We start from the raw sequence: 144,179 nt of genomic DNA on the forward strand, positions 1-144,179 counted from the left end.
TTTAGTTTTTGAATTATGGACCATTGCCATAATTCAATTATTTTTTACAAAATGTCATTAATATATGGAGTATGGTGCTTATGAAGATTGTTGAATAAAGTACATTTAGGGACAAATCAAATAATTTTTGTTCAGGTAATACTTTGTTAGACCATTAAATAGATTAGTGGTCTGTGACAATATGCCTTTAACTGTAAAAAGACTACAAATGTAAGCAAACAATTCATATTAGCAGGCCATTTTACTACATTAGGAATTAAAAAGAAATGTTTCTTTGGTACGTACCACGACGTTGCCGCTCTACCAACTTCATTTCTCATCCGCATACCTGTCAACTCTCACGCATTTGGCGTGAGTCTCACACATTTGTAAGAAACATAACGCTCTCATGCAACGTTACTAGGCCTATAATCTCACGCCTTGTCTAAAAATAAAAATATTTTATAATCGTGGTTTATATTTGAGAGCTGAATAGAATTACATGCTGATTATGCAAGGTCTCTGAATTCGTTACCTATTAATAATAATACAGCATATTGAACATACCCTTGGTTCAATACCAACAATCACTCGCGGGTGCTACCGATGACCGACGTGGATAGTTTAACATTAACCGCATTAAATTAGCAAAATTCGATTAAAGAATTCCATTTTGGACTTAAACAAACAACAACAAAAACCTTTGCCCTGGACCTGACCAGAGACTTCTAATTTTCTCACGCCTAAGAACTGACACAGGTTGACAGCTCTGCATCTGATTTTCTTGAAATGTCACACATAGAGAAATTATGGTAATATCTCGAATGACTGCACATCTCACCTCTCTGCGTCAAAGGTCACTGTAATTTTTGCTAAAAATTGAAATTACGACGCAACCGTTCTATCGGCTGTATCTCTAATCCGATTTTCACAAAACATCACATTATATCCCAATTATTATTTTATTTTCCACAGCATTATATTTATTACTGACATTAAACATAACTTAACCCACGATTAATTTTGCCATTGTTGGATAATTAACTAAGAGGTCATTTAGCATGTTAAGAGTAATCATGTGTTTTTAAAGGCCGTGGTATGTGCTATGCTGTCTGTGGGGTGGTGCATATAAAAGATCCCTTGCTGCTAATGGTAAAATGTTGCTGGTTTCCTCACTAAGACTATATGCCATAATTACCAAATGTTTGACATCCAATAGCCGATGATTAATAAATCAATGTGTTGTTAAACAAAACAAACTTTTAATTTTGTAACTTTAAAACGGAGCGTAGTGAGACGGTGGTGGAAATAAACCAAGGGAAGACATTTCCTGAAAAACAAACACATTTATCGAGACATTGCAAATGGCCGACGCCCCTGTTTATTGAAGTTTTTAATGTTTATGATTTGTTTCCTGCCACATTTGTGTTTTAAATGGTTGGTACTAGTATATTTTGGAAAGAGTTCGACCCGTACTCCTCTATATCAAAGGCTTTAAAGATTAACCCAATACCTAAAACTACCCCAGTGTTCAGTGTTCTCGCTGGGTGAAAATTAAAGGAGGGCGGCCGCTCGGCACCACACCCTTCAAAAATCCCCACAAAAAAACACACCAATAAACGAAAAGCAAAAAATAAAAAAGTGGAGGGGGGGTGGGGGGGAGTAGTTTGGTTACCATATTGTTGTGTGTTGGTAGACTTTGACTTTGAGAAAAGACATACTCCTTATTTTGCCTACAAAAAAGTGCAAAGGGGTTTATAAAAAGACTCGTCTTTTAAATGAACCGAAGATGATATCGGTCTGACATTCACGGGGAGTTCCGGTTTTGCTGGACCGATCAAAGTTTTAATATTATTTTTAATAAAGATTTCAAGATATACGAAAAACAATAAAGATGTTTGTAAAGTGATCTCCTAATGTCAGATACATTTTTGTTATTTCCATCTTCATCGAATGAATCAATCGCTATGATAAAATATTATCGCCAGCTGATAAAAAGTAGTTTCATTTTTGTAAAGACGGTGTATATATTATTTGGCACTCAAGATAAATGATTTTAATGATAAACACTACCACTTCCGTTGTTTTTATAAGCGTTCATATCCCCCCAAAATGAAAAGTTTACAATATTTTATAAAGAACTGCTGAATAAACAGAATGACAGAAAGTAAAAATCATCAGTTACAACCAATTATATCTGCAACTGAGGACAAAATATCAAACGATAGTTAGTGGAAACAAAAGACAGAATGACCGTTCTGATCACGTGACAACTTTGGCGCCAAATAAGAGAGGATTTTTTTAATCGGAGATTGCCGAATCTGCAAAAAAATAAAATGTTTTCATTGCTCACATAAATGATAAAATATAACTTTTATTGTGTCTATCAAACATACAAATGGATACAGATATTGGACAAAATAGAGGCTGTTAAATTACGTTGTACGGTAACTGTCGTAAATGTCTCGTCAATTGCTTTTTCGTACACAATGCGGCTTGTTTCCTTTGATGTCCAGTGTGCAGACTGATCGTTGTTTTTTGTTTGGAAAAAAGTGTGCATTTGGAAATAGCGGAGATAGGTACTGGAAAATAAAGAGGGGCGCTCAAAAATAAAGGAGGGCGGGGAACGTAAAAGGAGGGCGGCAAAATGGAATAGCGGGGCGGGGCGCCCCGCTTAAATGGAGCAGCGAGAACACTGTACCCTAACCACTGAAAGTGGGGTACGGGTCGAACTCATGCATGATGCCTATATTTAAAAAAAAAAACTGTTGAGGATTAGGTTTGAGCAATTTTATTACTGAAAGGTTTAGGTCGACGACAGTGTGGACTGCTCTATAGTCCGAAGGTTCAATTATCAATAGTCCAAAAGTTCAGTAGTCCAAAGGTTCATTGATCCGAAACACTGTACTTCATTTATTGAAATCCAACAGTTAAACTTAAAGCTGCTATGTCCGGTTTCAAATAAACTACACTTTTACATCTTGCCAATTGAATAGTAGTTTTTTTTTTACGATATCCGTTGATAGCGAAGACGGACGAGTGTAATAAAGGTGCAGTGTAGGGTCTGCTATGTTGCATCAGTATTCGACATTATAACATGGAAACCGGATATAGGAGCTTTAACTGTTGCATTTCAGTAAAGTTAGTTTAATTAAATACCGGCATTTGCCATTTCCGTTTTGTTAATTCATGTATTATTAGTGTTTTCCCTAACTTGTTTTAGCATGGTGCGGCACCATGCCTCAATAGTCTAGTGCCATCATGCCTTAATCAGCACCATGCTGCCCTGAGATTAAAGAAGCCTTTTTTAGTAATTAATTATAAAATTGCCTTTATAAAACACCAAAAAAGGTATTATTAATTAATAAAATATGTTTTTTATATCTTTTGCCATTCATTTATTAAAGCAAACATAAATTACATTAATGTTTATTTCAATTAATTTTTGTCTATTTTTAATGAAATACAAGTGCCCCGAAAATGGTGAAAATGCCCCAAAAGTGTTTGGTCTACCATGCCTTGCCAAATTTCTAGGGAAATCACTAATTATACTACTGGCCTATCCAGGTGTGGCTTATGTTTTCAAATATCCATTCTTGAAAGAGGCATTCTTTTTGTTATATTATTTATATATATATATATAGATTAATAGCATTATCACCAAGAATGTTCTTGGATAAACAGAGAATACTACATGAATGATCATTACAAAACGTTTTTGCTTCCGAGTTACTTCAAACCGTACCCAAGGAGCCAACGTCAGTGTTGCCTGAGGAAGGGGAAGGGGGACTATGCTCTCTCCAAGCCACACCCTTCTTTGTTTTTCAAACCACATTATTTATGTTTGTCGCCCTGTTAACAAGGGGAGTGGTACAGCGCTCTCTTGATGCACGACCGATCTTTGTCGATGGGCTATTTTTCATTCCAGCCAGTGCTCCACTACTGGTATAACAGAGGCCGTGGATGGTGCATATAAAAACTGCTTTGCTGTTGATCAAAAAGAGTAACCCATGAAGTAGCAGCATCAGCTTTCCTGTCTCAGTATCTGTGTGTCTGACACCATGTAATCGTAAATAAAATGTGTTGAGTGAGTCGTTATATAAAACATTACCTTCCTTCCCTATTAAGAATCAAAAAGAACATCACTGTAGCCCTATTCTGGATGACACTATTTTTTATATACCGGTCGTGAGATCGCTGTTACGCTAATTGAATATTTTGTATTATTATGTTTGAGGTGTCTGATAGATTATGTAACCTTTTGTTAGTATTAGAAGGTAGAAAATGGTTTAACCAAAAATTTTGTCGCTTGCAAATTGTATTAGCCTTTTTTTTCTCAAATTAGCCAATGGCTAATTTAGTTACCGACAGCTTGAGCTTGAACTTTTTTAACATGCCCTAAGGTTTCAGACATCTCCATCCCAGGTCCTGTCTTTGGATAGCCAGGGACTTGACTCGGGACAGAAAGTTAAAAGGAGAATTTGGAATATTACTTCAAAAAATGCTACCGACAGCCAGAGCTCTTAATGTGGTTGACCCTCTATGACATTGTGGTCCTCGACCAATATAAAATCCTGGCTACATCAATGGGAACAAACGTGAGGTGAATACAATTTTAAACGAAATGCAAGATAAATGGTATATAACTAACACGAGAGCTGGAGACACGAGTGTAGAATTATTTTTCTTACACATCTTTATCTTTAAAATACAGGTTTAAGAGAAATTATTTTTAAATTGTTTTGTTTAACGACACCACTAGAGCACATTGATTGATTAATTAATTATCGGCTATTGGATGTCAAACATTTCGGAATCGGAGGAAACCCGCTACATTGTTGTTAATGCAGCAAGGGGTCTTTTGTATGTACTTTCTCACAGAGGAAAGCACAGCGTTTGACCAGTTGTGGTGCACTGGTTGGAATAAGAAAAAACACAGTCAGTTGATTGATCCATCGAGATGCTTCAACCATGCGACACAAGGACCTCAGGCGAGCACTCAACAAGAGAAATTAAAGTGACAGACCCTAGTTTTTAAACACTACAATGCAATTTTCACTATTAAAGCCATTTTTGATAATTGAAATTACATTTTATTATTTAGAGTAAAAGCTGTTACATACGGCTATATATACGTAATGCTGATTGCTCCAGCCACGTTTGTTTTGAACTTGTTAAAAATAAGCGTGAGATTTCGATATACATAGCATATACCAAACACAGTAAAAATTTGGCAATCCGTAGGGATGGAAAACGTAGTAATACCAAGTCCGCAATACCTGACCATGTGACTGGGGCTTTAAACACCACAAACTTTAGCTTCTCTCTGTTATAACTGTATCCATATGTGTTGCATGTTTGTAGATTAACTAAACTTAGTATTCATTTATACGGGCTGAAACTAGGGTCTGCGCCTTTAAAATCTATTTTGAACCAAATTACATGTGTATATACGGTGCTCACGTTTACGTAATATACACTGTTGACTTACCAGTATGTCATCTGACAACAGAAATCGACGTGTGTAGCCTTAATCTCAGACACAGGTTGGTTTGGATTGATATTTAAGAAGCCAATCAGATGTCTTTAAATTAATATCCAACATGTATCATATCTTCGTGTGATAACATCTTACGCTGTTGCCTAAAACATTTTATGCAGAGGTATGCTTGATTACTGTAAAGAATTCACATTTGTTTAGTGCATTTGACACGGTGTTCTTTTGCCATTGTTCGTGATTATAGTAAGTCTATAAACCTTCGGACCATTGAACCTTCAGATCATTGAACCTTCGGACTATTGAACCTTTGGACTATTGAACCTTCGGACTATAGAGCTGTAACCACGACAGTCACTTATCTCACCCTTGTTTTGACTTAAGTAATAAGTAAAACATATCCAACTGTAATTTTTTGATATGATATATTTGACAAAAGGTACTTTTTATTTCTTTCATATTTTAAAAATTAAACTTACTATTTTGTCCAGAATTATGAAAAATAAAAACATACCCACATTGTCTGCTTTGTTATAGAATTTTGACAAGGGTCAAGGTTAGTAGACCAGTTTGAAAAGAGTTTGACCCATACCTCTCAATATCAAAGGTTCTAAACACTAACCCTAACTCTATCCCTAAAACTACCCTAACCATTGAAAGGGGGTGGGGTACGGGTCGAACTCATGCCACCAGTTTTTATTTTAAAGTGGCGAAGCATTGTAATAATATAGCTAATTTTGAATTTGAATTACGTCAATATTCCAATGAAATCACTTTGCATCTCCTTACAATAATTATGAACTAAATACATGATGTTTCCGTCTTAAGAATTGCTATTGAATTTTTTTTTTTTGAACATTACTAATGCACCTGAATATGTTTGAAGAAAATCTTTTGATTAAAAAATTGTACCTTTTACGAAATATGAATTTCAATTGAAATTATGGTAAGATATGTTATATTTATTGTGTACAAAGCCAAAACAAGGGTGTGAAGAGTGACTGTTGTCGACTTCAGTACTTGATACTTTCATTCAGTTTGATCTTGATCAAGTTGATGCAAATCGGGACTTCTTGCGCAAATTGAGTGCAACTATTTATATAAATAGAAGCTAGGCTGGCCAAGGCAGCAAAAGACATGCAATTTGTTTAAAGGCATGTATGCTGAATGTTCTATAGACTATGTAGGTCTATAGGATCTAGGGTTTATGATATGGGTATTAGAAAATTTTGCAAAATTATCTCCAAAATGTAAAACCTATAGTATATCTATTTTTCAACATAATATTAATTATTACAATTTATTTTAAAGCAAAATTAAACTAACCACTAGTAGTACACTCATCACAGGAAGACACCTGTTAGCACCTATGTATTTAACCAGAACATTATTGAAAGAGGGTGCTGTCACAGTGTCAGCTTTCTTCCTCTAGTGTGTGTATTAGTGGTTACTATGTGAAATATTTTTCATCGGCGAACTTGAAAATTATCAATGTACAATAAGTTACACATACATGTAAATTTTAACTTGTTTCTTTCTGTTTTTCAGATGTCTCCTGATACCATTTGTTAATTCAGAATAGTTTTTTTGGGGGGTGTTGTTTCTGCTGACTGTGATTCCATCCTGCTTGATGAGTTGCGGAACACTATGACAATGGGAGATAAGTCACTATACGCAAAACTCATTGTTGATGTAGTCATTGGACCCGTCTTGGAGAAGGTATATTGAACATGTGCTTAGAAATAATTGTGTCTGTATTTATAGTCATCTTCACAAACATTTTCTGTAAGCTAGGAATGATATCTGGATTGGGGGCATGGCCTCTAGTGGAAGGAGGGCATAAGCTAGATTTCTATCAGGGGTGGGAATTCTCCTCGGAACCGTGGTTTTCCTCTCATAGAACATTGCGTTTCCTCGCATTTAAATCGTCCTTGACCTCCCTGGACCCCTCTAGATTTCCTCTTTTTTACAGTTCACCAATTTCCATCCCTGTTTTATCTTTATTTATATACATGTACATTTTCATCTTTGAATGGGAGGGCTTTTGACCACCAATGCCCACACCCTGTCCCATTCCTGTGCTGTATAATGGTGTGTGTATGTGTTTAGCTCAATGATTACAGTACCTGTGTGATTGAACTTCCTTGGCTGACATCTTGTTTCCTGGCAAGTGGCCCACGACGTGTACATGTACATCAGAGTTAAAGTCTGTTTTGTTTAACAACACCACTAGAGCACATTGATGTACATGTATTAATCATCAGCTATTGTATGTCAACCATGTGGTAATTTTGATATTATAGTCTTGTACACACACACACACACACACACACATATTATATGTGTGTGTATATATATATATATATATATATATATATATATATATATATATATATATGGGCAAGATCAAGTGGTAATGGAGGGACATTTTACTAAATTAGCTACTTTTACCCATCAAATGTTTGGAGTCGGTATCTGGATCCGAACCCAGTACCTACCAGCCTGTAGTCTGATGGCTTAATCACTGTGCCATCGAGGCCGAAGCGGTAACGGAGGGACAGTTTAGCTACTGTCATGCATAACATTGTTTGTATTGATATAAGTTCCTGTCATATTAGCATATTTTTGGATTGGTATTGTAGCTGATGGGTTCCTTTACACTGTTGCATACAAAATATTTAATGCAACTGTTTAATTGTCCTAAATGGGCTTTTAAAATTGAGTAATGGATGGACATATAAAATGCACGTCATAAAATTAAGTTACTCCATGTTCAAAATTATTTGCTGTACATAATATATATATATATTAACACGATATACATGTATATATGTGTGTGGAGGGTTTAAGCTGTCTCTCTCCAAATCTCCAAGTAAGAATCAAAGTTGAATTTGGTGCATATTTTTCATTACTAATTCGTGATTTGGCAAAATGAATCTTGAATTTGTTGATAGCTTTTCTTAGCAAATTTGCTAAATTTCTAATATTTTTTATGGCTTTCAGCATAAAGCCTGTGTATGTACTTTGAATATTACTATATGGCTGACTGTTTAAGAGTAATAGAGATAAAGTTTGTTTTGTTTAACGACACCATTAGAGAACATTGATTTATGAATCATCAGCTATTTATCATCCCTTGTTACTAATGCTTAATTAACTGTTAATATGTTCCATAATGTTGTAATTATCCCTCCCACTTACAGGTGTACCCTATAATTCGCCCAACCCGATGTTTTTAATATAAAAATGTGCTTGTTTTTCAGCTAGAGAAGAAAGACATCTCGGCAGCACACACTCTGCGAGCTGCGTTTCACAAGGTACTTGTTCTTATTGTAATGAATTTCGCACTCAAATAGGAAACGAAATCATGCCACTTGAAATTTTACCCGGGTCCAGCTACCCCTTTCAGTTGTAGACTTCAATGTAATAAACACTAAATAGGCAGCCTTGACATACCATGTCTAAATACTAGTATCAGACAGACTACATAACAATAGAACAAATTATATATTTATTCAGGGGGGTCAACACAGAAAACAGTTCTCAACATTTCGTAATACAAAGACAGTTGACATTTAAATTTTAATAGTTATTTACAAATAAATCTAAGTTCCCTTTTAATTAACACCTTCCCATCACAACAACCTTCACCAATACTAAATGAGATTGAGATATCCGCTAGCTCTTCTCAAAACACGGAAAAACTATTCCCTATTATAGTCTAACGGCACCCTTTTCGTTAGCTCCATTTTGCTAATTCGGAAAGCGTTTCTTCAACAAGTCAAACCCCGAATCCTACTTCCTATTATAGTCTAACGGCACCCTTTTCGTTAGCTCCGTTTTGCTAATTCGGAAAGCAGATTCCTTGACACGCTGCCCTAGACGGATAAACTCCCAACCCACTCAAAATGTGCTAGCGTCATTGTTGGGAAAGGAATTTCCTTTAGCCAAATACAACCATTTAATTAATTAATCTCTTCCCCACCCATAATAATATTTAAATACGTTCTAATGATTTGGAAGCAAGCACAAATTCAATAAAAAAAACATCCTACCAAACAAAACACAACTTACTTGTTTGAAACCCAAAAACCAAGTGAAACATAATGCCTCGGCCCGATCTGCACAGACTTTCATACCCTTAAACCCGATTGGTCAGATAATAACGAAGCCCATAACCTACCGACAACCCCCGAGTAATTTTCCACCACAATATAAATTAGACTGGTCTCATACCATACTTTATAACATGCACAACGTAACGTTCCTGGCATTCCCTTATTAGTACGGTTAATATTAGAGATTAATATAATTAGTAAGAAGAATAATAATAAGAAGAACCAAATAAAAATAATAACCAAGGAAATATGAAATGATAGATCGACAGAAAACCAGGAACGCTACATATTCCCCTCTACATCCTAAGCTATGTCCTCATAGCTCAAAATTTACTCCATCAGAATTAATGGCACCGTGAGCTTCATATTTCCGAACAAATGCTAGCTTCCAATAATTAGAACTTAACTATTAATTATATATAATAACCTTCCCTAAATCAAGCCCCCTTAAAAATAATATAACCGTACATAGAAACACACATGTTCACAAAAACCAAAAATAACAATACATTGACTTGATTTTGGGCTAAAAAAAAACAAAAACATTTTAAAATAATGAGAAACCGTTCCGTACATTATATAATTTATAATAACCTACCTTAATAAACATAAATTGACTTGTTCCAATTACCATTCAAAAATAACCTCTTCCAAAATTCCAATGTAATATCCATAATGACAATAGCTCAAGTTCCTTACTATATATGCACACGTACCTAATACCCCCTTAACTGTATATTAGAGTTCAGAATATCTAAATTGCGCAATGTGCTCCCCGAATAAATAATAAATATAAAAAAAAAAAAAAAAAATCACAATAAAAATCCTACTCTACAGTTAAAACACAAACAGTCTATCACACGCTGTATTCAACAATAGAGTAGCACCTCAGTTTAACATTTACTTTGTGGATCAATATCAACACAGGCAGAAATTTATAAATTAATGAAGAAAAACAAAATCCAAATCTACTTTTAAAGTACCAACAGTCTATCACACGCGGCACCCAACAGCAGAGTAGCATTTCAACGTACAATTTTTTTTCCTTTTTCCACATTACAACATTCTGAATTCTTTAACAACCACCCACTTCAATTCATGGTAATATTTCTTCATGCCTTTTATCCCCAGATGGACCCCTCCTGAAAACAATTTCCTAGCCTGAAGTTTTTTTCTATTGACATACGTCACCCTACCCCCCGGATACCTTTTTGCTAACTCCAAATTCAAACATGCTCGTCTGGCCGAGTATTCAGCCAGAGTCACATGCCTGAACTGCAGCCGAGGAAAGATCCTTAAAACCACAAATTTCCTCACCCCCCCCCCCCCCCCCCCCCCCAATCTTCTAAATCCACTATCACCTTCTTTAACTTTTCCAAGAAATCCCCCAGACTATACCCCACCCTATCCAGATCATTGCCACCCACCTGAAAAATTACCAACTTGGGTTTAAACCCCTGACGTTTCATTCGCCCCACTAATTCCTCTAAACTATCTACATTGACCCCACCATGTCCATAGTTTCGCACAGTAACCCCTTGCAACCCAAGATTTCTGCCCCCCGATGACGTCCGTGCGAAACGAGCCAGCCTAGATATAAATGAATGCCCCATAATAACAACATTCCCCGAAACTTGAGCCATTTTGGTTTCTTTTCAGTTTTGTTCTTCCTACAAAGGGAAGAAAAGAAATTTGTAATAGCATTTCACTAACATTCTCTATGCTTCATGTAACAGGAAACATAACAAAATAAAATACATCTTAAACTATTCTCAACTACATATATGGTTCAATTTCTAAATTCTACAATTCATTTACCAATATATAATTCAAGAACATGACTATGCAATAGTCATTCCTTTCTGTAACCACAGTTCTTATAACCAACACAAATAACAATTCATGACCATAAACTGGTCATATATTTTCCTAATCAGTCCACATGAATTACACAATAGTTCATGACTAATTTAGTATATTTTCCTAACCATAGTCTATATAAATTGCACAATAGTTCATGACTAATTTAGTCATATTTTCCTAACCACAGTCCATATAAATTGCACGATAATTTATGACTAATTTAGTCATATTTTCCTAAACACAGTCCATATAAATTGCAGAATAGTTCATGAAGATGAAGAAACAGTCACTCATGACTTGTGTCATGAATTTCCACAAGCAAATCTCACAAGTGCAGGAACACAGTTTATAATTACAGCTTGACACTTCGCGACTAATATTACAACAGAAGGAACACAGTCCATGTAGACCAGAAGCACATCAATACATGACACCTGCTTCCAGGAACGACATTTAGGTGTCAACAGTTTATGGCACAAAGTATTCGGTATTCAGAGAAGCATGAATCCGATCTCAAAAAAGCATTTCCACGATAACAATTTGTAAAGTCACAACCCGATTACCAGGCATAAGTTCAGTTTATAGCACCATAAATGTAATGAAAATAGTTCCAGGTGCATCGCATTATTTATACAATAAACAATCCACACACACATTGTATGGTGCATTATCCATCTCACAAATAGAATAAGAAATATATACACAATTCACAATTAGGTCAAATCATATTCCCCAGACCTCATCCACTCTGGACATTTACATTTTCTTTTTCTGTCAGATTCCCTAATGGAGTAATTTAACTCGGTGGCCCTTGGTGCTACGGCTCCATAAAATATTTGATCTACAATATCGTCCGAAACAAATTGAATTTCTGAACCGTTAGGTTCATTAACAATATCAGGTGTAACAGTTTCCTCTGGTACCGGAATATTGAACTCATCGTCTATGTCCTCTATCTCACTTTCAAAATAGGGCTTTATTCCTGGAATAATTTACTTTTAAAATTTGCACCTTGATCGGAATGCAATTATTTGGGCATACCAAACCTAGAAAAGAATTTATATACCAGTACTTGCGCAACGGTCTTAGCTTCCTGATTAGGAATAGGATACGCCTCGATCCATTTCGTAAAGTAATCCCCAACCACAACTATGTATTTATTGTCAGGTGTAACAGTTTCCTCCGGTACCGGAATATTGAACTCATTGTCTATGTCCTCTATCTCACTTTCAAAATAGGGCTTTAACCTATCAAAATGTACAACTTGTTTAATTCTACTTCCAGGCCTCGAAATGACAATTCACTGCCGACAATCGGTTTAGTACTTGAAAAGGACCAGTCCAGAATTTCTGGATTTTTGGAGATAACCCTTTCTTTCTATTTGGAGTAAATAACCAAACTTTAGCACCTATTTCAAATTCTTGTCCACTAATCTTTCGATCATAATGAACTTTCTGCCTTTCTTGATTTGTTTTAGTATGCTGACGAGCCAACTCAAAAACATCACTAAGTTTCTCCTCTAATTTATCAACATAATCCACAGGATTATTAATTTTCTTTTGCAAATTTTCTGTCAAAAGAGTCAAAGGTACTTGAATTTCATTTTATTTGGAGTGAAGCCAGTGGTCTCATGAATACTAGTTCTATAGGCCATAGTTATCAAAGGCAAATGCAAATCCCAATCCGATTGATCAGTTTGTACATACGCACTTAGCATTTGGATTAAAGTTCTGTTAAAGTGTTCTATCATTCCATCTGATTGTGGATGATATGGAGTAGTGCGTTTTTTTTTAATTTCCAACATTCTGCACATTTCCTGGAATAATTTACTTTCAAAATTTGCACCTTAATCGGAATGCAATTCTTTGGGCATACCAAACCTAGAAAAGAATTTATATACCAGTACTTGCGCAACAGTCTTACCTTCCTGATTAGGAATAGGATACGCCTCGATCCATTTCGTAAAGTAATCCCCAACCACAACTATGTATTTATTGTCCCGCTGGGTTTGTGGGAATGGACCAATAATATCCAAAGCAACCCTCTCCATAGGCTCTCCTACTGGCATGGAAATTAAAGGTGCTCTTCTATGAGGTATAGGACGCTTTCTAGCTTCACACGGTTTGCATGTACGAATCTAACGGGTAACATGTTTTCTTAAACCCACCCAGAAATAACGCTGTTTAATTTTTAGAGTGGTTTTATGAACACCTAAATGATCCCCAATTGGTGAGTTATGGGCTAGTCGGAAGACCTCTTGTACAAAACACTCTGGCATAACTATTAGCTTAAGATCTTCCCCCGTCTTCTCGCAAAACCAATTTCCAAAAAGGATTCCTTCCACCATTTCTAGTTGTTCCCACTGAACCCAATAGGTTTTTTCTTTCCAACCGAGAGTTTTCACTACCTCATAGTTCGGTTTACTGCCATTGGGTTTGCAATAGCCCAATTATAAACCCCAATGTTTTATATTGAAGTTGAGCTTCTTGAATTTCCTGCTTTGTCCAACATAAATTACTAAATACTAAACTTGAGCAATTTAAAGTTATCCTACTCATTGCATCAGCATTAGTGTGCTTGGCTCCAGATCGGTGTTCAATTTGAAACTGAAAACTATTCAAGTACTCTATCCACCTAGCTACTTGTCCTTCTGGACTTTAAGTAGTTAGCCATTTTAAGGAAGCATGATCTGTACGCAGTAAAAATTCCCTACCATACAAATAATGTTTGAAATGCTTAATAGCTTTAATCACAGCCAATAGTTCTTTGCGGGTTACACTATAATTTTTCTCTGGCTCTGAATGAGTAGTACTGAAATAAGCCAAGACTTTCTCTTTTCCATCTTGTACCTGTGATAACACCGCCCCTGAGCTATATTCACTCCAGTCTGTGTCCAATATGAAGGATTTAGACAAATCTGGATATGCAAGTATAGGAGCTTGTTGTAAAGCCAACTTTAGTGTATCAAAAGCTTCTTGTCTTTCAGAACTCCATTTAAATTTAACATTTTTCCTGGTAAGCTCAAAAAGAGGACTAGCTATATTCGAGAAGTTTTTTATGAACTTCCGATAATATGAGCATAACCCAATGAAACTTCTGACATCGGAAACACTTTTTGGAATTAGCCACTCCTTAATTTTTCTTATCTTCTCAGGATCTGATTTTACTCCTCCTTTTCCAACAACAAATCCCAAATAAAGAACTTCAGTTCTAAATAAAAGGCATTTTTGCAGCTTCAACTTTAATCCCGCCCCTTTTAAACAATTCAGCACTTGTTGCAGTATTACTAAATGTTGTTCAAAAGTGGAAGAGTAAACAATGACATCATCAAGATAAATTAGACACACTTTCCAGTGTAACCCTGCTAGTACCCTTTCCATTAACCGTTCAAAAGAGCTGGGAGCGTTACAGAGCTCAAATGGAAGTACATTGAACTGATAAAGTCCAGTCCCCGTGGTAAAAGCAGTTTTCTCCTTAGCTCTATCCGTAAGTCCCATTTGCCAGTAACCCGAGGCTAAATCAAGTGTCGATAAGTATTTGGAACCAGCTAACATGTCATGGCTATCGTCTATTCGTGGTAAAGAATATGCATCTTTTCTGGTCACTTTATTTAACTTTCTATAGTCAATGCAAAATCGCATGGTTCCATCTTTCTTTTCAACTAGCACAATGGGAGAAGCCCACGGACTTTCGGAATTCTCTATAATACCCTCTTTCAGCATATCCTCAATTTGCCTATCCACTTCCTTTTTCTTGACCGGCGGAGTTCGATAAGGCCTTTGTTTAATAGGACAAGCACCCTCTGTATTTATATCATGAAGAGCTCTATTACATCTGCCCAGCTTTTTATCTGATTTCATAAAAACATCCTGATTCACCAAGAAAAATTCCCTGATTTCATCTCTTCTATCTGCAGGAACATTATCCTGAGTATCTTTAATTAACATCTCCAATAACCCATCCATATGATCATCCTTATTCTTTTCTCCATCTTTAATATCATCTAGCTCCTTGACACAGGATCTAATAGGATGCATCAAACCTATCTGAGTTCCCTTCTCAATAACTTCCGCCTCCCCAGAGGTATTTTATACTCTAACAGGAACATGCCTATGGACATCACAGGTTACTAAGGTTCTGGCCAACAGTAAAGATCCCACAGCCTTAGTAGAATCTGTAACGGGTTCTATAATTCCTTCAGCATAAGGCATTCCCCTCTTATGTACCAACCCCTCAACCAATATCTCAGCATTGGGTGGAACAGTGAACGTCTGAGAGGCTACAACTCTACAACATTTATAAGACCCCTGTTCAGTACAAAAACAAATAATGTTGGTTCCTATTTCCAAACGACAATGGAGTAAATTAATATTCACTTCATATTGTTCAAAAAAATTCATTCCTAATATACCGTCTTCAACAATATCAGCTACAATCACCGATTGTTCATAGAGGAAATCCCCTAACCGTATTTCTATCTCACAGGTGCTTTTCATCTCCAGATCTTCCCCATTAACCATTTTAAAGTTTTGGTTAACTTCTTTCAGTTCAGGACATTTCCCCTTAAAGATATTCTCAAATAGTACAGAATTTAAAAGGGTCACATCAGATCCCGTGTCAAGGAGAAAACTAACTTCTTTGTTGTTTACTCTTCCCTTTACATATCTAACATAATTAGGGGCTTTCTTAAACTTCCTGGACCAAGATATGCCCTCTACCTCGACCCCTGTTCGTTTAACGGACAATCTGACATTCTATGACCTGGACTTTGACACCTAAAACATACAGGACCGCCTCCCCGTTCTGTTTGTCCCATCTCCCTACCACGACTATCAGGAATATATCTAAGATTATTTCCTTGCTCATTTAAGGGGTGTCTAGTAGTGTTCTTGAAGAACACCTGCTTCTGTCCGAAATTCCTATGTTTTTCATCTAAGCATTGTTTCACTCTCATTTCAAGTCTATCAAACTTTTGATTCAAAATATTCATCTCCGAAATATGTGGAACAGTTAAATTATGAACTTTTGGCTTGCCATCCAATCTTTGATAACTTTCCTCATCAAGACCAATTTTTAGTGCTTCCGTTAAATGGGTAGGCCGTTGACATCTTACTTGTTTTTTTTACCTCCAAATCATCTAAAGCTTCAATGAATTGCTGTACTGCAATTTCCTCACGTGTACTTACATTAGCCCGTGGATGAGCCTTATTTACTAACCGTTGTATTCCTCCTGCTAGTTCGGACAATGATTCTCCCTTTTGCCGTACTCTGTTTCTTAATTGGGTCCAATATACACCAGAATCCCGTTCTGGCTCGAATCTATTTAACAATGATGAGGTTAAAAGCTCCAAGTTAAACTTATCATCATCGTGTAAATCAGTATAGACTTAAAGAGCATCACCACGAAGCTGTACAGCCAAAACCTGACACGACTCTTTTTCAGTCCACCCGTTAATTTCTCTACTCAGTTCAAATTGAGCTAACCAATCCTTACAGCTAGTCTTACCAGAATAAGTGTCGGGCATAACGACAGGTTTTGGCTCTTTTTTTTCACTACGCCCAGTAGACGGCAAAACGCAAGAAGCAGAATCAGGAATGTTAACTGACCTATATCCAAAGGGGCGTCGTGGCACAGAAACGGGACTACCGAACAGAACACGGGAAGGTTGGGATACATGTACAGACAATGATTCGGGAACGGTTTCTCGTACATTAGATGGACTTGTGCCTGCTTCCAAATCAACATTATCTAAAACATCGCCCACTACTGAGTGCACTAACCTGTGTCTACAATGATTTATTCTCTCCAAAGTAGAATTAATTTCCCTTTCTTTCTGCAAACGAGCATTGTCAAGATCTGGTATATCAAGTCTGCCTGCCATATTTACTAATACAATTTTCCACAAAAAAAAAATATGTCCGCATCCAAAACAATTATTAGTCCGAATCAATATTCATTTTTACTTAAATAAAAACCAACAACAGAATTTTAATCAATTTTACTCTGACTTGCCTAATTTTCGGTTCCTAAATTCTCAGTTTTTAAATTTTCGGATTCTAAATTTTCCGGTTCCTAAATTTTCCGGTTCCCGGTCGATGCACCAAATGTAATGAATTTCGCACTCAAGTAGGAAATGAAATCATGCCACTTGAAATTTTACCCGGGTCCAGCTACCCCTTTCAGTTGTAGACTTCAATGTAATAAACACTAAATAGGCAGCCTTGACATACCACGTCTAAATACTAGTATCAGACAGACTACATAACAATAGAACAAATTATATATTTATTCAGGGGGGTCAACACAGAAAACAGTTCTCAACATTTCGTAATACAAAGACAGTTGACATTTAAATTTTAATAGTTATTTACAAATAAATCTAAGTTCCCTTTTAATTAACACCTTCCCATCACAACAACGTTCACCAATACTAAATGAGATTGAGATATCCGCTAGCTCTTCTCAAAACACGGAAAAACTACTCCCTATTATAGTCTAACGGCACCCTTTTCGTTAGCTCCATTTTGCTAATTCGGAAAGCGTTTCTTCAACAAGTCAAACCCCGAATCCTACTTCCTATTATAGTCTAACGGCACCCTTTTCGTTAGCTCCGTTTTGCTAATTCGGAAAGCAGATTCCTTGACACGCTGCCCTAGACGGATAAACTCCCAACCCACTCAAAATGTGCTAGCGTCGTTGTTGGGAAAGGAATTTCCTTTAGCCAAATACACCGGCCTCGGTGGCGTCGTGGCAGGCCATTGGTCTACAGGCTGGTAGGTACTGGGTTCGGATCCCAGTCGAGGCATGGGTTTTTTAAATCCAGATACCGACTCCAAACCCTGAGTGAGTGCTCCGCATGGCTCAATGGGTAGGTGTAAACCACTTGCACCAACCAGTGATCCATAACTGGTTCAACAAAGGCCATGGTTTGTGTTATCCTGCCTGTGGGAAGCGCAAATAAAAGATCCCTTGCTGCCTGTTGTAAAAAGAGTAGCCTATGTGGCGACAGCGGGTTTCCTCTCCAAATCTGTGTGGTCTGACGCCATGTGTCTGACGCCATATAACCGTAAATAAAATGTGTTGAGTGCGTCGTTAAATAAAACATTTCTTTCTTTCTTTAGCCAAATACAACCATTTAATTAATTAATCTCTTCCCCACCCATAATAATAATTAAATATGTTCTAATGATTTGGAAGCAAGCACAAATTCAATAAAAAAAACATCCTACAAAACAAAACATCCCGAAAACCAAGTAAAGGATAATGCCTCGGCCCGATCTGCACAGACTTTCATACCCTTAAACCCGATTGGTCAGATAATAACGAAGCCCGTAACCTACCGACAACCCCCGAGTAATTTTCAACCACAATATAAATTAGACTGGTCTCATACCATACTTTATAACATGCACAACGTAACGTTCCTGGCATTCCCTTATTAGTACGGTTAATATTAGAGATTAATATAATTAGTAAGAAGAATAATAAGAAGAAGAACCAAATAAAAATAATAACCAAGGAAATATGAAATGATAGATCGACAGAAAACCAGGAACGCTACATTATGACTACATTGTACCAATACGATATATTTAATACATGTATGACTCCTCATAGAAAGTGCTGAAAACATTATGACTACACTGTACCAATACCATATATTTAATACATGTATGACTGCTCATGGAAAGTGCTGAAAACATTATGACTACACTGTAGCAATACGATATATTTAATACATGTATGACTGCTCATGGAAAGTGCTGAAAACATTATGACTACACTGTAGCAATACGATATATTTAATACATGTATGACTGCTCATGGAAAGTGCTGAAAACATTATGACTACACTGTAGCAATACGATATATTTAATACATGTATGGCTGCTCATGGAAAGTGCTGAAAACATTATGACTACACTGTAGCAATACGATATATTTAATACATGTATGACTGCTCATGGAAAGTGCTGAAAACATTATGACTACACTGTAGCAATACGATATATTTAATACATGTATGACTCCTCATAGAAAGTGCTGAAAACATTATGACTACACTGTAGCAATACGATATATTTAATACATGTATGACTCCTCATAGAAAGTGCTGAAAACATTATGACTACACTGTAGCAATACGATATATTTAATACATGTATGACTCCTCATAGAAAGTGCTGAAAACATTATGACTACACTGTAGCAATACGATATATTTAATACATGTATGACTCCTCATAGAAAGTGCTGAAAACATTATGACTACACTGTAGCAATACGATATATTTAATACATGTATGACTCCTCATAGAAAGTGCTGAAAACATTATGACTACACTGTAGCAATACGATATATTTAATACATGTATGACTCCTCATAGAAAGTGCTGAAAACACTATGACTACACTGTAGCAATACGATATATTTAATACATGTATGATATTTATAATACATGTATGACTCCTCATAGAAAGTGCTGAAAACACTATGACTACACTGTAGCAATACGATATATTTAATACATGTATGACTCCTCATAGAAAGTGCTGAAAACACTATGACTACACTGTAGCAATACGATATATTTAATACATGTATGACTCCTCATAGAAAGTGCTGAAAACATTTGCTAATTCTGACATGTAGACTTAGAGGAAACCTGCTTCTTTTTTCCATGAGTAACAAGGGATTTTTTATATGCATTATCCCACAGAACAGCACACGTACCATGGCCTTTAATATACCAGTCGTGGTGCACTGGCTGGAACGAGAAATAGCCCAGTGGGCCCACCGATGGGGATTGTTCTCAAACTGACTGCTCAACAGCAAGCGCTTTACCACTCTTTACTACAAGAACAGTTTGGGTATTTTAAAAGTAAAAACTGATTAATCATGGGTGGGGTTGGGTTTTTTTGACAGAAGCAAATTCAGCATACACATATGGTACCAGTCAAATGTGTTGAATAAAAAAGTATTGGTCTATGCGCTTGATCTAAGAATACAAATAATAGCATCGTGTACAGAAACACAACACTGACAGATACTCACAGGCCTTTCTCATGGCAAGCCTCGCAGAATTTTCCATTCTTACCTTCATAGCATAAAGCTGATATCCTATGTCATTCACTAGTTATTGTCTGTTTCTAGGCTGATGGAACTCTCCCAGGCCTGGCGTTTGACTTTGTGTCAAGACTGCTGCGCAAAGCCGAGATAGGAGATAAAGTTGAGCTGTGCGAGACGCTGTTGAGACTGGGCGGAGTTACAGAAACTGAAGGTTTGTCGTCAGTCTGTTAGCAAAACTGTAACATGCAACTACATGTAAAACCTTAACATGGAACTAAATGCAAAACTGTAACATATATATGCATGTATCTGGAACTAAATATAAAATCTTAACACATACATGTAGAATTAAATGCAAAACCTTACCATATATCAGCATGTAAATTTATGCAAAACCTTAACATGGAACTAAATGCAAAACCTTAACATAGAGCTAAATGCAAAACCTTAACATAGAACTGAATGTAAAACCTAAACATAGATCTGAATGTAAAACCTAAACATAGATCTGAATGCAAAACCTTAAAATAGAACTGAATGCAAAACCTTACATAGAACTGAATGCAAAACCTTAACACAGAACTGAATGCAAAACCTTAACATAGAACTAAATGCAAAACCTTAACATAGAACTGAATCAAAACTGAACATACAACTGAATCAAAACTGAACATAGAACTGAATCAAAACTGAACATAGAACTGAAAGCAAAACCTTAACATAAAACTGAATGCAAAACCTTAAAGGTAGACTAAACTCCAACAAGAGTCTTATGTGTTGAAAAGATGCATACCCGGACCACCAACACATACTGACACTTTAACAAATGAAAAACGCGTAATTTTAGAATTAATAAAAAAAACATGATTATTCCTGCTAACTGGGGGCAGCCATTTTGTTTTGTTTTTGTGACGTCCGGTGGTATAGCTTGGGGCGAAGTGACGTCAGCTCAGGTCCAATTTCTCTATTATGCAGTGTAAACAAATACTCTAATAATTTTATGACAAGGCGCTTCGCTTTCATCAACATGACTTGTAAAACAACATAAATGACTTGATAGTATAATAAACTATTTAACTAAATATATTTCAATTTGCATCAATATAACGAAATGGAGTTATATTATTTTTTTTCTTTTAAAAAATCCAAGGAAAAAAATGCATATTATTAGGCCTATTTGTAGGATACGTTCGAGCAAAAACGACCACTCACGATACCCAAGTGATAATTTTCTTTTCTCTGGGACTACGTAATTGGTCAGTTTTGTGATTTTAGATGGGAAAGTCTACTTAATCAAGGGTTTTACAGAATTACTTACAGTGATAAAGCTGGTAAAGTCTATTATGATTTGAGGTTATCACACAATACCCTGTGATCTTAATAAAAGAGGCACGTCTTTTTAGTGTGTCTAGACACAGTGTCTAGGGACCGTCTAAATATACACCTGCCAATCAAGAACCACAGGTACAGGCCACGGAAAGAAAAGACCAATTAACCAAGAAAACACTCCGACTATTATTTCAGTACGTGGGTTAATTTATATACAAAATATAATACAGTTATTTCAACACTTTGACAATGGTGGTTTATTTTGTTTTGAAAAATAAACCACATATACATGTTGCTGTGTTACTGGGATGGATATTATTACAGAACATTGTGATGCATCCACAAAAATCAGGTATGTCTTGTTTCTTCAGTTCGAAGACTAATTCCTGACGTGACATGTTAGGTATTACGTAACCACCAGCTCGCCAGGGGGCGTATTCACTGGGATGGTACAAAATGGATGCGCCCGTTATATATAATAGCCGTCACATTTAACCGTTTTATTAATTAACTATATATACTTGTTAATATTAAGAAATAATGTGCATTATGTATCGTTGAATATGCACACCAGTCCAAAAGCCTTGCTTTAGCATTCCTTTAACATAGAACTGAATCAAAACTTAATATAGATCTAAATGTGAAGCCTTGTTATGTCTGGTTTTTGCAATTTCTTATAAATGCTGATGGAATGATTACATGACATAATGTTATTAATCTGTGCTCTTGTTCGTGTTGAGAAATCCGGATACCTCGGTCGGAGCCGATGTTTCAAGAACTGAACCAGCGCGCGGTAGAGCTGAAACGTATCATGAGCCGAATTCCAGACCAGATTTACGACAGGAAGCAGTTCCTTGAGACCATCAAGTAGGTTCACTTTTACATTTGGGAATGTTCTTTTCCAGGCTTTACAGATATTATTTTCCAGGTTTGTAATGTCATACAATTTACAGATATTATTTTCCAGGCTTGGAATATCATGCAATTTACAGGTCTGATGTTGTTTTCCAGGCTTGGAATGTCATGCAATTTACAGATGTTACTTTTCAGGCTTGGAATATCATACAATTTACAGGGTGATGGATTTTTTCTACGCTTGGAATATCATGCAATTTACAGGTCTGATGTTTTGAATGTTTAGAATGTCATACAATTTACAGATGTTCTTTTCCAGGCTTGGAATGACATACAATTTACAGATGTTCTTTTCCAGGCTTGGAATGTCAAACAATTTACAGATGTTCTTTTCCAGGCTTAGAATGACATACAATTTACAGATGTTTAGAGCTGGGCAGTATTAACATTTCGGTATTGGTATTGGTATTTTTGGGGTAATTTACTTTGGCATTGGTGCGGTATTCAGTATTGATGAAAAAAACAAATACCTACATGTATACTCAGTGCTCAGCTTGTCAGTCACCATGATCACCAGTTGCACTAAAAATATAAAAGTGGCGACAAAATAATCAATGTGGTGAATGTCTCTGGTGATTTTGTTTTATAATAAAAAAAAAGTATTAAAATAAATATGAGCTCAGTTTCTTCTGAACTGTCTGGCTACATTATTGAATCTCCAGTTGAACAAACAATGCATGAATTCATTTTATTGTTCTATGTTTTTTGCTACATTTAAATTTCTGTTCATAGTTATATAAACTTAATCCAGCACCAGACAAAAAGACATGGTTTTTTTTTTATTGATTGTTATGTAAGTGGCTACAAAATTCTGAAAATGGCGACTTTTTTTCTTGACCTAGGTTGACCACTGCAGGCTATACTGATGTAGAGCGGGTTTTTGTTGGGGTATACCGGACTCTAAAGGCATGCTTGCATAATGTTTATATTTTGTAATCCAATAAAATATTATCACCACGTTGTTCGTGTGAATATTTGACATGCTGGATTTTCTGTGTTAAATTTCCTCCAACTTTTATTGAGAATATGATTCCAACACACTCTCCTTGTCAGTCAGTGTGTGTTTTATTGAGAATATGATGCCAACATGCTCTTCTTGTCAGTCAGTGTGTGTTTTATTGAGAATATGATGCCAACACACTCTTCTTGTCAGTGTGTGTTTTATTGAGAATTTGATGCCAACACACTCTTCTTGTCAGTCAGTGTGTGTTTTATTGAGAATATGATGCCAACACACTCTTCTTGTCAGTCAGTGTGTGTTTTATTGAGAATTTGATGCCAACACACTCTTCTTGTCAGTCAGTGTGTGTTTTATTGAGAATATGATGCCAACACGCTCTTCTTGTCAGTGTGTTTTATTGAGAATATGATTCCAACACACTCTTCTTGTCAGTCAGTGTGTGTTTTATTGAGAATATGATGCCAACACGCTCTTCTTGTCAGTCAGTGTGTGTTTTATTGAGAATTTGATGCCAACACACTCTTCTTGTCAGTCAGTGTGTGTTTTATTGAGAATATGATGCCAACACACTCTTCTTGTCAGTGTGTGTTTTATTGAGAATTTGATGCCAACACACTCTTCTTGTCAGTCAGTGTGTGTTTTATTGAGAATATGATGCCAACACACTCTTCTTGTCAGTCAGTGTGTGTTTTATTGAGAATTTGATGCCAACACGCTCTTCTTGTCAGTCGGTGTGTGTTTTATTGAGAATTTGATGCCAACACGCTCTTCTTGTCAGTCGGTGTGTGTTTTATTGAGAATATGATGCCAACATGCTCTTCTTGTCAGTCAGTGTGTGTTTTATTGAGAATTTGATGCCAACACACTCTCCTTGTCAGTCAGTGTGTGTTTTATTGAGAATATGATGCCAACACACTCTTCTTGTCAGTCAGTGTGTGTTTTATTGAGAATATGATGCCAACACGCTCTTCTTGTCAGTCAGTGTGTGTTTTATTGAGAATATGATGCCAACACACTCTTCTTGTCAGTGTGTGTTTTATTGAGAATTTGATGCCAACACACTCTTCTTGTCAGTCAGTGTGTGTTTTATTGAGAATATGATGCCAACACGCTCTTCTTGTCAGTCAGTGTGTGTTTTATTGAGAATTTGATGCCAACACACTCTTCTTGTCAGTCAGTGTGTGTTTTATTGAGAATATGATGCCAACACACTCTTCTTGTCAGTGTGTGTTTTATTGAGAATTTGATGCCAACACACTCTTCTTGTCAGTCAGTGTGTGTTTTATTGAGAATATGATTCCAACACACTCTTCTTGTCAGTCAGTGTGTGTTTTATTGAGAATATGATGCCAACACGCTCTTCTTGTCAGTCAGTGTGTGTTTTATTGAGAATATGATGCCAACACGCTCTTCTTGTCAGTCAGTGTGTGTTTTATTGAGAATTTGATGCCAACACACTCTCCTTGTCAGTCAGTGTGTGTTTTATTGAGAATTTGATTCCAACACGCTCTCCTTGTCAGTCAGTGTGTGTTTTATTGAGAATATGATTCCAACACGCTCTCCTTGTCAGTCAGTGTGTGTTTTATTGAGAATTTGATGCCAACACGCTCTTCTTGTCAGTCAGTGTGTGTTTTATTGAGAATTTGATGCCAACACGCTCTTCTTGTCAGTCAGTGTGTGTTTTATTGAGAATTTGATGCCAACACGCTCTTCTTGTCAGTCAGTGTGTGTTTTATTGAGAATATGATGCCAACACGCTCTTCTTGTCAGTCAGTGTGTGTTTTATTGAGAATTTGATGCCAACACACTCTTCTTGTCAGTCAGTGTGTGTTTTATTGAGAATATGATGCCAACACACTCTTCTTGTCAGTCAGTGTGTGTTTTATTGAGAATTTGATGCCAACACACTCTCCTTGTCAGTCAGTGTGTGTTTTATTGAGAATATGATTCCAACACACTCTTCTTGTCAGTCAGTGTGTGTTTTTTCCAGTCTTGGAAAGTCATGCAATTTTTAGTTTGGTGTCATGGAAAGTAATGGAAAATGAAAAGTGGTCGATAATTAATGTTTTTATTTGTAATTTGTGCCAGGATGTAAGTTTATTACATTGTGTTGATGATCCCACAGAAGTCCTTGAAAACTAGTGGAAAATGCAATTAACAGGTGTTGAAAAATCCTGGGCCCATATTTTATAAGCTATCTTAACACTACAATATCATAAAAATCAATGTAAACTATGATGTCACTATGGTATGTGATATACTGATGTTATATTCTACAATGTTCTACATAGCTTCAAAAATCTGTAGCCTGGAATTCAGTTGCAAACAAAGAGAAGCATGTTAAATAATAAAATACGATCCATTACAAATGTGTGATACAGACGTTGGAATGTGACGTGATTGAACTGATCGGTCACATTAACATAGGGGAGAGCGGGGATAGTTTGGACAGAGGGATGGTCTGGACAGTCCTTCTTTCACCTAAATGGCACATGTTACAAGGGCTCTGATTGGCCAAAAACATCTCTAACAAGTAGATAAAATATTTTCCCAGATATTAGGGGAAAGCAGGGATGATTTGAACAGTTTTCATTGAAACCATCTTAGAACTTTGGCAGTTGAATACATGGAGTTCAAAATGTTATTCTGGTAAAGATTAACGTCTAGGCCATATACAAATTTGTTAGCTAACTCCTGTCTTTAATATTGATTAGGATATTGTTTTCTTACTGTCCGATCCATCCTCTATGGTAGGAATACATCAAACAAGTTGTGTGGTACATGTGAACAGAATCCAATTTTACTTCCAATGAACATTTTAATGAAAAATAATACACATCTAGTGATAATAATAATTAAAAAAAGCACATTACTGGGATGATTTTCAACTATTCAGTGGACTAATCATGTGTTGGAACATCTTCATTATTATCACTACTACTGTCATCTTTATTCAAGGATCCAACAGAAAAGACATCATTCGGGGGATGATTTGGACACCGATGGGGTAGGTTCGTCCACCTGTCTGAAACAACCCCAGTGTGTCCTAATATACAAAAATGGAGGCACATACAACTGTCACCATGTATTATGTCAATGTTGTGCTCTGAAAATGTGTCTTAGACAAAATTGTATATGATGTTTCAATATTCCTGAAATATTTAGCCAATAAATAGTTAGTCTTGGAATAAAAATGAAAAGTGTGAAAAACAAACAAAATGCATAATCACCTAAACAAATGCAACAATTCACTTTATTTGCAACATGGACTAAAAATATTAGCAGACTTTTTATGGGTCAGTCAAGTTATAGGAAAATAGGTAAAAGGTAAGTGTTGAATGAAGGATGTTAAAACAAGTTGTTTTCTCGCTCTGTCTTTCAGGTTAATTGCCAACTCCATTAAAACATTGTTGGATGCTGTGAACAGAGTAATCAATGAAATGCCTCTGACAGCTAGTGGAAGCAAACAGGTTTGAGAACAATTCCATAATTAGAACACATTTCCTTTGAGGTCTATCATAGTGTTAATAATCTGATTGGTTTCATTATTATTAAACTCTTATACATAACGAGGAAGTATACATGCCAAAACCCTTTGGAACCATGATATCGAAGTTTAAACGAAAAACATTCATTACTAAAACACATAGTGGTGAGAAACCAACTGGCCCTTGTATAGTTTTAGGCTTTCATTAGCCAATTCCTTTCATAACACACACACACACACACACACACACACACACACACACACATCAAAACAAAAATGTAGTTGTCGAACTATCAAAAAATTCCAAAAAGATGGGTTTTTTAAAATCGTGCATGTTAGCTTGAACACGGTAAAAGGGTACCAATATTATTTTGATTAAAATACACTAACAACTGCTGATTTTTAAATGACTGTTCTGCAAAAAGTTAAAAATTTTGTTTTATTTAATGACACCACTAGAGCACATTGATTAATTAATCATCAGCTGTTGGATGTCAAACATTTGGTAATTCTGATTCGTAATCATCAGGAAACCCGCTACATTTTCCCATTAGCAATAAAGCTTCTTTTACATGTACTTTCCCACAGACAGGAAAGCACATACCACAACCTTTGACCAGTTGTGGTGCACTCGTTGGAATGAAAAAAAAACCCAAATCACTTGAATGGATTAACTGAGGTGCTTTGATCCTGCGACACAAGCACCTCAAGCGAGCACTCAACCGACTGAGCTAAAATCAGCCTTGACTATTCTGCAAAGTCCTTCTTAGATCCCATGGAACTGCATCACTGATAGGTAGAAATTGGGAGGCATTTATACACACATTCTGAAATGAATGCACATTTATTTTATTATTAAGATTATGTGAAAGTAAATAAATGAATATATAAAATTATTTGTTTTCAGATTTTGGAGGATAGGAAGAAAGAATTTGTGAGGTATTCCAAGAAATTCAGCAATACACTGAAGGAGTATTTCCGTGACACGAACCAGTACGTAACTAGCATGTAGCTGTTGTTAGGATATATGGGCTTAATCATTGTTAGAATATATGGGGTTAACTTTAAATTCGTAGTTCAAGTTCAAGGGGGTAAATTAAGCCATATAAAATAGTTTCTACTTGGGAGGGGAGATACTGGTCGGCTGTGTGTAATTAGCAAACCCGTGTCTCTCTCAGTGCTAAGATAAGAGCGTTTATGTTTAATTGTTGGCACCAGGGAGGAAGGGCTAACCTTGTCAGCACACATTAATTTGCATACTGTTTTTCTTTGCTTGTTTTATATATTGCTGTAGTTAGAAATAAAATCAGTTTTCACTTGGTCTCTTTGGTTGTCTGATGGTGTCAGATGGGTAGTGATCTTAGAACTTAACAACTGGGGGCTCGTCCGGGATTGTATAGTGAAAACTCACCCGTTAAATTCTAAGAACTACGTTGTGCAAGATGTCAGATGTTGGTGCTGAAGAAATGCAGCCTGATCAAGAATTGGTTGAACTTTTGGAAATGGACAAACAAAAACTAACAAAGAAACAATTACAGAAAGTACATGACAAAGAAGTAGAAATGGACGGCGACCGGCGGACTACTTTGGTTTGCTTGATCAAATCAAGCGGAAGGGGAAAGAGACATACAGGTGATTGAACTCTCGTATACGGATGTACATGGAGAGGTTTCTCGATGACAAAGATCCAACTGACCAGCTGTGTGAAGCTTTCTTTCTAAAAGCGTTACCTCCAGCACAAGCACAGTGGATTGTGAGAAACAAAGGTTCAGGCAGTGTAGTGGAAGCGGCGGAAGATTATGTAGAATCAGACACTACAATCAGAGAAAACCGAGATCAGCATGATGGAAGGAATCATTCAAGACAGATAAAACCAGATATCAAGTGTTTTATATGTCACAAACAGGGTCATCTGGCACGCCACTGTAGAAAACAATACGGTGACAGCCGAAATCAAGCGATTTTCTTTATTCAAAATCACCAGACAAATAAGCTAATCTACCTACCTGGAAAGGTGAATGGAAAAAACCTTTCATTTGTTAAGGACACAGGATGTGAACTAACTTTAATAAAGGCAAAGTTTGTTCCCCCAAGCTGCATTCTAGAGGGACAGAGCACAGTGCTGTATACAGCAGTAGGGCAACCATTCAATGCCAAACTTGCTGTTGTGGAGATAGACACTCCATTTTACTCTGGACATGTACAGGTTGGTGTTGTTCCGGGATTGGTTGAAGATGCTTTACTTGGAATCGATATCATTGACAGAAAAGCCAAAGTTAATGCAGTGACAAGAGCCCAAGCTCAAGCAGAAGAAATACTTGAATTCCCTCAGGTACAACAACAAATGGCTGAAACATCAGAAATAAATGAGAATATCCTGCCAAATGCTGAGACATTAGCGACCCAACAACGGAAAGATGAAACACTGAACAAGATTCGAGAAACTGCTCTGAACACAGAAGAAGAAGCAAGATCTGAATCCAGTGCTTTCTTCTGGGAAGACTCAATTCTTTATCGTCACTGGAGAACCAAAGATAATTCCAAAGAAGGAAAGCAATTAGTTGTTCCACAGTCTATGAGAAAGAAGATATTAGAACTGGCTCATGACAGACCACTAGCTGGACATCTTAGTGTTGAAAAAACCAAACGGAGAATCATGGCAAGGTTCTATTGGCCTGGAGTACTCAAAGAGGTTGCTGAACACTGTAAAACGTGCGACGTCTGCCAGAAGTTTGGTGCGATTTCGCCTGGTTTCTTTTTGGCGAAATCGCACCAATGCGGACAGTACCAAAAGTCACTGAACCTTTCAGAAAAATATCCATGGATATTGTCGGTCCACTGGCCAGAACAAAGAAAGGTAACAAGTTTATTTTAACCATTGTAGATGAAGCCACACGTTATCCAGAGGCATTTGCTCTGAAGTCAATTGAAGCAGAGGTGATTGCTGATAAACTGATTAAAATGTTTAGCAGGACAGGTGTACCTGATGTAATCTCGACGGACCAAGGCTCGAACTTCACAAGTACACTGATGAAACAGTTATATGAGATTCTTGGAGTCAAGGGTGTGACAACATCGCCGTATAATCCCAAGGCGAATGGTGTTGTTGAACGTTTTAATGGAACTTTAAAAGCAATGCTGAAAAAGTTATCCATGAGTGGTAGTGATGACTGGGATGTTCTGTTGCCATATACATTATTTGCGTACAGAGAGGTACCATATCAGGAGACCGGGTTTGCACCATTTGAGCTTTTGTATGGATGGCCTGTTCGTGGACCTCTGGATCTTGTATATGAAGCCATGACGGGACAGTCTGAAAATGGTCAGACATTGTTGGATCACATTACTAAGGTCAGGGAACGCCTGGCACTAGTTACCAGTGTAGTTGAGAAAAACTTGACAAGACGACATGAGTATACCAAGGTATGGTATGACAGAAAAAAACAGGCCAAGGAACGGAAGTTTTGGCCTGGTGACCAGGTACTGGTTTTGTTGCCGTCCAGTTCAAAGAAGATGCTTGCACAATGGCAGGGTCCATTCAGAGTGGTAAAGCAAGTGTCTGATGTCAATTATTCAGTTCAAGTTGGCGGTCGTCGAGTATGTGTTGTATATCACATCAATTTGTTGAGAAAATATCATCCCAGAACTATCATGTATGTTGGTGCACATAATGATACTGAAGAAGAGGAATCGAGTGGATTTATCTTTCCTGATGACACCGAGTCTTACCGAGATGTCAGAATCAATCCGGTGCTGTCACAAGAACAAAAAGAACAACTGCGAGCAATCTGTGAAGAATTCTCAGATGTACTGACTTCAAAGTCTGGCTGTACAGACTTGATAGAACATGATATCAAGTTGACATCTGATACCACTATCTGTCAAGCGCCTTACAGAATTCCCCATTCTAAGTTGGGTGAAGTCAAGAATGCCATTGACGATCTACTAAAGCAAGGGCTGATCAAAGTGTCAAGAAGTCCATATTCGTTTCCAGTCGTTCTTGTGCGAAAGCCTGACAAGACACTAAGAATTTGTATCAATTACAAGAAGCTAAATGACATTACAGTAGTTGACAGTTACCCCATGCCCAGGATTGATAAACAATCGAAGCTGTGGGAAGATCCAAATTCATCAGCCGACTTGATCTGACCAAGGGGTACTATCAAGAAGAAGTGTTTTATTTAACGACGCACTCAACACATTTTATTTACGGTTATATGGCGTCAGACATATGGTTAAGGACCACACAGATTTTTTTTAGAGGAAACCCGCTGTCGCCACATAGGCTACTCTTTTACGACAGGCAGCAAGGGATCTTTTATTTGCGCTTCCCACAGGCAGGATAGCACAAACCATGGCCTTTGTTGAACCAGTTATGGATCACTGGTCGGTGCAAGTGGTTTACACCTACCCAATGAGCCTCAGGGTTTGGAGTCGGTATCTGGATTAAAAATCCCATGCCTCGACTGGGATCCGAACCCAGTACCTACCAGCCTGTAGACCGATGGCCTGCCACGACGCCACCGAGGCCGGTCCGGGTACTATCAAATACCTCTCTCCAAATCAGCACGGGAGAAGAGTGAATTTACTACACCATTTGGGCTCTACGAGTTTACTGTTATGCCTTTTGGAATGAAAACAGCACCAGCATGTTTTGCTCGATTGAGGAAATTGGCATTGGGATCGGTGAGAGATGTAGAAACGTATTTCGATGATGTCATAATCCACAGTATGGACTGGAATGACCATGTGGAAAGCCTTCGGGAGGTTTTCCATAACCTTCGGAAAGCTAAGCTGACAGTTAGACCATCAAAATGTGAGCTGGGAGCATCCGAAACTAAGGTACTTGGACATATTGTTGGACAAGGTCAGGGTCATGAAAGAATATCCACTGCTCATCACAAAGAAAGATATCAGAAGGTTTTTGGGAATGACATCCTACTACCGAAAATTCATCAAAAACTTCGCCAAAATTTCCACTAGTTTGACTGATTTGTTGAGAAAGAATTGCCCAAACAAAGTTCATTGGACTGATAAAAGTGTACAAGATTTCAGAGCACTGAAAGACGCATTGACCAATGCACCTGTGTTGATCAATCCAGACTTCAGTAAGAAATTTGTGTTGCAGACTGATGCAAGTGATCATGCTCTTGGGAGTTGTATTGTGTCAAATCCAAGCAGGTGACGAACACCCAGTGGCATTTATGTCCAGGAAGTTATTGCCACGAGAGCGAAACTACGCCACAAATGAGAAGGAGTGTTTGGCAATTGTATGGGGAGTAGAATCCAATTCATACTACTTGGCGGGAACACCATTTACCATCCAAACTGACCACAATCCGCTTGTGTGGTTAAACAACTTGAAGGCAAAGAATCAGCGCTTGTTAAGATGGTCACTGATCCTGCAAGCATACGAGTTCATCATAGAATACAAGAAAGGAACTAATATTGGAAATGCAGACAGTCTATCAAGAATCTACTATTTGTGAAAAGTGTTAACTATCCAGCATGTGAAATGTTTGACAGTCTAGCATGTGAAAAGGAAAATAATGAACAGTGATAAACAATATTTTCAATTGGATATGTATTAGACAATGGATAAGTAAGTGTAATTCTATAAAATGATTATAGGGTGAGTACCAATTTACTTAAAAATAAAGGTACATTTTATTGGTGTTAACTTCTGAAGAGAAGTTTACGTTTTATTGGTTAGGATATATAGGGTTAATCATTGTTAGAATATATGGGGTTAACTTTAAATTCGTAGTTCAAGTTCAAGGGGGTAAATTAAGCCATATAAAATAGTTCTACTTGGGAGGGGAGATACTGGTCCGGATGTGTGTAATTAGCAAACCCGTGTCTCTCTCAGTGCTAAGATAAGAGCGTTTATGTTTAATTGTTGGCACCAGGGAGGAAGGGCTAACCTTGTCAGCACACATTAATTTGCATACTGTTTTTCTTTGCTTGTTTTATATATTGCTGTAGTTAGAAATAAAATCAGTTTTCACTTGGTCTCTTTGGTTGTCTGATGGTGTCAGATGGGTAGTGATCTTAGAACTTAACACTGTTCATACTATTTTCTATACGACCATTCATAAAGCTGTATTCTCACCTTCTAGTGTAAAGCTATGTTTTTATGTGTATGTTTTTCGTGTACATATTGCATGAAACCACGAATCTGTGTGCGTGTTGATAATTTTGAATACACGTGAACACACACTGACAAAAATTAATTTCAAAAGGATATGGTGATCAGAACATCGGTTAGTTTAGATTTCATGCCCATATTGATGATGTTACTTTCTTTGGTATGACGTTATTTCTTGTGGAGATTCCCAGCTTCCATGATCTGTGAAAAAGTTCTGGAAAAAGCAATTCAAAATTCATGTACACTGATTATGCACAATTTGTGGATAGCACTGAATGGTAAATTAAGTAGTGGAGAATGTATTATGTTTTGATTTGTTAAAATGTATTCACGAGTCCCATATAGGCGAGTTCATTATTTTTCATGAATCTACACTTTTGAATGCATTTTTCATTTTAAACAATTATGTGACTGCTAAATTAACTTGTTTTATCTTTCTTAATGAAAATATTGCTTAAAATGGCAAAGAATATTTACAAAGCTAATAACACAAAATGATAGGATCCTTTCGGACCTTATCTGAACGATTTGGTCATACAAATATCGGCTGTGGATGGCTGTCATTAAATGTGATAAACGTGTGATCTGTGATTTAGTTTCTAACAATCTTCACTGTGTTCCACCAGAATATGTTTAATGTACTATCACTAGTATCAGGTTTAAGAGGCTTAAATGACATGACTGACTGATGATGCAGATGTTTGGCCTTGTGGACTGATAGTGTTATACTTGTTTATAATGTACAAGTTCTATCAGTAGTGGGTTTGAAACCCTGACTCAGGGCTTCTGGAATTTTTATAAAATCCACTAGCCATGGGATCAATAATTTTTTTAATTTAGTAGCCACGATTAAATATCCACTAGCCCTACTTTACTTAAAAGTAAATACAATTTTACTAATAGTAATAATCAGATATGTCACCTAAAGGAGATAGAGCTTAAAAACACTTTAAGATTGGTGAGGTAGGAGTGGGGCCAGGATATTCATATTTACAAAATAGACTTAAAAGCAACATTTGACCCAAAAAAAATCACTAGCCGTCTGGCATGGTAATAATAGTTATTTACTAGCCCAACATAGAATATCACTAGCCACAGGAGTGGGGCTACTATAATCTAGAAGCCCTGCAGGCTGATTTGAACGAACAACAAGTTCAAATTGCATTGTTTCACAGGTGTTGATTCTTGAAAATAATAACCTACAACTAGAACAATAGTGTGATGTCACAGATATGGATTAATAAATGTTTAGATCACCAAGATTATAGACTGCATGTTCGTGCCATTGTTACAGAACCTTCCAGCCAGTGTGCCATGACTGGTATGTCAACGGTCGTGGTATGGGATGGTGCATATAAAAAGACCCCTTGCTACTAATGGAAAAATGTGGCGGGTTTCCTTTCTAAGACTATAAATCAAAATTATCAAATGTTTGACATCCAATAGCCGTGGATTAATAAATCAATGTGCTCTAGTGGTGTTGTTAAAGTATTTTAAATATAGTAAACTGTTCGGTTTTATTTACACTGTTCATGTATGTCTAACATTTTGTTTCCTCATTTCAGAAATCACAATGTTTTCTTGAGTGCTAACTATCTGATCTATCAAACAAACCTCATTTTGAAGACTGTCAGACAGGAATATTGCTGAAGATTGAAGATGCACAGAAGCGGATCTTTAGTGAACTAGATTAGATCAACCATACGGAACCTTATTTGGAAAACAGGAATGTTGCTGACGAATCTAAACTTACGACTAACAATTGAAATTGAACATTTTGTTGAGCAGCCTGAATTTGTTTACAAATTAAATTATGTAATTTTTCTGGAAATTAATTGATTTGAAGATCTAAATGTTTGTGTACCTTTTCTACATGGATATAACAAAAGAATGGTTTGATTTTCTATTCTTAATTTTGTAGTGACATTTCTACATCCAAAATATTTAACCAAACAGAGATAGTTATGTTGTGAATCAAAATCGACATAGTTTTATTAACCTTTTTAAGATGAATGTAATTTTCTATAAAAAAAAATAGTCATACATTTCAAGTAATGTTATTTTTGATAACATGCTTGGGTGTCTGAAAAAACATTTCTTTCTTAATAGTCTTGTAAATGTCTATATAGGACAAGTATCTTTACGGCATACCATGATTCTGTACACAGATTTAGAAGTAGTCTTTCTTGATGGGAGAAAAACATTGTTGTTACAATTTAATCTTAATCTTAAAGAAAATAGCATATAACAGTTTGTCAAAATGCTGTAAATCATAAAATATTAGCGTGCTTATAATTTAACGAAATTCAAATAAGTGGCAAAAAACTTTAGCGAGATTGTCACATCAAACACAGGGGGGAGGGTGTGTGTGTGTTAAGTTTTAGTATAGGCTGAATGTTACACTTTTGATAACTTTTAACCTTATGCAACATTAAAGACAACTCAAATTAAATTTAAAAAACTGCAGTCATGTGCATGCTAACCAACTACATGCCCATGTGTATTGTTATTGTTTTGTTTAACCAACAGCATGTACATGTATTCATTAATGTGTATTAAGTTAACCACCAACAAAACGACGATACAAGTGGTTAGAAGCAGTCTGTTGTATGTACTATCTTTAAATTTAGCATCACAAAATATTATTGTCTTGTATGGCCTTGCTAAATTCACTAAAAAAAATTATGCTTGCTAACATTTCCTGATCTACAGTATTTGATAAATAATATTCAACTGTTCTGTTTTATTAACTTATAACCTGTTTATTTTCTAGTATTCACAAAATATATATAGCTGGATGATTCATGTACCTGCATATAGAAATTAATACACATTTACTTCCTAGATAGCTTACTTCATTTAAAAAGCATTGAAGAAATAATTTTGAATACCACGGATAACAAATTTTATTTATTAATCAGTCTCATATCTTTATTGACACACATGTAGTTTTTGTTTAAATATTTCTATACCACAGATTATTTACATACATTGTTCTCGAACAACTTACAATAATTTTTGGCGCTTACAATATTTAATCCTCATTGAGTTCTATTTTTCATTCTTTCGTGTTTGTTTTTTTCCTTTTTATATGTCAATCTTTGACTGGTTGTATTATGGTTTGGTGTCATCCATCCATCTATTTACTTTTCATTTCCGGAGCATACAATATATTTTTTGTTGTTAATTCATATAGGGTGATAAAATGTTGCATATAAGTACAGCTTGGGATGGCGGTGTCGCTTTCAATAACTAATACACCAAGTTTTCATGGTTTACCGTACTGCACATTAAAGGAAATATTTTTCTGGGGTAGATTTTCTTTATCAATTTATATAGAATCATCAAACCTTGCATGCATGTACAACTTGTGATGTGTAATGTGTAACTAGGTCACCACGACCTACTTTTGACAGGTGTTGTTTGATTGGTCGTTATATAGGGAAGAGTGTTGTGTACATTCATCAGATCTTAGAATTTTATTCCTCATCTTGAATGAAGAGAATATCAAAATTGCCAAACCAGTTTTGTAATGACTTTAGATGTTAATACTTGTGTCTATATTGTTCTAATAACCACAGTTATTTCGGTGTGCTTGTCCCCCCCCTTATGAATTGTGTCATGTCCTGGATAAATGATGACATCATAGTGTGCATTGCAGACTGTTTCTGTTTTGTTGAGACCACGTAGTGACAAACTGACATAAAAACTAACATTTTCTGTCTCTCTCAACTGTAATATCCCGAGTTTGTAGCCATTTTAAAAGATTTTCAACAAACAAAAAATGTTTTACATTTTTAAAATTAGAATTTATCTTTATTTTCTTGCTTATGAATATTTCTATGACAAAGGAATTTCTGGACATTGCAATGTTTTGTCCAAAATAATTTCAGATGTACAAATTTATTATTTCTTCAATGTCCAAACAAACTGAAATATAATTTGGTCAAAGACCATTCCAAATGTATTTATTTGTATAATACTTTATATTTAAAATGTTAAAAGTCAGTGTTTTAAAAACAGGGGAAAAAAGCAGGATGTGTGTTTAATTTGTTGGGAGAACAAACAAAAGTCATGCACAGGTTAAACACTCGGGATAGTCATTTTAAATATAAATTTTATATTAATGAGTGGCCTTTTTGTTTTTTGTTTGTCCTACTCTGTGTAAATAAAAGTAAAAGTATGACTTGTGACCCACAGAGACAAACACGAGGCTGTGAACAAGATGTTGTATTTGTAACTGAAGTTTGATGTTGGAAATGTTTCATAAGGGGTACTTGTATATACAGAGAAACCCCTCTAAACCAGACACCCTTGCCCGGTTTTAGAGAGGTTAACTTCAGTACTGGGGTTTTTTTTTAAAAGGACTCTGTAAAATGTCTGGTTTTTAGGAAATTCCGGTTTACAGAGGTTTCACTGTATATTTTAACATATCAATGACGAGTTGGTGTCTGATGTAGTTGTCCACCACACACAACCAAAACTTTAACCATTCAATGACGAGTTGGTGTCTGATGTAGTTGTCCACCACACACAACCAACACTTTAACCATTCAATGACGAGTTGGTGTCTGATGTAGTTGTCCACCACACACAACCAACACTTTAACCATTCAATGACGAGTTGGTGTCTGATGTAGTTGTCCACCACACACAACCAACACTTTAACCATTCAATGACGAGTTGGTGTCTGATGTAGTTGTCCACCACACACAACCAACACTTTAACCATTCAATGACGAGTTGGTGTCTGATGTAGTTGTCCACCACACACAACCAACACTTTAACCATTCAATGACGAGTTGGTGTCTGATGTAGTTGTCCACCACACACAACCAACACTTTAACCATTTTAGGTATTTTGTTTTCATACCAATAATGGCTACATGAGGTATCCATTTGTACTATTTACAAAATCATCTTTTTTGTTAACAGCCATTTTAATAGTGCCTTTGTCACTGGTTTTGTCTCGAACTATTTTTGGTGTAAGCATACATTGTATGCATTATACATACAGATATCCTGCAATCACCATATGTATACATTTGGCAAAATATGGGGACTAGATAAATTTCTGTATTTTAGGTCACGGACCAAAAATATAGCTTTTTGGGACATAACTACTAGGCACTAGTTATGGTCAGCAATGGAATGTTGACCTTTAATGTCACACTGTAAATAAACAATGTGAAGTCACCAAAATTATAATAATAATAACTAACTTTAATAATAACAAGACACAGTATTATCAAATAAATTATCTGAATAAGAAGTATTTTAGTTTAGTTTATACATAACTATGTAGTTACGTTATGCCCACAGGTTGTAGCCCAAACTGCCATTAATAAGCTCTACGCATGGACTGTGTACTCTGTAAAATAGTAAAGTTGTGAAAATTTCATTTATTGTTCACATTATGTAGGATTGCAGGATAAATAAAATAGCTACACGTAGTTGCTATCTTAAGATACGATTGGGGCTTTATCCTACTTGTTCTAACTTGTTACTGTATAAAACCAAAACCTTAAGATAGAAACCAGTTGTTCTCTATATAACCATATTACGTGATCCGATTTCCATGAGGGTTTCACTTAAATCATAAACTTGTACTGCATACTGCACTAATATCATATGCACACTGATGAATAAACTTACAGTCATCTTAATCATCATGTTACTAGACTTAAGTATATATATATATATAAGAAATATATTCCAGGGACAATAAAATGTGGTTTAAATACACAGAAACTGTTATGTTGTTTTTGTATGGTAAAGAAATGTACCAGTGAGCTGGACAGAGAACTTGTTGCAAGTGGTAAAGTGCTTGCTTGATGCACGGTCGAGGTGGGATTTAGCTCCATCAATTGAGGTGCTTGCGTCGCAGGATCGAACCACCTCGGATCCATTCAACTGATTGGATTTTTTCTCGTTCCAACCAGTGCACCACAACTGGTTTCCTGTCTCTGGGAAAGTGCATATAAAAAATCCCTTTCTGCATTAGGAAAAATGGAGCGGGTTTCTTCTGATGACTACAAGTCAGAATTACCAAATGTTTAACATCCAACAGCTGATGGTTGATTAATCGATGTACTCTAAATGACACGTTAAAAAAAACTTCTTTTTTTTTTTTTTTGTGTGGTTACTTTGGGATCAATCCCAGTTGGTGGGCCCATTGGGCTATTTCTTGTTCCAACCAGTGCACCATGACTGGTATATCGAAGGCCGTGGTATGTGCTATTCTGTCTGTGGGACAAAATGCCAATACAGTGACAGCATTATGAAAGAGAATTCTATGCGAGAACAAAACATAGTTCCAGTCTTTATTTCTGCAAATAGATTACATGAGTATGTAATAAACATCAGGTTTGTATATTAAGTGATTGTTTGTTTTTAACATATAGTAGCTTTTATATACAAGCATATACATGTACGTAAAAAGACCTTTTTAATTTTGTAACCATTGTAATTGGTTTCCAGGTAACAGGACTTTTTTCCTGATTACATAAGAGGATAATAAACAAATCACCAGTTATTATCAAATATATGTCCCTAGCAAAATATCCGCTTTTCACGAGCATTAATGAGTGAAAAATGAAAATTATTTCACGAGGGTCATAAATTTGATAGTAACGTGTAGAGAGTTTGTTGTTCTAATTATTATCTCGGCGCTTTTTTCTTCTCTAAAAGCCTGTGTTGTGCAGCCACCAAAAGAAGTGGCCTTTTTAGACAAGTGGTTGCGTAATATAGATCAGTTTATACTATATTAGATGATTTGGGAGAATTGTAATGTGGCTTCTTGACTTTGGTAGCTGCTTAATACAGGTGGCCGCTAGATGTCCGACTACATATAAATGATGTAAGCCACTTCACACACTAATCAGAATATTGCTATTACTTGGTATTTTATTCACATTAACCGTCAAAAACCTAAGTTCTGTTTAGTTTTATCAAACAAATTTGTAATGAATTGTATTAAAATAATGCTTTATTACAAAATTTAACAATGAAAACAAAAGAGGTATAAATTGCCAAATTGTGGTGTCGTAGTTAGTACCGGTAGTCATTGGTTTGTAAGCGCTAAATTGTCCATTACTATTGTACATGTACGTTACACCAATGTATGATAATTTCTCAGTGATAAATTATGATTTTTACTTTCCCAGTTATGGAAGCACATTTCTTACCCATATGTGCAGAGAGAAGTGGGGAAAGAAAAATGATCTTTAACTAGGGAAAGGAAAAAAAACATTTCTTACCCTAGATATGTTTTGATGTCATAAACAGTGCTTCACTATAGGCAGTTAATTGTGTAAGAATAGTTTCCATGGTGGCAGTCATGTCAATAACTAACTTACATCATCAGCGATACGTACGTCACAGCTATGACACAACGCTGTCTCTTATTCTCAACTTGCAAACTTGTTTTCAACAACAGTATCGTTTCAATATCTTCCAAGAGGGTGACTAAGTCCATTCATTGTGTTAATTTAATCCGGCAGGTGCAAAACACTGAACTACCATTTTGAAGAAACCATGTGTTTTTTTCCAACTTACGTCATTTGTCTGTATCCAATTGACACTGATTAAAAGTTTGTTTTGTTTAACAACACCACTAGAGCACACTGATTTATTCATCATCGGCTATTGGATGTCAAACATTTGGTAATTTTGATATCTGTAGTCTTAGAGACGAAACCTGCTACATTTTTCTATTACCAAGGGATCGTTTATATGCATCATCCCAGACAGGACAGAACATACCACAGCCTTTGATAGACCAGTCATGGTGTTGACAATGATCAAGTCAGTATTTGTTAGAACACTTCATCATATTCAGGCAAGTGATTACTCCTCCATTATTTTGAAGAGTGTACATTTTTTATCCTCAACATTTTGGCAATTGCAAATTTTCCCGTAACATTTTGAAATGTGCAAAGTTCCCTTCAACAGTTTGACAATTGTGAAGTTGCCCCCAACATTTTGATGACTGCAAATTTCCTCTCAACATTTTGACGTTTAAATTTCCCCTAACATTCTAACTGCAAATTTCCCCTCAACTTTTTGACAACATTGAATTTCCCCTCAACATATTGATGAGCACAAATTTCCTCTCAAAGTTTTGACCAGTGCAAATTTCCCTTCCTCCACATTTTGAGTGTTTTTCGAAAACAGTTCTGCAATGTAATTAATATGCAAGTTTAATTGTTAATTTTGTTTTTATATGTGTTAGCTGGAAACACATTACAATGGCTAGAAAGTCAAGAATATCTTCTTAAACACTTTTCACTGAAATTCACATCCAAAGCATTAACATCTTTTACAAAGTCAACTTGGCAAGAGTATTAGAATAATAATAATAAAAAAATATTCCACACACAGGATACTTTAAATTAATAGTTTTGTCATCACTACGTTACAATGACAAATTGGTGAATGTCATATTCACCTAGACCAAATATCTATGTCTGTAAATCACTTTTCCTACAGTATTTAAGATTTAACTTTTGTTATATGAGACCAGTTGTTCAAAGCATAGTTGAATTAACCCTGGGTTAGTTTAATATTTTCATTTTAATTATTTTTACACAAAACATTAAACATTAAATTTGATTATCTATATAGATAAGTGACTGTTCTAAATCAAGTTTGAACATTATGTTTTCAAGTATTATTTGAACAGAATCTGAATCAGAATTGAAAAATGTTATTAACCATTGCTTAACTAATGTTTTGTACAACTGGCCCCTGGATTTTTAATTGTTCCATTTGAGAAAATCAGTAGACAACCTGACACAGAATACATGCATGATTCAGACCTGACACAGGTTCAGTCACTAACCATTTTCACTTGCAATCATACACCACTTATTTGGCCAACAGCCCAAATATTACAAACACTATGTTCGGTATTTGTACTTAACTAGTGAAAATGTGAAATGAAAAAATAATACCAATACTAAACAATAAATATGAAATATGATGTACAGACGTCAATATTATTCAGTCTAATCTTTACCCTACCCAGTGCTGCAAAAATGATCAGAAACAATTGTGAGATTTGTACATTCCTGCGTCCAGAGTATATTTTACTATGCTTTTTTTCTTCTTCTTCTTCTTATGTAGAGAAAAGCAGAATATCGGACCATCACAAATACAAATATCACCATGGGCAACAGCTGCTGACACAGCAGCAATGTGTTACTATGGCAACAGGAAATATCACACACATCACATGAAATGCAATCATAAGCATTCAGTCAACTGTTTTTGTTTTCTTTGCTTATTGTTTTGTTTCTAAAATATCACCATGAAGGTAACGTGTGTCCTCAGTTCCGTGGAACTGATCCCACAACAGCGCTTGCTGCAGATGTAACGGTCCTGTTGTATTATTAGTCTACATGTGTCCCAAGTCTCTGATCACAAGAACGGATTCGTCGCACTGCTCCGTGGGGGAACTTGCTGCTGTGCCGCGGCATTCTGAAAAAATATATATATATAAATAAATACATAGTGCAAAGTCCAATTTAAAAACAATCAGCTCAGAAATAAATTACTTGTAGTAAATTCCATAGCATGAAAAATGGTGTTTCCTGTGGAACAGACTATTGGTAGATGTACTATGTTAGCTTCACACCTTGTCATTTCTCTGGTGCTCTGCATAAGAGGTGGAGAAAATTACCACCGACAAAAACAAATGGCTGGCTCTCACTGGTTTGATTGTCACCAACAAATGCTAAGTGCTTTTAATCTAAAGTAAATTTTGTGAAAAAAACCCTCCAAAATGTGTGTTTGCAGCATGATCTATAAAAGATGTATTTGTCAGACACCTTAATAACATATGCATTTTAGTGTGCTTGTCCCAATATAGTAATACTGTATCATGATGCATTATTGTCCCGAGTTACAGTAAACAGTAATGTATGGGAAAAAACAACAAAAAACAGTTCTATGCATATTGCATAATACCAAGATGGGCAAACATGACAAACCAAAATACAATGGTGCCTAACCCGGAAATTAATCTTGAGCATGCTAAACAAAATTTATTTTTAAAAATCGAAATAAAATAATTATACTTGTAACAACAATAATAAAACAAGTTTTGTTTTTTAATCTTATGAAATTTGACATTCTGTTTCAGTTTCTAAATTCTGCGATCAATGATCTTTGAAAATCATCCTGTATAAAAACTGTAACTTAATATTAGGTCAATTATTGTAAAGATAAAACAAGCATTCTGAGAGTATGTGTGGTTTTTTTTTTTTAAACATTTAGTGTTATAAAGAATCCCTGTTTGCAAATCTTGAGAGCTCACCACCAACCCAGCGAGCCCTACCATTTTTCTCCAGTAGAACGGAAGATACACTAAATGTTTTGCATGAAACCATGTAAAAGATAGCTGTTCAAGACTGGTTTCACAGGATTTTGAAATATATGTTGACTGTGTCATTTCAAAGAATCAATGTAATTTGGACAAATAATTTTTTTACGAGCCATGCAGGCTGATATGCTAGGCAAGCTACAGAGTCCGCTATGATTTTTGACCTCAAAATTGCACACTGGTACTGCTAACAGACTACATGTCCCCTACCAGGCCCAACAAAATTTCTTATTGCCTAAGTTAAAGGGTCATAACTCTAACAAAAATTGGTAGCCCGCTATGAAAGTTAAATGATCTGTAACAGTACATGATAAAGCTATATACATAATTTCATCTCAATATCTTTAGGCATAATAAAAACAAAATCCGGAATAAAAGGTTTTGTATTTCCTAAGTGAAAGGGCCATACATATTGCTCTTTCAAAAATGGGTAAATCACTAGGAATGGCAAACTTGATCTGTAACAGTCCACAATAAAGTTACACAAAACTGGGTAAATCACTAGGAATGGCAAACCTGATCTGTAACAGTACACGATAAAGTTACACAAAACTGGGTAAATCACTAGGAATGGCAAACTTGATCTGTAACAGTCCACAATAAAGTTACACAAAACTGGGTAAATCACTAGGAATGGCAAACTTGATCTGTAACAGTACACGATAAAGTTACAAAAAAATTGGTCAATTACTAGGAATGGCAAACTTGATCTGTAATAGTACACGATAAAGTTACACAAAAATGGGTAAATCACTAGGAATGGCAAACTTGATCTGTAACAGTACACGATAAAGTTACACAAAAAATTTCAGCTCAGTATCTCGATTCATTGAAAACGAAACATTCAGAAAACTATATGTAGAACAGATGGATGGATGGATGGACAGACAGACAGACAGAAAGACGGATATGAAACCTATTGGACCAGTTGGGGACTACTATAATTCCATAAAGTTAAACAAACCATAAAAGGATTCCCAGCCTGTGTAGACTGGACTTGACCGGCCCATGGCTGACCTCCAAACACTGGTGGCTGAGCCACAAATCCCTGTGGCTGTGCCGGGACACCGAAACTTTGCCCACCAAACACCGCAGGAGCCGCCGTGGCCCCACCCAACGCTGGTGCCGACTGTGTGATTCCGAAGCCCGTGGCCGTGGTGCCGAAACCACCGTTCTGCATTCCAAACTGTCCGAAACCACCGCTCACTGTCTGAGGTGGATTGCCACCAAACTGAGCGAAACCACCAACACTAGCCGTCGGTTGTCCGAACGCTGGGGGAACGCCTGCGCCACCCGCCGGTTGTCCGAATGCCGGGGGAACGCCTGCGCCACCTGCTGGTTGTCCAAATCCTGCTGGAACACCAGCTCCACCTGGTGGCATGCCGAATCCTGGCTGAATGCCAACAGTCCCAAATGGATTTGCTTGTGTTCCCATTGTTCCTGGCTGCTGTGCTGCGTTGGTGCTTCCTCCGAATGGATTCGCAGCTGATTTGAAAGGGAAAAAAAGGAATTATTAATATTATGTTATTATAATAATGCTCGGGCCTAATTCACAAAGCTCTCTTTAGCTCTTAATAATACTATTGCATCGTCCCTGCAAGTCATTTTGCACGGCGAGATCGCAAAGGTGCATGAGTTTTGTGAATCAAGCTACTGGTCTGTGATGGAAAGAAAAGTTATCGGTTAAAGTTTGTCTTGCCCCTTTATTATAATAATGCTAGGGCCTAATTCACAAAGCACTTTTAAGAAACATCACATCAATCGTGCAAGTCTTTTTGCAAGATCGCAAAGGTGCAAGAGTTTTGTGAAGCAGGCCACTGGTCTTTGATGGAAAGAAGTAAATGATTGCATATAAAATAGTAACAGATAATTGAGACTGCAAACAAAATGCCCATCCATAGTGCCAAAAAAAGTTAAAAGTTTATGTTGTTTAACAACACCACTAGATCTTTAACACACCAGCATTCATTATTAGGCATCTTGGTTCAATTTAAAATCAGAAACAACATTTAAATATAAAAAAGAAAAAGTCTATTATGTTTAATGACATCACTAGAGCATATTGATTTATTAATCATCGGCTATCAGATGTCATACATTTGGTACAGTCTTAGAGAGGAAACCCACTACATTTTTTCCATTAGTAGCAAGATATTTTATATGTACCATCCCACAGACAGGATAACAACTACCACGGCCTCTGATATACCAGTCGTGGTCGACTGGCTCGAATAAGAAATAGCCCAATGGGCCAACCGATGCAGATTGATCCTAAACTGACCACGCATCACACGAAGGCTTGACCACTAAGCCCCTTTTTTGCCAAGACATTCAATCTACACGTATCTCCCACCCCTATATTGCCAAGACATTCACTCCCATACAACATCATTGTATTTTATACAGACATTCAATCTACACGTATCTCCCACCCCTAGATTGCCAAGACATTCACTCCCATACAACATCATTGTATTTTATACAGACATTCAATCTACACGTATCTCCCACCCCTACATTGCCAAGACATTCACTCCCATACAACATCATTGTATTTTATACAGACATTCAATCTACACGTATCTCCCACCCCTACATTGCCAAGACATTCACTCCCATACATCATTGTATTTTATACAGACATTCAATCTACACGTATCTCCCACCCTACATTGCCAAGACATTCACTCCCATACAACATCATTGTATTTTATACAGACATTCAATCTACACGTATCTCCCTCCCCTATATTGCCAAGACATTCACTCCCATACCGCATCATTGTATTTTATACAGACATTCAATCTGCACATATCTCTCACCCCTATATTGCCAAGACATTCACTCCCATACCGCATCATTGTATTTTATACAGTAGCTATTATACAGACATTCAATCTACACGTATCTCCCACCCCTATATTGCCAAGACATTCACTCCCATACCGCATCATTGTATTTTATACAGACATTCAATCTACACATATCTCTCACCCCTATTATTGTCAAGACATTCACTCCCATACCGTATCATTGTATTTTATACAGACATTCAATCTACACATATCTCCCACCCCTATATTGCCAAGACATTCACTCCCATACCGCATCATTGTATTTTATACAGACATTCAATCTACACGTATCTCCCACCCCTATATTGCCAAGACATTCACTCCCATACCGCATCATTGTATTTTATACAGACATTCAATCTACACGTATCTCCCACCCCTATATTGCCAAGAAATTCACTCCCATACCGCATCATTGTATTTTATACAGTAGCTATTATACAGACATTCAATCTACACGTATCTCCCACCCCTATATTGCCAAGAAATTCACTCCCATACCGCATCATTGTATTTTATACAGTAGCTATTATACAGACATTACTATAGTATGCTAATGATGAATTAAATTTGGTCTACAATATTACATGCATCTTTATTTCTTTCCATCAGTGTACACTGAGACTCACAAGAAAATGTAATGTAGATAACCTAGATTAAATATATAGAGGATATTTCATGGGTTTTTTCTAATACGATTTTTATGTCAACGAGTGATGTGTGAAAACCATATTTTCACAAATTGTGAAGCTTAATATATACACATGTATAATGCTGTTTTGTCACACTATTAGATTAGATTCCAATTTCTGCCCATTTAATCATTCTGATTGTTTGAAAACTGAAATGGAAAATATACATATTTAAAAAAAAAAGAAAAAAGGAATTAATTGTATTTTAAAGCTAAAATGTTTGTCTTGCTTTATTTTTTAAAAACCTTTTCACTTCAATTCAATAAAGAACATTTATAATTGTATAGATTTTATGGTGATGATAATGGAAATTAAGTGAAGTAAACATTATTTAGATTGTTGAAAGTATCTTGACAACTGTAAGTATTACTACCTGGTAATAATTTTAATTTGTCTTTGTCAAAGACAGGTACCACATGCAGCGTACCCATTAAATTCCTATGTGTAAGTTATTATGGGTACACACAAAACTAATACACAATAATATACAGCCTAGTGAATGCATTCATGCTTTGACTACATGTATATGCTTCAATGAATCAACCAACGTCCAACAAACGTTCAAGCATGCCTGTCATGGGCACACCAATGAAGGTTAAAGCACTCCTGTCTTGGGCATGTATGCACCAATTTAATGATGTTACAAATATAATTAATCAACAGCTACATGTACATGTTAAATTAAAGTTTGTTTTGTTTAAAAACACCACTAGAGCACATTGATTTATTAATCATCAGCTACTGATGTCAAATATTTCCCTCGTATGTCAAATATTTGGTAATTTGATATATAGTCTTAGAGAGGAAACCCACTACATTTTTCCATTAGTAGCAAGGGATCGTTTATATGCACCACCCCACAGACAGGATAGCACATAACATGGCCTTTGATGTAACCAGTCATAGGTAAACTGGCTGGAGTGAGAAATAGCCCAATGAGCCTACCGACAGGGATTGATCCCAGACCGACTGTGCATCAAGCGAACGCTTTAGATCACTGGGCTACGTCCCGCCCAACCTCGACTTTGATGCAATCTAAAGCCCTGATCCATGACAGATGATATTTATGAACGAGAGCCTAAATTATCATATTTCCCCGAGTTAAGAGGACATACAATTTTGTTATGACATACGAGGGAAATTGTACAACAAATATGAACCAGTCTGTTACACTGTTCCTCATGGGTAATAATCCAGCCAGTGCACCATGACTGATACATCAAAGGCCGTGTCTATGAGATGGTGCATATGAAAGACCCCTTGCTGCTAATTGAAAAGAGTAGCCAATGAAGTGGCGGCAGCGGGTTTCCTCCTTCAATATGTGTGTGGTCCTTAACCATGTGTCCGACGCCATATAACCGTAATTAAGTGTGTTGAGTTAGCCGTTAAATAAACCATTTCCTTCATAGTAATAAAAAAGATTCTTTGCTGCTAATCAAAAAGAGTGGCCTTCTCTCATTATCAGCAGGTCCATAACCATATAGCCATAATTAAAAGTGTGTCGAGTATATAGTTTAATAAAACATTTCTTTCTTTCTAAGCAATTATGTACAAAAGCTTGTGACTCAATATCCCAAATGAAAATGTTCTAAAATGCTTTATTTTTCATCAAATTTGATATTTGCTAAAAGATGTTGCCTGAACAGTGCATGTGAGAATACATACCGTGTGTGTGTGTGGTGTGTATGTGTGTGTTTCTCTGTCTCTCTGTCTCTCTGTGTGTGTGTGTGTCTGTCTCTCTGTCTCTCTCTCTGTGTGTGTGTGTGTTTGCCTGTGTGTGTGTGTGTGTTTGCCTGTGTGTGTGTGTGTGTGTGTGTGTTTGCCTGTGCATATGTGTGTGTGTCTGTCTCTCTGTGTATGTGTGTGTGTGTTTGTATGTATGTATGTGTGTGTATGTGTGTGTGTATGTGTGTGCGTGTGTATGTCTGTCTGTCTGTCTGCCTGTATGTTAAATACATGACAACTTACTAGTTATTTACATGTACCTGTACTCTCAAGGTATCAAAATTCGCATCTGCATGTATGTCACAGTCATAAAATGCACTGAAACAACATTCTTCACTTCTTTTGGTATCTACTTAGCACTCTCGCTCCTCATCAGTTCTATTTTAAATCAGTTGTAAGTCACAGTTCTCATCACTCTCGCTCCTCATCACTCCCCAGAAACTAGTTCAAGGAGATTAACTTTTACCTCCCCTTAGCATGTGAATTTACAGGTACATGTATAAGGTATCACCGGCCTCGGTGGCAGTGTGGTTAAGCCATCAGACGTAAGGCTGGTAGGTACAGAGTTCGCAGCCCGGAACCAGCTCACACCCACAGCGAGTTTTAACGACTCCTTGGGCAGGTGTAAGACCACTACACCCTTTTTTCTTACTAACCACTAACAATTAACAACTAACCCACTGTCCTGGACAGACAGCCCAGATAGCTGAGGTGTGTGCCCAGGACAGCGTGCTTGAAATGTAATTGGATATAAGCACGAAAATAAGTTGAAATGAAATATGGTATCAATATGGAAATATTTCGTATGACTCCCCATAATCTAAGTTTGGGGAGCCATTAATTTGTTTTCACATCAAGGGCTGATATCTGTAACTGGATCCCAGTGGATTTAAAGGATTATCTAGATGTACATTGTACATGTATGTATGGCAAACATATAACAGACTGACATTAAATTACTGCTAAACTGCATGACCACAGTCACAGATACCATTAGTAACAGTACAGGTATGTGTATATATCCCCCACCCCACCCCAGCCCCCAGTAATTACCACTCTTTACTGATTAATAACTTGGAAAATATTTATCAAACGATAATAATATTTTACACCTGAAAACAAAATTTAATGAATATTATCTATTTCAGGGCTACTAGATTATGGTAGCCCCACTCCCATGGCTAGTGTTAAATGTTGCAGTTACGTCTATTATGTAAATATTAATATCCTGCCCCGACCCCAATCCCCCAATGTTAGTGTTTTTAAACTCTATCTCCCTCCTTAGATGACATATCTGATTAGTAAAATTGTATTAACTTAAAGTAAAGTAGGCCTAGCGAATTTTTAATTGTGGCTAGTAAATTTTTAAATCCCATGGCTAGTGGATTTTATAAAAATTCTAGAAGCCTTGTCTATTTGTGGTACAAATTTCAAGTATGCAAATCAAATGTCTTTTAAATAGTGACAGAATGGAAATAGTATACTGGGGTACTGTAATGCCAGAATTCTGATTCGACTTTTAGGTTACCTAATTTTATATTAAAATATGATCAGTTTGTGTCCCCGGGCCTGTCAACACACTGACCTCAGTCTTTTTAACCCAGTGTCTTTAATTGTCTACAGAACTAATCTTTCAATGTTTTCTATACAAAACAATTCCTTCAATATTTGTTTGCTCCCAATCATTTTTCAGAAAAAAAACTTCAATGGTAGCTTTGTCATCTCATCTGAACACAACTTGAAAACATCTTGAAGTAATCTTAGTATGAGAGCCTTTCCAGTGAAATTAAGTGAAAACTGCCAGTAATCTGACAGGCTACCTGCTTTAGACGAGTGTCATTTATCTAACAGGTGCCATTTGACTAACATGGTGTCATTTGACCAACAGGTGTCATTTGATCAACATGTGTTATTTGACCAACAGATGTTATTTGACCAACAGATGTTATTTGACCAAGAGATGTTATTTGACCAACATGTGTCAGTTGACCAACATGTGTTATCTGACAAACAAGTGTCATCGCTGGGATACAGTGATGCTTGCTCAACACCAGACATGAACCACTCTAAATACATAACATTTTGATTGTCATTATTCAATTTTCGACCTGCATACTTGTAACTTTTACCACAAATTTATACCCATATATCAGGTGCAAAATAGTATTATCTTGGCAGCAAATTAATCAATAAAGGGGGATAGATTTTTTTTTTTTTTTTTTTTTTTGTCTTATAATTGTTTTTATTTTATATATTTATTTATTTATTTTTGCATGGTGGGGAGAATCTGATACATGTAAATGTAAGATTTAAATTACATTGCATGATTAAAAACATTTGCACATGCATGCACACATGCACAAACCATGCAATGGATGTACATGGGTGCTTAACCTTCACAGGATGTCAGCTTCAGCACAGGGAATACCACACATTACATATGAAAATATATCTGTATTCTTATTGGTCAAAAACCAGTCATATGACCTTCCATAAATAGTGATATTGCCCTAAGACGGTCCCACTGGTCTGATCAAAAGTGATATTGCCCTGGGAAATTTAACCAATGAAAATAAAGATGAGACAAAATTCTATCCAATTAATGAGTAGGTAATGTAATGCAACATCAACTGCCAATTCTAACGTAAACAATCACAAACTTTTGACAAAACACTTCCTTCAACAAACAGATAACATATTTATTCACAATGAGTTTATTCACACTGACTTTAATTCCGAAAATACCACAAAGACAAGGTCAGTGCTTGTCAAATTTTGTAAGGAACATCTTGCAGATTTGGAAACATACATGATGCATCAAAACGCAGTTGGATTCAGCACTCCCTGGATTTTATGTTACATATAAAAAATGCATTTGGAGGTAATCAGTAACTGTTTAATTTAAATGTATGTTCAGATTTATTACATTTTGTTTTTTATTTTGTTATTAATTAAATATGATTTTAAGTGTCTCTAACTTAATTTTTGTCTTGGTAATGTTTGAACTGTTTATTTCCGCATTTCTCTGATTGCCATACGATGACATATGATTACGTGATGTATTTAAATCTCATCAGTTAGAATGCATTTTGCAGGAATTTATAAGAATTAGCGTATTTCGATTCTGATAAATACAGCAGTAATGACTAATGTACAAGTTTATGGATTTTATTTTGTAATAAAACAATTATTGATCTTATTTCGGCCAATATAAGGTTTTATGGATCAAAGAAATTTCTTCGGTCCATAAAACCTAATATTGCCCTCAATGTTGGTCAATAATTAATAAGTATGATATTATTATTATTAGATTCTTTTCTAGGGCAGGACACAGCCCAGAAGTAAAGCGCTCTCTTGATGCGTGGTTGGTTTGGGATTGATTTCTGTCGGTGGGCCCATTGGGCTATTTCTTGTTCCAGCCAGTGCACCACAACTGGTATATCAAAGGCTGTGGTATGTGCTATCCTGTCTGTGAGATGGTGCATATAATAGATCCATTGCTACTAATGGAAATATATGTTTGACATCCGATAGCCAATGCTTTGCATTAGGCATTCTCAGAATGTTTTAAAAATCAAACTTGTTCCATGTGAAAACCAAGGTTTTGGACATGACGGACGAATTTACAAAGCCTTTGGCTTTGTCCTACACGTGTGGAACTACATACATTGTACATGTACAAAAAGTTAAAGTTTGTTTTGTTTAACAACACCACCTGAGCACATTGACTAATTAATTATCGGCTATTGGATGTCAAACATTTGGTAATTCTCAGGGGAAACCCGCTACATTTTTCCTAATGCAAACAGCTACATGTACTCCTCACAAAAGTGTGTCACATATGTACAAGAATCTGTCCTTGTCTCCAGACATGTCAACCTTTAGTCAAGAGAAAGCAGGAGGTGTGTGTTGAAAAAGCAGGAGATTTTGTCAAAAAGCAGGAGATTTTTTAAATTCACACAATTTAACCCAAAATATTATTACAGTAAGTTATATGAATACTTTATAATGTCATATATATTCTTAACCTTTGATCTTGGCATTAAAAAAAAAAATTTTTTTTTTTTTAAGTTTAAATATTATTATGATTTAATACATATTTAAAAAACAACAAAAAACAATTATCCAAAAATGTTAAGAACATGAACAAGAAATAAAAATTTTAATTAGTACATTTACAGGTATACACTTACAGCCTTACAGGTTGCGTTACATTATCATTTGTGGTTAGTGTACCTAAGTACCAAAGACAAATTTATATAAATCTTATAAATTAATATTCAGTTTTTACTATAATGAGGAACGGTGGCGTGGTACTTATTTAAAATCATTATAATGATGCAATAAACCTTGTATTTTCATTAATCATAAGTAAAACCTCATTACGGACATCGTGTGAAATATACTGGAATTATACCCATTTCCGTGAGTAACTTTATGTCAATGTCAAACACAACATTTTTTAATTGTACAAAAATAATTTCTTGAAGTGTACCCTTATAACCAACATTTTACTGCACAAACATACAAAATTAACTGACACAAGTATGTTTATACAGTTAATTGGTCTTTTCGTTGTCTTGCTGTGACATGTGATTTTAACATGCATCGTGTGTATCGCTGTCAACTCGGGAGTCTGGCAGTTCAGATTTGTCATAGTTGCATTATGTAATCCAGTGGGAAGACATTTTACAATTCAGAGGTGTTATTAGAACTAAATTGGATAGTTTTTTTTTTTTATATGGCAACACTAAATGTCAATACACAGCCTGTTGAATTAGTGGCAACACGCTTCGTAGCCATTACGATGACAACAAACATTATAATAACACGTCATTTTATAAACTCCATGTGCTTTTTTAACAATATAAATAGGCTATCCCACAATTCTCATTTTGGCAAAGGTTAAACAGTCGGGACAATTCGGCCTGTTACATTCTCAGAAACCGAAAGTAGTCAACATTTTCCGAATGAGAAAAAAAGGCAGTTACTTCCCTTCTGTTATTTTGACAAAAGAGGATCGAATTTTTTTTATGCTTACAAAAATGTCATTTAACAGGAGAAACTGTATCCCGCACAGGCATAGGGAGATTTGATCAAATACCGGGAGACTCCCGCGCAAAATCCGGGAGGGTTGATAGGTCTGCTTGTCTCATGTCTACGGAGTGATATCTAGCAAACAGCTACATGTACTCCTCACAAAAGTGTGTCACATGTACAAGAATCTGTCCTTGTCTCATGTCTACGGAGTGATATCTAGCAAACAGCTACATGTACTCCTCACAAAAGTGTGTCACATGTACAAGAATCTGTCCTTGTCTCATGTCTACGGAGTGATATCTAACAAACAGCTACATGTACTCCTTACAAAAGTGTGTCACATGTACAAGAATCTGTCCTTGTCTCATGTCTACGGAGTGATATCTAACAAACAGCTACATGTACTCCTTACAAAAGTGTGTCACATGTACAAGAATCTGTCCTCGTCTCATGTCTACGGAGTGATATCTAACAAACAGCTACATGTACTCCTTACAAAGTGTGTCACATGTACAAGAATCTGTCCTTGTCTCATGTCTACGGAGTGATATCTAGCAAACAGCTACATGTACTCCTTACAAAAGTGTGTCACATGTACACGAATCTGTCCTTGTCTCATGTCTACGGAGTGATATCTAACAAACAGCTACATGTACTCCTTACACAAGTGTGTCACATGTACAAGAATCTGTCCTTGTCTCATGTCTACGGAGTGATATCTAACAAACAGCTACATGTACTCCTTACAAAAGTGTGTCACATGTACAAGAATCTGTCCTTGTCTCATGTCTACGGAGTGATATCTAACAAACAGCTACATGTACTCCTTACAAAAGTGTGTCACATGTACAAGAATCTGTCCTTGTCTCATGTCTACGGAGTGATATCTAACAAACAGCTACATGTACTCCTTACAAAAGTGTGTCACATGTACACGAATCTGTCCTTGTCTCATGTCTACGGAGTGATATCTAACAAACAGCTACATGTACTCCTTACAAAAGTGTGTCACATGTACACGAATCTGTCCTTGTCTCATGTCTACGGAGTGATATCTAACAAACAGCTACATGTACTCCTTACAAAAGTGTGTCACATTAATTTATTAACCACAGGCGGGGCGGGACGTAGCTCAGTGGTTAAGTCAGTGGGCCCTTTGAGCTATTTCTCATTCCAACCAGTGCAACATGACTGGTATATCAAAGGTCATGGTATGTGCTATCCTGTCTGTGAGATGGTGCATATATAAGATTCCTTGCTACTAATGGAAAAATGTAGCGTGTTTTCTTTCTAAGACTATATGTCGAACTTACCAAATGTTTGACATCCAATAGCTGATGATTAATAAATCAATGTGCTCTAGTGGTGTCATTATACAAAACAAACTTTAACTACAGGCTATTAAAAAAACACCATGGGAGTTTGCCCCCCCCCCCAGGTGATACCAATTCCTTAACTTTCAGGGTCTGGCCCAAGGACTGTTACTGACCATTACAGTTCCTGACGCAGTCAAATTCTGCTTGCCATACTTTAATACAGTGGACTCTGTCTAAACCGGATTCTGTGTAATCCAGATCTCTGCATAAACCAGTCCATTTCTAAAGCCCTGTCCAGCTACCGTTTATCTCTTAGGTATAAATCTCTGCCTAATCCGTACTCTGTCTACTCCGGACTCCGGATCAAAAATCAAGAACGAAAGAACCATTCATGCATTAATTACCTCTGTCTACACCGGATTGGGATTTGACTGAACGACTGGCTTTCTGGCCCGGATCAGACCCCTGGCTATCCAGGACTCGGTCCCGGGGCAGACATGCTTGAAGCTCTAGTGGCATATAAGCATGTAAATAATTTAACCGAACCCGAACGATGGGCTGTTTAATTAGTTGAACAACGATCGTCAATTGCCAAGTAATCAGGACGCTGTCGCAAGATCAAATACAAAATGTAATCACATTCGTGTGAAGTTTACTCTTATTGCGGTAGGCCGTTAGTTCTGAATTTTGTATTCAAATAATTTCGTACGTACGAATAAATGTTTTAGGAAATAAAATGAAAATTAACCTAGTACAAATATTAGAACGATCAGAAACACATTTAATATGCAGCCACTAATATTTTATGCAGAAAAATATATTTGATATGTAATTACAATCGTTAAAAAGTCTCTGTTAGTGGATAACATCTTAAAAATTGCAGCAAACTCAGGAATGTCCCTTTAGGTATATTTTATATGTCTGAAATAATCGATTGCAAGTCTGGCTTGTATGATTGTGTTCGCCAACCATCCATGGGATCAAAAGTCGTTGTTGATTCATAACTCTGGATGAATTCTGTCTAAACCGGTCCTCTATGTAAACCAGATTTTTTCGACGGTACTAAGTGAGTCCGGTTTGGACAGAGTCCACTGTATTTAAATAAACAGACTTACATATAAAATAAAAACACAAATGCCACTCAGCTGCATGTCTAACCTACCATAAATATGATTTAAATGTAGTATTGTGTTTTAATTTCACTTATACCTGTAGATTTTAATGTCACTGTTAGTTAAAAAAAAAAAAAAAAAAAAAAAAAAAAATGTTTCATTAAATTTATAAAGGAAATTTGTTTTGTAAAATTCATGATTAATATACACTGTCAGTTAATTAAAACTGAAAACAAAATTGCACAGATTTAGATAAGAGGAATGGAATAAAATCATCTCCAACATAAAATCATGATGCTATATTGCTGTAAAATATACATTTGTACTATAGTTAGTTATTGAAATTACATACTGAAAAGGTTAAAATGATAAAACTGGCAATACAAAAAACCCCACACAAAAACAAAAACATAACAAAGATAGAAATTGCAAGAAAGCTGACATATTCAAGAGTAGCAAATTGTCACCGCAAAGACGACAAAAGAAAGAAAATCAAAGATAACATTGTGCATGCAGATATTCAAAGATTACCACTGCACAGAAAAGGGTTTCCTGGTGATCCTAATCGACTTGTTGTTTTCTGAACATCTGACATTACAATAGACAAACATCAGTGAGAAGACCAAACAACAATCACTAAAGAAAATGTTAACCTAAGTTCCCACAACCATAGGGGTTTCCATCTAATTATAATTAGAAAAAAAGTCATCAGTCGTTCTTTTTTGTTCTACAAATTCGGGGAGATGGGTGGGTTTGTATGTTTTGGGGGTTTTGGGGGGGGGGGGGGGGGAGAGTTAAAGTTGAAGTTCAAGTTGAATATACAGAACTAGGAAAAGATGTTAAAAGATAGAAACATTTAATACTTAAATTAAAAAATTAAGTCTGTTTTGTTTAAAGCATATTGATTTATTAATCATCAGCTACTGGATGTTAAACATTTGGTAATTTTGACTCGTACATATACATGTAATTAACAGAGGAAACCTGCTACATTTTTCCATTAGCAGCAAGGGACCTTTTATATGCACTTTCACACAGACAGGAAAGCACACACCACAGCCTTTGACCAGTTGTGGTGCACTGGTTGGTGAGCACTCAGCTGACTGAGCTAAATCCCGCCCCACTTAAACAAAAGACCTTTAAATACGCCTAGGTGGCAGCACCTGACACTTAATCAGAGTTGCCATCTACACGTAAGTTGCCAGTCCTGCCAACTGGAATGGGTGAAAGCGGCACTGTCAAAATTGAATGTTGTTGTTTTCATTTTTAAAATATAAAAACTTGGAGGGGTGGAACCTTTTTCACGGGGTAGGTGGGGACGATCACCAATCGTTTTCTTTATGCACAATTTTGAAGTGAGAAATTTAAGTTCCATACAGACACATTATCGGTAATATGATCACCACAAAAAAAAACGGCTACCAAGTATTGTTAATAATTTATATATGCATTCAGTTAATTGAATTTGTTTTAATATATACACATATATATATAATAGTCAACCCCACTTATTTGCATACCGTCTGTGCAGCTCAATCATATGCAATTAACTGGGTTAGTCAATTAACCAATAGTACCGACTATATACATGTATATTAATTATATAAAACATATTTACATTTAGTGTTGATACAATGTATATCAACAAAATGAATGTTTTTCTCCCTAAATCTCCTCAGTTATCTGTAAATCAATTGGAGAGAAAAGTGACTTCTCCCTGTTTTGCCAGTCTTGCATAAACTCTGGTACAATGATAAAGTTCTAAGTGTCAATATATTATGGGAGATCGTTTCACTCAAATTCTACAAGTGTGAACATTAAAGACTCTGATGTGATGTTTGCTAATACCAGACTCCATGTTTAACCTTTAGACTACTGGATTAATTGTTAACAAAAACCACGTTGAGTGGGTACAAGTTTATAATTTTTACTCACATATATTCACTTAAATGTTTCATAAATACATGAAATAAAGATCATATATGAATCGGTAAGTATTATTTTCGTGTCTTTTTTTGTAATTTTTATTATTTTAGATCGGCTAATGGTGATTAAAATTAGGCAAAAAATCTAAAAAGTTGCGTATACTTACGGCCATTTGTGGCCAGCTGTCCAGTATTTATGTCCATTATTCCCGATAGCAGTGGTTTTCTGACCAGAATTTTTTTTAAAACCCGAACTACGATTCATATTGCAATATTTGGTAATTTTCGTTGTTGGTAAAACGATCAAATTTATTATCAAATTAGCTGTTACAATCAGCTATCGATCCCTGAAAATTACCGCGACGTGCCGCCATTGTTGTCAAGCGAAAATACTTGCCGAAAACCACTTTTTGAACTCAAAATTTCAAGGTATTTTCAATTGAAAAAATCAAAACAAAAACCACCATTTTGAAAAAAAATCTTTTTTCTTTAATTATATTTCCGTTTCCGGTGAGTGTCGTGTGCAAAACGGCGGGAAATATGAATTGGGGAATGCACTGTATACAGTGTACAGTACAACGACTGACGTGACGTCGGGCGAGATATCTCTCCTGCAGTAGTCAGAAGGTTAATATAAAAATTGTGCACACACAAATAAACATTAAAAACCCATATGATGCAAATAAAAGAACTGCAGTAACTGGATATAATTTTTAGAAAGAGAATGACTGAAACAAACAGTAAACTAAACACACATTTCTCTGCGGTGTCATAAACAGCATTACCAGCTGGTTAAGAATGTATGGCATTAATGCCAAGTGAAAATAAAAAGAAGGAAAAACTTAATTCAACAAATATTAAAATAAAAGACTAATTCTGGAGCTAACAAATAGTTGAAAATGGCCAACCAGGTAAACGATTTTTAAAATAGAAGAAACAAAAAGGTAAACAAAAGCACAATAGAAAGTCTCTACAATTTAACATTTGGAACATTACATCTAATATAACAATTTGTTTTGCTAAACAGACTTAGAATATGACCCACCTGTAGTTGCACTGCTAAAACCTGCTGTACTGGTCGTTTGTGTGACAGACTGGCTGTTCCATCCTACAGACGAACTCCCACTGCTGGCTGGCACTCCTCCGCCACTCCAATTAATAGAACCCCCGCCAGTACCATTTGTTGTAGTGCCACTCCAGTTGATTGTGCCATCACTAGCATTTGACCCCGTTCCGCTCCACTGAACTTGAGTAACTGGAGTGCTAACAGTTGGACTACTAGAAATATCGAAGAGTTCGGCAAGGGCAGCATACTTGTCGCCTGCTGATGTACCAGGGAATGTAGGAGTCTGTACGGGCGCCGGGGCAGAGGAAATTCCTGCACCACTTCCCATGGGCTGAAGAGGAGCTAAAAGAAAAGGAATGTTTGTTTAACGACACCACCAGAGCACACTGATTTACAACTCATCAGGTCAGTTATTGGAACACAAACATTTGGTAAGGCCGACATAAGTCTTAAGAGTTGTTTTGTTTAACAACACCACCAGTGCACACTGATCTACAAATCATCAGGACAGTTAGTGGAACACAAACATTTGGTAAGCCTGACATAATAGTCTTAAGAGTTAAGTTTGTTTTGTTTAACGACACCACTAGAGCACACTGATCTACAAATCATCAGGACAGTTAGTGGAACACAGACATTTGGTACGCCTGACATAATAGTCTTAAGAGTTAAGTTTGTTTTGTTTAACGACACCACTAGAGCACACTGATCTACAAATCATCAGGACAGTTAGTGGAACACAAACATTTGGTAAGCCTGACATAATAGTCAAGAGTTTGGTTTTGTTTAACGACCCACTAGAGCACACTGATCTACAAATCATCAGGACAGTTAGTGGAACACAAACATTTGGTAAGCCTGACATTATAGTCTTAAGAGTTAAGTTTGTTTTGTTTAACGACACCACTAGAGCACACTGATCTACAAATCATCAGGACAGTTAGTGGAACACAAACATTTGGTAAGCCTGACATAATAGTCTTAAGAGTTAAGTTTGTTTTGTTTAATGACACCACTAGAGCACATTGATTTATTAATCATCGGCTATTGGATGTCAAACATTTGGTAATTCTGACATAATAGCTTTAGAAAGGAAACCCGCTACATTTTTTCCATTAGTAGCAAGGGAGCTTTTAAAAACACAATCCCAAACAGGATAGCACATACCACAGCCTTTGATATACCAGTTGTGGTGCACTGACTGGAATGAGAAATAGCCCAATGGGCCCACCAATGGGGATCGTTCTTTGACCGACTGTGAATGACTCAATGGAATGCTACAATAATGAGGACATTAACTCACCATGCACACACAGAAGCTAGCTTTACGGCCACAATTCAATGCAACATTTTTCAATTTGCGTACTGCAATTTCAAATGGTGGGTTTTTTTTTCATATATTTATCAGCTTGCACTTTGATGGATTTCGGCCAATCACAGAACTCGATTCACATGACATGTTTTTATGGGCTATTCCAGACCCAACACACCCAATCGTGGCGTGGTAAAATCGTAAAAAAAAAAAAATTGTTTTCTAGTCAAGATTTTGTCCTTTAATTCTTCTTTTTATGATACATAACATGATAACATACAATTCTGTTACCAGTCTTTCTATGATACATAACATGATAACATGCAATTCTGTTACCAGTCGAGATGGGGAATACACCCACATTCCACTCACACTCACACACATACAGGGACTGAAGACAGCAGGATATGCAGTATTGTTACCAGTCGAGATAGGGAATACACACACACACAGACAACAGTATATGCAGTATTGTTACCAGTTTTTCTAGATGGGGAATACACACACACACAAACAACAGGATATGTCATATTGTTACCAGTCTAGATGGGGAATACACACACACACACACACAGACAACAGGATATGTCATATTGTTACCAGTCTAGATGGGGAATACACACAAACAACAGGATATGTCATATTGTTACCAGTCTAGATGGGGAATACACACACACACACAGACAACAGTATATGCAGTATTGTTACCAGTCTAGATGGGGAATACACACACACACACAGACAACAGTATATGCAGTATTGTTACCAGTCTAGATGGGGAATACACACACACACACACAGACAACAGGATATGTCATATTGTTACCAGTCTAGATGGGGAATACACACAAACAACAGGATATGTCATATTGTTACCAGTCTAGATGGGGAATACACACACACACAGACAACAGTATATGCAGTATTGTTACCAGTCTAGATGGGGAATACACACACACACACAGACAACAGGATATGTCATATTGTTACCAGTCTAGATGGGGAATACACACACACACAGACAACAGTATATGCAGTATTGACACAGACAACAGGATATGCAGTATTGTTACCAGTTTAGATAAGGAATACACACAGACAACAGGATATGCAGTATTGTTACCTGTCGAGATGGGGAATACACACAGACAACAGGATATGCAGTATTGTTACCAGTTTAGATGAGGAATACACACAGACAACAGGATATGCAGTATTGTTACCAGTTTAGATGGGGAATACACACAGACAACAGGATATGCAGTATTGTTACCAGTTTAGATGGGGAATACACACAGACAACAGGATATGCAGTATTGTTACCAGTTTAGATGGGGAATACACACAGACAACAGGATATGCAGTATTGTTACCAGTTTAGATGAGGAATACACACAGACAACAGGATATGCAGTATTGTTACCAGTTTAGATAAGGAATACACACAGACAACAGGATATGCAGTATTGTTACCTGTCGAGATGGGGAATACACACAGACAACAGGATATGCAGTATTGTTACCAGTTTAGATAAGGAATACACACAGACAACAGGATATGCAGTATTGTTACCAGTTTAGATGAGGAATACACACAGACAACAGGATATGCAGTATTGTTACCAGTTTAGATGAGGAATACACACAGACAACAGGATATGCAGTATTGTTACCAGTTTAGATAAGGAATACACACAGACAACAGGATATGCAGTATTGTTACCAGTTTAGATAAGGAATACACACAGACAACAGGATATGCAGTATTGTTACCAGTTTAGATGAGGAATACACACAGACAACAGGATATGCAGTATTGTTACCAGTTTAGATAAGGAATACACACAGACAACAGGATATGCAGTATTGTTACCTGTCGAGATGGGGAATACACACAGACAACAGGATATGCAGTATTGTTACCAGTTTAGATAAGGAATACACACAGACAACAGGATATGCAGTATTGTTACCAGTTTAGATGAGGAATACACACAGACAACAGGATATGCAGTATTGTTACCAGTTTAGATGAGGAATACACACAGACAACAGGATATGCAGTATTGTTACCAGTTTAGATAAGGAATACACACAGACAACAGGATATGCAGTATTGTTACCTGTCGAGATGGGGAATGCACACAGACAACAGGATATGCAGTATTGTTACCTGTCGAGATGGGGAATACACACAGACAACAGGATATGCAGTATTGTTACCAGTTTAGATGAGGAATACACACAGACAACAGGATATGCAGTATTGTTACCTGTCGAGATGGGGAATGCAGAGGGCGCTGGTGCCGATGGTTGAGCTGCTTGTGTTGGAGGTTGACTGTTGAAGTTGGCAAAGTCGGCGAATCCTCCATCCCCACCACCTCCACCTAAAACAAAGACAATACATGAGTTAGGAATTACTAGTACACACCGGGAAATTAATTCAGTACCACTAAAATGTATTGCTATCAAAATATTGCTTATGGATGTAGAATATTAATATCGATAGTTGTAAAAATTCTGATCCTTTCCAAACATTATACTGTTAAGACCTTTGTTCATGATCTCAACAAAATTGCTCAAATTGCACATGCAAGGTGCTTCCCCCAACACGCGCTATTATCAAGTTTTGGATACACCTTATTTTGCACCGATTTCTTTAAGTCTATTTCGATGTTACACATTAAATTATTTTAAATGGTTTGTAAAAAACTCTCTGAAGCTACTAGGTGGCAGATTATAGGCATCAAGAATGTCGGAATGTCTTGTACAGAAATAGGACGACAACTGGGTCATAACCATACTGCCGTTAGTCGCCTTATTACGAAACATCGACTAACCAACGACATCCAGGATAAAAGGCACTCAGGACACCATATAAGACCTCTGCTAGAGAAGACAGAGATTGGTTAGGCGTCTTCCCTTTGCCTCCAGCAGGTTCCTGAAAGCCAGCTGGTTACAGGAACATTAAGAAATCGGCTAAAAACAGCTGGATAATGATCCAGAAGGCTCATCAAACGACTTCTGCTGACACCATGACACAGAGCATTATGTTCGGGATGGTGTCAAGAATGACTAAGATGGAATCTAGCGTCATGGCAGAAGATCCACTGATCTGATGAAAGTTGCTTTGTTCTTCATGTGACTGATGGCAGAACTCATGTGTGGAGACAATTAAACACTGCCTATGCTACCAGAAAAATACTGGAAACCACTCATTTTATTGGAGGCTATGTAACAGTATGGGTGCTTTTCTCATCATTGTAAATTGGATCTCATGCAATTTTTTTTTTTATTCACTTGTCATTCAGTACCAACCAATTACAATGTACATATATTTTTGCCAATTGTCCCCCTTAAAAATTAATTTTTAAAACAAGCAATTTACTTGTGACTTCCTTTTGTTAAAAACCACACACACACACTCACATGCACCCGCACCCACACATGCACACAAATAGTGCTTTATATAATATACACTTCTAAACAAATTTTATTCAACCATTATAAACTTGTAACAAGGCAAAAGCACTGTAACATAAAAATTCCACTTGCCATAGCAGGAGACAATATTTCAAAATATTAGGTAATCGTAATCAGTTCATGTAATTTTTACCAAGTTGGTAAATGATTGCTATGATATATTGAAAAGAAAGAAAAAAATGTTTTATTTAACGACGCACTCAACACATTTTATTTACGGTTATATGGCGTCAGACCACACAGATTTTGAGAGGAAACCCGCAGTCGCCACTTCATGGGCTACTCTTTCCGATTAGCAGCAAGGGATCTTTTATTTGCGCTTCCCACAGGCAGGATAGCACAAACCATGGCCTTTGTTGAACAAGTTATGGATCACTGGTCGGTGCAAGTGGTTTACACCTACCCATTGAGCCTTGTGGAGCACTCACTCAACGTTTGGAGTCGGTATCTGGATTAAAAATCCCATGCCTCGACTGGGATCCGAACCCAGTACCTACCAGCCTGTTGACCAATGGCCTAACCACGACGCCACCGAGGCCGGTATGATATATTGATGTCAGGATTCAAAATAGCAGCCTGCGAAAAGCCAAAATCAGTCCATTTTTAGACGTAGCAGGTGAAAAACAAAATCACCAGGTAACATTACCCAAAAATATCGCAGGTCATTTTTCAAGAGCTACGTGTAGATGTACCTGTATGTACGCAGGAATTTATCCAGGTGTTATACGGTACTGATCATTGATCCCTTCCCAAATGTAACTGCCACTGAAATGTCCCAATTTACAGAGTATAAATTGCTAATATGGTGATAAATTATTGATAGTTTGGTAAATATGTCTATGAATTAGAAGTAAATGAATTACATGTACATTTATATTCTTTAGTATTACACATCAAATTCATTGGCCAAAAAATATTTCCCAATTATGACTAAAATGACACTAATTTTCTCAATCCCATCATCAACGGGACCCTGGTTAAAAATCTTAGATAAATCCACGGTACGGTCATCTCATCATCCACAGGACCCTGGTGAAAAATCTTAAATAAATCCACGGTACGGTCATCTCATCATCCACAAGACCCTGGTGAAAAATCTTAGATAAATCCACAGTCATCTCATCATCCACGGGACCCACGTGAAAAATCTTAGATAAATCCACGGTACGGTCATCTCATCATCCACGGGACCCTAGTGAAAAATCTTAAATAAATCCACGGTACGGTCATCTCATCTTCTATTTATCTTAGATAAATCCACGGTATGATCATCTCATCTTCTATTTATCTTAGATAAATCCACGGTACGGTCATCTCATCTTCTAATTATCTTAGATAAATCCACAGTACAGTCATCTCATCTTACACGGGACCCTGGTGAAAAATCTTAGATAAATCCACGGTATGATCATCTCATCTTTTATTAATCTTAAATAAATCCACGGTACGGTCATCTCATCATCCACAAGACCCTGGTGAAAAATCTTAGATAAATCCACAGTCATCTCATCATCCACGGGACCCACGTGAAAAATCTTAGATAAATCCACGGTACGGTCATCTCATCATCCACGGGACCCTAGTGAAAAATCTTAAATAAATCCACGGTACGGTCATCTCATCTTCTATTTATCTTAGATAAATCCACGGTATGATCATCTCATCTTCTATTTATCTTAGATAAATCCACGGTACGGTCATCTCATCTTCTAATTATCTTAGATAAATCCACAGTACAGTCATCTCATCTTACACGGGACCCTGGTGAAAAATCTTAGATAAATCCACGGTATGATCATCTCATCTTTTATTTATCTTAGATAAATCCACGGTACGGTCATCTCATCTTTTATTTAGCTGAAGCTGAGCTCATGGTTGTTATATTTTAATTTTATAATTGCTCTAAAATAGCCGTTGTTGGGAAAACCATCTAGCAAACATCCCTAGACAGTAATGCACTCTTTTCATTGGTTAACTGGTCTCATCGTTTAGGACATTACGCCATTCAGTAAGCATTATAGTATGTGATGTGACTTAATTAATATATGTAACTCTGCATGCCTTCCTTCGTGTGGTGCAATATATATCAGCTGAGAGGAATGACGTCACGAAAATAAAATTCGAGTGTTAGATAAACCATCTACAAATTAAAGCTCTCATGCCAGAAACTAGAGAAAACTTGGGAGTTTTCTTTTTTAAGAATACTTAACCTGACCTCAAACAATAGCCGTTCCAGCGACAGAGTCTGCTTTCAGTGCCGCATCTATCGCTCTACCGGTTCCCGACATGGACTCCGAAGCCGGCCACGTGTCGGCTCCCAGGACGGTTTCAAGCTAGGCTCCTTTGACGGTTTCTGCCATTGTTTGAGGCCAGGTTACGTAGAAGAGAAGTATTATTATGTCACGTGTACCTGTAGCTGCGGTAGGTGTACTGGCGAATGGATCGCCTCCAATGTCGCCGAGCAGGTCAAAGCCAGTGGCCTGTGGCTTTGGCTGAGTGGTGGGCATCGCAACTGACGTGGCCGGGGGGGCGACAGAGGCCGAGGAAACCGGAGGCTGAGGTCGACTCATCTGAGGAGACTACAGAAGATGAAGAAGAGTTTAAAAAAAGGTAAAAGTTTTTTTGTTTTTTTTAATGACACCACTAGAGCACAGTGATCAATTAATCATTGGCTATTGGATGTCAAACATTTGGTAATTCTGACTCGTAGTCATTAGAGAAAACACACTGGATGTCAAACATTTGGTAATTCTGACTCGTAGTCATTAGAGAAAACACACTGGATGTCAAACATTTGGTAATTCTGACATTTTTTCATTGGAAGCATGGGATCTTTTATCTGCACTTTCACACATGCCATGATCTTTGACCAGTTGTGGTGCACTGGTGGGAATGAGCAAAAAATCAAATCAGTTGAATGAATCCACCGAGGTGATTTGATCCTGCGATGCAAGCAACTCAGGTTAGTGCTCAACTGACTGAGCTAAATCCCGACCTGTGATGAAGTTTTGTTGTGGTCACACCATACAAATCATCACGAAACTGCCATCTCCAACAAATTGTACCGTATTACTGTATTTTTCAGCCCCTTATTTACATTTCATTTATACTTATTTTCATGACTATATCCAATTAAGGTTCAAGCATGCTATCCTGGACACACACCTTAGGTATCTGAGCTGTCTGTCCAGAACAGTGGGTCAGTTGTTAGTGGTAAGTGAGAGAGAAGTCGGTGTAGTGGTTTTACGCCTACCCATTGAGTCATTACAACTCGCTCTGGGTAGAAGCTGGTAACGGGATGTGAACCCAGTACCTACCAGCCTTATGTCTGATGGCTTAACCACGACATCACCGAGGCTTGTTAGCACCTTATAAAATGACTCCTAGAACAGGGTTTAAGCTGTTGTTTGCCAAATCGCCAAATGTGATTTGAAGTTGAATTTAACGAATATATGTCATTACCAATTTGCCAAAACGCTAATTCAAAACCGTGTTAATTATTTTGTTTAGCTAAATGTTACTTGAATTTGGCTACCGGTTTGTTTATCAAATCCACCAAATTGCTATTAATTTGTGGCATCCAGTTTAAACCCTACTAGATGTATTCAATAATATTTTGATGGCTAAAACATGCATTATATCACCCCTAGCCAATCTCCAATGGCCATGTAGGGATATGTACATATAGTAGTAGACGTTAAAATGTGCAACTATCATCCACAAAATTGTTTTATGTTCATAAAAAAAAAAAAATAGCCCCTAATAAGTCAACCCCATGAGTTATTAAATATCCTGTCCTGGATGGAGGAGCCGTCTAACTCGACACCTGCGCCCATGACAGACATGTGCAACAACAGCTTGTTCTGAATGTGCATGTTGAAGCCTATGACTTGACCTGACCTGATTAAACAATATTGTGATGAAAAATAAATCAGTTTCATGCACAGATAACTTGACAATATATGAGCGGTTTATGATCGTACCCCATTCCCAACCGTCCAGTAAACTGTGTGTGTACACGTACGTGTAATAACAGAGTTATATACCTGATTGTTTTCAACAACTAGTTTTGGAGTATTCTCTCCTAAAAGTGTTCTCAATGGTTTGGTCGTAGGTTTGTTCACAGAAACTTCATTCATCCGCCGGGCTTCCTCCTTCATTGATTCCGTAGGGGCAACATACCAACGTTTGTTTTCATATTTTTGTACCATAAAGTCCCGCACTCTTTGTTCGTCTCTTGAATCTGGTTCTGGCCAAGCTTGACTGTCGTATAAACCGAGAAAGACTTTACGACACAACTGAAATGGCAACAAACAAAGAACATCAAATATTATTACTGGCACCGTGCTTATGAAATTTTTAGAGTCTAGGCTGAAGATTCTAACAGCGCCTGAGATTTTAATGTCATGACAAATTGTATGTGTGTGACATCATTAGAGATTGAGTTTAGACTCTAAACGTTTTATAAGCACAGGAACTAATACTTCAATAAAACGTTAATACAAAATCAGTAGTCAGAAGATAAAAAAAATACTAATTAATATTTTAGTATTTAATTATTGAATTTGATGAACTAAGTTTTTTTTATTTGTTATTATTTTTTTTAATTATTTTTATTATTTTAGTCATTTTTCATTATAATTTCACTATTTCATAAATGTTTTCCTAATTTAAAAAAAATAAAAAAATTAAGGTTTATTATTACATTTAAAAATTTAACATTCGAACCTTCTTTGGTGGAGCAGGTAGAGCTGGAACTACAGTTACTGAAGACATAATTAAGATACATATACTGATGTAGGCGTCGTCAACACAAATACTAGTAATCTGTGACAAAACAATCAAGTAAATCCTGCTTAATTAACATACACAAAAAACTATAACTAAGATATCGGTATTATCAGAGAAGACAGATGAGAAAAGTGGCAAACAAAGCAGATCCAAATGTTTATATACGAATGTATGACCTGTTACAGACATTCGCGAGACCGTCACTTACAAACTACATGTAGTACCTTCCACCACTTTGATAGAGAAAGCTGTGATTGATACAAGATAAATACGCATTTGTTTACAACTCAGACATGTGATTGCATCAAACAGACTTGCATAAATTTGGAAGAAAAAAATTATCCCAATAAAGATGCAATTAGTATTAAAATTGTAAATATGTATATATGACAATAAAAAATTTACCATATGCTATATGACTAGTAAATATACATATCCTGTTCACATTTTATTAAAACAAAAATACCATAATTAATTCATTAATACTATTTTCAGCAAGACAGGAGCAAGTCTAGTACATTATTAATAATCTTTAATGGGCTGGAGCAGAGAGCATGATGGTACAGACTAGGAATGTTTATCTCAAATTGTATCAGCCGTATCAGTTTACAAATACACTCAAATATGTTACTATTATAAGTACATGTTGGAACTAGTCTTCGAATAACCATCAGCTCTTTGGTGACATACATAGTTTTAAATACATGCAGGCTTCAGATCACTTTTTGTTTTTTAATGCTGCAGTAACATGATGCATAAATCATCATAATTTATATTCAAACTATTTACTTGCTTACTAACATGTATTTGCTTACGTACTTTCTATATTTTTTAAATAATTATTTATTTTTTAAATATTTATTTACAAAATAGTATTTACATTATATTTATTTATAGTTTGATATAGTTACAAAATATCAGAGCATAATTTATTTAAAATAACAATGTTTTGTATGTTTTTGCAAAGATTACAGCAAATTGAAAAAATATATATTTCAAACTTCTAACATCACCAAGACAAGATGACCTTCTAAAGAGCCAAAATGACCTCTTAGACTTATAGTGATGGTGTGAGGTCACTATCTGTATTTGTAAACAGGTCAATTAAAAGTTTGTTTTATTTAACGACGCCACTAGAGCACATTGATTTTTTTATCTTATCATCGGCTATTGGACGTCAAACATATGGTCATTCTGACACTGTTTTTAGAGGAAACCCGCTGTCGCCACATAGGCTACTCTTTTTACGACAGGCAGCAAGGGATCTTTTATTTGCGCTTCCAACAGGCAGAATAGCACAAACCATGGCCTTTGTGGAACCAGTTATGGATCACTGGTCGGTGCAAGTGGTTTACACCTACCCATTGAGCCTTGCGGAGCACTCACTCAGGGTTTGGAGTCGGGATCTGGATTAAAAATCCCATGCCTCGACTGGGATCCGAACCCAGTACCTACCAGCCTGTAGACTGATGGCCTGCCATGACGCCACTGAGGCTGGTACAGGTCAATTAACCCAATCTAATAGTTTTTATTTGATTTACCATATACTGCTGTGTATAAGCGGAGTTTCAAAAGCCTGAAGAGAAGAGTTGGCTTACGGAGACAACAGGTTGGTGCATGAAATTCTGACTGAAAGTTAAAGTCTGTTTTGTTTAACTACACCACTAGAGCACACGGATTTATTAATCAACAACTAATGGACGTCAAATATTTGGTAATTTTGACATATATTCTTAGAGAGGAAACTCAATACATTTTTCCATTGGCAAGGGATGTTTTATATGCACCATCCCACATATAGCATAGCACATGACATGGCCTTTGATATACCAGTCGTGGTGAACAGGACGGAATGAGAAATAGCTCAACGGGCCACCAACAGGGATCAATCTCAGACTGACCGCACATCAGGTGAGCACTTTACCACTGGGCTATGCCCTCCTCCTATGACATACATTTTTATCAGACTACAAAGTTTATATGACAATAATTTCTGCATACTGTAAATAAAACACCCCATCATGCAATATTAATTATGTACTCTTTTTTTTTTCATCTTGAATGCATTATAAGTTTGATGTATAATTTTTTTTTAACTTTTATAATTGTCATTTCAATGAAAAACATGTTCTTTCCTTCCTGTCTGCCATCTTTGTTTGACAAGACCTGTCTTTTATATAACATTTTTAATATACAAAACGATGTTTTCTCTTCAAAAGATTATTATATTTCTAATATATATTGTTTAGCTGACAGACTACATCAAATTCTGAAGTAATACCACAAATATATTACCGTATATCTTCGCCTATAAGTCAAATTTTTTTCACCCAAAAATTATTTTATAACTTGGGGGGTCGACTTTATAAGAGGGTAAAAAAAATTCACCCAAAAATATTACCGTTTTGGGGATTAATTTACAAGTTTTATTGTTGAAGTATGCCCTGTATTTATACTCAATTATGTTAATTTGACACATTTATTTTTTATAACCTTTTTTTTTTTTGGCATTAGAACGGTTTTGGTTATGCAAAAAGGCGTGCGATCTCACTCACATGCCAAGAGAACAGTCCACTTAGTTAAAATAACAGTCATCACTAATAGCAAAAATGTAAACAATACTAACTACCTGCTGCCTGAGTTTATTTTGAAATCTGGTCACTGGCATTAATGGTTGTTCAAACAACGTTTTGTCGGTGATTAACTTCATGAATATTACTGAGCTTTCTCTTAAAACAGCTTAGACTGATATCTGTAGTTCACTAGAGCAATACATAAAAACCAGTGTACTTTCCAGAGTTATCCTCCTTAAATGTATTAATATGGTGGCAAAACATGTGATTAAATCATACTTTCAGTTTTATTGTAGTGATCTGTTGTCAGTGTTTATAAATAAAGTTGTTTTCTGTGCACAAAACCATGCTGTACAGTGCCATACGGTAACAGCCAAACTGCTTTCACTATCTACTAAGGGAATATTTCGTTTTGATGCTATGTTACTTGTTTGCGATGTACAAAACGTGAAAACCGAAGTTTGTAAAATAATTTTCTTTTGTTCAAATATTGTACATTATTGTTCTCATGTGCTGAAAATAAGAAATACTTCAGTATTTATAAGTTGTTTTTCATGGGTCGACTTATAAACGGGTCAATAAAAAAATACGTTTTCAGGGCTTGAAATTAGGGACTCGACTTACAGCCGAGATCGACTTACAGCCGAGATCGACTTACAGGCGAAGATATACGGTACACACATTATTAAACTTTACCGACTGCAAAAACATAACTCAAATTTTATGTAACAAATATGCCTACAATTGTCACATGACCAGCAGTGTTCGAGATTAATGGTATCCTATACCATATAAAGTTGGGTTTTTTTTTTTAATTCTGCATATTGTTTTTCGTTAAACAATGAAAGTCGTCATTTACTGGTAAAGTTATGTAACAGTATTTTTGAGCTCGTACCCAGTCTAATGTTATGCCATGACAATATCTCCCCCCAACTCATACCCAGTCTAATGCAAAACTGGAGCAATAGCAGCATAGCAATAGACTGGGAACCATTAAGACGCTATTGTTTTTGTTGGATGTTTCCTCCTTTCAAATTTTATTTGAGATATTGATTCCACATCTGTGGGATACTAAATTCTGAGGTGGGATACCAGATTTTGAAATGTTAGTATCCAACTGGGATACTGCTCCAAATTTTTAATCTCGATCACTGCATGACCATACCATGTGACGGCTATTTCTATAAGATAATGAACACCAGTTATCAGGACCACTGAATCTTTTGTGTCATTTTGTGTCATGTTGTTCATTATCTGTGTGCAATTGAAAACAACATTAAAGTGACTGATCGTAGTGTTTAACACTGTGGCATATTGTTCACCATGTTTGATAATTGAAATCAGACATTTCCGTACAAGTGTTTCTGATCATACTGGTATTTCTAATACCACGCAATGCATTAAAATGCACATACCTCTGAGAAGTTATGGTTATGGAGACAGGCTCTATTCTATTTTTAAGGGTATTTTCCTGTGTCAACGTCACAGACTCATGTTTCACTCTGTTGTAACTTTATCCAAATGTGCTACAGGTTTGTAGATTAACCAAACTTGGTGTCCATTTTAACAAGTTAAAACTAGGGTCTGTGACTTTAAGATAACATTATACATGTAAGTGCATTTGAACCAGGAAACAGACTATTTGTATCAAGCAAAATTCCAATATTAACGGAAGATTTTTAAGAAGATAAAGGAAAAACAAGTAAGTCACTACATAAATTTCAATAACAAACCTCATTTCCATGTGATTTGAGAAAGTCCATTTCTTCAGGTGAGAAGCTAGCCATTGATATAGACTTAACTCGATGAGGGGGGTTTAACCCTCGTCTGAAAAACAACAACAAATAATAATAATAACGTCCATGCTTCTTTTACATGACAAGTAATCGAAATTATTCCACTATTTATTATTATTTATTTTAAGTTTTTAATTAATTCTTGAAGCAAGTCAGAGTGATAGTTCCCCGTAAGTGGTGTGATCTGTGGCACGTACATTTGTTTAAGACACACAAAGATGATCATGAGATGGGTAATATTAATGTGTAATTAGGGGATAATATCAATGTTTCATTGTTAACTATAACGACGTACCACAATAATTTCTTTATTATCCATATTGTCCATAGTAGTTTTTTTTTTTTATGAATAGGCTAACAAGGACTAGAATGAGACAACAAAACAAACACAATTTTCCGAAATGACGTCATTAGTTGGTCATGTGAAATCGTTATGACATGATGTGTCATACTGGTTATATTTCCCCGTGTATCTTGAACTACATGGATACTATATGTAGATAATAAACTATTATTTTATAACAGACAAAGATGGCTGAAAAGGTTACTTTTTTTTATTTGACCATTTTATCATTTAAATAAACTACACTATTATATTTGCTGTATTTGTTTCATGTGTTAAATATAATTTACACTATAAATTAAAAAGATAACTTTTATAATGAAGGTTTATAATAACGAAATATTCATCAGATCACCAACTCTTATTAATATGTCATATATCAACAATGACATCATAATCCACTTGTTAATCAGGTCATGTGATAGTCCATGAAAGATTATAAGGTTGGGATCGATCCCCATCGGTGAGCTCATTGGGCTATTTCTCGTTCCAGCCAGTGCACGACTGATATATATCAACGGCCATGGTATGTGCTATCCTGTCTATGGGAAGGAGCATACATGTATAAAAAATTAATTGCTGCATTAGGAAACTTGTAGCAGGTTTCCTCTGATAACTATCTGTTACAATTACCAAATGTTTGACATCCAATAGCCAATGATTTTATTAATCAATGTGCTCCAGTGGTATCGTTAAACAAAACTTTAACAAACTTTATTTAATGTGGAGGCCAGATTACAGCTTTAAATCTGACATAAAGCAGGAGTACAATAGAATTTTCACAGATGGAACACATTGCACACTGTAACTTGAATTGTAAATATGAGTACATATGCACACAGCTGAATCATATTACACCAGTAAACAAGCTTCACATACTATATTGATGTATTGGGCCAGAACAATTCGGATCTCTACCTACATTTTATATTGTACTACAGGCTTTCTGCCAGAAAATAATTTGAGGGTAGGTAATGAAAACAAAACAGACTGGCAATTCTCACTATAATAAGTGGATAAATGTGTTTGGACTTTGCATTTCATGAGCTTTCACAAAGTTTAAACAGTTCTCTCACTATTATCTGTTTGAAATTATAAAAATATATCCATTAATTTTCAAGTGACCCTGTTCTAGATGTTACTTGTGCTACATGCTAATGTTAAAGTTTGTTTTGTTTAACGACCCCACTAGAGCACATTGATTTATCAATCCTCGGCTAATGGATGTCTAACATTTGGTCATTTTGATATATAGTCTTAGAGACGACTATGTTACATACATCATTATGCATGGAAAAATGTATACATGGTGGGTTTACCCATAATTGGGACGGGATTTAGCTCAGTCGGTTAAGTCCTCACTTGCAGTGCTTGCGCTGCAGTTTCGAACCACCTTAATGGATCCATTCAGCTGATTGGGTTTTTCTTGTTCCAATCCGTGCACCACAACTGATCAAAAGTGTGTGCTTTGTTGTCTGTGGGAAAGTGCATATAAAATATCCTTTGCTGCATTAGGAAAAATGTAGCAGGTTTCCTCTAATGATTTTGTCATAATTACCCAAATGTTTGACATCCAGTGGCCGATGATTAATTAATCAATGTGCTCTAGTGGTGTTGTTTAACAAAACAAACTATTTTACTCATAGTATGACCACCATATACATGTACATGTAGCCTGTTAAGAAGAAATATGGCCTTCTGGAAGTAAAGAGCACAGAGTGAGTGGATGGTTTGGGATAGCGTGTGGGGAACTAGGATCTCTTAGATGTATTTTTGAGGACAGAGTTTTATTTCTCAAATTTGACTTCACGCCCATGACTATGATCATGGGAATTTCAAAGTCGTTTTACCTAAAAAAAGTGGGAAATTCCTATTTCATTACAAAAACATCTCATTAATCTAAGTTAGAATTTAAAAGAGTAATACTATAAATGTACATTTTGTACTTGTATTTATTAAAATTAATATATATTTATTTTGCATTATGAAACACTATAGGGGAGGGAAGGAGTGTTTGTGAAGTGGTAGGTATTATTTTCAAAATATATCTTTATATAATAATAAAACATGGGAATTGCTTACATTCAGACCGAGGATTTTTAACTCCAAAATTGGGAATAAAAAATGACATAACCTTTGGGGAATGGTGCCAATGAATGGAGTCTAGAATCATAGGTGATAAAACCCTGGAGGATTATGGCATTAAAATCTAAAACAATCATGAGCTAAATAGCAGTTGAGATAATTGTACATACCTGTACATATACATGTCTCTTGAAAAATTACCTGTCATTTTGGGGGTAATGATACAACCTATCACATCTCACATGAGACCTCTATGACACTCCCTGTTGATCATACAACCTATCACATCTCACATGAGACTTCTACAACACCCCCTGTTGATCATACAACCTATCACATCTTACATGAGACTCTACAACACTCCATGTTGATCATACACCCTATCACATCTCATATGAGACCTGTACAACACTCCCTGTTGATCGTATATACACTTTCACATCTCATATGAGACTACAACACTCCCTGTTGTTCATACACCCTATCACATCTTACATGAGACTCTACAACACTCCCTGTTGATCATACAACCTATCACATCTCATATGAGACTTCTACAACACTCCCTGTTGATCATACACCCTATCACATCTCATATGAGACCTGTACAACACTCCCTGTTGATCATACAACCTATAACATCTTACATGACTCTACAACACTCCTTGTTGATCATACACCCTATCACATCTCACATGAAACCTCTACAACACTCCCTGTTGATCATACAACCTATCACATCTCACATGAGACCTTAAAGCACTCCCTGTTGATCATACAACCTATCACATCTCACATGAGACCTCTACAACACTCCCTATTGATCATACAACCTATCACATCTCACATGAGACTCTACAACACCCCCTGTTGATCATACAAACTAGCACATGTATATATCTCACATAAGACCACTACCACAGCCCGAGTTCACCCTGTTCATTCACAAATTAGAAAACTGCAAATTTTTATACAAAGTGGCTATAATATTTAATCTTTGGCCCGTGATAAAAAGTGCACGTCTGGTACACGGTCAGTCTGTGATCAATTCCCGTTGATGGGTCTAGCTAGTGCATCATGACAGGTATATCAAGGGCCGTAGTATGTGCTTTCCTGTTTATGGGATGGTGCATATATATAAAAATTTGTTTTGTTTAATGACAACACTAGAGCAGATTATTTATTAATCATTGGCTAATGGGTGTCAAACATTTTGTAATTTTGATATTTAGTCTATAGAGTATATCTTAGTATATCTATGGATATTTTATATGTGCCATCCCAGAGACAGGATAGCACATACCAGTTGTGGTGCACTGGCTGGAAAGAGAAATAGTCCAATGGCCCACCGACGGGGATTGATCACAGACCGACCATTCATCATCAAGCGAGTGCACCGGGCTACATCCCACCCCAAGCGAGAGCACTGGGCTACATCCCACCCCCGTATGGTGCATGTTGTCACACTCAGGTTCATTTGTACTGCCCATCCCATACCAAAGGGCTCAGAGGTACAATGTAGCACATGTGACCTATATATGTGAGAGATTAAAGGATTGATCCAACTCAGTTGAGAACATTGTGTTGTTTTATTTTAGTCTGTGTACTTACAAGTTCATGTAAACAAGTCACACATACAAAACATCACATTCATGTACAGTATTTGCATCAATAGGAAACCAATGAACTGGAAAATTACTACACAGGCCTGCGAGAAGCGGTCCTTTTTACGGGATGTAGCCCAGTGGTAAAGCGCTTGCTCGATGCACGGTCGGTCTGGGATGGATCCCCGTCGGTGGGACCATTGGACTATTTCTTGTTCCAGCCAGTGCACCACGACAGGCATAACAAAGGTTGTGGTATGTATTACCATGTCTATGGGATGGTGCATATAAAGGATCCCTTGCTGTTAAAGGCATACTGTCACGGATTTAAGGACCTTATTTCTCTAAAAATGGATAATAAATAAAAATTACATTAAGTGTTGGAAACTAAATTCAGCTATCGCATCACCTTAACTGAACCATGATTGAGTGAAATCCATGTCAACTCTTTCGGCAATTTTAGTTTTTGAATTATAGACCACTGCCATAATTCAATTATTTTTACAAAATATCATTAATAAATGGAGTATAGTGGTTATGAAGATGGTTGAATAAAGTACATTTAGGGACAAATCAAATAATTTTTGTTCAGGTAATACTTTGTTAGACCATTAAATAGGTCAGTGGTCTGTGACAATATGTCTTTAATCAAAAAGAGTAGCCCATGAAGTGGCGACAGCGGGTTTCCTCTCTCGATGTCTGAGTGGTCCATAACCATATGTCTGACGCCATATAACCATAAATAAAATGTGTTGAGTGCGTCGTTAAATAAAACATCTCCTTCCGTTCCTTCCTTCCTTTTTACCCAGCAGGTGAAATAGAAATTCACACAATAAAATTGCCAAAAAATCGCAGGTCATTTTTAATGAGACAGATGTATGTACGATTATCTCATCTGCTATCAATTTAGCTCACGATTCTGTTATATTTCATTGTTGTAATGCTTTTGACTGATAGTCGTAGAGAAGAAATCTGCTGTAGTTTTCCATTAGTAGCAAGAGGTCTTTTATATGCACCATTCCACAGACAGGATAGCCTTTGATATACCAGTTCTGGAGCACTGGCTGAAACGAGAAACAGCCTAATGGGGCTACCAATTGGGATCGATCCCAGGCCGACATCGCATGAAGCTAGAGCTTTACCACTGGGCTATGTTCCGACCCCATACTCTATTGACTTCAGTCTTATGAACCAGGTCATCCATCATGTTTACATACTATGTGATAAAACCTGTCCTATTGTTGTGTGTTAACTATTTGACAAAACCAGACAACATTCCATACATGTTTGTATCTTCATCAAACCAAACGGATAACAGAACATGTGACCTATCAATGATTATTCTAAATATATATTCTGTATGCAGCTGGTGCTGTATGAATGTACATGTACATGCAAAGTTATGCTAGACCATTCAGCATTATTCAACTATTAGATTCATACGAAATATACCTGTACATTTACATGTACACTATGTAACTAACTGTAAGTTACAATGTAATACAAACTTGTGCTAATTATATATACACACACACACACATACACACACACACAGACACAGACACAGACACATACCCATACCCATACCATTATATATATATATATATATATATACACACACACACAGTCAAACATCGATAACTCGATCTTGAAGGGGACGAAGAAATAGTTTGAGTTTCAAGCAGTTCGAGTTTTCGAAATTAATATTGTAAGAAGTGTGCGCTTCGCTGCCTACCTCTGAACTCTGAAAACTATGCATCCCCAATTGAAAGGCAAATTAATATACTAGTCACCTCACCCCACGCCACCCCATCTCACCCTCACCCCATCCCAGCTGTTGGCATCTTCGACGCCTGTCACGTGTGGTACATTCATTTTGCGTATATTGTAAAAGTAAGTAAATAAAACAAAAATATATGCTTGGGGATATTAGGCTACATGTATTTATTGATAGAAAAAACCCACGAAAAAAACGAAAAAAGAAGGCATTTACATACATATATAAATAACAGAAAGTAACGTTGACGTATTTTACAGGTGTCAAAACATGGTGGTATGTAACTAACAAATAAAACACTGAATGCCGAATAACACTATAAGTACATTTGCTTTACACAAAATTATTTACGCTTCGCACCTCTACTTTCTTTCTCCAATCTGGCCACCCAACACCATTTCTGGGCCCTACGCTAGATTGCTTGGATGACAAGAAAGCAAAACTTTTTTAAACCGATCTGGCAAACCCCACGTTATCGGGTCCTTTCCCAGATTGCTCGATCTATGATGTATCAATTTTTAACATAACTAAATGACTGGTATTTGATTGACATTAACTGATACATAAATAGAAAAGCTAAAGTTTGACATGATTCATGCCTATGAGAGTAAAAACAAACAGCGCTAACAATTACTGCAAATGCTCTTTGAAGTTAACCAGACTGTGTCTGTAATTATGTATTACATAGCGAGGCTCTCCACCACGGATGTACACTGACTACCAAACACAGAATCATTTCGTTCCGCTTAGTCGGCGACCTATTATTCTGTAATTATCACCTTAATCCTCGACCACCTGAGACAGGCGCGCTTCGCTTGATTGACATGATTGACAATACATTCGTCTTTTAAATACTCTCGGCAATGACAGTTTGATCAATCCACACACGTTGAGTTTTGGAGGTGCATACTCTATTAAATCTTTATGGCGGGACCAAAGAATCAGGTCGAGAGATCAAGGTTATCGAGTTTTTGGAGTTTGAGTTCTCGAAGGTCGTTATTACTAGTTTGTATAGCAACTCGACCGGGACCGTCGCTTCAGATCGAGAGATCGAAGTTTTTGAGAGATCGAAGGTGGAGTGATCGAAGTTTGACTGTGTGTGTGTGTATATATATATATATATATATATATATATATATATATATATATATATATATATATATATATATATATATATATATATATATATATATATATGTACATGAATACAAAGTTAAAGTAAAAGGCTGTGGCATGTGCTTTCCTGTCTGTGGGAAAGTGCATATAAAAGATCCTTGCTGCATTAGGAAAAATGTTGCGGGTTTCACAATTGTCCGAATTACCAAAGTTTGACTTCCAATAGCAGACTGTTAATTAATCAATGTGCTCTAGTGGTGTTGTTAAACAAAACAAACTTTTAACTTTTAGAGACGAACAGGCTATTTTTTTTCATTAGTAGTATGGGATGTTTTATATGCATTTTCCCACAGATGCAGATACGTATACCACTGCCTTTAAAGGCGCTCAATCACGGATTATAAATGGAAATTACATTCATTTGGAATACCAAACATAGTTATTGTATGATCCAAAACATTTTAATTGAACTACGATTGAATGAATTCCATGACATGCTTCATTTTTAAAATTTGGAAGTCTTCTTGTGAAAAGTCATAAAAAATATGGCAAAACAAACTTGTAGTGATGAGGCTATATACATTGTATATATGACAACCGTATAATGTATTTTTTAATTTTATATAAACGACCACCATGTATAGAGACTTGGTAAATGAGGGCCGTCTATATACATGGCAAATAAAAAAAATATATTATTTCATGACGAAAATAACTGAATACACTGAAATAAAATAATAAACTGTCGGAACATGAACTCACCATTTATTATTACTATTAATATTAGCAGGCGTGTGTGCGTGGAATTTAGCAGGGATAGAGTCTTGACGGTTACAACGCTATAGTGCTTGGCTAAAAAACGGATAACATGTTTTCCAGTGTCACCAATGTGGCATACAACCAGTCAGTAATTTTTCGTTAAACGTTTGCAAATTATTTTGACTAATTCGCAAAGTGACCATACGGTTTAATGTATAGCGTAAAAAAAAAAAAAAAAGTATAGGGGTCTACTGTCACATGTTTTGTCATCCAAAGGTTGGCTTAATTATTACTTAACCCAGTTGAATCCAATTCTACGTGTAGGGACAAGTGCATTATGCTGTTTGTGCATGTGTGCACGCACGTTAATCTTGCATTTTTATAGCCATAACCCCCTAGATAAAACACTGCCCTTCCACCCCAAAAAGGTAGTAGTAGGCTAATAATAATAATAATAACTGTGTATTATTATTATTATTATTATATGTATTATAATATTGGTTAAATCACGTCGCGATGGGGTGGGTGGGGGCAGTTGCTACAGAAACATTACATAAATTTAGAGCCCAGGAGTGGTCTCGGTGTTACTGGTATAAAAAAATATGTATTTTGAGTTTTATTGCCCCTCATTTGAAATATGACTAAATACAGCAAAATAACCTTTTAGTCATACAGTGTATTTATATGCGGTAAAAAAAATTCTTTTAATTTTTACGTAAGGAGCCTCAAAATTGCAATCGGTGTAAAATTATTAAGTTCAAGCCCTGTTGATAGTATGTGTACTGTCTGAAGTTAGTTTGTCTTTCAGAGAATCTACCTCAGCAGCTGATAATTTGTAATTTTTATTTATTTATTTATTTATTTATTTATTATTGTTAATTATTAATTTTTATTTTTTATTTATTTATTATTAATTTTTTGTTAGTGCTGTAGGGGCAATATTATGCTATTCATGTGTCTATGGAAAACGTTCACAAAAGGGTCCGCTAGATTCATATACTCCCCCTCCCCTCTCCTGTTCAAAAAACATACAGTACTTAGTATGTATTCCTCCTGTTCCAGATGTTTCGGTAATATGGATCAGTCGAGTACTTATTTACCGCCTATATACATTTTTGCCGTGAATATAGCCAGTCTTCGTTCGTGGTGGCTATATACACAGCCATCGTATATATAGTCACATCGTATATAAACACCATCTAGTTCAGAGTATTCTTTAAAAATGTAACAATTCCTATTCCAAGTCAGCTGTTATGGCATATTTTGCATATTTAATGAATTTAATAAGGTGGAAAATGAAGGTGTTTGTGATCTAGATGTTTAGAGTTTTTGCGTAGGACTAACGATAAATTTACCTATAGATGCAAAGGCCTAACTAGTCGGGATTGTCGACATTTAACATGCTTCTGTTAATAAAATAAATTAATGTATTTAAGCTTATTGTCATTCACTACATCATGTTTTTATTAATTTTTATTAACTTATTTTCATTGGGTTTTTTTTTCTATTTACCCTACATCGCAGAGGACGGTCAAGCGTTCTCGTTACACAAGCTTGGTAAATCGTTTTGACACTGTGGTTATTCGGGGGTTGCCCATCACGTCACGTCTTTGCTCCAAATATCCGTTATTTTTTCCTAAATTATGGACCGTTGACATAATTCAATTATTTTTACAAAATATCAGTAATAAGTGGGTTATGTTAGTTATGTAGATGGTTAAATAAAGTACTTTTAGCGACAAATCAAATGTATATATTTTCAGATACATTGTAATACTTTGTTAGGTCATTAATTAGGTCAACCATCCGTGACAGAGCGCCTGAGGGTACGAAGAGAAAAATTATGTACCCTAAAATCTCAGAAATTAAGGATACATTGTTATAATATATGTTTTAGAAAAATATTTTAGATTTTTTTTTTAGAAAAATTATAGTAATGTGTGAAAGAACATGAAATCCAGCATCAACTTTCAAAAGATTTCTAGTCCATAACCACCCAATAACAGTACATATGGTCTGTATTATTTTTATTACGTACCCTCAAATTATTTTCTGGCAGAAAGCCTCAGCCTGCAATTGTATACTGACCATGATGTACACTGATATATACATGTATGTGTATTGCACACACCTATATTAATATACATATACATAAACACTCAGTTTATTATAAACATTAAAAACGTTAACATTTAATCTTATTTACAGCTTATAAAGCCATCCTCATACAACATGCTGTTGGTTGTCAATGTCAGTTGCTGTGGACTGATCAGTAAATATTAACATTAAAGAGCTGTTTCACTGCTCATATGATATTCAGTGTGTCTGCTGCATTTTCCCTCATACTTCATTTAAAATTAAATAAACTTCTAAATTGTAAGAGCAAAGTTAAAGTTTGTTTTGTATAACAACAAACTAGCCTTGGTGGTGTCGTGGTTAAGCCATCGGACATAAGGCAGGTAAGTACTGGGTTCGCAGCCCGGTACCGGCTTCCACCCAGAGCAAGTTTCTCACTAACCACTAACGCTATGTTCTTCACAGACAGCCCAGATACCTGAGGTGTGTGCCGAGGATAGCGTGTTTGAACCATAATCGGATATAAGCACTAAAATAAGTAGAAATGAAATGTTTAACAACACCACTAGAGCACACTGATTTATTAATAATCAGCTATTGGACGTCAAACATTTGGTAATTTTGGATAGCACATACCACAACCTTTAATATACTAGTCATGGTGCATTGGCTGGAACGAGAAATAGCCAATGGGTCCACCAACGTCTTACGAGGATCAATCCTAGACCAAACATGCATCAGGCGAGTGCTTTACCATGGGGTTATGTCCCATCCCTTGTAAGAACAAACCTGATTGGATTTCTACCCAAATTTGAGATAGTAAAACTTTCATTTCATTTGTCATGTCAAGGGTTTCTACCAGAGGGTACAAAGGGCAAAATTAAGTATACCCTAAAATCTTAAAAATTAATGAATATATTTTGATAATTTTGAGATAGTCAATCTCATAGACGATAATAAGAAATCCGACAGCACCCACATTCAGCTATGCTTCGTGACACTCCGTCGCCATAATTACAAAGCTCGGCGACCTATTTCAAGACGTAGATCACATGATCGCCCACTGGGCTATTTAGCCTAGTAGACGGAATGGCTGAGTGGGCGATCATGTGACAAAACGTCACGATATAGGTCGGCGAACTTAGAATTCTGCTGTCCGGAGTTTGCCGAAGCGTAGCTGAATGTGGGTGTTGTTGGATTTCTTTCTGTAGTATGTGTATTAGTGATTAATATGTGGATTTTTTTTATCAGTTAACTCGAAAATGATCGATGTAAAGGTATTTGACGTCAAACATAGGATTGGTGTGGTATTAGAGCAGGAATCTTTGCCAACTTTTTGGTTGTCAGGAATTGCCAAAACAATACATAGGTTGGTCTCTAACTGTAATGAAAGCATATTTATGTCCAAATGTCCGTCTAGCTCTCTTACAGTCAGAGAACTCGGGCTACACAAAACCATAGTTCAAGTGTTCTAGGATTAGGCAGAGGTTCTAGAATATGGTGGCCCGATGCCCGATGCCAGTGGTTTTTGGATTCGGGCCAGTAAAAGTTACTTTGTGCAATCCTGATGACAAGTGGTAAAAAAAAATCAAAAAAATCAACAACACTAGAATCGTAGGAAAACAAAAGAAACATCTACAGGTGACTTCTTTCACAATTTGATTTCACTAACAAATAGTTGGCCACCAGTAATCTTGGACCCATCCATGACATCAATATACCTACCGATATAACTTTATTCAAGTTATAAAGTGTAAATATTGAAAAAAACTAGTTTATTGTTTGCCGCCATTTTCTTTTTTACACTGGAACCCAAATATTTGTTACTTAAATACTAATAGCAGTACAGTGCAAGCATAATATGCAAAACGGTATCCAGTCTTTTATTAGTTTTAAAGGTTACATGTCACCATTTATGTTTGCAAAACTTTAAATGTGTAAATTATTAGTTGATAAAATATCACATAAATTACAAAAATGAATAAAAAATAAAAATAAGTAAGAACATAATATCATGAAATAGATAAATTTAACAAGGTACCTATAATGAAAAATTACTAATTTTGTGTGTGCGATGCGTGTGTTGTAAGCTAATAAGGGTTCCTGTATCTTTTCGGGTTTTGGGGGGGTTGTTTTAGGGAGTTCCCATTCATATATTAAAGGGACATTCCTGAGTTTGTTGCATTGTAAGATGTTTCCGACTAATAAAGTATTGCTACGATTAAACTTACATATTAAATATATTTTCTTGTTTAGAATATCAGTGTCTGTATATTCAATGTGTTTCTAGTCATCTCAATATTTGTAAGAGGCCCAAAATGGATTTTGTCTTCAAATAAATTCGTACGTAGGGAAATTATTTTTTTTAGGAAATAAAATAAAATTTAACCTAGTACAATTATTAGAATGATCAGAAACACGTTTAATATACAGCCACTAATATTTTATGCAGAAACATATATTTGATATGTAATTACAATCGTTAAAAAGTCTCTGTTAGTCGATAGCATCTTAAAGACGGCAGCAACCTCAGGAATGTCCCTTTAAGTAAATAAATATATACACATTCATACTGTTAATTGTTGTAATATGTAACATGGATTATTTTGTATAACTTAGGTGCTTTTAGTCGAAAAAAAAGTTATTTTAAAATTTTAATAAGTAACTTTATTTTAAACTGATGAAAATTGTTTGCATGTTTTTTTTAAACAAACCATTAAGTATGCCTACTAGTAATGAGCCTATATCTGTTGTTTAAATTGACAAATTGATTAAACATGATCTTATAGTATGCACAATGTACATTTAATAGTTAATTATTTTAATTTACTGGGGTTTTTTTGTGTGTTATCAACAGTTAAAACTAGGCAAGTGAATTTTTCACCATGACCAGTGAATTTTCAAATCCAGTGGTCCCATGGCAAGTGAATTAAAAAAAATTCTAGAACCCCTGGATTAGGTAGGCCTAACTCATTGGTTATGAGAACTATATTCACATAACTGAACAATCGATTATCTAAGTAGAAGGTGAACTGACTTCCGGTTACCTAAGATTTTAAAATATCTTACCATAATTTTATTTGAAATCCATATTTCGTAAAATGTATTTAATTCTATCAAATGCCAAGTGCTATCCCACATGTATCTTAGCAGGTAAGAAATGTTTTATTTAACGACGCACTCAACACATTTTATTTATGGTTATATGGCGTCAGACATATGGTTAAGGACCACACAGATTTTGAGAGGAAATCCGCTGTCGCCACTACATGGGATACTCTTTCCAATTAGCAGCAAGGGATCTTTTATTTGCATTTCCCACAGGCAGGATAGCACAAACCATGGCCTTTGTTGAACCAGTTATGGATCACTGGTCGGTGCAAGTGGTTTACACCTACCCATTGAGCCTTGCGGAGCACTCACTCAGGGTTTGGAGTCGGTATCTGGATTAAAAATCCCATGCCTCGACTGGGATCCAAACCCAGTACCTACCAGCCTATAGACCGATGGCCTAACCATGACGCCACCGAGGCCAGTCTCTTAGCAGGTAAATAAAATATAAGCTATATGTACATCGAAGATCGATGTATTGTTTAGATTAGTGTGAATATTATCAGCAATGGAAACTAATTTGGTGACCGGTGCAGTGTATTAATTATGGCCTCAACCGGGGCCTCGGAACTAGGGGGGGGATGGGATGGGCCACGCCCTCCCCCCACTTTTCCCTATTACTGTGCTCAGAAGGCTTGAAATGCTGTATTTTAACACCTGGAATTAACTTCTTTTTATCTCAGGGGAGCATGCCCCCAAACCCCGTAACAGATTCAGACCTTCAAATACATGTATTTTTATCCCCCAGAACATCGCACTGACAGTGCCCACCCCTACTTTCAAATACACTCCGCAGGCCCTGCGTAGGCTTACCATTTACAACAATACCCGAAAACTGATCTAGGCCTACATGGCAAAATTTTATTGTCATCTGGTGCAACCGTGTTTTACGTTACAATACATGGATTAATGAATATTTGATACAAGTATAATAAAAATATTAAATGAACAAAAGAAAACACAAGAACAAATGACCAAACTACAAATCAGTTAATAAATCCTTGACCTTTATATTTAGTCCAATCAATGACAGACATTCTGCTATAAAATTAGGTATCACAGACCAATCAATACACCGCTTGCAAAACATTAAAAGCAGAAGTTAGACACAAAAGTATCACTGGAAAGTATTTTTAATTTTCCGTGGTACAAACTCACAATAATTTTGAGTAAATAATATATTGGTGTGTGATGTGGCGAGCTGTTTTTCGCCCATGCGGAAATCATTTGACGCGAGCACACACGAGTGGGAGCAGTTGCTCGCGTCAAACCATAAGGACTGCGTTAAACCATAAGGACTGCGTCAAACCATAAGGACTGCATCCCAGCAACAAGTGTGCCAAGCGAGTGTGAGTTCAGCTGCACTGCTGGAGATGTGTTTTCAGCAGAGAAAAAATGTGGACATGTATGTTAGTGTTCCTTAAAACGAATGTCATTCTAGACTAGACAATAGACATTTTAAAATCAGAACTTTCTTACTTAAAAAAAATAAAAATATACTGCTCTTCTTTTCAGCAAAACATTTTCACATTTGTATTTATGGACGCGAATACATATATATATATATATGTATCATATTCACCACCATGTGTATTTGTTACACCACAAGAAATTACAGTAAGATATGTTGTATTTATTGTGTACCTGTGTTTAATAACCAGCCCACTACGTTAACTTTTCTGTCCAGGTGCCAGATGGTGCCTACTTCTATATTTTATGTATTAAATAGAAAAATTGTCCATTCAGTATTACATCAGAAAGTAAATTCTAAGTCTCTACCATAACACCTTGATTGTAATAATCTGATTTTAAAAACTTTAGCAAAATGCAATGCTGGAGAGTGGCAGTCCTCATAATATATATATATATATATATATATATACATGTATATATATTATATATAAATAAAAATGATAAAAGAAAACAAGTGTACATGTATATATATATATATTACTGTAAAATCCTTTATTTTCGAGGGGTATAATTTTCGCACTAAAAGAAATTAGCCATGTTCGCGGAATTAATATTTCGCGCATCCCTGATTAAAAAAAAAAAAAAAAACATTAACAAAATTAGTATGAGTGTCTATACAGTGAACAATTAAGACGATCCAAAAACAATCGTTTGATCATGTAGGCTTTCTACCAGATCAAACGATTAGGGTTTCACAGGTAAAGGGCCTCTTTAAGATTAAATAAATGGCTGTTTGTGTTTAGTCGTTATATATAGAAGCGTAGATCGTTTGTAAATCACTACCATCCAAAATGTCTTTACTCTCGTGGTTAAAAAATTCACCCCAACCTAAAACGCCCGGCTTGCCAAATCCACGTGAAAGCAAGACTGAAAACGAGGCAGAAACGATAGTCGCAGCAAACACGTCAGTCGACAAGCTGACGTCAGAAGAAAATCCAAAAAAGAGAAAGCGTGGTGAATATCAAAATTATGATGAAAACGTACAGGCAAAAATAGCTGTCTATGTTATTGAAAAAGGAGTCATGTGAAGGCCACAAGAAAGTTTTCAACTGAACTGAACAAAAAACTCTCCCGAGTCGACTGTAAGAAGCATGAAAAAGGCTTTCTTAAAAGAGCAGACGCGCACAGGTGCTATACGCCACGTCAAATGGTTAAAGCACAGTGAAGGCAACGACCAAAGTTAGGAGATAAAGAAGAAGTAGTAAAACTCTGGATTAAAAAGACATGATTGGCAGCAGGAGTAATAAATGTTAGAATGGTTTCGGCGGCAGCAGATGGAATTCTATGGAAAAGACACAAATCCATGTTAAAAGAATTCGGAGGTGACGTAGAGTTAACTGTTCCTTGGGCTAGATCGTTTCTGCGTCGGATGGGGTTTGTTAAACATAAAGGGACAAAAGACGTGAAAAAACTCCCTTGTAATTTCGAGGAGATTAAGAAGGTGTTTCTTAAACGTGTGTCTGATGCCGTGAGTAAAGATTCTATTCCTGACAAGTTGATAATCAACTGGGACCAGACTGGAGTTTCACTCATTCCCAGGGGCGATTGGACAATGGAACAACGAGGTGCAAAACAGGTGACGATATCGGGCATCGACGACAAACATCAAATTACGGCTTTGCTAGCAATCACTAAGAGTGGAGAGATGTTACCACCACAGGTAATCTATGCGGGGAAAACAGACCGGTGCCATCCAAATATAAACTTTCCTGACGATTGGGACGTTACTCACACAGAAACACATTGGAGTAACGAATCGAGCATGCTCCAGTTTATTGAGAACGTCATTGACCTGTATGTGACCTCGACCCGAAAAGAACTTGGCCTGCCACGTGATCAAAAAGCCTCGTGTCTTTTTGACGTTTACAAAGCTCACAGAACGGAGAAAATACGCGAACTGTTAACAAAAAACACATTTCGATTGTGTACATTCCTGCTTGTTGTACGGATCAGCTTCAGCCACTGGATTTAACCGTCAACAGAATTTTCAAAGATGAATTGAAACGGTGCTTTCATGTGTGGTACGCAAGTGAAGTTGGAAAAAAATTGGATGAAAACGAGGAAGAGTCTGAAAATTAGTTCAGTGTTAAAAGTGTGAATGTTGACATAAAAACCAGCATTGTTAAACCAATTCATGCACAGTGGCTAATTGAAGTGTGTGAGATTGTGTCAAAGAAAAAGAATCTGATCATGAATGGTTTTCACAAAGCCGGCAACCCCATCGGTGCTCGAGAAAGTGTTTAACCCATCAGGTAGTTCGATCGAACCATTCGGTCAACATCGGATATTTCCGTAACATCTGTTAGAAAGTTGAATTAGATACATATTATTTTGGTAAATGCAAACTTAAAAATTTCATCAAGGTATCGCAAAATATCAGAGTGAAAGAATTTATTACAAATTACTCCGATTGTGTGATGCAGAAGCCCTTGTCAGTATTAATTAAAGTGTCGTTTCATTTAAAACTGGTCTTGAAGATGTGTTCAGAGTAACGCTTCACACTGAGGCCATTTTTTGCACAAATTGTTTGATTGGTATCACGGTTCATCGAACAGGTACTGTAACACTAGCTGTACTTGAAAGAGCGTTACAGATAGCCGCATAACACACAGCATGACAGGTATGGTAAAGAAAGGATTGCATGGCCATTGTTGCAATTTCCCGATTCATCTATAGCTCGTTCCGCCTAAATAATTAATCTGAAGGCTGTAATAACCAACTGCACAAGCTGAGCAATTGTTGGTCCTTTTCGGTGGTTTTCCATTTGCTATTTGATGGATGAGCAGTGTGAGGGAAATATAGCTAATAACACAGATGGGACTAATAATTTAGTTCCAGTGAAGGCTGTAGTCTGCCCTGGAGGTGTTCAACCCATCATCAGTTAATGTAAGGGTTTACCAAACAAAAAACTCAGGACTTCGTTTTTGGTTCGAGCGTTGTGGATCGACACTTCTGAGGTCGAGCCGAGATTCTATATATATATGTGTATGTGTATGTATATGTATATGTATATGTATATGTATATGTATATGTATATGTATATGTATATGTATATGTATATGTATATGTATATGTATATGTATATGTATATAAATATGTATATGTATATAAATATACAAAACAGTATTTAAATTCATTAATGTACAAGCAGAAATACAAGTTAGAAAATTATTTTCCCCTGCTTTTTAATTTATGCATTAAAGGTAGGGTCAACTCAAACAAGAACTGTATGTGTTGGAAAGATGCATACCCGGACCACCAACACATACTGACACTTTAGCAAATGAAAAACGCGTAATTTTAGAGTTAATAAAAAAACATGATTATTCCTGCTAACTGGGGGCAGCCATTTTGTTTCGTTTTTGTGACGTCCGGTGGGATAGCTTGGGGCGAAGTGACGTCAGCTCCTGACCATCTCCTGTATGTACAGTGTAAACAAAAGCAGTAATTTTCGACAAGGCGCTGCTCTTTGATCAACCTGACTTGTAAAACAGCATAAATGATATAATAAACTATTTAACTAAATATATTTCAAGTTGCATTAACAGAACAAAATGGGGTTATAGTATTTCTCTCTGTTAAATAATCCAAAGGAAAAATGTACACTATTAGGTCTATTGATATGCTACGTTGGAGCAAAAACGACAACCCACGATACCCAAGTGATAATTTTCTTTTCTTTGGTTTCATTTTCCAGGACTTTTAAGGGCTATTTTCGTTCATTTTCCAGGACTATTTTACCCTTTTCCAGGGGTCTGAATATATGACTTGGAAAGAAGTTTTTGTTTAACGACACCCTAGCAGATTAGTCACGTGGCTGCTATGTCTCCAACATACAATACTTGTTACACACAGTCTACAGTAGTCACACCCCTCTCTGGATATAACTTTTGGATGGTAAAGTTGTAAACTAAAACTGTTGAAATAAAATATTTTATTAACTACATTTGCTGTACATTGTACAAAATAGAATACATATATATATATATATATATATATATATATATATATATATATATATATATATATATATATATATATATATATATATATATATATATATATATATACACACACACACACACACACACATACATATATATATATATACTCTTCAAAAGAAGAAACGCAAAACCACATTGTCGTAACATTTGGAGAATTGATTTAATTATTGAATGGTGAGTCCGATAATTACCAAATGTTGCAGGATTGTTCACAATTCACTCTAGTCCATTGTGAGTAAGTGATAGGACACACCACCAAGGTCAAGGTCATCTGGAGTCAATACCGGGTGTGGCCTCCGCGTGTGTTGACAACTGCCTGGCACCGCCTGCCCATTGAAGCAACCAGAGTACGGATGACGTCCCGGGGGATGGTGGCCCACTCGGCCTGCAAGGCTGCTGCCAGCTCGGGCAGGGTCTGGGGCTGTGGTTGTCGCTGTCGGAGGCGTCGGTCCAACTCGTCCCATAGATGCTCAATTGGGTTCAAATCCAATGCACGTGGACCAGGTCAGTTCTGCCAGTGTGTGAGATGGCTGCCCACACCATGACACTACCCCCGCCGAATCTGTCCACTTCCTGCACGCAGTTTGCCGCATAACGTTCACCACGACGCCTATACACGCGACATCTTCCATCATGACGTCGGAGCAGAAATCGGGACTCGTCACTGAACCACACCTGTCTCCATCGCAGTTGAGGCCATTGTCGATGAATCTGGCCCCACTGCAGTCGGAGTCGACGGTGTTGTGGTGTTAAGATGACACCTCGAACTGGACGTCTGGCACGAATTCCTACCTCACGTAGGCGGTTCCGTACGGTCTGGTCGGATATCCTGCGCAAACCTGGTATTGCTGCAGCTGTGGAGGTGGCAGTAGTCAATCGTTCCCGAAGGTGGCGTACCCGGATGTAGCGGTCCTGCCCGGGGGTAGTGACCCGTGGTCGACCGGATCTAGGGAGGTCACGTGTTGATCCATGTTGCTGGTAACGGTCCTGCAGTCTGGAGATGGTGCTTGGGGACACATGGAATGCCCTGGCAACGGCCGTTCTGGATTCGCCTGCGTCTAGTCGGCCGATGGCATTGTTTCTCTGCGGTTCACTGAGACGTGGCATGTCCTGGATTGTCAACTGTCGGCCAGATACAGAGGCCAGGCAAGCGAACACCCTGCACTTTTATACTGTCGGTGTTCATGTTGCACGTGCAGACAACGCACGTGCAGTGGTGACATGGTTTGCACGTGGCTGCGTTTTTGCGAATATTCACATTTTGAAACTTTATTTTACAGTAGCTGCGTTTTATCGAATGTAACCGTGGGAATGTGTTTGGGACATGCAATGACCTTATATTCACAAAGCATGAACCGGTAGGAAACATAAAATCGGAGTTATAACCCATTTGTACCCTTTTGCGTTTCTTTTTTTGAAGAGTATATATATACACACAAACAAGTATGAAACAGCTTAGAATGTTTATAATTATTGGTGTGATCTGAACCGGTCATGTCTACACCTCCTTGTGTAAATTAGTTGTCAATTAAATCCTTGCAGCTAAAGCTCAGCTGCTAAATCAAAGCGTGTTGCACGTGCGCCTTCTGAAATATACATCTCCTTTGCTTTGGCTTGGCCTTTGCAAATCTCTATGGTGTTAAACTCATTCTTAATCTCACGTTACATCGATGGGGTTTATTTAAAGATATGGGCTTATTTCCGGTCAAATGATTAATCATGGTCACGACTCACCACACAGGATTCAGACCCAAGCGGTGGGCCATTGTTAAAGTGATAGCTCACTTTGTGAGGTGTTAATTCCTACTTAATTATACACTGTTTAATTAACGTTTACGAGCTAAATGGATTTATTCAGTTACTCGAATTTGTCGGGATTTAACAGGTCCATAAAATTATTTACATGCAAGTAGTTAACTTATATGACGTCAGACGCATGCTTGTTTTTCTAAAAATAACATTTTTTAGCCACCTGTCGTTAAACGTACACTTTCCGTTAGGCATTTTCGCAGAAGTGATTTACACATCTACCCGGGGTTTTTTTTTCGTTTTTTAATGTCATACTGGTATATATTTTTTATCCGGATTCCATGCTTGAAGAATTGTGTCGCCATCTCAATTAAGATTATCTACTCACCACTACGCCTATCTATAGACCAAATAAACCAACACAGTATTTCCTGCTCAACAATTGACCAATGGCAGTCGACCTCATTATAATCATCAATGCATTTAAGTATTGTTTTTGAGGGGGGTTTTCTTTCTTTCTTTTGGGGGAGGAGTACCTAAGTCAAACACGATTATTTATGTATTTGTAACATCACAAAAAAAAATTAGAAACAAAATTTTAAATTTCCAGGACACTTAAGGACTTTCCAGGGTAAAAAAAAAAAAAAAAGCACTTTCTAGGGTTTTCCAGGATGCATGCGAACCTTGCATTAAGCAATAATGTGCATGATATATCGTTGAATATGCATACCAGGCCAAATGCCTTAATTGTCCTCTCCTTTAATGACACATTTTATATGTTTGAAATCAGATATGAAAAACAAAGTACCAAGTTTGTCTATGGCACAAGAGAAAAAAATGCCTCATTATGAGTCATAACATCGCAAGTAATACATTGGTCCTGAATCTTTGGATATATTCGGGATTCGCCAATAGATCCAAGTTTATATGTTAATCACATGGTCGACTTTTCAGTTAAAAACTTACTTTCCTTTTACATAAAGTGTTTCATAAGGTCTACAGTGAAACAATTTATAAAGTTCTACTTAGATATTAAGTACTCTAAAAATAGTTGTTAAAATTTGACTTCCATCTTTGGCGAAAACATGGTTGGGGTCTGTTTTTGTGGTGATTATATTATCGAAGATATAATGATTTTTATCTCTATGAAATCGAAGGCGTAGTGGATTTTATGGATGTGCTTTACAAGGCGAAGTTTAGTAGTAAACAGCGTGACTACTGCTGATCTGTTTATATCAACTTTGGTTCGGTTGCCGGGGGGGGGGGGGGGGGGGGGGGGGGGGGGGGGAGAGAGAGAGACTGCATCATTTTTTTAATCATCAATGTAGAGGGATGATAACAGGGAACACTTTTTACAGTATCACGTCACAGTTCACTACACAAATTTTAAACATCGTTACACAATTTTAAAACATTAAACAGTAGTTGCTGGTCAATTTTCAATTCACTAGAAATATAGCTAATTTAGATTATGAAACAAAATGTTCCCTGGATAAGCAGCATTTTCCCCTCAAATCAAAATCAATGACTTCCGCATTTGTTATTGGGCTTGTGGTGATGTCATTGCACTAGCATTCTCGCACTATTACAACTACAAACAGACGATCAGAAAGCAGGTGTTAATCGAAACCATGTGACAGTACAATATTTGGGGGAGGGGGTAACGGGTTTAAAATATATTGCTTTCATTTTAAAACTGATCATTTAAAAAATGATTATGTGATTAAATGAAAAGTATCACAGTAATATAAATAGCAAGCACTTAATAATCCGAATGTGTACATGGAGCTCTTTACATTGTAATGTTATGACAGAACGACAAGAGGCAGACGAAACAGGTTGTCGATGACAGGTCAGAGATTTAATTATGATTATACTCACAAAATCCCGCTACATGATGTGCAGACGAAAGATCCTATCGTCATATCGACATATGTTGGTCCTCTCTGATGGCAATCAAAGCATTGTTTATTGTGCGGTAAAGCCACCATCTCTCTTAACATTTTAAGATGTTTCTCATCTTGCTTTCTCTTGTTCGACGCCATTTTCTACCAATTCCGGTAAATTGGCGAAAATGTCCGAAAATCGACGAAATGACGATTAGGGGAAATCACTCTAATGTTTTCGTCCACAAAGTATGCTGAATGTAAAAAGATAACACTAAATAAAACTCTTTTAATATATAAATATAATACTTTCAAAAAATAAAAATAATAAATAAATAAATAATAAATAATAAATAAAAACAAATAAATAAATTAAAAAAATTAAAAATAAATATTTATAAACTATATATGTGTACATGTAAAATATTCAACATTTTTGACGATTTTCAGAGCTGGAGAATGTCTTGTGTGAAGGACAAAAATATCTATATAAGCACGTAAATGTTAAATGTAGGGGACACACTTAATACTAGTAGAGGGGGCACAGTTTCTAGTGTGGGGGACAAGCCGTGTCATGTGTCATGTCATAGGGTTTTACGTGCACATTCAGAACAAGCTGTTGTAGCGCACGCCTGTCATGTGCATGACAGGAAAGGTGGGGGAGGGGGGGAATAGGAGGGACCGCCTGCACTGGCAGGTGCAAGGGAGTACCAGCAGCCCGACGAAGTCGGTAGCAGGCGTTGGGGGGGGGGGGAGAGGGGGGTGTGGTATGCAATTTTGAATGGAGCAATTATATGCCAAAGAGAAACGGTGCGCAATTTTGATTGAGGAAATTTGGCACAATTTTGAACGGTCGGTCAAAAAGTAATTGGCAGAGCTAGTATAGGTTTTGACATTAGTGAATCGAGAGTAGCTCGTTAATTAGATCTCTAAGATGCTGTGGTGTCTCCCTAGGTTGCCCATAGGGACAAGCCAGATTTTAATCTTTATTTATATAGGCCCCTTAGTCTAGAGGCCAACATATCGAAACCATCCCCCCCCCCCCTTTTTTTTAGGGATTTTCGGTCACCATGTTTTTCAGTTAGCCAGGACCCTCAGCTATCATAATCTGCTTGTTTGCCATAAAATTGATGGTGGGGGAAAGCGCCAGGGCTGTTGCCATGGCAACACAGTGATGAAACATTGGAATTTAAGAAAATGATATATCTATGTAACAAAACAACCTAAAAACACAAAATAAGTGTCTATATATATATATAGTTTGGAAGCTGTCTAGTTGATTGCAATCACGACCTAGGTAATTTAAGGCCACGGTCATTACACACGATCAAGGTCAATCTAAATATATGACTTTGTGGCAAACATGAATGTTTTGCTATGTGTTTAAATATTCAATGGTCCTGAATTACCGGTTAAACATCGTCGTTGTCGTCGTCGTCGTCGTCATCAAACATATCCTCTTACATCATCATCATCATCAAACATATCACACATGATCAAGGACAAACTAAATTTATGACTTCCTTTGGAAAAAGTAAATGTTTACTACATGTGTCTAGTATTCAGTGTTCCTGGAATGTCAGTCAAATCTTAACGCCATCCCCATCGTCTTCATCATAGTCGTCATCGTCATCATCAAATATGTCTTGAATGTTGTAGTAGTCATTTCCACTATCCTTTTCGTCATCAACCTGTTCCAGTACCAAATCCACCAGATCATGTGGAAGCATTTCATCTTCTGTCCATTGGTACGCCAATTTGTCTCCTTTTAGTACCCGTCCGTGACCATTTTCTGGCTTTGGCACGACTGGACATGCCATATCAGCGTGGTTCCAAATGAGAGCCTGATAGTTAACACGTACAACATGCATCCTCCACGAGGATCTTCAGGGTGGAAGCAAACTTAGGTCGATGCCACTCTCGCTGAATATTAGGTGGTCCTTTGGTGTGTACCATGTCATGAACATAGTATATCGGAGCTTGTTTGTGTCCGTAACAACTGATCTTGCCCCATACAAAAGACATGTGAATGCCTCCAAGTCATCAAACTGTTCTGGAGTAAGAGTCGGGGTTGTACCTAAAGTTGTGAAGACAGAAATATATTGTGGGTTTTTTCACAGCACACGCAGGGGTCCCACCTTGCCTTTATGCACAAATGAACTAATAGAATCACAGCCAGTGAAGGCAATGATCATCTTGTGCACGGCAACCTCCCCTTTTACAATCTCTGATGGTTGCTCATTTCATCATCCCCGATGCCAACAGAATCAAGAGTTGCCTGTAGATATCCAGCTCTTGCATGCCGAGTGCTGCTTCACCTGTGATATGCTGCCAAGTTATGACTGAAGCCAATGATTCCAGGACCATGCTCATTGGCATGGTGGTTGTAGATTTGCTCTATTGTTATGTTAAAGGGACATTCCTGAGTTTGCTGCAGTTTTTAAGATGTTATCGACTAACAGAGACTTTTTAACGATTGTAATTACATATCAAATACATTTTTTCTGCATAAAATATTAGTGGCTGTATATTAAGTGTTTCTGATCGTTCTAATATTTGTACTAGGTTAAGTTTCATCTTATTTCCTAAAATATAGTTTTTTCGTACGTACGAAATTATTTGAAGACAAAACCCAGTTTGGGCTTGTTACAAATATTAAGACGACCAGAAACACATTGAATATACAGACACTGATATTCTAAACAAGAAAATATATTTAATATGTAAGTTTAATCGTAGAAATATTGTATTAGTCTGAAACATCTTACAATGCAGCAAACTCAGGAATGTCCCTTTAACAGCACTGCGAGAGTTAGGAACCTCGGACCGATTCACACTCATTCCATTCTTCTCAAGAAGCTCCATGTAGCAAAATTTTTAAATTGTATTTTCTGCTATAGGCCTATTGATGACCTCGTCGCATTCGATAATTACATGATAATGACAAGTGTTCACCTTCCATCCAATGAAATAGAAATAAAAGGTTAACAACAAAGTAATCATGTTAGGTCACGTCGGGTCAAAGGTTGTAACGTTCACATTCAGAATAAGCTGTTGTAGCACACGCCTGTCATGGGCGCAGGTGTCGACATTCGCCTGCTTCTCTGTCCAGCACAGGAAAAGGTTTGGGGTGGGTGGGAGAGGGGGTCGGCCGCGCTGGCATGTGCAAGGGAGCACAAACAACTCAACCATGGTCGGTAGCTACTAGCGGACGAGGGTTGGTTTTGGTGGTCTTGAATTTGCAAATGTCTCGTAGGATTAAGGCCAATTAGAAAATGTTGCGTACTTGTTTAAAGGTAATTTCCAAGTAAGCTAACATGTAGGCTTAGATGCCATTTTGATGATATGAGGCATCAGTGACAAAAATGAAATGGGATGCAATACCTTATGCAATACCTTTTGCCGAAAACGAATACACCTGTAGGCCTACTCTGAACAGAGGCTGCACGTGTTGGCGGTGAATGGTGATTATACAATTTTATGAACCTTTCGTTTTTTCATATATATGTTCATTACTGAAGGAGATGATCATAATTCTGACGTACACGTAGCCTACCTTTTCTGTTACTAAGGCTATAATAAGCAATTGCCGAAAATATTTAACATATACACCGAGTTAAATCCCGCCCCTTTTGGAGAAGTCAAAGAAATAAGCTTAAATGCATTTCACTATGAAACTATAGTAAACTTCATCCACAACCAGGGACAAATGATTTGAATAAATAATCTTATTATTTTCGTTCACTCTAATCATGACTGTCAGTCCTAAATAGGTTGTTTTTCCAACTTTAAACGATTCTGCCAGACATCAGGGTGAACTGGGCAGTTTTCTTAAAAGTGTTCTTTGTTGCCATGTAATTTTTCTGCCACGGATACGTAAACAGGCTATACCTGGTCTCTTACTCCTTCAGTAGCCTATTCCATTGCATAAGCCAGCCAGTGCTCCACAACTGGTGTAACAAAGGACACGGTATGTACTATCCTGTCTGTGGGATGGTGCATATAAAAGATTCCTTGCTTCTAATCGAAAGAGTAGCCCATGAAGTGGCAAGAGCAGATTTCCTCTCTCAATATCTGTGTGGTCCTTAACCATTTGTCCGACACCAAATAACCATAAATAAAATGTGTTGAGGGCATCGTTAAATAAAACATTTCTTTCCTTCCATTGCATAAGTGTACCAGGCTTGGAAGTTTGCCTTGGTTGTTCATTCATGTGTCTCCATTTTCTCCACCTTGTATTTCGTGTCCTTTTTCTGTATGTAGGTTGACCGCCAGCATCTTGGATGGGCCCTTTCGAGGCTAGGGGGCCCAGCACTGCACCTACCTGGGGGTTCTATAGCATGTTTTCTTTGTTGTTACAGTAATGATGGTGTGATTATGCATATTGCTGTGATTGGCCACCTCATACCTGGATTGGTATCCAAAGTGTTCACCCTGGGCCACTTTGAGGCTCAGCAATCAACAAATTAGATAAACCATCCGTTGACCATCACATGTAGGAAGATTATTTGGTTATGGCATTTCTGGAAGTAGAGAAGATTTTTTTTTAATTGGCTTAATTTTCCACTTTTGTGCCCCACCCCGGGAGGTCACAGTGACCTAATTTATTCCTCCGTGTGCCTAGGAAGCTGCCTACAAAATCTGGTTAGAGTTAGTCAGGAAGTATGTTTTGTGAAGAAGTCAAAAATGTTTGGACAGAAAGCATGACTGTGGATTAAAACGGATCGCAATAGGTCACTTGATTTCCATGGCCCCGTTCCACGAAGCGATCTTAGCACTAACCAAAGTTTGTTTTATTTAACGATGCCACTAGAGCACGTTGATTTTTTATCTTATCATCGGCTATTGAACGTCAAACATATGGTCATTCGGACACTGTGTTTTAGAGGAAACCTGCTGTCGCCACACAGGCTACTCTTTTATAACAGGCAGCAAGGGATCTTTTATTTGCACTTCCCACAGGCAGGATAGCACAAAGCATGGCCTTTGTTGAACCAGTTATGGATCACTGGTCGGTGCAAGTGGTTTACACCTACCCATTGAGCCTTGCGGAGTACTCACTCATGTTTTGGAGTCAGTATCTGGATTAAAAATCCCATGTCTCGACTGGGATCCGAACCCAGTACCTACCAGCCTGTAGACCGATGGCCTAACCACGACGCCACTGAGGCCAGTCTCTTAGCACTAAGATCACCTTAGTGCACAAGGTAGCTATGCACTTAAGGTGACCTTAGGGCTAAGATCGGTTTGTAGAACAGGGCCCTGGGGCCTATTTCACTAAACATCATAAGTTTACATCCAAGACTAGCAGTTACACCAGACATATGTCTACACGTGTTTGGCATCTATTTCACACAGAAAATTACATCATTACAGGAGATGAAGCATTTTAATGACCAAAGAAAATGAAATAAGTGTACTTTTAACTATATTTGTGGCACTATAATAGTAATAAAAATTCTGGTTTAGTCGTAGATTTACGTTTACGTGCAAAAGTAGGCTTACAATGTTTTGTGAAATTGGGACCTTGTACTGAAAAGTACACTAGCATACATTCTGTATGCATGCCAATCGTCCCATGAACCATAAACCAATACATTACACAATCTACAGCACTGAAAAGTACACTGGCAAGCATTATAAAGTTTGTTTGGTTAACAACACCATTAGAGCACATTGATTTCAAACATTTGGTAATTTTTACAGTCTTAGAGAGTAAACCAACTAAATGTTTCCATTAGTAGCTAGGGATCTTTTATATACACCATCACAGACAGGATAGCACATACCACAGCCTTTGATATACCAGTATTGGTGCACTGGTTTGAACAAGAAATAGCCCAGTGGGCCCACCAACAGGGATCAATCCACGACTGACTGCACACCAAGAGAGCACTTTACCACTCTATGTAGCCCCCCTAGCAAGCATTGTATGCACATGGCAGTCCTCACCAGGGACCCGTTCCACAAAGCCATCTTAGCCATAAGATCACCTTAAATGCATAGCTACCTTATGCACTAAGGTCGCTTCGTGGAACGGGGCCCTGAACTATAAACTAAGATATTATGTACATGTCCCCTAGTAAAAGTCATGCACTTTGAAATTCAAAGAATACACCCCAACAGCCCCCTACAGGTGCAGGGGGAAAAGAAAGCATTAAAAACATAAAAACAGAAATTGCAAGAGAGATTTATTGCTACTGAAAATTAATGTTATTATATTTATCAGTCTTAAATCAACTCTGTACAATAAATAACAAATGTGCATATACAACATATACTAGTCACAGCAAGTGTAGGGCCAGTATCAAATTTTATCTTACTTTTTCAAAAATTAAACAAAAATCCAGGGGCAGTAGCGACAGGTAGCAAAAATAAGTTACAGACATGGTTAAAGCATTGCAGATTGCATGTAAACCAGACTTTTAGTCACAATCGGTTTTGGTTGTTGGTAAAAAGCATATGGCAAATGCATAAAAATCTTAAACTGTTTGGCTTTTTAAAACTTTTGTCAATCGGCGCACCTACCTGAGAAAAGCCCCAACATGGCACATGTAAAACTCCTTTTCTATGTTAACACATTTCATGACCGATTAGGGTTGCGAGGGTATAAATGTCTTTGAATCTGGTTTCTGGACTGTAGCTAAGCCCTGGCATGGCTGAAAGATGGCGTATTCGTGAGACAAGAAAGTGAAGTGCCTGCTAGTGAGCTATTCCATCATCTAACGGCTACAAGTTAGTTTGTTTTGTGTAACAACACCACTAGAGCACATTGATTTATTAATCATCTGGTATTGGATGTCAAACATTTGGTAATTTTGACAGTCTTAGAGAGGAAACCCACTGAAATTTTACATTAGTAGCAAGGGATCTTTTATATGCACCATCCCATAGATAGGATATCACATACCACAGCCTTTAATATACCAGTTGTGGTGCATTGGCTGGAACAAGAAATAGCCAATGGGTCAACCAATGAAGATTGTTGATTCCATTGGTAGCAAGGGATCTTTTATATGCACCATCCCATAGATAGGATATCACATACCACAGCCTTTAATATACCAGTTGTGGTGCATTGGCTGGAACAAGAAATAGCCAATGGGTCAACCAACGAAGATTGTTGATTCCATTGGTAGCAAGGGATCTTTTATATGCACCATCCCATAGATAGGATATCACATACCACAGCCTTTAATATACCAGTTGTGGTGCATTGGCTGGAACAAGAAATAGCCAATGGGTCAACCAATGAAGATTGTTGATTCCATTGGTAGCAAGGGATCTTTTATATGCACCATCCCATAGATAGGATATCACATACCACAGCCTTTAATATACCAGTTGTGGTGCATTGGCTGGAACAAGAAATAGCCAATGGGTCAACCAACGAAGATTGTTGATTCCATTGGTAGCAAGGGATCTTTTATATGCACCATCCCATAGATAGGATATCACATACCACAGCCTTTAATATACCAGTTGTGGTGCATTGGCTGGAACAAGAAATAGCCAATGGGTCAACCAACGAAGATTGTCGATTCCATTGGTAGCAAGGGATCTTTTATATGCACCATCCCATAGATAGGATATCACATACCACAGCCTTTAATATACCAGTCGTGGTGCATTGGCTGGAACAAGAAATAGCCAATGGGTCAACCAACGAAGATTGTTGATTCCATTGGTAGCAAGGGATCTTTTATATGCACCATCCCATAGATAGGATATCACATACCACAGCCTTTGATATACCAGTCATGGTGCATTGGCTGGAACAAGAAATAGCCAATGGGTCAACCAACGAAGATTGTTGATTCCATTGGTAGCAAGGGATCTTTTATATGCACCATCTCACAGACAGGATATCACATACTACAGCCTTTGATATACCTTTTGTGATGCATTGGCTGGAATGAGAAATAGTTCAAAGGGCCACCGATGGGGACCAACGGCTACAATTAAGAGCATTTCTCAACCACTGGCAGAGCGAATAAGCCCCTAATGTCTTGTGACTAGTATAATATTACAATGTAGAATATTAGAACAGAATTATTTCACAATTATTAATTTACAGAAGTTTTAATATCCATAAATAATATGTTGATACAATTGCATACAAAAATGAAGATAATTATGTCTACATTTAACACAAAAACCATTATGTACAATGTACAGGAACCAAGGTGTCATGAAAGACAGAATCTATAGCGATACAAATTGCACTGATCTGTTAACACCTACATGTAGGTCCGTTCTGGAATTTATCACCTGGACGAGGCAATCTACTGCTTTATTATTTTATTCCTTATGGATTTCAAAATTTGTTTCTATGTATACCAGATTTAAATAAAAATTGTGAGGGTGATGTGTATTTTAAAAAACCAAACAATGTGTCCCCACTTAACCCCTTGTGATTAATTCAGCAACAGCTGTTAGTGGAGGTATGTATTACGTACAACTACAACAGAAGAAAAAAATGAAAAATTAACCTTTAATTAACACAAATCCATAACTTAATGTCCTTCAGATATTGTTAATTTAAAGTTTGAAGGATTGTTAGAAAATCAAACCTTAAGTATTGTTACAAAGACACATTTTAAAGAGCACCCCACCCCCATCATAATATTTGACAAGGGAGATAACTTCAAGCCAGTGTTTCACTTGAATAAGAGTTCCAGCTGCAGCAGCATCATGACGGCAGGGAGGTAGGAGATTCTCTCTTTCGCCTTCGTTTTCAGGCTATCATAACTGGATTTGGTCTTGGCTGACGTCAGAACGAGGTTGTACACGGCTCGAAATTTCTCAGGTCCAAGCTCATTCTCAAGGTATGAGCGAAGAGAAGCACCATCAAGTTTGTCGCTGCTGAGATTGTCCACGAGACAGTCATACAGCACTGCCAGCTGCTCGGATGAAGAAACATCTGTAAAAAAACATGTGCATTTAACTGAGACAGAAAATATTGCTGATGCTCTTCAGGACTTTCATAAGTCATTGTGTTAATAAATTTTGGTTAAATTATATCACAGTTTTAAAATGTTTGACAAATATCATCTACAGATCACTATTTCACTAGTTTAAACCTAAACTGAAACTGGTTAAATATTTTTTTAAAGTATATTTTCATATTTATGATAGGATATTTGATGAAGAAAAGCTACGAAAATCGCTGATCTCAGATTCTCGTTTCATTATCATTGCCCATCAACGTTTTCATTTGTATCGGAACAAATGAACAAAATTGTTCATGTCAACACTAAAACCACACAAACATATTGGTTGTCTTAAAAATTCAACTTTTATGCCCTGCATGGCCTTTGATATACCAGTCGTAGTGCAGTGGCTGGAACGAGAAATACACCAATGGGGATCAATCTCAGACCGTCCACACATCAAGCAAAGGCTTTATCGCTGTGCTACATCCCGCCCCTCACTCCACAAGAAGAAACTTCTCTTGCCTACCGTGTGATATGACAGCAGCAGCAGCCGGCGATTCTGGACTGGAGTGGATGAGACTCATGCGCCGGCCCTTGTGTATGGTGTACGTGTTGGAGTCGATCTGCAGCTCGCGCAGGTCGGCCTCCACCGAGCTTGCCGTGCAGTTGAAGATCTCGTCATCGCCCAGCGATGAGCACCCGGACATGTCACACGACTCATCCGACGCCGATGCAGCATACACCGGCTGGACAACGTCGCTCTTGCGTATTGGCAGGACGCCACAGATGGAGTATGACCGCCCCCCAGTGCCAATGATCTTGGGAAGCTCCCCACTGAAAGACTGCGAGCGGACAACCTCACGGAACAAACAGAAAGTCGGTGCTGGTCCCTGCAAGAAAATAAAATAAATAAATAAATGTTTTATTTAACGATGCACTCAACACATTTTATTTACGGTTATATGGCGTCAGACATATGGTTAAGGACCATACAGATTTTGAGAGGAAACCTGTTGTCGCCACTACATGGGCTACTCTTTTAGATTAGCAGCAAGGGATCTTTTATTTGTGCTTCCCAAAGGCAGGATAGCACAAACCATGGCCTTTGTTGAACCAGTTGTGGATCACTGGTCGGTGCAAGTGGTTTGGGGTCAGTATCTGGATTAAAAATCCCATGCCTCAACTGGGATCCAAACCCAGTACCCACCAGCCTGTAGACCGATGGTCTAACCACAACGCCACTGAGGCCGGTGCGAGAAAATAATGAGAATAAACAATGTCAGTGCTGGTCCCTGTGAGAAAATAATAAACAAAGTCGGTGCTGGTCCCTGTGAGAAAATAATGAGAATAAACAGAAAGTCTGTGCTGGTCCCTGTGAGAAAATAATGAGAATAAACAGAAAGTCTGTGCTAGCCCCTACGAGAAAAAAACAAAGTTTGTGCTAGTCCCTGTGAGAAAATAATGAGAACAAACAGAAAGTTGGTGCTAGTGGCTGTGAGAAAATAATGAGAATAAACAAAGTCTGTGCTGGTTCCTGTGAGAAAATAATGAGAATAAACAGAAAGTCTGCGCTAGTTCCTGTGAGAAAATAATGAGAATAAACAGAAAGTCAGTGCTCAGACCTGGAAAAAAATAATGGAAATAAACAAAAGTATGTGCTGGTTACTGTGAGAAAATATTAAGAATTAACAGAATGATGGTGCTGGGAATTGAGAAAAAATAATGAGAATAAACAATGTGGGTGCTGGTCCTTATGAGAAAATAATGAGAACAAACAGTGATGTCTGTGGTGTTCTATTGTAGTATTAATCTAAGGGAGACAACTCTGATTAGATTCAGAAATGGCTTGTACGTTCATAATACATGTGAAACGGCATAACTGTACTGAAATGGAAATTCGAACTATGTACGTAAGTACATAAATACAAAGTTATATTATTATTCATATGGTTCACCATAACCAAGTTAACAACAACCATATGAAGCACACATGTAATAACAAGAGTAAAGACAATTTTGATAAGCGACGTCATAACATGACGTTACTTCCCCAGTCCTAGCTCAGATTATGCATGTGAAATATGACATCATTTCGTCGTCTTCTAGTTGTGTTGAAACATTTTGAGATGGTCTTTGTTATTCATTAAAAAAAAATATGGACAAGAAAGAAATAAGCATAGTGCCTACCTAACACATGTAAACATGACCATAAATTATAGGACAAGAAAGAAATAAGCATAGTGCCTACCTAACACATGTAAACATGACCATAAATTATAGGCCTAGGCCCCGTTCCACGAAAGAATCATAGCTAAGGTTAACTGTAGTGACTTATGGTGAGTTTTACGGCTGGCACACAAACTTTATAGCCGTTCCAGGAAAGAATCATAGCTAAGGTTAACTGTAGTGACTTATGGTGAGTTTTACGGCTGGCACACAAACTTTATAGCCGTTCCACGAAAGAATCATAGCTAAGGTTAACTGTAGTGACTTATGGTGAGTTTTACGGCTGGCACACAAACTTTATAGCCGTTCCACGAAAGAATCATAGCTAAGGTTAACTGTAGTGACTTATGGTGAGTTTTACGGCTGGCACACAAACTTTATAGCCGTTCCACGAAAGAATCATAGCTAAGGTTAACTGTAGTGACTTATGGTGAGTTTTACGGCTGGCACACAAACTTTATAGCCGTTCCACGAAAGAATCATAGCTAAGGTTAACTGTAGTGACTTATGGTGAGTTTTACGGCTGGCACACAAACTTTATAGCCGTTCCACGAAAGAATCATAGCTAAGGTTAACTGTAGTGACTTATGGTGAGTTTTACGGCTGGCACACAAACTTTATAGCTGTTCCAGGAAAGAATCATAGCTAAAGTTAACTGTAGTGACTTATGGTGAGTTTTACGGCTGGCACACAAACTTTATAGCCGTTCCACGAAAGAATCATAGCTAAAGTTAACTGTAGTGACTTATGGTGAGTTTTACGGCTGGCACACAAACTTTATAGCCGTTCCACGAAAGAATCATAGCTAAGGTTAACTGTAGTGACTTATGGTGAGTTTTACGGCTGGCACACAAACTTTATAGCCGTTCCACAAAGCAACCATACGTTAGTCGTAATTAAATGACCCTTTAATGATTAAAATCTTCTTTGCGAAGAAGTGTGAATAAGTTAAATAATACATTGGTTTATGACTATTTGGAACATATGGGATGTATTCAATTGTATCAGATATCTGTAAAGTAACTTTATAAGTAGATTTGATAGGCGATAATTGCCGAATGCATAAGACATTATAGTTACATGTATCTCCAATATTTTCATTTGAAGGTCACATATGGCCTAGAATATCTTTTTTTATCAAACAGAGTTTCATAAAAGGTATTATGTGTATATTAGATCAATTTTTACACAGAGTTCGTATTCTTCTTAGAAAATCATCAAATCATCTAACTGCTATTTGACATCTACATTTGTGGCTTACAACTGCCTCATACCAATTGTAAATGTTCACCTTAATAACAGTTAAGCTACACTGCATCAAGGAACAGGCTAGGGTCATAGAAAAAAGTTGAGGTCACAATAGTAGGTATTTACGACTTGTAACAGTAGTGCTAAGATCATAGAACATGGCTCTGGTATCCTACACATGTAGTTTAAGACACATTTATCAAGTTTACACTTCTCATTATCATTCTCCTTACAAACATGCTTGCACTGGATTCAGCTCAGTCAGTTAAGTGTGCCTTTGACGTGCTTGCATCGCAGGATCGAACCACCTCGGTGGATCCATTCAAATAAATGGGTTTTTTCTCATTCCAACCAGTGCACCACAACTGGTCAAAGGCCAAGGTATGTGCTATCCTGTCTGTGGAAAAGTGCATATATAAATACATGATAGCATTTTATTTGTTCTAGTATGATTACAAAGCGTGAATCAAAAAACAAGTGCACAAGTAACAATCTAATACTGACTCGATTACATGTGTTTCTCTGTAACCTAACTAGCGTGCCATGTGCAAAAATTACATATTCAAACTAAGTCGGGTCAAACTGGATATATAAGCCAATGGCAGTGAAACGAAACTAAGCAGAGTCACTTTTACATTTACAGTTTCAACATTGTTTTGTAATTTTTAAACAGTGGCCTTTTAAAACAAGAGAATATATAGGGAATAACGAGATGACAGTTAAGCTCGGCAGAGCCTCGCTGCATTCGCCATTCTAACCTTCACAGGATAAAGCCGATATCTTAAGATAGTAACCAGTTATTTCTTTTATCCTGCAATCCTACAGGAATATTCAGAAAATCATTATTTATTCCAGTTTTGTGAATGCAAATCGAGTATTGTCAACCTAGCAAGACTTTTGCCGTATGACGTCATACAAGATGTATGACGTCATTATTTGTAAGATGCTAGCTACATTCTGTCACATTAAAAAAGTGTTTCTAAACTCTAATTCATAAATAAAGATACAAGTTTTGTATTGTTATTGCAAAACTAAAAGTTATTTTTATTTACTGCACTTCAACAAATGATTTAACAAGTATGTTTATTGAAAATCTACTCTGAAATACTCGAGTCGAGTCGGGCTTATGTCACATGACCTATATTTTTGGTTAGTGACCAAAAATATAGAGATTTATCTAGTCATCATATCTTGCCAATGCATACATTGATTACTGGATAAAATGAAATACAAAAACAAGACATGCACAAAACATTAATGCAGTGTAAAATTATACAGCCGAACACAGGTCACCTATTAGGTGAAAACCATAGTTCAATTGTTCAGTATATTAAGTATATTATTTTCCCAATCTAAATTGGCGATGCACCTAGATTACCAAAACAAACTGTTGAAAACCATAGTTCAATTGTTCAGTATATTATTTTCCCAATCTAAATTGGCGATGCACCTAGACTACCAAAACAAACTGTTGAAAACCATAGTTCAATTGTTCAGTACATTATTTTCCCAATCTAAATTGGCGATGCACCTAGACTACCAAAACAAACTGTTGAAAACCATAGTTCAATTGTTCAGTATATTATTTTCCCAATCAAAATTGGCGATACACCTAGACTACCAAAACAAACTGTTGAAACAATAAAAAAAGTATCTACACAAATGTTTATGCACAACATATAAATTAGAGGGCTAATTAGACTGCGAATGTCGACTTGTAATAAAAACATTACAGGTACTCCGATTATGTGATTTTAATTCGCAAGCTTCGTACTGAACTAAAATTCTGATATATTAATTAAAAACATTACAAACAGGTAACAGGTCCGGCTTTTGCAATTGGACGTAAATGGCCATGACATTGTAATTGTGTCACGTGACATTGTTTAGGCTGCCACTGGCTTTTTATCTGCAGTATACCGAACATGCAAGTGGGGTTTCTTTGCTACTAACTATAACAGCATTACTTTGTATAATTAGAGGCAAGTTACTTCATTTTAAAAAATCAGACAAAACATCTGATGCACTACTAACAACAAATGTTACAGAAATCAAACTAAGAAACTGTAAGTATAACAATACACAAGTGTTGTATTGTTTCTAGCCTGACTAGACTATTAATAAAAAGCCATTCCATCATAATACTTCAGTCCTAGTTATTTGGTATGCTATATTATTACTATGAGAATGGAAAAAAAAGAAAGTTAAATGCATGGCGGTTACTGTAAAATTCATAAATAAAGTACACAGTTTTATAAACTGCACCTTGTAATTCACAGGAAAAAAGTAGCGGTTTATAGACCGAAAAACACGGAAGGTAACATTGGCTATTGCACGTCAAAGGTAAATATAGGAATGAAAGTTTTGTTTTGTTTAAAAAACATTCTCAATAAAATGTTTTTAAACAAAAACACTGTTACCTAAATAAGGAAGGAAGGAAATGTTTTATTTAACGACGCACTCAACACATTTTATATTTTGATTAAATGGGTCTTGTAAATAAGACACAAGTATCTTTCCGAGAACAGTAATAGGAATAAATAGCACAGTATCAGCGTGTTTGTAAAGGGAATGATGATGCGAACTGTAATAGGAATAAATAGCACAGTATCAGCGTGTTTGTAAAGGGAATGATGATGCGAACTGTAAGGAATAAATAGCACAGTATCAGCGTATTTGTAAAGGGAATGATGATGCGAACTGTAATAGGAATAAATAGCACAGTATCAGCATGTTTGTAAAGGGAATGATGATAATGAGAACTGTAATAGGAATAAATAGCACAGTATCAGCGTGTTTGTAAAGGGAATGATGATAATGAGAACTGTAATAGGAATAAATAGCACAGTATCAGCGTATTTGTAAAGGGAATGATGATGCGAACTGTAATAGGAATAAATAGCACAGTATCAGCATGTTTGTAAAGGGAATGATGATAATGAGAACTGTAATAGGAATAAATAGCACAGTATCAGCGTGTTTGTAAAGGGAATGATGATAATGAGAACTGTAATAGGAATAAATAGCACAGTATCAGCGTGTTTGTAAAGGGAATGATGATAATGCGAACTGCAATAGGAATAAATAGCACAGTATCAGCGTGTTTGTAAAGGGAATGATGATAATGCGAACTGCAATAGGAATAAATAGCACAGTATCAGCGTGTTTGTAAAGGGAATGATGATAATGCGAACTGCAATAGGAATAAATAGCACAGTATCAGCGTGTTTGTAAAGGGAATGATGATAATGCGAACTGTAATCTTGATAATGTGACTTTACCACTGAAGCACATTGATTTATCAATCATTGGCTATTGGATGTCAAACATTTGGTAATTTTACATATATAGTCGAAATGTCCACCATGTCGGGTGTACTTTTTCTATCCCACATGACCACATATGATGGGAGTCATATATTCTTTGTAGTTTTATATCAGGCACGATGGTACCTCTTTAACTTTCTCTGGTCTCTTGGGCACTGGGCGGTGAACCGACATGTATTTACGTTCAGTCTTCTGTTTCTTCACCAACTCATTGAGGTGTGGCGTTACCATGGAGAACCGACGCACCTTTGGATCACACTGACCACGAATGGTAAATGTTTTTCCAGGTAGATTTTCCTAAAAAAAATAAAAAAACAGAAATAATCTAATTGAAAGTTAAAAGTTTGTTTTGTTTAATGACACCACTAGAGGACACTAATTAATTAATCATCAGCTATTTGGTAATTCTGACACTTAAAATCAGAGAAAACCCGCTACATTCTTCCTAATGCAGAAAGGGATCTTTTATATGCACTTTCCCACAGACAGGAAAGCACATAACATGGCATTTGATCAGTCGTGGTGTGCTGATTGGAATGAGAAAAACCCAGTCAGTTGAATGAATCCACCGGGTGGTTCAATCCCGTGACACAAACACCTCAAGTGAGCATTCAACCAACTGAGCTAAATCCTGCCCCTAATAGAGGAATGGATGGGATGGATGGGATGAATGAATTGGATGAATGAATTGGATGAATGAATTGGATGATTGGATGAATTGGATGATTGGATGAATTGGATGAATTGGATGGATGGATGGATGAATTGGATGGATGAATTGGATGGATGAATTGGATGGATGAATTGGATGGATGGATGAATTGGATGGATGGATGAATTGGATGGATGGATGGATGGATGGATGGATGAATTGGATGAATGGATGAATTGGATGGATGGTGGATGTCTGAATGGGTGGGTAGGTGGGTGTGTGGATGGATGGATGGACAGATGGATGGACAGATGGATGGACAGATGGTTGGATGGATGGAAAAGTAAGTGGATGAATTGATGAATGCATGGATAGATGGATGGATCGATGAATTAATGTTTAATGACACCCCAGCACAAAAATACATCAGTGGATGGATGGATGGATAGATAGATGGGTAGTTGGGATGGATGGATGGGGTGGATAGATGGACGAATTGATGGATGGATGGGATGGATCAATGGATGGATGAATGGATGAATGAATGGATGGATGGATGGATGAATGGTTGGGCGAGGGATAGATGGAATTGATGAATGGATGAATTGGATGGATGGATGGATGGATGGATGGATGGATGGATGGATGGATGGATGGATGGATGGATGGATGGATGCATGAATGGATGGACGGATCGGTGGATAAATTGATGGGTGGGAGAAAGATGGATGGGTGGATGGATAGACAGGTGGATGGATGGATGAGTAAATGGGAGGGGGGGGGGGGGGGGGGGGGGGGGGGGGGGGGGGGGGGGGGGGGGGGGGGGGGGGGGGGGGGTGGGGGGGGGGGGGGGGGGGGGGGGGGTGGGGGGGGGGGGTGGGGGGGGGGGTGGGGGGGGGGGGGGGTGGGGGGGGGGGGCGGGGGGGGGGTGGGGGGGGGGGGGGGGGGGGGGGGGGGGGGGGGGGGGTGGGGGGGGGGGGGGGGGGGGGGGGGGGGGGGGGGGGGGGGGGGGGGGGGGGGGGTGGGGGGGGGGGGGGGGGGGGGGGGGGGTGGGGGGGGGGGGGGGGGGGGGGGGGGGGGGGGGGGGGGGGGGGGGGGGGGGGGGGGGGGGGGGGGGGGGGGGGGGGGGGGGGGGGGGGGGGGGGGGGGGGGGGGGGTGGGGGGGGGGGGGGGGGGGGGGGGTGGGGGGGGGGGGGGGGGGGGGGGGGGGGTGGGGGGGGGGGGGGGTGGGGGGGGGGGGGGGGGGGGGGTGGGGGGGGGGGGGGGGGGGGGGGGGGGGGGGGGAGGGTGGATTTTGACAGAATAAGATACAGCCATATGTTTCCAAGTATCGAAGTGAAACCCGACAAAGCTGACAATTTGCATATAACTAATAGTATCAATCGTTTCCCTACAGTGATAAGCCACACTGCAATATTTAGTTAATGACCAATCAGATGGCATGTGTTAACAATAACTGTAGTAGTATACTAAAGGTGACATTTGATTTGTCAGTAGTTTAATGACTTCAAGTATTCAGAGATTTGTTTTTAAACAATATTTATTAATGGTTTATACATTTATTATTACAAACTCCCCCCCACTAGACTATTTACTCTATTTTGATGTCACTTAAACTGAATGTTATCCTTCGATAAACCTCAGAAGATATCGTCATTATGTCAATGGGACATCTTTATGTAAAACAGGTCATGGAAAGGACATTAGAAATAGATTTTTCTATATTTTTAACTAAATTGACGTGTTGTTTGTAATTATACAAATTGTCTTTTTTTGTGTGAATTTTGTAATGATGCATAACAGTCAGATTTAGTATAAAATCAATTCGCCAAGCTATGCAATATTATACAATTTGTGACTGTTATACATTTATAAATTCATAAAAAAACAAACAATTTCAAATTTATTTGATGAAGAGGCATTGCAGATGAAGACACCTATAGTTCATCCAAAGAGAATGGCTTTTTTCATACTATGGAATTTACTACACGCTATTTATTTCTGAGCCAGTTGTTTTCTAAATAGCACACAAAAATAGTTTATTGCATATTTTATTATTTTTCTTCTTACATCAAACCAAACTGAAATTATTTACAACATTTTTTTTTGCAACAGGATGGGATGGACTATAGATATGATTTTGTATTTGCCATAACATTTTATTCTTTAATATGATGGAGTAAATATGGTAAAATTTTAATATTTTAATATTCAAATTTCAGTCGGTCAGCTTTAGAAATATCACTAGGTTGTAAACTCCTGTCATACCAGATAGTAACTGGCAACTGGGCTACCCCAATCTATCAAGCTTTGGCTGGGAGGGGGGGGGGGGGGGGGGGGGTGTCTTTGCATTTAATCCTAGAACCTGATGATAATCTATCAAATTTCTTATATGAGGATTTAGAATAATATTTCACACCCAAATTAATTAAATAGAGTTTACAAGCTGTATCAGAAGTTCTTCATTGATGAAAACTGGTTAAAACAAAATCATAGTCAGAAGATAAACATCTTAACTTCTCGTGATGTGCTAATTACTGTAGGTGGGTACACGTGTCACTTGAAGTAACAGACACTAGTTGTTAAACACTACAACATATTTTGCACTATTAAGGCCGTTTGATATTTTAAATTAGAACTAATTATATTTCATTATTTAGAAAATTAATTTTTGCCTCTTAACCATGCCAGAATTAACTACCGAACACTTTCCAAAGTGGTCAGACTAAGCCTACAAATAAAGCTGATGGGAAATGGGCAAGTGTGTGGTAAGGATAGCCACAAGAGATGAGCACCTGTCGTATTTGGAGAGACAAGGACCGAGATGTAGAGGTGGACAGTGAAAACAACTGAAAGATAGGAAGGAGTTTCTAGATCAAGAAGGAATGAGATGGAATTCAAAGGAGAGGGGGTAAGGGGTAAAGATTAAAACAAAAAATTGATTGGTTTTGTTCTGATGTGATGAATTCCTAATTGATTGTGTGGGAAAATATTAACTGTATTTCGAGGGGTTAGTGCCAGAACCCATTATATGGTGAATTATACACAAAAAAAATTAATCACCTTGTCAGCATCATGGGAAGGTGTACTATCATTTCGCAATATCTCATTCAAACCAATCATTTATTTATGCTTTTATAGAACAGAACCCAAACCAATGATCTTTTATGTCCATATCCACAAAAGGCAAAAAACATGTTTTTAGCACTACCTTATTCTGTCTCTAGAATTGTGTAGTATCACCCATAGCTGACAGACATAACTTGTTAGCTTACAACACTGGATTGTGGTGGGCTGTAAACTGTCTGAGAAGATTGAATCCTAGGTGCCATACCTCATGACAGGCTAATGACATATGCTAGCTCTAAGTGTTTACATCCAGCGAAGGTGTTTTATATAAACTATCTCTGGCTGGGTGTTTTGGCTTACAAAGAAATAACAACTCTGGCTGAGGTAGCTAGAATTTACTGTTTACGCATCACGATGACCGGTCCGTTTGTGATAATCTGAGATGGACTGCAGACAATTGGGGGGGGGGGGGGGGGGGGGGGGGGGGGGGGCTGGAAGTATTTAGTTCTTAGACATCTGGATTGTGGTATAATGTGTGTGTTGTTAACTAGTTGCTGAATAAATGTCGGTTATGTAAATAGTTTAATAAGAAGTGATTGCACAGTTCATTTATCTCTACAGAAGAAACACACAGTTAAGAAAATATTAACTGAACAGAGACAGAGAACCTAGTTAAACAGGAAACTTGTTTTCCCTTATTTTAGACTGAATAGTTACTATGTGTATTAGAGGAATAAAATAATATAATTAAATTAATTTGCCGGGGGCAGGACGTAGCCCAGTAGTAAAGTGCTGGCCTGGTGTACGGTCAGTCTAGGATCGATCCCTGTTAGTGTAATCATTGGACTATTTCTCGTTCCAGCAAGTGCTTCACAACTGGTGTTACAGACCATGATATGTACTATCCTGTCTGTGGGATGATGCATTTATTAAAGATCCCTTGGTGCTAATAAAAAAAATAGTTGCCCATAGTTTCCTCTCTAAAATAAATTTGTGGTCATTAACCACATGTCTGACACCACATACCTGTAGTTGTGTTGAGTGAGTCATTAAATATAAAATTCCTTTCTTTCTTTCTTTCTTTTTTTAAACATGGCTCCCATATGCAACAACCTTAGTTAAAAATTATGATCTAGCTATGTCTGTATTTTGTAGACAATTTGAATATTATATAAAAAATCAATTTAAGTTGCAATTTAAAATGAAAATGCCTGGGAATTGTTTATTGTAAAAAGGATGCCGGCCCAAAGATGATAAATGTTTTATGACCATACGCAATAAAATATTTTAATTTACTTAGCATAGAGGGAAATTAGTTTATATTATTTCAAAGGCATCATCACAGGATTGTAACTTTTCTAGTCATTGTATATTTTATAGACATTATATAATACATGTTTGTATTAACAACACAGACCCAATTAGGTGTCTCAGAGCTGCTGCGAAATTAAATGTTTACTGTATGCCACGTGGACTCACTGCAAGATAACATTATTCTTGACTTGAGATTCACACAATTTGTCACATATGCTGGACTGTAAGAAAAACTGTTTATAAAATAGCTTGCTCTGGCATGCTGGTTGGAGCTGTTTGTGTTCAAGTTGCAGGAACCAGAATAAATTAAATAGTTCTTCATCTAATTACATCATCATTTATTATTATTAGCAGACAAAACTTTTAACGTTTATACTAAAACAAATAACTGTTAACATCTAAAAGCAAAATATTTAGCAAAAGTTAAATTTACGATTTTTAAGTGCATTCCAAAGTTTTCAGTGCAGTTTTCTCAGATTGAAGTGGAAAGGAGATAAGTGGTTCTGGCACTAACCTCGATTTGTTCCTCCAGTTTGGACAATAGAATTGATGTAAAATTATTGGGGTGGATGTTTGTTTTTGTGTGTACGTAAGGAACAAATATATTAAATAGTTATTAAAGGTAAAATTGTATGGTTTATCCTGGTAAACATGACAATAGTTGCATGCATAGTCTTAATATTTCAAATTGTTTATTATGTTTATATAATTTTAACTGATTGTGTAATCATAAATTGATCGGTTAGTGAAAATCTACTATAACCGATGATCACTGACTGAGAACATTTTGTTTTTAAAATCTTGATTATATTTCTAGTCAATTGAAATTCGATTAGCAACTACTGTTTAATGTTTTAAAATTGGGTAGCAATCTCTGAAATGTGCTCAGCAAATTGCGAAATGATGCTGAACAAAATGTTCCCTGAATGATGAAATTCTAACCACAACTCGCTCACTCCACATGACAACCAAAACAAACCTTGTCTGCAATTGCATTGAATTTCTTAAAGTTCTCCTCCCGTCGTCTCAACATTTCCAATGCGGGATGCACAGGTTTTTCAACTGGCACTGGTGAGATATTTTCTTTGCCTGTGAAATCCGGTTTTTTAAACTGCCTAATTGGACACTCTGGAGTTGGATTGGGTGTCACGCATTCAGGACTCTGGTCCAAATCAGAGGCCTCGTCCACGACAGGCTTCTGCAGACTATCAGGTGTTGCACACTCGGGAGTAACACAATCAGGAGTTGGACAAGTAGGAGTAACACAATCAGGAGTCGTACAATCAGGAGGCACAGGTTCGGGAGTCGGACATTCAGGAGTCACAAGTTCAGGTGTTTGTCTACCAGGTGTTGCTACATCTAACGTTATTCTTGGTGTTTTCGGCTCTGGCAATTTTCCAGTGTCTCCCGTGGCTTTCGGTGTGACCATGGGTGATGCTGAACGCGATCTGGGCCTATTTTTGGTGATGGCAGCTTGTTCGAGTTGTTTTACGGTCTCCTGTCGGACCTTTCGCTTTCTTTCCTCAAAGCCGTGCCTGTGTTGGAGATTTCTCTGGATGTAGAGTTTAATGGAAGGGATGTTCAGGATTTCAGAAGCTGAAGGTCGCTTGTCAGAATCCGTCTGTATCATTATGTTAATGAGATCTTCAATCAGAGGTCCAAATTCACTAAAAAGACAGACGAGGAGTGTTCATTAAAATGCCATTAAAAACTCTAGCTATTAGCTGGAGGGCGGAATGTAGCCCAGTGGTAAGTGTCCACCCGATGCGTGGTCCGTCTAGAATCAATCCCCGTCGGTGGGCCCATTGGGATATTTCTTGTTTTAGCCAGTTTATCAAAGACCATGGTATGTACCATCCTGTCTGTGGGATGGTACTTCAAAACAATCCATTACTACTAATGGAAAAATGTAGTGGGTTTCCTCTCTATAAGACTATATGTCAAAATTACCAAATATTTGACATCCAACAGCCGATGGTTAATAAATCAATGTGTTCTAGAGGTGTCGTTAAACAAACATTAACTGTTAGCTGGGGATGATTTCAAAATCTTACCTTATCAGAAGTCAGTTGATATGATTTTTACATACAGGTAAATGATAGTTCAGTGAAAGTTAAAGTTTGCTTCATTTAACGACACCACTACAGCACACTCATTTATTAACCATCGGCTCTTGAATAATGATGTAATTTGTATGATTTGTGTATAGTGTAATAAAAATGATGTCATATTATAAATAGTCCTTGTTTTTTAAAATAAAATTTGGAACGTTTAGCATAGGTTTGTTGTAAGACACTTTGCAGCACTTATGTGGAAGCTGGAGTAGGAATAACATGTTATTCGTTATTGTAACCGACATGCAAACCGAACAATGGTTTGTATTAACTATATTGCCCTTTGTGTATGTTAAACATTTTGTTTTGTTTAATCATTGATTTATTAATAATTGGCTATCGGATGTCAAACACATGGTCTTAAAGAAGAAACCTGATCTTTTATATGGAGCATTCCACAGACAGGATAACACATACCACAGCCTTTAAATACCAGTTGTGGTGCACTGGCTGGAACAAGAAATAGCCCAATAGACCCACCAACAGGGATCTATCCTAGACTGACCGTGCATGAGGCGAGAGCTTTACCACTGGCATGCACCTCTGTGTATGTCAGTTCTTTTTAACATGATTACATCAACCAGTGGCAAAGTAACTTACAGCCAACCACCAGTCCGAACATCAAAGCACTGAAGGATCGAAAAAATAAATCTTTAACGACACCCCAGCATGAAAAATAGATCAGCTATTGGGTGTCATCAAAGAAAGAAATGTTAAAGAACACCTCAGCACATTGTTTATTAGCAGCTTTTAGGTGACTGTAACCCTAACCTGTGAGAAACGAAATCTTCTGCAACTATTTGATTACCAAATAACACCAATAAAACTGTCAGAGTTACAAGCTGAAACTCAAAGATTATTAGCAGTTTGGCGAATTGATAAGTGTGGGGTTTTTTTTATCAACACCACTAGAGCACACTGATATATTAATCATTGGCTTTTGGACGTCAAACATTTGGTACTTCTGACACAGTCATTAGAGGAAATTTGCTACATTTTTCCTAATGCAGCAAGGGATCTTTTTATATGTACTTTACTACAGACAGGCAGCACATATCACGGCCTTTGATGTACCAATCGTGGTGCACTAGCTGGAATCAAGAGCTCACCCTGGATCAAAAATGCATGTAGCCAAAATATTTTTCAAATGGGATTTTTATTAGCCATAATGAAAATGTTTTAGCCAAAATTATTTTGCGCTGTACTGTAGAGTAATATATACATTTGAAGGACAAAACAGTATTCCCTGATCAAAATCAAAGACAACAATGGGGATAGGCGCAGTTAATATATTATTTTGATTTTTCAGCTTGGGATGTACTATCTTCAGAGTTGGAGGCCAGTGCATGCCCCCTGCAAACAACCATTCCAGCATCTAAGATCTCACTACACAGATGTCATCTGCCATTGAAACCCATGTTAAATTGCCCAACTTCAAATGAAGATTGCCAATAGAATGAGTCTCACTACACAGATGTCATCTGCCATTAAAACCCATGTTAAATTGCCCAACTTCAAATGAAGATTGCTAATAGAATGGTTTCTCGTTGGCACCAACAACATACACAATTGTGAACATACATTATTATGAGCATTTATTTTCACTCCAAAATTGAAAACCTTTCCATCTCAGTTTTTTGCTATATGACCGCATCTGGCTGTAGTACCGGTCCGAACAGGTGGCTCATTAACCGATTCACTCTGGCTGTCTCTTGCGCTATACACCCATGTCCCAAATGGTCAATGCGCAATATTACAAAATAACATGGTCAAAATACAGCCAGAAGGCTTACCATTAAACATACATTTGCTAGAAGTGAATATGTGAACCATAACATGTGTCACAATTAGGAACTATAGTGGACAATGATAAATGAACTCTCACCTGGAAGTGAATTGTGTAGTGAGACCAAAGGCCCATGACACTTGGTGGTTGGTGAATTCATACAAATATTGTGGTAAATTTAAATAATAATAAAAAATGTTGATGCAGAGGGTCAAAATCTACCTGCACACATTGACCAGCAATATATTTGTGAGGGCTTCACAAGAGAATCACTTACACTGGGATGGGCTGGAAGTTCTGAGCGAGAATCTTGAAGACAAGGCTGGGAAAGTTGGGAGCATCAAACGGGACTCTGAGACAGCACATCTCATACAGGATACAGCCAGCTGCCCAGATATCACTCTTGTAGTTGTAGCTGAAATATAGTAAATATCACTCTTGTTGTAGTAGCTGAAATATAGTAAATATCACTCTTGTTGTAGTTGAAGCTGAAATATAATAAATATCACTCTTGTTGTAGTAGTTGAAATATAGTTAATATCACTCTTGTAGTAGATGTAGCTGAAATATAGTAAATATCACTCTTGTAGTAGATGTAGCTGAAATATAGTAAATATCACTCTTGTAGTTGTAGCTGAAATATAGTGAATATCACTCTTGTTGTAGTTGTAGCTGAAATACAGTAAATATCACTCTGGTAGTTGTAGCTGAAATATAGTAAATATCACTCTTGTAGTAGATGTAGCTGAAATATAGTAAATATCACTCTTGTAGTAGATGTAGCTGAAATATAGTAAATATCACTCTCGTCGTTGTAGCTGAAATACAGTAAATATCACACTTTTAACTGTAATGGTTTAATATTTATATTATGTAGAAGCTGTGACATAGCAGAAAAGGATCTTTTGATGTGCTAAACCATAGACAGGAAAGCATGTACCATAACAAGAATAAAAAAAGAAAAAAAGAAAAAAACACCCCATCATGTCCACCTATGGGAATATGTAATAAAACTTACGGTTCCTTCTGACATATCTCAGGGCTCAGGTAGTAGGGAGTTCCGATCGTTGTCAGGGCATGGTCCATTGTTCCCTGCAGAACTTTCGCAATTCCAAAGTCTCCCAGCTTCACAGTGCCACCACTGGTCAGAAATATATTTTGAGGTTTTAAATCTAAAAATACAAAAAACATTTGTTATAAACAAAGGAAACTAATATGTATATTTAATCAATGGCCATTAGAGTTTAATATGGAGAGATTTAGAGGGATACTAATTGTTCTTACCAAGTAGAATGGATCCTAGTTACTACCAATCACACCACAGGTGAAAATATACCAGTAACAGGGCATTTGTAAATATACCAATCACTGGGCACTGGTAAATATACCACTCAAAGGGCACTAGTAAATATACCAGTCACAGGGCATGGGTATAGCTATACCAGTCACAGGGCACAGGTAAATATACCAGTCACAGGGCACAGGTAAATATACCAGTCACAGGGCACAGGTAAATATACCACTCACAAGGCAATGGTAAATATACCACTCACAAGGCAATGGTAAATATACCAGTCACAGGGCATGGGTAAATATACCAGTCACAGGGCACGGGTAAATATACCAGTCACAGGGCACGGGTAAATATACCAGTCACATGACACGGGTAAATATACCAGTCACAGGACACATGTAAATATACCAGTCACAGGACACGGGTAAATATACCAGTCACAGGACACATGTAAATATACCAGTCACAGGACACTGATAAATATACCAGTCACAGGGCACGGGTAAATATACCAGTCACAGGGCACGGGTAAATATACCAGTCACATGACACGGGTAAATATACCAGTCACAGGACACATGTAAATATACCAGTCACAGGACACGGGTAAATATACCAGTCACAGGACACATGTAAATATACCAGTCACAGGACACGGGTAAATATACCAGTCACAGGGCACGGGTAAATATACCAGTCACAGGGCACGGGTAAATATACCACTCACAGGGCACGGGTAAATATACCACTCACAGGGCACGGGTAAATATACCACTCACAGGGCACAGGTAAATATACCAGTCACAGTATATGGGTAAATATACCACTCACAGGGCACGGGTAAATATACCACTCACAGGGCACGGGTAAATATACCACTCACAGGGCACGGGTAAATATACCACTCACAGGGCATGGGTAAATATACCACTCACAGGGCATGGGTAAATATACCAGTCACAGTATATGGGTAAATATAACACTCACAGGACACGGGTAAATATACCACTCACAGGGCACGGGTAAATATACCACTCACAGGGCATGGGTAAATATACCACTCACAGGGCATGGGTAAATATACCAGTCACAGTATATGGGTAAATATAACACTCACAGGGCACGGGTAAATATACCAGTCACAGGGCACGGGTAAATATACCAGTCACAGGGCACGGGTAAATATACAAGTCACAGGGCATGGCTAAATATACCACTCACAGGGCACAGGTAAATATACCAGTCACAGGACACAGGTAAATATACCAGTCACAGGACACAGGTAAATATACCTTCATTTAATTTCAACTTATTTTCATGCCAATATCCAATTAAGGTTCAAGCATGCTGTCCTGGGCACATATGTGTACACTTCAGCAATCTGGGCTGTCTGTCCAGGCTAGTTGTTAGTTGTTAGTGAGAGAAAAAAAGGGTGTAGTGGTCTTACACCTACCCACTGAGTCGTTAAAACTCATTCTGGGTGGGAGCTGATACCAGACTGCGAACCCAGTACCTACCAACCTTATGTCCAATGGCTTAACCAAGACAACACAGAGGCCGGTAAATATACCGTTCATAGGTAAATATACCGTTCACAGGTAAATATACCTGTCATAGGTAAACCAGTTTCAACTCTCTTGTTTCACTTTGTTATAACCTTATTCAGATATGTTACAGGTTTGTAGATTAACAAAATGTAGTGTCCATTTTCATGGGCTGAAATTAAGGTCCGAGACTTGAACTTAGATTATGGGGAGCCATTTAAGATACTGCCATATGAGTATATATTCTTAATCCATTTGCAATTTTCTTTTTTCAAATGCATGCAAAGGGGAGCTAACAAATCTGTGAGGTGTGATATACAGGCTGCCTTGTACCAAATAAAGTTCCATATCAAAGTTTGAGGTACACTGTCAAATATTTACTGAGTAAAATAGCTGTGGCTTTGAGTGGTAGCAATATGTGACATTGATTATTTGTGCAAATACTATTATCCATTGCCAATAAATAAATACACTTATTTGCTAATAGTTGTTATGCAGGATATACCAGAGGTTGAAACTAATGCAAGGTACCCACGGTTCTGTGATTTTCAGCAAAAATGAGGGCTACTAATAAAAACATCAACTAAATCTCTTAAATGGTATGTGAGGTGCCACACTTTTACTTGGAAAATTGCCTTGGTCTGTTGATACGCTGCTTATATCAGTTATTAGAAAATGTTAACATTATCGGCAATAGGAATTGATTTGGTCCACTGGAACCTATAAGGAGACACAAACGGTGAGGTCAGTGCATGTCACTTCTACTGGCCCTGGGATACTGAACAAAACACAAGCTGCTATTTCTCATTCCAGCCAGTACACCACGATTAGTATATCAAAGACTGTGAAATGTGCTGTCCTATCTGTGGGATGGTACATAGGCCTATAAAAGATCCCTTGCTAATAATGGAACAATGTAGCTGGTTTCCTCTCTAAGATTATTTGTCAAAATAACCAAATGTTTGACATCCAATAGCTGATGATTAATAAATCAATGTTCTCTAGTGGTGTCATCAAACAAACCTCAACTGAACAAAACAAGCCACATACCTCTGTGAAGAATATGCTCAGAGTGAATAAACTTGAGAGCAAGGCAGATCTGAAGAAACCAGTCGAGAACAACCTGAAAACAAAGTACAGTGAAACCTCTCAAAACCAAACCCTTGTAAATCGGAATTCCCTCAAAACCGAACCCTTGTAAATCGGAATTCCTCAAAACCGAACCCCGTGTAAATCGGAATTCCCTCAAAACCGAACCCTTGTAAATCGGAATTCCCTCAAAACCGAACCCTGTAAATCAGAATTCCCTCAAAACCGAACCCTTGTAAATTGGAATTCCCTCCAAACAGAACCCTCTGTAAATCGGAATTCCCTCAAAACCGAACCCTTGTAAATCAGAATTCCCTCAAAACCGAACCCTCTGTAAATCGGAATTCCCTCAAAACCGAACCTTTGTAAATCGGAATTCCCTCAAAACTGAACCCTTGTAAATCTGAATTCCCTCAAATGTCATGTGTATGTGTGTGTGTATGTATGTGTATGTGTGTATGTGTTTGTATGTATGTGTGTGTGTGTGTGTGTGTGTGTGTGTATGTATGTATGTATGTATGTATGTAGGTAGGTAGGTATGTACATATGTACAATCATCTCATCTTCTATTTAGCTTGTGATTTTGTTTTATAATGCTCTAAAATATATCTTAGGTGTCCTAATTTTCAACACATTCTCCCAAACCCTCCACTCACCCTGTGAGGTCTTTATTTCCAGCAGGCCACATTTCCATTGGCCTCTAGCTGCTATTTTAAAAAAACCCACTACAACAACTTTTTGGAACGAGAGAAAAAAAACAATTGGTTGAATGGATCCACCAAGGTGATTCGATCCTGCGATATAAGCACCTCAGGTGAAAAGTTGAAAGTATAGGCCAAGTGCTGAATGCATTGATACCCTTAGTTATTATATTAGATGGTGCCAAATAATTTTCACCATTACAGCTTTGTTTTTTTAAACTGGTCAAAGGCTGTGGTATGTACTATCCTATCTGGTGGAAAGTGCATATAAAAGATCCCTTTCTGCATTAGGAATAAATGTAGTGGGTTTCCTCTGATGACTACGAATTACCAGTGCTAGTGCACGACTGTTATATCAAAGGCTGTGGTATGTGCTATCCTTCTGTGGGATGGTGCATATAAAAAGATACCTTGCTACTGATGGAAAAAAATGTAGTGGGTTTCCTCTCTAAGACTACATCCAATAGCCGATGATTAATTATCAATGTGCTCTAGTGGTGTCACATGCCTCTGACAATTGAATATTTGCATACTGGTACACCATTTATGGTTACGCAAAAATAAATTCAGGTAACCCATTTTCTTTTTGCGTAACCCGGTATGTCCATGTAAATGGTGTCACAGATTTAATGTGCTAACAGGAAAATAGGTTATGCGAAATTAGATTTGTGTGAACAATGCTCGAACAAAATTATTATTCTTGCAATTTTGAAAAGCCTGTGTTGTTAAACAAAACTAACATTTACCATTAACCAGACTGTCGTGAGTTTGCTGCCATGTAATTTATGTTTTGAGATTAACAAACTAAACAGTAACATTACACAAGAACTTAACTTATCTCCCACTGCAGTTTTCAAAATAATTGCCATGGGTGAAACGTCCCACCAAAACCAATTTTTGAGTCTGCCTATTGCAATTTTTTTCAAGTGACTTTTGCAGCAAATAAACATGTCTGAAAGGTTATTTTGCTGTATGTACACATATTTCAAATGTGCAAACATTAAATACTTTCATGTAATGTACACCAGGTGTTAGCCCAAGTACTCCAACAGTGAGACAGCTAGACGGACATTTGGAAAGTTATCAACACTCTCCCAGTCAAGAGACCAATGTATATTTAAATTCTGTGTAATCCTAATTTGCTGACAAGTTTCTTCCTGTTGTGTTTGTATTAGTGTTTAATACATGTATATGATTTATTTTTGTCAGGGACACTGAAAATGATCAACGTAAAGGTATTTAATGTCAAACATAGGATTGTTGTTTATTAGAATGGGAATCTTTGACTACCGTTTGGTAGGCAGTGATTGCATTACATTTATATAGATTGGTCTCTGACAGTAAGAGTGTGTTGATAACTGTCCAAATGTCTGTCTAGCTCTCTTACCATCAGAGTACTCGGGCTAACCAGCTGTATATATTTTGTCATTGTTCAGGAGCTTTACTGTTGGCACAAAAGTGCCATTGATGATGGTCCCTAGCCACAGCAATTTATATCTCAATAAAGACAATTGCCATCGATGCCATCTTTGGGTTAAGCCCTTATTACATACTAAATATAGTTTCTTGTTTAGAATATCAGTGTCTGAGAAACAGAAAGGTACGTAATCATGGTCTACTAGATTAATGAAAATGACCGATGAAACACAAAGTGTTTATCATACCTTTTTGGCATCTGGAGGCATGCAGATCTGAGAAAACATCACTGAACAATTACTTACATTGATAACAGTTTACTATTTTACAGAAAGAACAATTCTGAACAATAAAATGACAAGTAAAGGGCAGGGATGGGTGGTTTCTGGATCTCAACACTTAGATCCTGTACAGTCACACAATGGGCCGATTTCATATGTGTGGGTTTTGAAACACCGGGTTATATCAAAACCTAGGTTTAACACTGGTTTACGTAAAACACTGAAAAACCTGACCAAGACCTACACCTGTGGTGCATTACATGTGTGTGTTTTACCCGTGTTTACAAAACCACGCTTTTTACATGGGTTACCTAGCTGAAATTCGTTACAGGTATATTATTAGCATTCGCGCTCGAGATTAGCTACCACCTGCTCCCCCCCCCACCCCCATCCCCAAATGTGGAGCAAACCTTTACATTCTGTACAAAATTATGGACATATTTGGGCAAAATGAGCTGGCCTGAAAACATTTCACCATGTATTTCCATCATTTTACTCACAATATTACTTATTATCCATGTCAAATGCTTACAGAACCCTACATAGCTGTTGGTAATAATGCAGATATGAATAAACGTTTTGTTATTGGCATTTACCTTTAATTCTAACATAATATAAAAAAACAAAAGATGGGACGCGTACACCTGAGAGCACCGAGACAACGTTTGGTCAATTTTTCAAAACTGTGGGCCTATAGGGTGTATACTACCAAATCAAATCCCATAGACGACAATAGTAACATATGTGGCTAAAACTCCTACCTGCAACGTATCAACCGACATAAACGCCACGGATATAAATACTACCACCCCTTACACTTAAAGTGAATCAGAAAAAAATGTGGGTCAAGCTGCTCGTTTCTGAGATAACTGGTAGCATCTATGATTACCCTAGTTTCGCACAAAATTCGAGTACCTTTTTTTACAGGTACCCCATACATGTTTCAAGCACAAGGCTACTTGACACACTGGTACTAGATGAAATAAAATTGCACATTTTTTTTACCCAGATGAAACTATTATTTTTTACAACCAACACACACATTTATAACCAATCACATGGACTTGTGGTGTTCACTTCTCTATCAAAAGTTGGGTGCACCTCGAACTTTGACCCAGCCGGAAGTTATTTGGTTTAGTACTACCGATATCGCCTTGTTCCCCCTTTATTAAGATGAGACAAACACGAAAGTATGTCATTATAAGACTGCAGTCTATGATAGATGATTATTGCTTTGATACCGGTGGTAACCGATCAACTTCCAATGTTAGTACTTCCTGTTTTCATGCAGTTCATACACAATGAAGAAAATGTTTATTTTTACTAATTTAGTAAATAACTATATTTATTACCCCAGTGACCACTCATAACGGGGAAAATATTTTCCATATTTTCTCAATGAGAAATATTCTGCAGTGGTGTGACATACAATATTACTGGATGATTTGACGCTTACAAACCAATGACTTTGTTGGTACTAAATATAACATCACAATTTGGCAAACACACAAAATGACGTCATGTACTTTGATGAGTTTGTGTTCATGACTGTTTTAATGTTAAATTTATAACAAAATGTCATTTTGATGCAAATCATTATTTATATTTTTAGCAGAATAACGATAACTTTTGTTTTTGAAAATTATCTGTGAACGTGATTAAAATGCAAAGTTATAGCAATACCCAGAACAGTGTGTAAAGTGGTTTACATTGTTTCTATAGCATACATGTACGTGCATGTGTGTCTAAAATAAAGGCGTTTAGAGAAAACATAGCTGGGGTAATAAACAGAATAGCAATCTCGGTATCACTTGTTATCAAATTTATGTTCCGAGTGAAATACTTTTCATTTGTCACTCGCTAAAGCTCGCGACAACTAAAAATTATTTGACTTGGGATATAAATTTGATAATAACTGGTATCTCATTTATTATCCTCTATATATCTCAGACGCTTTATTGTTTGTTCACCTTGAACATGGTGAAGGGGTGGATCTAATTATACAGTCGTGTTAAAAACAAAAGGCAAAAGGGCATCTTATCTAAAGGGGGAGGGAGTTCCAACCCCCCCCCCCATGCCCACCCTGTATTCGCTTCTGTAGTGGCTTCAAATGATCTCTAAAATATGTTCACATTTCATGGGTCTGCAATACTGACGTTAAACATGATTTTTCTGTCGAAATTATCCATGAAGAAAAGTTACTTTGAGCAAACCCAGCAAAAAACCACCTCAAGGGCAGGTTTAAACAAGCAATACAATTGTAACCCAGCGTTAAACTAGGGTTATTGAAAACCTGACATGCGAAATGCACAGTAAACATGACCCAGGGTTTAACCTAGGTTTAAACCATGTTTCCAAAACCCACCGATAACCTAGACATATGAAATAGGCCCAATGTGTTTTACATCAGTGATCATTTGGGAGTCACCTGTAGTTTTACAGTGTACAGGCTCCCATTTTTGTGGGTGGGGTGGCAGAGGGCTGATTTTTGCACAAATTAAACAGAAGTGCCTAAATCTGGATTACAATGTTTATTCATATTAGCATTACTGCCAAACAGCTATATATAGGGTTGCAAATGAATCGCCACTTATTATTAATGGATTATAACTAATATTGTGGGTAGAATGATAAAAATGTATGATGAAAAGTGTTCGGGCCATCTCATTTTGTCTGAATTTCTCAGTTTTTTCCCAAATTTGAGGAAGGAAGGAAGGAAATCGTTTATGTAATGACGCACACTCAACCCCAAATTTGAGGATTTCACCAGGACCAGGTGACAGTTGCTCCCCCTGTCTCGTATGCTTATGGTTGGTTAGTTTCGAAATTTGTTTTCTGAAAAACTGAAACAATTTGTTTCCACAGTTCTCACCTCTTTTGGAAAATGGAGACCTTGCCTTTGCAGTATAGCCTTCTGGAGGTCACCTGGAATTTAATTTAGATTCTTTTCTAGAAATTAACGGTTTTTATTAATGTAAAATATACATAGAACTGAAACATTAATAATGATCTACCCAGTATATTTTTATCAACCAGCACTTCACAATGATCGTTAACATCATTTAAAAACAACCTACTGGGCCATTTCTTGTTCCAGCCAGGGCACCACAACTGGTATATCAAAGGCTCTCCTGCCTACTCGATATAAAAGATCCCTTGCAACTGATGGAATAAAATGGTGGGTTTCCTCTCTAAGACTATATGTCCAAATTACCAAATGTTTGACATCCAATAGCCGATGATTAATACATCAATATGTTTCTAGTGGTGTCGTTAAACAAAACAAACTTTTTAAAAACAAATTGCCATTTTGGAATATTTAAATGGACCCAGTTAACTCCAAAGTAGGAAGACATGAACCAAAATAACATCACGTTTAAAAGCGCAGACCCTAGTTTTAACCTGTGGGAACACATCTGGTCACGGTCTCTGAACTGTATTAACGTGCCCCTATACCCCAAAGGTTGCAGGCACGTCTGTCAAGTCTGATGTCAGGCATGGATAATGTTATAATAGAGTAAAACAAGAGAGAGTGACATTGAAATAAGGAAATACCTTTAAAACAGACTAGAGCTCATCTCCAAAACTTACTTCTCATAGCTATATGCGTTTTAAAACTATCACAAATTCATTTCATGGTATTACAAACACCAGGATGACAAAAACGATTTAGATGTTTGGAGATGAATAATCAATAAAATACAAGTAATGTTTGATTTCAGTTAACAAAAATGATTCTAACATCGGAAAATATGTTGTTGTGTTTAAAAACTAGGGTCTGTCACTTTAACCAACCAACTAATTTGGAGTACTATGTAGAACCCATCATATCTCAGCTGTTTTCTGGGATTAACACATCTTTATGAGGTGGGATGTAGCACAGTACTATGTGCAACCCATCATATCTCAGCTGTTTTCTGGGACTAACACATCTTTACGGGGTGGGATGTAGCACAGTACTATGTACAACCCATCATATCTCAGCTGTTTTCTGGGACTAACACATCTTTACGGGGTGGGATGTAGCACAGTACTATGTACAACCCATCATATCTCAGCTGTTTTCTGGGACTAACACATCTTTATGGGGTGGGATGTAGCACAGTACTATGTACAACCCATCATATCTCAGCTGTTTTCTGGGATTAACACATCTTTATGGGGTGGGATGTAGCACAGTACTATGTACAGCCCATCATCTCACAGCTGTTTTCTGGGACTAACACATCTGGGATGTAGCCCAGTGGTAAAGTGCTCACTTAATGCATGTTCATCTAGGATCAATCCCCATTGGTGGGCCAATTGGGTTATTTGTCATTCCAGCCAGTGCACCACGACTGGTATATTAAAGGTATGTGTTATCTTGTCTGAGATGGTGCATATAAAAGATCCCTTGCTACTAATGGGGAAAATGTAGCGTGTTTCCTATCTAAGACTATGTGTCAAAATTACCAAATGTTTGACATCGAATAGCTCAATGTGCTCTGGTGGTGTCGTTAAAAAAACCTAACTTTTTTCATTTTATTTTCTAACACATCTTAACACGCCAAAATACCATTCCATATCATATACTACATGTTATACCTTGCATAACCAAGGGAGGCGAGGGCTTTTGACCCTCCAAAAAAACTTCCTCCATGTGCCAGTTCACATACCACAACCTTTGACAGTCTAGTCATGGTGCAATGGTTGTGACTGGAAAAACCCAGAGAATGGGTTCACTAATGTGGTTCAATCCTATGATCCAAGCACCTCAGGGCCCAGTAACGGAAAAATACCCACCCCTAACCCTAACCCCAACCCCTAACCCTAACTAAAAATAATAATGGAGGGGACCGGGCGGATATTATACCTAAATGAAATCAAGATTTTCGTGTACATGCGCAAGCTTGCAGATATGTGTCTGTGTTATTGAGTCTCAATGGGGCCCCATTGAGGTTCGGTATAATATCCGCCCGGTCCCCTCCATTATTATTTTTAGTTAGGGGTTAGGGTTTAGGGTTTAGGGTTAGGGGTTAGGGGTTATGGTTATGGTTAGGGTTAGGGTTAGGGTTAGGGTTAGGGTTGGGGTTAAGGTTAGGGTTAGGGTTAGGGAGGGGGGGACCGGGCGGATATTTTTCCTTCATTTATCTACAATATAATTATTGTTTACTTAAAAAAAAAAAAATTCTACAAACAAAAAGGGCACTTGGACATTTTGAGGGCACTTGAACAATTTTGGGGGGGACGCGTCCCCCTGGTCCCCCCCCCCCTGGATCCGCCCATGATATATTACGATCAGTGTCTGGACGAACATGACTGTATGTACCTCCGTCGGCGTATTCCATCGCGATGTTGAGCGTGCCGTCCCGTTTGTCGACATAAGCGTCGGCGTAGCGAATCACGTTATGGTGCCTGCACCTCGCCAAGATGGAGACTTCAGCTAGCGCCTGGTCTACCTCTTTGTCGCTTAGCACCGACACCTTGATTTCTTTCAGCACACATTTCGTTCTGGTGCTCTTATCTAAAGCTAACCAAGCTTTTCCAAAACTTCCACAGCCAAGCTCCTTCAGTTTCTCATACTTCCCTGCCATCTTCCCGCAATTGACGGACGTACGTGTGGTCTTGTTTCCTTTAACGTAAAAGATTTCTGCACGTGCTAAACGTGCCTTTAGTTAACACAAATGGAAGGTGGGAAGAGTTCGTGCTGAAATGCATTCGTTATAGCCTGTTTATATTTATTTGAAACATGTTTCTTTTTGTCTATAACTTTAATTTGTGTTAAAATACGGTGGAAAAGAATAGTTTTAGGAGAATAAAGAGGGTTCTATTTAATTCAAACTTCCATCTGTAATATGAGTTATGTAAGATGTTGAACCTATCCAAATACAATGCTACTTGTTTCTTCTCTAATAAAGGCAATTAACAATACACATCACATACCTCACAATATGTTTTCAACTTTTAATAAAAATTAATCTTCATGTGCTTCTTACAGCTAGAGCCTACTTTTGAAATGGAGGAAACTAATCAACTATAAATTAATACTATTAATAGTAGGCCTATGTAAACTTGACCACTCGATTGAGCCAACTTAGTTATTATACAGTTTGTTAAGTTGTTCATTTTCGTTTAATGACATTTAATGGATTTTTTCATATCAAAAGGGTCGGCTTTGAAACTATAAATATATTTTGGACATCTTTTGTCAGTGGTACCAAACTATTACGGGGTTTTATTAACTCAGGCTTATGAGTTTATTTGCACTGCTGTGAACTCCGTCTGTTCAGTTCATTTGTCTATAGAGCATGAACTCGATAAGCCTTTGGATGTATAATACGTACATATAACCTCAAATTAATGGGTCATATAGTTTTGTTATCGTGGTGGTTACTGTGACTGTAGTCACCTACATATGGTGTATTATCAGCAGTTAATCAGTTATGAGTCATAAGCTTTTCAGTTTGGCTGCTTTAGGCATCAGAAGGTTCATTTTGTTTCCAAGAACCAATTTTGGAAATAATTATAATATTGGCCGTATTTTAAGGAGAACTTCTGGCATAAGCAGGGACATGAGCGATATGCTAGAGGAGTATACAGTACCTGACTGGGCGGAGAGACTGCAGAACAAACCTACACACAGAGTCAAGGTACAGGCCCATAGCCAGGATTGTTTTGGGGGGTGGGGTCGTGTAGGCTTATGGTGAGGCATGAAGTGTCTCACATGAGAGTACGAAGCGCTCAGGGGGGTCCGGGAGCATATTGAAAAAAAAATGCCGGGGGGGGGGGGGGGTCAATGGACCCCCTGACCCCCATTGGCTATGGGCCTGAGGTACTCTAGGGTTTCACCATAGATGAGAATCCTCCAGATTTACCCGAATTCCAGATTTTTATGCTGCCTGATTTTGTCAAAATTTGCTGTTTCACCCGAGCATTCCGGATTTTATACGTAGAATAATTAGAAAATGATTAGGTTTTTTTACTCAAATGTCAGGAAATCGTCTTTCAGGTCATTATATTTTTAAAATTTTCGCCGAACCACCTTAAGAGTCTTGACTGTCGTGCATTATTATTATTACATTATCTGGTTACCATATTATAACATCATGTACAGATGTAAAATACAAGCTCAAATGCACTTTTAAAAAAGTTGTGTGTGTTTGCTATGAACAGATATCGTCAAATGTATATGCTTGATTCGTCGCCTGTGCCACCATAGCTCGGCAAAGCACAAACGACAGCCTGTTGTCAGTTTCAGTTAACACATGCGTTTGCCGATTTCAAATTGTAGGGTTCGTCTCAAAAAATTAAAAGAGAAATCTTGCGCTGTACGAAGAACGTTCAGTTGAGGATATGGTACTAGAGTCTTTAGTTAAAACCGGTTTGATCTTGACAACGTATTATCGACAGTCGTACCTTCCTATTACAGAATTGATATTTTATAAAGTGTCAGTAGAACTTTCAAAGTTTAGTTTGTATACTAGTAACACATTAATCATGTATATATTTTTAAAATAAAATATACTAAAGTAGACCATGAACGTTTTCACTTAATTTTACGTGTTAAAATCTACAAATTCAAATAAATATTTTGTTTGGAAAGGGTAAAGTTGCGGGGTGGGGTGGGTTGTTTAAGGACATCAAAGATAAAGCATATTGATTTAATAATCATCCGACCCCATACAACCGTAAATAAAATGTGTTGAGTGCGTCGTTAAATAAAACATATCCTATCCTTCCTTCCATCTGCTGTTGGATGTCTAACATTGGGTAATTTTGACATATAATCTTAGAGAGGAATCGGGTGCATGTGCAGGGGGACGGTATTGGAGGTCGAAACCCTTACTTGCCCAAGCTTAAACAAAATTGAAATGTATTTTTTGAGGGAGCATGGCCCCATATAAACTTCGCTTAACACAGTCTATAACCCCAACCCCACTGAAATCCCTATACACGCGCCTTGGAAACCTGCTACATTTTTTTTTTTAGCAAGGGATTGTTTATATGTACCATCCCACAGACAGGATATCACATACCATGGTCTTTTTGTATACCCGCCAATGGGGATCGATCCTAGACTGACCATGCATTTCCAAAAAACACCTTTTTAAGTCTAAGTAATGAATAAAAATAGCATGTAGTCTTGAAAAATGTTACGTAAATCGAACACAGTACCCTCTTCCTCTACCCCTAGAGCGTTACGTAATTAGTAACACCCCCTTACATGTACATGTAACGCATATGCCAACAGCTGGCCACTGTCAAAATTTCAAGGCAAATCCCCCACTCACCGACCCCTGGAAAGGTGTTGTACCAAACCTCTATGGATATAAATATGTTTTGGAGATATGAGACGACCCCACAATCAAGACAGTTAAATTTGTTCAAAAATTGCGAAATCTCACGTGATCTCTTGTTGGGGAATTCTATACTTGTGATAAGCCAATGGAAACCGAGATCGGTACGAGCCCATCAAAAGTGTTCCACTTTCAAAATCATGGCTTTGTTTTTGACCTGGATAAGCCAGCGTAGTGAAACCGATGCGGAGTGCGGCGTCATATATGCACCAAACGTAATTGGATTTTCTGTTCTATATGCTTAAATAATAAAAATATTCCAGGGAATGTAGTTTTAACCTGTGAAACATTATGTTTTTTAAACAATTTTATAAATAAGCCGCTGTAATTTACCAGATTTTTTGTGATGGGGAATTCTCATCTGTGGTCCACCAACAAGTAATCCCAGTCAGTCAGCGATTAACATAGGCATACAGGCTCCCACGTTTGTAGGGGGCAGGCTGGATTTTGCCTAAATTAAAAAAAAAAGCCTGAATCTGGATAACAACATTTATTCGTATTAGCATTATTATCAGACAACTATATAGGGTTGCAAATGAATCACTATGCATTTTTACATGGATTCCAACTAATTTTGAGGGTAGAATGATGGAAATACATGGTAAAAAGTCTCAGGTTAGCACATTTTGCAAAAAATATCTGTATACTTTTTGCCTGAATTTAAGGTTTTGACCCATAGAATGCCTGGATAAATCTCTGTCCATTTTATTTTTCATTCTTTTAACACCTTACATGTACCTGAAACCATTATCAGTATGTGTTGAAAGATGCCAGCATGTGTGCGTGTCTGTGGGTATGGGGAGGGGGACAAACTGGAGAGACCAGTTATTAAATATGAGGTCATGTACATTATCAGTATGTGTTGAAAGATGCCAGCATGTGTGCGTGTCTGTGGGTATGGGGAGGGGGACAAACTGGAGAGACCAGTTATTAAATATGAGGTCATGTACATTATCAGTATGTGTTGAAAGATGCCAGCATGTGTGCGTGTCTGTGGGTATGGGGAGGGGGACAAACTGGAGAGACCAGTTATTAAATATGAGGTCATGTACATACGCACAACCACTGCAATTAAGAAAATGTCCTTGGCAAAAAACCAGTTTGACTAACATACCTTTAAGAAACAATTATTTGCATTTTTATTTACATGATATCTATATAGATAGATAAACAAATAAATAGATAGATAAATAGATAGAGAGAGAGAGAGAGAGAGAGAGAGAGAGAGAGAGAGAGAGAGAGAGAGAGAGAGAGAGAGAGAGAGAGAGAGAGAGAGAGAGAGAGAGAGAGAGATAGATATATATAAAAGTTTGTTTTGTTTAACGACACCACTAGAGCCCATTGATTTATTAATCATCAACTACTGGATGTCACACATTTTGGAATTCTGACATATACTTAGAGAGGAAACCTGCTATATTTTTCCATAATTAGTAGCAAGGGATCTTTTATATACACCATCCCACAGACAGGATAGCACATATCACGGCCATTGATGTACCAGTCGTGGTGCACTAGCAGGAATGAGAAATAGCCCAATGACAGGGATCGATCCTAGACTGACTGTGCACCAGGCAAGCGTTTTACCACTGGGCTACAACCCATCTCTCATTACTGAACAAAACTGGACACTTGCTTTGAAACATGCACAGAGCTAACACCAGGGAAGATAACTTGGTTTGGTGGTACGTGGTTATGTGATTTATAATAACAAAACTTTCTCTGTAAGACTATATGTCAAAATTACCAAATGTGTAACATCCAATAGCCGATGATTAATAAATCAGTGTGCTCCAGTGGTGTCGTTTAGAGCTGGGCTGTATTGAAATTTCAGGTTCAGTATCGGTATTGGTATTTTTGGGGTGATTTACCTAGATATCGGTATTGTATTCGGTATTGACACAATACCAGTACTAATACTGATGTCAAGTGGTATGTTCAGTATACTCGACTTTAAATGCATGCCCAAGTTAAGTCTCGCCCGCAAATTGTATCTAAATAAAATTAAATTCCATACACAAGACCCTCATCTCTCTTCTTTTCAGCTATTTTGTGTTGGTTAGATATATTATTAGTGATTTACAAAATGAGAGATAATATTTTTCAATACCAAAATTTTTGTATTTTGAAATTTGCTCGGTACAGTAAATTGGTATTGGCATGATACCGATACTGGACGGTATGTACCGCCCAGCTCTAATATCATTAAACAAAACAAACTTTAACTTTTTATCAACAAAGGTGAAAAAACCTAAACAAACTGAGCCCATATTTCATCGAACGTGCATACAATAGATGTTTATCGGGGGGTGAGGGGGTCGGTGGGTGTAGGTGGGTAGATCCCTTGCTACAAATGGGAAAATGTAGCAGGTTTCCTCTCTAAAACTATGTCAGAATTAGCAAATGTTTGACATCCGGTAGCCGATGATTAATAAATCAACGTTCTCTAGTGGTGTTGTTAAACAAAACAAACTTTAACTAAGGTATAAAGCACACATGTACTTGATGAATTTTAAAAAGACAGGATAATACATACCATTGCCTTTGATATACCAGTCGTGGTGCACTGGCTGGAATAAGAAATAGCCCAATGGGTCCACAGACCTGGATAGATCCCAGAATGACCACACATCAGGTAAGCTCCTTGCCACTGACTATGTCTCACCTGAACTAACTTTTGTTTTCCATCAGTTTGCCTTGAAATATGTTCACCAAAGTTGACATCAGACCACTCATATTTCAGCTTGCTCACCCTGACACCCCTATTGATGAGTGGAAGATTCCGGATATTCCCCATGGATTCAGCGTTCACATCAAGAGAGATGACATGACAGGAAGTACTTTGTCCGGAAACAAGGTAACATTGTGCTGCGTTCATTTGGTGCTCATTAATATCATAAATTCACAAGTTCCAGATGGTGAAAACGACTTCACCAAGTGGAGAGCATTCAGGTGATTGATAGACAATCTGCACTGTCACTCCAGTGCACCACGACTGGTATATCAAAGACCATGGTATGTGTGGTCCTGTCTGTGGGATGGTGCATATAAAAGATCCCTTGCTACTAATGAAAAAATGTAGCGGGTTTCCTCTCTAAGACTATATGTCAAAATTACCAGATGTTTGACATCCAATAGCTGATGATTAATAAATCAGTGTGCTCTAGTGGTGTTGTTAAACAAAACAAACTTTAACTAGGGTATCAGTGCATTTAGCACTTTGCCTCCTTTCCCCTTTTCAGAATTCCTTGGCCTGCCACCACTGTACATAACAGTATAAGTATTTTGAATACAAAACAAACTTCATCAGTAATGTTTGGGGCAAAATGAAGCATTTCATCAAATCAAGCATATTTCAAATAAAGTGTTTTATCAAATAAGCTTTTCATCAGGTCAAGCATTAATTCAAAATCATGCATTGTTTTGTGAAATCAAGCATTTTTCAAATCATTTTATCAAATCACTTTTGAAAAGGTTTACAGATATGACAAAGGTAAATTGTTGCACTGGTTTCAGGTTACTTGTTGCAGCCAGTACACCACGATTGGCATGTTAAAAGCACAGTGTGTGCTATCCTGTCTGTGGGATGGTGCATTTAAAAGATCCCTTGCTACTAATGGAACATTTTATCAGGTTTTCTCTAAATCTATATGTCAAAATTACACAAAATGTTAATATTTAATAGCTAATGATTAATAAATCAATGTGCTCTAGTGGTGTCATTAAACAAAACAAACTTTAACTTTGGTTTCAGGTTAGAAAACTTGAGTTTCTATTGGCTGATGCTGTGAAGCATAACTGTCGTCATGTGATCACGTGTGGGGGCGTTCAGTCCAATCACTGTCGAGCGGTGGCCGTCGCGTCCCGCCAGCTCGGTCTGGAGCCTCACCTCTTCCTCCGAGGCGACATCCAGGTGCAGTGCATTCCTTCATTTCCTTCCTTTATCTTCATTTTCATGCTTGTAACCAATTACAGGGATTTATCCTGCATCCATTGTTTCTATCAGAGATTATGATGACCTATTAAAGCAACTTAGTCATTCATTTATTTTATTTCAACTTATTTTCGTGCTTATATCCAATAAAGTCATAATCTGCTAGTATACGTTTATGACTTTGCACCAGCCTTGGTGGTGTCGTGGTTAAGCCATGTGACATAAGGCTGGTAGATACAAGGTTCACAGCCAGGTACTGGCTCCCACCCAGAGCAAGTTTTAATGACTCAGTGGTTTGGTGTAAGACCACTACACCCTCTTCTCTCTCACTAACCATTGACAACTAACAACTAACCCACAGTCCTGAACAGACAACTCAAATAGCTGATGTGTGTGCCCAGGACAGTGTGCTTGAACCTTAATTGGATATAAGCACAAAAATAAGTTCCAATGAAATGAAATGTTATTGATAGAGTTGTTGTTGTTGTAGCGATGACAAAACTCACTCTCAGTGGGAGCCGATACCTGGATATGAACCCAGTTTGACATCCCATAGCTGATGATTAATAAATCAATGTGCTCTTGTGACGTCGTCAAACAAAACAAACGTTTTCATTAACTGATAGCTTAACATTAAACCACCGACGCCTGTGAATTAGTTTCATTTAGTTTCATGGATATATTCTAGTAACATTCAAGAATGCAGTCCTGGGCACACGCCTCAGCTATCTGGGCTGTCGACCATTCGAGAAGGAGGTGAATGGTTTAGCTAGTTGTTAGCAATAGAGAAGTTGATGTAACAACCTTACTCTTGACCACTGGTTTGACACCCAATGGCTGATGTATACTTTGTGCTGAGGTGTGTGCTCAGGACTGCGTTTTTGAATGTTACTAGAATATATCCATGAAACTAAATGAAACTGATTCACAGGCCTTGGTGGTTTAGTGTTAAGCCATAGATATATTGGATATAAGCATGACAATAGGTTGAAATGAATGACTGAAGGAGCTGGACTGCAGGTAGCTGTACCCTACAATATCCCAGTCCCTTCCCACCACTCCTCTGAGCCCTACTTTCTTCCCTTCCCACCCCTCCCCTTCCCTCCCCTGACCCTACCATATCACCTTTCTTCCCACTCCTCCCCTGAGCTCTATCTTTTCCCTTTCCTTTCCCACCACTCTACTGAGCCCTACCTTTTCCTCCTTACCTACTCCCCCCCCCCCCCCCATGCCTCTGGCCACTTCTCCCCCTTGCTGTCTTTTTTTTCCTTTTCTTTCTTACAAATTGGACTTTATTATCCTTCCAGAGTAAATCGAGTGTTGAATGTAATGGGAACCTGTTGCTGGACCGGATGTGTGGAGCTGACCTGTACATCGTACCCAGACAGTCAGCCTATCTGACCGAGCTGAGGCCCCGCATGCTGCGACTGGCCGAGTTAATCAAGTATATCGTTTATAGTAACATACAGCATGCTGCGACTGGCCGAGTTACTCAAGTACCATACAGCATGCTGCGACTGGCCGAGTTACTCAAGTACATAATTTATAGTAACATACAGCATGCTGCGACTGGCCGAGTTACTCAAGTATATCATTTATAGTAACATACAGCATGCTGCAACTGGCCGAGTTACTCAAGTACATCCTTTATAGTAACATACAGCATGCTGCGACTGGCCGAGTTAATCAAGTACATCATTTATAGTAACATACAGCATGCTGTGACTGGCTGAGTTAATCAAGTACATCATTTATAGTAATATACAGCATGCTGTGACTGGCCGAGTTCTGAAGTACATAATTTATAGTAACATACAGCATGCTGCGACTGGCCGAGTTACTCAAGTACATCATTTATAGTAACATACAACATGCTGTGACTGGCCGAGTTACTCAAGTACATCCTTTATAGTAACATACAGCATGCTGCGACTGGCCGAGTTACTCAAGTACATCATTTATAGTAACATACAACATGCTGCGACTGGCCAAGTTACTCAAGTACATCCTTTATAGTAACATACAGCATGCTGCGACTGGCCGAGTTACTCAAGTACATCATTTATAGTAACATACAGCATGCTGTGACTGGCCGAGTTACTCAAGTACATCATTTATAGTAACATACAGCATGCTGCGACTGGCCGAGTTCTGAAGTACATCATTTATAGTAACATACAGCATGCTGCAACTGGCCAAGTTATTCAAGTACATCATTTATAGTAACATACAGCATGCTGCGACTGGCCGAGTTCTGAAGTACATCATTTATAGTAACATACAGCATGCTGCGACTGGCCGAGTTATTCAAGTACATCATGTATAGTAACATACAGCATGCTGCGACTGGCAGAGTTATTCAAGTACATCATGTATAGTAACATACAGCATGCTGCGACTGGCAGAGTTAATCAAGTACATCATGTATAGTAACATACAGCATGCTGCGACTGGTCGAGTTATTCAAGTACATCATTTATAGTAACATACAGCATGCTGCGACTGGCAGAGTTATTCAAGTACATCATTTATAGTAACATACAGCATGCTGCGACTGGCCGAGTTAATCAAGTACATCATGTATAGTAACATACAGCATGCTGCGACTGGCCGAGTTATTCAAGTACATCATTTATAGTAACATACAGCATGCTGTGACTGGTTGAGTTATTCAAGTACATCATTTATAGTAACATACAGCATGCTGTGAACGGCCGAGTTAATCAAGTACATCATTTATAGTAACATACAGCATGCTGCAACTGGCTGAATTAATCAAGTACCTCATTTATAGTAACACACAACATACTGCGACTGGCCGAGTTAATCAAGTACATACAGCATGCTGCGACTGGCTGAATTAATCAAGTACATTATTTATTTTAACATACAGCATGCTACGACTGACTGAGTTAATCAAGTACACCATTTGTAGTATATAACATTGAATACTTCAGTGTGTCATTTATTATTAACATATAACATGCAGAGACTGGCTGAGTTAACCAAGTACATCATTTATAGTATGTAACATACAATACTTCAGTTTATCATTTATAATGGGTATGGACAACAGATATCGTAACTATGTTTTACAACAACTGATGTCATAACTTGTGGTTTTAAAACAAATAAATTTAATTACTTATTTGTGAAGTGGTCATTTCACGTTGAATTGTAGATATTAAAAATATTTTTAAACATAATTATTAAATTAAATGTAGCTATCAATTTCTTTTTAAGTCCATGGTCAAGTAAATTTTTAGCAAAAGTCTTTTTGAAGCATTGGATGTATAAATATATCATGGTGTTACATTTTTTCAATTGGTTAAGCCAATGCAAAAGATATTGCCAAAAAATTGGGAAAGATGTTTATAATAAATAGACCATTTCATGCATGATGTTTTTTTCCAATATGATTTTTATGTTAACTCATGTGTGAACGCCATATTGTCACTCACTGCATACCATTTCATTAAAATAGGGTTTTCACACATCACAAGTTAAAAACATGAAATTGGTCACTTCGTAAAAAACATACCTGACGAAGCAACCATCAAAAAATAAACATGAATCAATGCTGACTTTGTGTCACTATTAGTATTATATGGCTTTGTACTCAGTAGTGATGTCATTACAAAGTTTGTGCCATCTAAAGTTTGGAAGCAAAAGGTGGCTTGTCGATAGATGAAAATTGAAGTTAATCTGACACATAAGTATGAACATGTATCGTATTGACCACGACACATATTCGTTACACCTCTAGTCCCAAGGTGTCCAGTCTACAGGGGTTTCACTATACATTACCTGCAATATAGGAGTACAGTGTATGTGATAGTGTGTTTTATTTTCTCACAGGCAGCAGACCGGAGAAAGTTCATATTTGATACCAGTTGGAGGTTCCAATGAAGTTGGTTTTTATGGATACATCCAAGTGATGGAGGAGTTAAGGAAACAGGTAAAATGTCAATCTGGTGTTTACAGTTACATACAGTTGATGGAGGAGTTAAGGAAGCAGATAAAATGTCAATCTGGTGTTTACGGTTACATCCAATTGATGGAGGAGTTAAGGAAACAGGTAAAATGTCAATCTGGTGTTTACAGATATATCCAGTTGATGGAGGAGTTAAGGAAACAGGTAAAATGTCAATCTGGTGTTTACGGATACATCCAATTGATGGAGGAGTTGAGGAAACCGGTAAAATGTCAATCTGGTGTTTACGGATACATCCAATTGATGGAGGAGTTGAGGAAACAGGTAAAATGTCAATCTGGTGTTTACGGTTACATCCGAGTGATGGAGGAGTTGAGGAAACAGGTAAAATGTCAATCTGATATTTACGGATACATCCAATTGATGGAGGAGTTGAGGAAGCAGGTAAAATGTCAATCTGGTGTTTACGGTTACATCCAATTGATGGAGGAGTTGAGGAAGCAGGTAAAATGTCAATCTGGTATTTATGGTTACATCCAAGTGATGGAGGAGTTGAGGAGACAGGTAAAATGTCAATCTGGTATTTACGGTTACATCCAATTGATGGAGTTGAGGAAACGTGTAAAATTTCAATCTGGTATTTACGGTTACATCCAATTGATGGAGGAGTTGAGGAAACTTGTAAAATTTCAATCTGGCATTTACGGTTACATCCAATTGATGGAGGAGTTGAGGAAACTTGTAAAATATCAATCTGGTATTTACGGTTACATCCAGTTGATGGAGGAGTTAAGGAAACAGGTAAAATGTGTGTTTCAGGGTGTGACTGTTTCAATGTGTGTTTCAGGGTGTGACTGTTTCAATGTGTGTTTCAGGGTGTGACGGTTTCAATGTGTGTTTCAGGGTGTGACTGTTACAATGTGTGTCTGTTACAATGTGTGTTTCAGAGTATGACTGTTTCAATGTGTGTTTCAGGGTGTGACTGTTACAATGTGTGTTTCAGGGTGTGACTGTTACAATGTGTGTTTCAGGGTGTGACTGTTTCAATGTGTGTTTCAGAGTGTGACTGTTACAATCTGTGTTTCAGGGTGTGACAGTTACAGTGTGTTTCAGGGTGTGACTGTTACAATGTGTGTTTCAGGGTGTGACTGTTTCAGTGTGTGTTTCAGGGTGTGACTGTTACAATCTGTGTTTCAGGGTGTGACAGTTACAGTGTGTTTCAGGGTGTGACTGTTTCAGTGTGTGTTTCAGGGTGTGACTGTTACAATGTGTTTCAGGGTGTGACTGTTACAATGTGTGTTTCAGGGTGTGACTGTTACAATGTGCATTTCAGGGTGTGACTGTTTCAATGTGTGTTTCAGGGTGTGACTGTTTCAATGTGTGTTTCAGGGTGTGACTGTTTCAATGTGTGTTTCAGGGTGTGACTGTTTCAATGTGTGTTTCAGGGTGTGACTGATTCAATGTGTGTTTAAGGGTGTGACTGTTTCAGTGTGTGTTTCAGGGTGTGACAGTTACAGTGTGTTTCAGGGTGTGACTGTTACAATGTGTGTTTCAG

At 37.3% G+C, this 144,179-nt stretch overlaps 4 protein-coding genes across 6 annotated transcripts in view; 2 read left to right on the forward strand and 2 right to left on the reverse strand.

Annotated features, from left to right (window-relative positions):
- The first annotated feature begins 1,294 nt into the window (after window positions 1–1,294).
- LOC121374229 (programmed cell death protein 10-like) lies at window positions 1,295–39,115 on the forward strand. The gene is made up of 8 exons (XM_041501230.1): window positions 1,295–1,416; window positions 7,025–7,195; window positions 8,740–8,793; window positions 20,613–20,739; window positions 22,598–22,724; window positions 27,116–27,203; window positions 28,128–28,213; window positions 34,934–39,115. Exons 2-8 carry the CDS (start codon window positions 7,124–7,126, stop codon window positions 35,016–35,018), a joined length of 639 nt encoding a protein of 212 aa, XP_041357164.1. The 5' UTR covers window positions 1,295–1,416; window positions 7,025–7,123; the 3' UTR covers window positions 35,019–39,115.
- Window positions 39,116–39,679: 564 nt separating this feature from the next.
- On the reverse strand, window positions 39,680–95,583 carry LOC121374234 (arf-GAP domain and FG repeat-containing protein 1-like). 3 transcript variants are annotated; one of them, XM_041501252.1, is made up of 10 exons: window positions 95,420–95,583; window positions 73,379–73,472; window positions 68,328–68,579; window positions 66,692–66,860; window positions 63,072–63,185; window positions 59,466–59,828; window positions 57,027–57,083; window positions 45,117–45,239; window positions 44,719–45,077; window positions 39,680–42,850 (listed from the first exon to the last, which is right to left on the reverse strand). In XM_041501252.1, exons 1-10 carry the CDS (start codon window positions 95,581–95,583, stop codon window positions 42,791–42,793), a joined length of 1,755 nt encoding a protein of 584 aa, XP_041357186.1. In that variant the 3' UTR covers window positions 39,680–42,790. The 3 variants fall into 3 exon arrangements, with proteins under 3 accessions (XP_041357186.1, XP_041357178.1, XP_041357194.1); XM_041501244.1 differs by having other exon boundaries at window positions 44,719–45,239; XM_041501260.1 differs by lacking the exon at window positions 57,027–57,083 and having other exon boundaries at window positions 44,719–45,239.
- Window positions 95,584–101,602: 6,019 nt separating this feature from the next.
- LOC121374250 (cytokinesis protein sepH-like) lies at window positions 101,603–132,011 on the reverse strand. The gene is made up of 9 exons (XM_041501274.1): window positions 131,729–132,011; window positions 129,293–129,345; window positions 123,984–124,056; window positions 121,114–121,267; window positions 120,373–120,510; window positions 117,175–117,862; window positions 111,287–111,457; window positions 104,887–105,250; window positions 101,603–104,347 (listed from the first exon to the last, which is right to left on the reverse strand). The coding sequence occupies exons 1-9, from the start codon at window positions 131,991–131,993 to the stop codon at window positions 104,085–104,087; spliced, it is 2,169 nt and encodes a 722-aa protein (XP_041357208.1). The 5' UTR covers window positions 131,994–132,011; the 3' UTR covers window positions 101,603–104,084.
- Window positions 132,012–132,439: 428 nt separating this feature from the next.
- LOC121374257 (bifunctional D-cysteine desulfhydrase/1-aminocyclopropane-1-carboxylate deaminase, mitochondrial-like) overlaps window positions 132,440–144,179 on the forward strand; it is a 30,315-nt gene continuing 18,575 nt past the window's right edge. Inside the window, exons 1-5 of the mRNA XM_041501286.1 lie at window positions 132,440–133,049; window positions 137,500–137,613; window positions 138,511–138,669; window positions 139,998–140,134; window positions 142,549–142,648. Coding sequence (XP_041357220.1) covers window positions 132,843–133,049; window positions 137,500–137,613; window positions 138,511–138,669; window positions 139,998–140,134; window positions 142,549–142,648 — 717 coding nt within the window. The 5' untranslated portion in view covers window positions 132,440–132,842. The remainder of the gene's footprint in view (window positions 133,050–137,499; window positions 137,614–138,510; window positions 138,670–139,997; window positions 140,135–142,548; window positions 142,649–144,179) is intronic.

The sequence above is a fragment of the Gigantopelta aegis genome, chromosome 1, assembly GCF_016097555.1.
Source record: "Gigantopelta aegis isolate Gae_Host chromosome 1, Gae_host_genome, whole genome shotgun sequence".
NCBI classification, from domain to species: Eukaryota; Metazoa; Mollusca; class Gastropoda; order Neomphalida; family Peltospiridae; genus Gigantopelta; species Gigantopelta aegis.

Coding starts and splice junctions, on each gene's coding strand:
- LOC121374229 (XM_041501230.1), top strand. CDS start 7,124: ATGACAATGGGAGATAAGTCACTATACGCAAAACTCATTGTTGATGTA. Junction 8,794..20,612: donor TGCGAGCTGCGTTTCACAAG/GTACTTGTTCTT, acceptor GTCTGTTTCTAG/GCTGATGGAACTCTCCCAGG. Junction 27,204..28,127: donor CAGCTAGTGGAAGCAAACAG/GTTTGAGAACAA, acceptor ATTTGTTTTCAG/ATTTTGGAGGATAGGAAGAA.
- LOC121374234 (XM_041501244.1), bottom strand. CDS start 95,583: ATGGCGTCGAACAAGAGAAAGCAAGATGAGAAACATCTTAAAATGTTA. Junction 73,473..95,419: donor ACATCATGTAGCGGGATTTT/GTGAGTATAATC, acceptor GTTGTTTTTCAG/ACGAGGGTTAAACCCCCCTC. Junction 59,829..63,071: donor TGCATTCCCCATCTCGACAG/GTAACAATACTG, acceptor CTTTTCTTTTAG/CTCCTCTTCAGCCCATGGGA.
- LOC121374250 (XM_041501274.1), bottom strand. CDS start 131,993: ATGGCAGGGAAGTATGAGAAACTGAAGGAGCTTGGCTGTGGAAGTTTT. Junction 121,268..123,983: donor TGAGCATATTCTTCACAGAG/GTATGTGGCTTG, acceptor TTGTATTTTTAG/ATTTAAAACCTCAAAATATA. Junction 117,863..120,372: donor AACTTCCAGCCCATCCCAGT/GTAAGTGATTCT, acceptor CTGTCTTTTTAG/TGAATTTGGACCTCTGATTG.